The sequence below is a fragment of the Microtus oregoni genome, unplaced genomic scaffold (genome assembly GCF_018167655.1).
Source record: "Microtus oregoni isolate MIOR12 unplaced genomic scaffold, Mior012 000004F_ref0000308, whole genome shotgun sequence".
In the NCBI taxonomy this organism is placed as follows: domain Eukaryota; kingdom Metazoa; phylum Chordata; class Mammalia; order Rodentia; family Cricetidae; genus Microtus; species Microtus oregoni.
The window spans coordinates 19,630,929-19,775,107 of record NW_024543063.1 but is presented as its reverse complement, the minus strand read 5'-3'; the positions used below and the strand labels follow the sequence as shown (position 1 = coordinate 19,775,107).

Here is a 144,179-nt window from a genome sequence, read left to right as displayed (position 1 = left end):
GTGTGGTTATAGGATAGGGCCATTTCAGGTTCCTTATTGTCAGCTGCCCAAGCCACTAACTGGGGACATCTCCCTGGGCACCTGGGAGCCCCTCTAGGTTCAGGTCTCTTGCCTACCCTAAACTGGATCCCTTAATTAAGATATATGCTCCCCTGCTCCCATAACCATCCTTCCTTTATCCCAACCATCCCAATTACACAAGTTCCCCCCATCCTCCCCTTCTCACATTTCTCTCCCCATCTCCCCTTACCCCTATCCCACCCCTCCCCCAAGATCCCAATTTTTGCTGGGCAATCTTGTCTACTTCCCATATCCAGGAGGATAACTATAGGTTTTTCTTTGGGTTCACCTTCTTATTTAGCTTCTTTAGGATCACAAATTATAGACTCAATGTTATTCATTTATGGCTAGAAACCAATTATGTGTGAGTACATCCCATGTTCCTCTTTTTGGGTCTGGGACACCTCACTCAGGATAGTGTTTTCTATTTCCATCCATTTGCATGCAAAATTCGAGAAGTCATTGTTTTTTACCACTGAGTAGTATTTTACCACAGTAGTATGTACTGTGGTACATATTCCACACTTTCTTCATCCATTCTTCCATTGAAGGACATCTAGGTTGTTTCCAGGTTCTGGCTATTACAAATAATGCTGCTATGAACATAGTTGAACAAATGCTTTTGTAATATGACAGGGCATCTCTTGGGTATATTCCCAAGAGTGGTATTGCTGGGTCCAGGGGTAGGTTGATCCCGAATTTCCTGAGAAACTGCCACACTGATTTCCAAAGTGGTTGCACAAGTTTGCATTCCCACCAGCAATAGATGAGGGTACCCCTTCCTCCACAACCTCTCCAGCAAAGGCTATCATTGGTGTTTTTGATTTTAGCCATTCTGACAGGTGTAAGATGATATCTCAAAGTTGTTTTGATTTGCATTTCCCTGATCGCCAAGGAGTTTGAGCATGACCTTAAGTGTCTTTTGGCCATTTGAACTTCTGTTGAGAATTCTCTGTTCAGTTCAGTGCCCCATTTTTTTTTTCTTTTTCTTTTTTTATTGAGAAAAGGAGAAAAAAAAAAACAAGTTTCCACCTCCTCCCAGCCTCCCATTTCCTTCCCCCTCCTCCCCCCCTACGCCCCCTCCTCCCACCCTTCTCCCCCTCCCCCCACTCCTTTCCCCCTCCCTCTCCAGTCCAAAGAGCAGTCAGGGTTTTCTGCCCTGTGGTAAGACCTAGGACCTCCCACCTCCGTCCATATCTAGGAAGGTGAACATCCAAACTGGCTGGGCTCCCACAAAGCCATCACATTACGTAGGATCAAACCCCCGTGCCATTGTCTTTTGCGTCTCATCAGCCCTCATAGTTCGCCATGTTCAGAGAGTCCAGTTTTATCCCATGCTTTTTCAGTCACAGTCCAGCTGGTCTTGGTGAGCTCTCAATAGATCAGCTCCACTGTCTCAGTGGGTGGGTGCATCCCTCGTGCTCCCGACTTCTTTGCTCATGTTCTCCCTCCTTCTGCTCCTCATTGGGACTTTGGGAGCTCAGTCCAGTGCTCCAGTGTGGGTCTCTGTCTCTATCTCCATCCATCACCAGATGAAGGTTCTATGATGATATGCAAGATATTCGTCAGTATTGCTCAAGGATAGGGTCATTTCAGGTTCCCTATTCTCAACTGCCCAAGGAACTAACTGGGGACCTCAGCTTGGGCACCTGGGAGCCCCTCTAGGGTCAGGTCTCTTGCCAACCCTAAAGTGGTTCCCTTAACTAAGAATTGTGGTTCCGTGCTCCCCTGTCCAACCTTCCTTTATCCCAATCCTCCTGCTTTCCCAAGGCCCGACCTCCTTCCCTTCTAACTTTTCTCTCCCCATCTCCCCTTACCCCCAACCCACCCCACCCCAAGATCCCAATTTTCTCCCCGGCAATTTTGTCTACTTCCCTTAGCCAAGAGGATAACTATATGTTTTTCCTTGGGTTCCCCTTCTTACTTAGCTTCTTTAGAGTCACCTATTGTAGACTCCGTGACCCTTATTTATGGCTAGAAACCAATTATGAGTGAGTACATCCCATGTTCCTCTTTTTGGGTCTGGGATACCTCACTCAGGATAGTGTTTTCTATTTCCATCCATTTGCATGCAAAATTCGAGAAGTCATTGTTTTTTACTGCTGAGTAGTACTCTAATGTGTAGATATTCCATACTTTCTTCATCCATTCTTCCATTGAAGGGCATCTAGGTTGTTTCCAGGTTCTGGCTATTACAAATAATACTGCTATGAACATAGTTGAACAAATGCTTTTGTCATATGATAGGGCATTTCTTGGGTATATTCCCAAGAGTGGTATTGCTGGGTCCAGGGGTAGGTTGATCCTGAATTTCCTAAGAAACCGAAACACTGACTTCCATAGTGGTTGCACAAGATTGCATTCCCACCAGCAATGGATGAGGGTACCCCTTCCTCCACAACCTCTCCAGCAAAGGTTATCGTTGGTGTTTTTGACTTTAGCCATTCTCACAGGTGTAAGATGATATCTCAAAGTTGTTTTGATTTGCATTTCCCTGATTGCTAAGGAAGTTGAGCATGACCTTAAGTGTCTTTTGGCCATTTGAACTTCTTCTGTTGAGAATTCTCTGTTCAGATCAGTGCCCCATTTTTTAATTGGGTTAATTAGCATTTTAAAGTCTAGTTTCTTGAGTTCTCTATATATTTTGGAGATCAGACCTTTGTCTGTTGCGGGGTTGGTGAAGATCTTCTCCCAGTCAGTAGGTTGCCTTTGTGTCTTAGTGACAGTGTCCTTTGATTTGCAGAAGCTTCTCAGTTTTAGTAGGTCCCATTTATTCAATGTTGCTCTTAATGTCTGTGCTTCTGGGGTTATACATAGGAAGCGATCTCCTGTGCCCATCTGTTGTAGGATATTTCCCACTTTCTCTTCTATCCTTTTCAGTGTGTTCGGGCTGATATTGAGGTCTTTAATCCATTTGGACTTGAGTTTTGTGCACGGTGAAAGACGTGGGTCTATTTTCATTCTTCTACAGGTTGACATCCAGTTGTGCCAGCACCATTTGTTGAAGATGCTTTCTTTCTTCCATTGTATACTTTTAGCTCCTTTATCAAAAATGAGGTGTTCATAGGTTTGTGGGTTAAAATCCGGGTCTTCTATACGATTCCATTGGTCGACTTCTCTGTTTTTATGCCAATATCACGCTGTTTTCATTTTTGTAGCTCTGTAATAGAGTTTGAAGTCAGGTATGTTAATGCCTCCAGAAGTTCCTTTATTGTATAAGATTGTTTTAGCTATCCTGGGTTTTTTGTTTTTCCATATAAAGTTGATTATTATCCTCTCAAGATCTGTGAAGAATTTTGATGGGATTTTCATGGGGATTGCATTGAATCTATAGATTGCTTTTGGTAGGATTGCCATTTTTACTATGTTGATCCTCCCAATTCAAGAGCAAGGGAGATCCTTCCATTTTCTGGTATCCTCTTCAATTTCTTTCTTCAATGCCTTAAAGTTCTTGTCAAATAGATCTTTCACTTCCTTGGTTAGAGTTACCCCAAGATATTTTATGCTGTTTGTGGCTATCGTTAAAGGTGATGCTTCTCTGATTTCCCTGTCTGCTTCCGTATCCTTTGTGTATAGGAGGGCAACTGATTTTTTTGAGTTGATCTTGTATCCTGCCACATTACTAAAGGTGTTTATCACCTGTAAGAGTTCTTTGGTAGAGTTTTTGGGGTCGCTTATGTACACTATCATATCATCTGCAAATAACGAAAGTTTAACTTCTTCCTTTCCAATTCGAATCCCCTTGATCCCCTTATGTTGTCTTATTGCTATTGCTAGAACTTCAAGCACTATATTGAAGAGGTATGGAGAGAGTGGACATCCATGTCGTGTTCCTGATTTTAGTGGGATGGCTTTGAGTTTCTCTCCATTTAATTTGATGTTAGCTGTCGGCTTGCTGTAAATAACTTGTATTATATTTAGGTATGACCCTTGTATCCCTAATCTCTCCAAGACTTTTATCATAAAGGGATGTTGAATTTTGTCAAATGCTTTTTCAGCATCTAATGAAATGATCATATGGTTTTTTTTCTTTCAGCTTATTTATATGATGGATTACATTGATAGATTTGGGTATGTTGAACCAGCCCTGCATCTCTGGGATGAAGCCTACTTGATCAAAATGGATAATTTTTCTAATGTGTTCTTGGATTCGGTTTGCCAGTATTTTATTGAGGATTTTTGCCTCGATGTTCATGAGTGAGATTGGCCTATAATTCTCTTTCTTGGTTGAGTCTTTGTGTGGTTTTGGTATCAGAGTAACTGTAGCTTCATAAAAGGAATTTGTCAATGACTCTTCTGTTTCTATATTGTGAAATACATTAAGGAGTAGAGGCATTAGGTCTTCTTGGAAGTTCTGGTAGAATTCCGCATTGAATCCATCTGGTCCTGGGCTTTTTTTGGTAGGGAGGTTTTTGATAACAGCTTCTAATTCTTCACGACTAACAGGTCTATTTAGATTGTTCACCTGTTCCTGGTTTAACTTTGGTATATGGTATTTATCTAAAAAAGTGTCCATTTCTTTTACATTTTCCAGATTTGTGGCATACAGGCTTTTGTAGTAAGATCTAATGATTCTCTGAATTTCTTCTGTGTCTGTGGTTATGTCCCCCTTTTCATTTCTGATCTTATTAATTTGCATATTCTCTCTCTGCCATTTGATTAGATTGGATAGGGGTTTATCAATCTTGTTTATTTTCTCCAGGAACCAGCTTTTTGTTTCATTGATTCTTTGGATTGTTTTCTGTGATTCTATTTTGTTGATTTCAGCCCTCAGTGTGATTATTTCCAGTCTTCTACTCCTCCTAGGTGAGTCTGCTTCTTTTTTTTCTAGAGCTTTCAGGTGGGCTGTTAAGTCTCTACCGTGTGCTTTCTCTGTTTTCTTTAAGTGGGCACTTAGTGCTATGAACTTTCCTCTTAGGACTGCTTTCATAGTGTCCCATAAGTTTGAGTATGTTGTTTCTTTATTTTCATTAAATTCAAGGAAGGCTTTAATTTCTTTCTTTATTTCTTCCTTGATCCAGGTGTGGTTCAGCAGTTGACTGTTCAGTCTCCATGAGTTTGTAGGCTTTCTGGGGGTAGCATTGTTGTTGAACTCTAACTTTAATCCATGGTGATCTGATAAGACACAAGTGGTTACTAATATTTTTTTGTAACTGTGTAAGTTAGCTTTGTTACCGAGTATGTGGTCAATTTTTGAGAAGGTTCCATGAGCTGAAGAGAAGAAGGTATATTCTTTCCTATTTGAGTGGAATGTTCTATAGATGTCTGTTAAGTCCATTTGATTCATTACCTCCACTAATTCTCTTATTTCTCTGTTTGGTTTCTGTCTGATTGACCTGTCCATTGGTGAGAGAGGAGTGTTGAAGTCTCCTACTATTAGTGTGTGTGCTTTGATGACTGGCTTGAGTTTTAGCAATGTTTCTTTTACATAAGTGGGTGATTTTATATTGGGGCATAGATATTCAGGATTGAGACTTCATCCTGATGAATTGTTCCTGTTATGAGTATAAAATGTCCCTCTTCCTCTCTTCTGATTGATTTAAGTTTGAAGTCAACTTTGTTAGAAATTAGTATGGCCACACCTGCTTGTTTCTTAGGCCCATTTGCTTGATAAGCCTTTTCCCAGCCCTTTACTCTGAGTAGGTGCCTGTCTTTGTGGTTGAGGTGTGTTTCTTGTAAACAACAGAATATTGGATCCTGTTTTCGTATCCAATCTCTTAGCCTGTGCCTTTTTATAGGTGAGTTGAGTCCATTGACATTAAGCGATATTAATGACCAGTGGTTGTTAACTCCGCTTACTTTTTTGGTAGTAGAGTTTGTGCGTATCCTTTCTTCGGGTTGTGCTGGTGAAGGGTCTCTAGATGTCTGAGTTATTGTGGTCATTGTTGGACTCCTTGGTTAGTGATTTTCCTTCTACTACTTTCTGTAAGGATGGATTTGAGGCTACGTATTGTTTAAATTTGTTTTTATCCTGGAAAATTTTGTTTTCTCCATTTATAGTGAACGAAAGCTTGGCTGGGTATAGTAGTCTGGGTTTGCATCCATGGTCTCTCAGGTCCTGGAGTACCTCTATCCAGGACCTTCTGGCTTTCATGGTTTCCATAGAGAAGTCAGGTGTAAGTCTGATAGGTTTACCTTTTTCCTTTGCAGATCTTAATATTCTTTCTTTATTCTGTATGCTTTGTGTTTTGATTATTATATGGCGAGGGGATTTTTTTTTTATCTAGTCTATTTGGTGTTCTGTATGCTTCTTGAACCTTCATAGGTATATCTTTCTTTAGGTTGGGAAAGTTTTCTTCTATAATTTTATTAAATATATTTTCTGGACCTTTGAGCTGCACTTCTTCTCCTTCTTCTACTCCTATTATTCTTAGGTTTGGTCTTTTTATTGTGTCCCAGATTTCCTGAATGTTTTGTGATGAGAATTTGTTGGATTTACTGTTTTCTTTGATCAGTGCATTTATTTTCTCTATGGTATCTTCAGAATCTGAGACTCTTTCTTCTATCTCTTGTATTCTGTTGGTTATGCTTGTTTCTGTAGTCTCTATTCATTTACCTCGATTTTCCATGTCCAGCAGGCCCTCTGTTTGTGTTTTCTCCCTTGCTTCCATTTCGGTTTTCAAGTCTTGAACTGTTTCCATTATCTGCTTGATTGTTTTTCCTTGGTTTCCTAGGGTATCATTCACTGATTTACTCAATTCTTCAAACTTTCTGTTATACTTCTCATCCATTTCTATAAGGGTGTTTTCTACATGCTGTTTAAGGGCCTCTATCACTTTCATAAAGTCAATTTTTTCTACTTCTTCTTGATTAAGGTGTTCATGTCCTCCTGTTTTGAGGTCGCTGGATTCTGGTGGTTTCATGTTGTTTTTCAGATTGTTGGGTGAATTCTTGCATTGGCACCTGCCCATCTCTTCCTCAGAATGCTTCCCTATGGATCTTCTTTTACAGGATCAGGTCTCCTTGCCCACTGATGTACCTTCCCAGTGATGTCACTCCCCATTGATGGCTCTCCTGGTGCCTAGATCAGATCTCTGTGCTGCTTGGGTAGCTCGTAAACAAAGGGCCTACTTTGCTTGCTGCAGGCAGGCTATTGAGACAAAGGAACTACCGCCCTCCCGGTTGCCCTCCCGATTCGGATTCGGTCCCAGCGCCTGAACAGGCTGAGCTGGGAGATGTTATGTGGCCAAAGAGGGGAGGGAGGCAGATGGGGGGGGTGCGGGCTCTGGATGCAAGCTGGGTGGGATAGGAAGAGAGAGGAGGTATTGGGCAGTATAGCCCCTGCAGGATGACCAGGAAGAGTAGGAGGGATGAGGAACGTCTGAGTTCCCTCTTCCAGGCTGCTGCTGCAGCTCAGAAACTCACTCACCCCAATGATGGCTCTCCTGGTGCCCAGATCGGATCTCCGTGCTGCTTGGGTAGCTCATAAACCAGCTGAGGCATTTCTAATGGTGAACAAAACTCTGTTTCCCTTACTCTAGACACTCATGAAAACAGTTATGGCTTCAATGGTTGTTGGTCCACAGAAAGATCCTGACCAATGTGGGTCATTGTAGCTATAGTGAAATGACTACAGGTGTCTTAGCTTGATAATTTGGTCTCTAAAAAGCGATCTACTGAAAGAAGAAGGAATTAGCCTTTTCCAAGGATGAGTCTCTGAATTGGTTATCCAATACAACGTTGTCAGCCCTGATGTCATATTCATACAAGTCACGCTGGGCAGACTCTGGAAGCTGGAAAGCTGTATTTACAAATATATATTTGTGTATGTATGTATGTGTGTGTATAGCAATAATCAAGAAGAAGCCACCAATTTGAGAGAGAGTGAGGGGAGGGTTTAGAGGGAGGATTGGGAAGAGGAGAGTAGTGTAATTATAATTGAATTTTTTAAATGTTTAATTGAAAATGGTCTACTGACTTCAATTTTTGAGAATTAAGATAGCAGGAGGTCTCGTTTCTTCAGTGTCTTACTAAGAGAGCTCTTATTTTGGTTACAAAAATCTAAATGTTGCATTTAATGCCCTTGACAGTTACCTACCAGTTCATATTTATAGTCATTGCCTACTTATCTTCATGTAACTTGACCTTCTATAAATCAAGCTTATATAATCATGCTTGAGCTGTGGGGTCTAATTCATTGAGGAATTTACTCAATGAATATAAAATACACTTATTTGCACCATTTATTTTTCTAATAGTTAACTTCTCCCATGCCACAGCCCTATCCAAAGGCTATGTTTGGGGAAATAGACCCCCCCTAACTTCCGTTTCCTGAGAACTGTCATCACTCACCCCACACCATCAGGAATGACAAAAAAAAGGCATTTTATCCTATGTACTCACTTCTGGTCTCATGGGATGAGTCATTTGGAATGTGTAGCTGACCAACCCAATTCTTCCCTGAGAATCTGGAATTCACAGTCCATTCAGTGTAGGAAAGCATGTAAAAGCTCATCTAGGTGTTCTTGAGTGAACACTACAGCAAGCTCAAATCAGGTATGAAACACAAGTATGGGCAGATCAGACGCCAAGAGATAGCAAAGAAGTTAGTCCGTGGAACAGAAAGCATGTATTCGCAAAACCTTGCCTGAAGGGTCCAGCAGCCACTGAAAGGCAACTGCTGTCTGCAGCAGCTTCACTAGTTTGCTTCTCCTTTCCCAACTGTGTCTCATTTACAAGAGAGAGCTGCACCCTAAAAGTAAACTCCCTTTCAACTAGTATCAATTGGACAGGGATTCTATCTCTTATCACCATTCAACTTTGCCTTTAAAAAAAGTTACCCCCACTATCTTAGTCAGGGTTTCTATTGCTGCAACTCCGTGACCAAAGAGCTAGTTGGAGTGGAAAGGGTTTGTTTCTTCGGCTTACACTTCCACCTTACCGTTCACCATCTAAGTCAGGACAGAAACTCAACCAGGGCAGGAACCTGGAGGCAGGTGCTGATGCAGAGGCCATGGAGGGGAGCTGCTTACTGGCTTGCTTCTTGTGGCTTCCTCAGCCTGTTTTCTTATAGAATCCAGAATCAGCAATTCAGGGGTGGAACCATACAATACGGGCTGGGCCCTCCTCCATCAATAAATACTTAAGAAAATGCCTGATAGCCAGATCTTATGGAGGTCTTCTCTCAGTTGGGTTTCCCTTCTTTCAGATAACTCTAGTTTGTGTGTCAAGCTGACATAAGACCAGCCAGCACATCCATTCAGCTGACAACTTGTTCATGGCATGTTTAGAAATCTAAGTGAGCTCGGTAGATCCTTGCCTTGCTACACTCTGTTGCTAGTGACCTGCCCACTTTCCTATCCTCGCTGTCTTCCCATGGCCACCTCTACATAAAGAGACTTGGATTAGTAATCTGCTTACATTAGGGCAGGGTTCTCAGTTTAGAGTGATTTCACCTGGGTGGTGGTGGTGCACGCCCTTAATCCCAGCACTCGGAAGGCAGAGGCAGGCAGATCTCTGGGAGTTCGAGGCCAGCCTGGTCTACAAGAGCTAGTTCCAGGACAGGCTCCAAAGCTACAGAGAAACCCTGTCTCGGAAAAAAAAAAATGAGGCTCCAGTGATTTCACCCTTGGGGCGTGTTCAGCGCCTTCTGTTTACATAAGTTGATGGGGAAAGGTGCTAATGTCTGGAGACCAGAGAATATTGGGAACCATCCTGCCCTGGATAGCAGCAGTATCAGTCTCTGTGTCCATGCAGAGGACGGGAAACTCTATTACAGAGGACTGGGCAAATGACCTGTGAAAGCTATTTAACTTTATGCTTCTAAACCTCCTTCCATGAAAATAGATATATCTCCTACAGGGATCTCACAGGAGTTAATATAGTGTCCTGGAGCCTTGCTAATCTGCCATGGTTATATTAACACATTAAAAACTAAACCACATTTCATCATTATGCCACTGTAGGACTATTTTTTCTCTATTTTAGCTATGCTGAGGTTGAAAACGTCTCAGCAATTATGGATTGCATGTTTACGAATCGAATGTTTTAGGATTCTGAAGGCTCTGATTAGAATACAGAGAATAAAATTTACCTTCTTGATGATTTCTAAATGTGTGGTTCAGTGGTATTAAAAGCATCCATATTGCTGAGTAACCATTGCCACCACCCATCTCCAGAAATCTTCTCATTTTGTAAACTTGAAAGCCTGGACTCATTGAACAATAATTCCGTTTCTTCCTCCCAGGCCCTTGGTACAAACACAATTTCCCATTCTGTCTCTATGAATTTCACTGTGCCAAGTACCTCATAGAAGTGGAGCCACAGGGGTGGTACTTTTGCAGCTGGCTTACTTCATTAGGGAAATGTCCTTGAGGTTTATTCATACCGCATAGCAACTCAGAATTTCCTTCTTTTACTGTTTTTTACAGCTGAGGCACATTCCATCTTTCATATTTGCCACTTTTCCCCTACCATTCATCTGCAGTGGACACTGGGCTGCTCCCATGCTTTATCATTGACACTAATGGTCCTAGAAACATGGTAAGGTAAACACGTTATTTCTTTCAAGATCTTGCTTTCAGGTGTTTAAGCTAGAGATAAGACTGCTGGGCCACATGGTAATTCTACTTCACACTTTTGAGTAACCACTAAACTGCTTGCTAGAGCAACTACAAAGCTTTACATTCCTACCAATAGAGCAGAAAGGGTCCAGTTTCTTCATATCCTTTCCAACGGTGGCTGTTTTCTGGGATGCCTGATTATGTAGCCATCCTAGCAGGCGTGAGGTGGCTTCTGTATATGGTTGTGGTTTGAATTTCCCCACAGATTAATGACATGAACATCTTTTCATGTGCTTATCGGCCATGTGTATCTCTTCTGTGGAGAAATGTAACTGGAGGTTTCTCTCTCACCCACCAGTTCCCAAATAACCACTCTGAGGCTTAATATTAATTATAAATGTTTGGCCAATGGTTCAGGCTTATTATTAACGAGCTCTTATAACTTAGCTAACCCATTTCTATTATTCTGCGTTTTACCACAAGGCTCGTGGCTTATTATCTCACATCTTGTTTTTCCGGCGACTGGTGTGTTGCCCTGACTCTGTCTTCTTTCTCTCTGTATTTGCTTGGATTTCCCGCCTAGCTATATTCTACACTACCAAAGTAGCTTTTTTTTATTACCTAATGGTAAGAAAACATATTCACAGCATACAGAAGGGTGTCCCACATCAGAGAATGTCTATTTAAGTACTCTCCCCGTTGTCATGTTGCTTGCATAGTTATTTTGAGGGACAGGAACCCTCCATACATTCTGGACATTTCTTTTCTTATCACCTATTTTCTTACATTCTAGGGGTTGCCTGTTGCTCTGTGGAAAGTGTCTTTTGATAAACAACAGCAACAAAGAAAATGTATAACTTCAATTTATCTATTTTTTTTGTCCTCTGTTACCTGGGTCTTTGAGGTCATAGACAAGAACTGATTGACAAACAAGTCAATGCTGTAATCTTTGACTTTGTTTTTTGAAAGAGTTACTCATAATTTATTTATCTGTGTGTGTGCACGCATGTGTGTCTGTGTGTGCACACATGCACATGTGTATGCATGTGGCGGTGAGAGTTGTTTCTCCCCTCCTGCCAGGTTCAGGAGATCAAGAGCAAGTTATCAGGCTTTAATGCAAACCCCTTTACCCACTGACACAGCTCACCAGTCCTGAGTTCAGTTTTTAAGGATCTTTTACTGCTGGGTTGCTTTGTTTAGTTTTTTAGTCAGAGCTGGGGACTGAACCTAGAACCCAGTACATGCTAGGCAAATATTCAGCCACTGAGTTGTACCTCTAACCCCCTTACAAATGTTTTATATAGTAGCTTATTCATATTTTTAACTTGATTTGTTTTAAAGAGTCTTATTTTTCCAGATAAAATCTGTGGCCTAAACATGCCTGTGCTAAAATATGCACGGAGACATTATTAGGTGATGAAACACAAAATGGCAGACATCATTGAGGATACCTATATGTTGTGTGTGCATCCTTGTGTATGCACCTGCATTGAGAATGCCTATATGTTGTGTGCATGCACCTGCATTGAGAATGCCTATATGTTGTGTGCATGCACCTGCATTGAGAATGCCTATATGTTGTGTGTGCATCCTTGTTCATGCACCTGCATTGAGAATGCCTATATGTTGTGTGTGCATCCTTGTGCATGTACCTGTGTGTGCACAATGTCCAGGGCATGGGTGCTAGAAAGTGAAAAAGACTTTGATAACAATATAGTAAAAGATAGGTATATTAATTAGGGAGGCTAGCAGCTGGACAAAGAAAGAATACTATTTTTTTAAAGAAAGGAGAATTATTTCTGGCTTAATATACAAAATGAATAGTAGGCTATGCTCCAAATGATGACTCAGAGGATATGTTCTCCTTCTCTTTTGTGCCATCTGTCACACATAGCTTTGAAGGCTGGTGTGTCCTTCCTGTCAAGCTGGTAGAAAGGGACAAAGAGAGTAGAGAAGCCAAGCTTATTCTTAACAGTCTATTTTGGAAGTGACACAAATAGCTTGGTCTCTCATGTTTTTGGCATAACACTAGCCACCCGGTATTAGGAGCTGACGATGAAATGTCCATTTAAAAACTCTGATCCTCAGCTGATGAATTCCATTCGTTAAGAGATTATGGGACATGAGGGCTCTTACTTAACCAATAGACTAAATCGCTGATGGATTCATAATTTGATGGTGTTATTGGGAAGTTACGAACCTTTCAGAGGTGAGGGCCTATTTGGAATATAGAGGTCACAAGGGGCATGCTGTTGGATGTAAACGGAGATGGAGGTTTTCTTTGTCCCAACTGCCCAGTCCTGAATAAAGGCACAAATGTTTATATTAATTACAGAATGTTTGGTTGATTGCTCAGACTTATTACTAACTAGTTCTTATATTTAAATTAACCCATTTCCTTTTTTTTTCTTCATTTGTTATAGTCAAGAGAAAATTAACCCATTTCTATTATTGCCACACGATCATGGCTTTACTGGTCTCCGGTATCTTGCTTTTTAAGTAGCTGGCTTGCATCTCCCTAGACTCTGACCCTTTTCATCTGAGTCCTTAGTATGCTTGTTCCACCTAACCTTACCCCGCCTTGCCATAGACCAAACATCTTTTATTATTAACCAATGGGAGAAATACATATTCACAGCATACAGAAGGATCACCCACAGCAGTTGTGAGTATATGTTACCCTAGGCCCTTCTCCGTCTCTTTCTGTGTTACCTGGCTGCTATAAAGTGAGCAACTCTTTTGTGCCATGTGACTGCGTCATCATGGTTCTGTGTCCCCTCAGGCATGAAGTAATGGGCTGAAACCATGAATCAAATTAAGTCTCTTTCCTCTTTGGAAGTTTTCTCAAGTACTTGCCATAACGGTGAAAAACTGATTAACACACATGGCCATGTTAGATACAAGACAACCAGGAAATGTACTTCTTGCTAGCATGCGTGGTTTTCATCAACTATTCTTACAATAAGGTAGTTACCATTCTAGGGAGCAATTGAGCATGTGAAATGTAGTTTCAAATTGAGACGTGCTCTACTGTAAAGTACATAGCAGACTTGAGGATTATGATAGAAATGACAATGCAAATACCTCAACAATTTTAAGTTGCATATTGGGATAACATTGTTGATATATTGAGATAAATTATATTATTTAAAGTTTTTCATCTTTTTCTTTTTTAGCATGGCTTCTAGAAAACGTTGCGCTATATAGGTAAACCAGATATGGTGGCTCACAGCTTTAATCTCAACACTCAGGAGGCAGAAGTAGGCTGATTTCTGTGACTTCCAAAGCAGCAAAACTCCATAGGTAGACCTTATCTTTTTTGTTTGTTTGTTTGGTTGGTTGGTTTGGTTTGGTTTTTCAAGACAGGGTTTCTCTTAGTTTTGGAGCCTGTCCTGGAACTAGCCTATGTGACCAGGCTGGCATCGAACTCAGAGAGATCTGCCTTCCTCTGCCTTCCGAGTGCTAGAATTAAAGGCGTGTGCCACCATCGCTTCACCAGATCTTGTTTTTTTAAAAAAAATTACACCATTAATGGTGCACTCCATTAATCCCAGCATTCAGGAGGCAGAGATGGGCAGATCTCTGTGAGTTTGAGGCCAGCCTGGTCTACAAGAGTTCCAGGTTCCAAAGCGACAGAGGAAACCCCCGTCTCGGAAAAAAAATAATTACTCATATGTTATCTTTTTTGGACCACGCTCTTGTGGGAATCAGCTTTCTATGTTAGGCAGATTACCCATTTATCTATTGTACAAACAGGAAACACATCTGGGCTTCTCTCAAACTAGAAGGAATTGTAAAGTTCTCTAGAGTCAAGCTGTAGGGCTGGGGGAGACGGTCTATGCCTGTAATCCTAGCACTCTACATGGTGACGGCAAGCTCCAGGGCAACCTGCTCTACACAAAGCTTTCCCAAACAAAACACGTTGTGTGTTATTCCTTCTGCATTCACTGGAGACACATACAAGATCACTGTCCGGCTACCTATTTTTGTGGGCAAGCATGGGAGGGGGCGTGGCCTGGTGGGCATATCCACAACTGGGAGTACTGGGGAGGACAGCAGGCAATTTCAGAAATCACTTTCTTATCTACCATTCACCTTGCTTTTTGAGTAAGGGTCTCCTGGCCTGGGACTTGTTGCTTAAGCTGGTGCGGGCTGACCATCGGCCCATTTTCTGTCTTTGCCTTTCCAGTGCTGAAATTACAAGAAGGTACCATTATTCTTGGCTTTCTACAAGTTTCCTGGGGACAGATGTTGGGTTCTCATGCTTGTATAGCAAACTTTTCACAGACTGAACTCTCCCTCTTTGAAGCTCCATCCCCTCACCTCCTTGCCTGGTTTTATTTGGCCTTCTTTCTCCTGCGTTTGTCTGCCTACCGTGTCTCCACCAGTCCGCTGTCATGAGCAGTGTATCGTCATGCGGTTTGCTGCACACTTACTGGACACAATGGAAACTAGTTCTCAAGAAGGGAGTACAGTTAGGTCAGACAAATGGAGTGGCATGCTTGCTCAGCGTGTAAAATGTGCAAATGTAACGTTCGGCACCTTGGCAGCTGTTAACATTCCCCAGTTTTCAAACTCCACATGAAAGCATCAAAGGAAGAACTGTTGAATAGGTGACACATTTAATCCGAGGGTACATTATTTAACGCATGTCGTTACTAAAGAAAACATGTAACTCATCTTTCTTTCTAGGGCTTGTAGTGATGCCCAGAAACAGTCAAGATCTTTGACAAGCCATGAATTACCGATGGCTTGGACTCCAGGAAACTCATAGAATGTCAGATTTGCCCCATGAGACTGCGTCCACTAAACCACACGCATCTTATCTCAAGAAGATAAGAGGGTGTAAATAAGGGGGCTAGAGAGTTGACAGTGGTTAAGAGTATTGGCTGCTCTTCTGGGAGAACTGGGTTCGATCCCCAGTATCCACACAGCAGCTTTTAACTGTTTATAACTGCACATCTAGGGCATTCAATGCTCTCTTCTGGCATCTGCTGGCACCCGACACACATGTAATACATAAACATACATGCAGGCACAACACTCATACATATAAAATAATAACTACCTTTTAAAGTCATTGATTGAAAAATAATTATAAGTGGGTAACATGCTCCCAAACACGTCTCTATCCTAGGGTGGCACCTTTGAAGTCCAGTGTTACTCTCTGCTTTAAGAAGCATATCCAAGTTATCCTTGCTAGACTATATATATATGTATATGTATATATATATATATATATATATATATATATATATATGTTCCACCAAGATCACCAGATGCTTTATATTCTCCAAAACATTTATGCAACACATACTGTGCTGGATTCGATATCACCATTAATCATTTGGTAGAAATTGATGTTTTCAAAGGTATATTTCACCGAGAAGAAACAACAGGATCTTTGGGAATGGAACAAAACGAGAGTGATTTTGAAAGATAGGATTTGTTTTGTTTTGGAGTGGGTTCAGAAGAGATGAGATTTCATGGGACATGGGATAGTTAAGGTGTGGGCTCAGACCCTGAGTATGAGAGGGAAGGGATATGCCTGCTCGATTCTGCTGATGGACACTGAGCTGTGCCACTGTCCCTGACTGTACCGGTTTCCTAGCCTGATTTGAGGCAGTGGTCTTCAAAGTTGCTGGGGGCTCCTGGTTCCTGAGATTGCTCAGGCTAGTCTCTCCAGGGGGAACTGAGAAGGGACAAAGACACAGAACTCAAACCTCTTACCTCTGTTACGTTATTTTTAATAATCACTTATGTTCTCCAAAAGACTATTTAAAACATCTGTTGTTGCTATTATATTATTTTAATAATCGTACATATACATAAAAAGGACATTTGAAATATTTAAATGTGATAAAAAATGTGATTTTAATTTATGCATAATTTACAAATTTTGGTGATTTCCTACCAGTGCTGTCTGGCTAATAGTACAAATTTATCCTAATCTACAGTTAAGTGGCCTTCCTTAAAGTCCTGAGCATTCTGGCGAATTCCATAGTTAGTATCATGTGGATTCACAGGACTCTGACAAAGATAATATATAATGCTAGAAAATTGCATTCAAAACATGCTTTTCAAAAAAAAAAACATGTTTCTCATGGGTTGGAGAGATGGCTCAGGAATTAAGAGCACTGATTGCTCTTTCAGAGGACCTAGGTTCAATTTCACCCACAGTGTGCCTTGCAACCACCTCTGACTCCAGCCCCAGTGGATCAGACACTTGTTTCTGGCCTCCGTAGACATTTGGTGCACCCATAAACATACAATTTTAATAAGTGAATAAACACACTTCCCTTTTATATTCTTGTTCACATTTTAGAAGAAAAAAAATGGAGCCCAATGCTACTGTGTTACTAACACTTCAAATAAATTTTAATTAGTTCCTCTGACATAGCAGTAAATCTTTAAATTAGAGAGTTCAGGAATGCTTAGCCCCATAAATTTTCCGAGGGAGTTTAAACACGAATAAGCTTTAAATACATCATTCCTAGCGCTTCCCTGGTGGCAGACAAAGTTGCCCCTTGACACATGTCAAACATAAATACACCTTGAGTCTCCAAGAGTCCACCACAGACATTTAGCAAAATAAAATGTCATGATGTTAAGGAATATAAAGTCAAACTCTCCTGTCAGAGAATAGTACACAGAAATATCAAGTAGGGAATAAATGCTGTGCTCTTCTGTAATAACGGCCAACGTTTACTAAGTTCTTATTAAACTCTGTGGCCTGTTTTAAGTGCTTTCCATTATTACAATATTTCATTCTTTTACCAACTTTATGTAATAATTCTATTATTTCTATTCATGAGGAAGTAGAAACATTAAACAGCCTTGAAGAAAATCCTAGGAATAAACCACTAGCAGAAATATGTATCCAAATCTACAAGTGTGCCTTCTATATTTCTTTATGCTTTATCCATGTGATAAACACCCAGTTTTCATTCCTAACTGCCAAGACCTGTTGCAACCATCTTTATGCTATGCAAGACTGGTCAGGACTAGAATCGAAACCTATCCACTTCAGGAGCTCTGCACCAAGGACAAGTGGGAACTGGTACACCATCTCCCAGTTTCTTCACCCCTCTGGTAGGATAGCATTGAAGTTCTCATCCTATATTGACCACCGAGAGTTCTTGAGTAGAATTAAGCTGACTATCCATCATCATAACTTCCTTGATAATTCATTATTTGTTTGCTTCCATCTATTCAGCTTTTTTTCATACAGATTTATTGATTTATATTTTATCAGTATGGGTGTTTTTGCATGTTTGTGTACCATATGTGTAGAGCTAGTACCCATGGAAGCTAGAAGAGGGCATCAGAAGCCCTGGACTTGGAATTACAGGAGGTTGTGAGCTACCCTGTGGGTTTTGGGGACCGAATCAGGGTTCTCTGTAAGAGCAGACAGTGTTCTTAGCCACTGTGCCATCTGTCCGATCTCTATTCTCCTTCTTACTTTCTCAGTGTGTAGCAGTGATTTCTGAGATTGCCGCAGTCATATTCTTGTCTCAATTTCTGGAGGAGCAGAAATTAAAAAACAGTCCTCGCCAGGATTAAACTAAGACAGTCCAACTGCAGAGCCTGTGTTCTTTATTATTGTGATATGCTATTTCCCAACATCTAGTGTCTATGTTGCAAAAATATCTCTCAAGAAATGATAGGAAGAAGAATCTTTGTTCAAACATGACATACAACTTCTTATGAAAACCCATGAACAATCTGAACTTTGGCTCCTCATTGTCTATATTGATTCTTTTTCTTCATGCTGAACAAAATGCCCTACAAAGGTAACCCAAGGAAAAATAATATTATTTGAACTTGCAGTTCAAGGGTACAGTCCATCTTGGTGGGGGAGGCACAGCATCGGGAGCATTGGGGCAGATCACGTTGTATCTGCAGTCAGGACACAGAGAGGGATAAATGCTGGTACACCACTTACATTTTCTCTTTTTTTGTTATTTTTTTTTTAGATTTATTTTTATGATTTCCTATTTGTGTGTTTGTGTGTGTGTGGCACATGTGTGCAGGTGTTCACAGAGGCCAGAAGACAGTGTCATATTCCTAGAGCTAAAGTTATGGGCAGCTATGAGCTACCCATCATGGGTATTGGAAAATGAACTTGAATTCCGGTGCTCTTAACCTGTGAGCAATCTCTCTACCCCTATCCTTTTCCTTCCTTAAATATTTGTTTATTCGTGTTGGTGTGTACATATACATATACATAAGGGCATACAAGTGGAGGTCAGAGGGCAATTTGTGAGAGTCCATTCTCTTCCATCTGTGGGTCCTAAGGATCTAAGTCATGTTGTCAGACTTGGGGGGAGTGCCTTTACTCACTGAGCCATCACACTATGCCTTGACCTTAACTTGTCATTCGTCCTGGAATCTCGGCCTGTGCCGCGGTGCCACTCACATTCAGGGTGAGCCCTTCCTCCTCTATTAAACTTCATTGACTGAAAGCTTCCAGATATGCCCAGAGGTTTGTTTCACAAAGGACGCTAAATCTGGTCAGTTTAATGTGAATATAAATATCAGCTAATGAATTAGCATACCGCAATTCAGTGAAGGCTGTTAGACAACATGAGGCTCCTGGGTAAGGGGTAGAGGGCTTTATCTTACTCTATAGGTAGGGTCAGCGTTTGCATTGGCACACCATCACCTACTTCCAAGAGGGTAATGCGGGGTATTGCAAGTGAGTGTAGACAGCCGAATATGCCGTGTTGTGAAATAGAGAAAAAACCCTAAGCTAAGGAACCTAACTCTTTGATATAGTATATTGGTGACTGTTCTATGGCTGGGAAGAGATACCATAGTCAAGACAATTTATATGAGAAAGCATTTATTAGGACCTTGCTTAGAGTTTTAGAGAGTTAATACATGACCATCATGGTGGGGAGCATGGCAGCAGGCAGGCAGGCATGGTACGGGAAAAATAGCTGAGAGGTTGAAACTGATCTTCAAACTGCAGGCAGAGAGAGACTGGACTTTTGAAACCAGACCTCAAAGCCCACTTGCCCACTCCGAGTGACTGTTCTTATCTAAGAAGGCCACAGCTCCTAATCCTTCACAAATAGTTCCACTAACTGGGGACCAAGCATTCAAACATAAGTGCCTATGAGAGCCTTTCTCATTCCAACCACCCCAAATGGACAACAGGTATATCTGTTCTTAGCTCTAGAGACGCTGTTTTTCAAGGCTCTTACTCAAAAATCCTTACAAAGACTGCCTGTAATAAAAGCAATCAATAATTCTACTTCACAGATGGACATGAGCTGGTGATGTAACTCAGTTCACAGAGTGATACACATACCTTTAATCCAAGCACACTGGAGGCAGAGGTAGGCAGGTCTCTGTGCATTGTGAATTCAAGGCCAGCCTGGTCCACAAAGCTATTTCCAGGACAGCCAGGAATACACAGAGAAATTTTGTCTCCAAAAATAAAAATATCTTTGGCAACAAAAGAAAACAAAGAAAGCCTGGGGTACATGAAACACTGTCACAAAGAAAGAAAGGAAGGAAGGGAGGTAAGGAGGGGAGGTAAGGACGGAGGAAGGGAGGAGGGAGGGACTGAAAGAAGAAAGGAAGGAGTGCAGGGCAATATCCAGACTGGTGGATTATTGTCCATCAACACCAAAATCAAGAAATAAGTTCAGGATTTTATTACAAAGTAAAGTCATATACTGTGCTTTCCCATGGAAATGAGAAAACCAATTGAAACACTTAAGAACATTTATTGTGCTTAGGTTTTATGGTTTTCATTTTTTAAAAAAAAACAGACTTTTCTTTTCTTTAATGCTCACAATAAACCTGCTACTAACTGTAATAAAGGTTAGGCCTTTCTAATTCAGGAGAATACCTTGGAAATGCACCAGTCATTTTTTTAATGTTCACTTTCCCCTTTCCTGTCTTCTCAGGGTAGTTTGCATGATGTAAATCAGTCACTGTTGAAGCTGAAAACAAAGGAAAGCCATGCTCTTAGAATTCAAATTTCAAGTGAGCCTCTGAGAATTATAGAGTTATAGCATTTTCACTCACATGGGGGCAATATATATTTATTTCAGAATGTCATACATTTTCCAGTAGAGAAATATGCATACTTTGAGCACATTTAAAAGCTTGAGCTAATGTTACACTTTCAGACATACTGTGGATAGCATCACAATGGCTCTGTTTATGGCGTGGTTGATCCCTGAGAAAGGATATAGACTAGGTTCTACTACAGGAAATTATAGTGAAAGTACATTGTAAATTTGTGTTAAGAAATCCTAAAGGAAACCCACTTGGGGAGAAACAACAAAGCTGCACTTAAATAAATGCCTATGAGTGGGGAAAGTCCTGATCAGAGACTTTCTAGAAACTCTGGGATTTTAGTGATAATGGATTATGTGTGACATTTACAATAAGACATGGAGAAATGTCCCCCTTCCAGAACACAGTGCTTAACAGCATTCGATATTAAGGGTGTATTTTGGCTTGCATTTGTTAAAGAGATTTTATAATTCATTTATGGTTCCTTTTCTTCCTTTAAAGATAAATTTAATATACAAAAATATGTATTTATTTTTGTATTTTGGAGTTAGTTATTTAATAATTCCAAAGTATATTGACTACACTATATATCAGAATGCATTTAAAATGTCTGTGTTGGGGGCTGGAGAGAGTGCTCGGTGGTTAAGAGCACTGGCTGCTCTTCCAGAGGTCCTGAGTTCAATTCCCAGCAACCACATGGTGGCTCACAACCATCTGTAATGAGATCTGGCACCCTCTTCTGGTGTGTAGGCATACATGAAGGCAGAATTATGTATACATAATAAATAAATAAATAAATCTTTTAAAAAATGTCAGTGTTGAACTGGAGAGATGGTTCAGTGGACATTGTGACTGCTACAAAGCATGAGGACTGGGTTCAGTTTCCTGAAACCCACATAAACCCAGACTGGGTAATGTACATCTGTAACCCCAAGGATCCTACTGGAATATAGTAACTGAAGGCAAGGGAAGCCTACAGACCATGAAGTCTGACATATATGCCAACAAGACCATGACTCAAATAAAGTGGAAAGTGAGGACTGCTAACTTAAGGTTGTCCTCTGTCCTCAATACACATACTGTGACATGTATATTCCTGTACTCACACAAACGTGTATGCATGCATGCACACACACACACGCACACACCACACACACACACACACACACAGAGAGAGAGAGAGAGAGAGAGAGAGAGAGAGAGAGAGAATTCTGATGCCGAAGGGCACTCTCACAGGTTAGCTGAATCACATCAAGATTCTCCTTTGTGCTGGGCGGTGGTGGTGCACACCTTTAATCCCAGCACTTGGAGGCAGAGGAAGGCGGATCTCAGTGAGTTAGAAGTCAGCCTGGTCTACCAAGCGAATTCCAGGATAACACAGGGAAACCCTGTCTTAAAAAACTAAAACCAACCAACCAAACAAGCAAACAAACAAAAGATTATCTTTTGTACTTTACCCATTGGGACACATGCAGTTTATTCGAATCCATAAAATGCACACTCTTCAGTAAAAAGAACCACCACTGTAGCTAGGGAGAAAAACATCAATTAAACATATATAGCCTATTCAGATGTACCTACTTTTTCTGACAAATTAAATTCATCTTACGCCAAAACTTGAAAACTTAGGTCTCTCTAATATGCTGAGAAGAATATATTCAACAAAACTACGTCGTCACCCCTTAATTCATACTTTTCAGAACACAGAGATGGTCTTTGTGAATCAAGATCCCAGCGTATGAATGGAAATGCACAAGGATGCAAATAGCATGAAAACGGACTGGCTGCAGAAAACACAGCCCAGACCCACACCAGGGCCACAGGAGTGCTTCCTGTAGCTGACAGCATGCTGATTTCATCTGAGGTGTCATCTCGTCACGTTAGCCATTCACAATCATGACGTTTGTCTCATCAGATAAGCTTATCCTGTTTCTGAGGTTCCAGCCATTTGAGATTCAGCTATATCGTGCATTGATGCTAAGTTTACTGTGGATCACAGAGTATATTCTTCAGAGCAAGGGGATGATCTCTTAGCGAGGTCAAGCGCTTGGTGCAGCCCTTGCACGCTTCCTGCTGGGGTCCAAACCACCTGCTTGTTGTGTAAGCCTGGGTAAACTCCTTTACTTTGGTGAGCTATGACTATTGCGACATTTTGAACCCATCACTCAAAAGTGTAACAAAGGATTCACTCCGTCAGTGTCTGAGATAGAGCAGCTGCCACAGCTGCTACTGCTGTTGCTTCTGCCGGTGCCGGTGCCACCTCTTCCTCCTCTTCTGTTTATGAAGCAACATCTAGAGTGTGGCTATGTACAGAGAGCTTGAGGTAACCCCTCATTTTTTTCAATCCCCATTTAAATGTTAAGCATTTCATTCCATCATCCCTACGGTATTAAATCATAGGTCCAAATTGATGATCTAACAGAAAAACAAGATAGTGAGAAATAGACTCTAGAATTGAACAGGCCTGAAATTTAGTAAAAAGGAATTGAACCCTTCTGCTGTGACTTACTTATGTGGAGTCTGTAAGTAAGATACTTAACTTCCATAAGATATGGCAAGTTACGTTGCCTCTCTGAGATGACTTTCTTACCTGTAAAAAGAGGTTCACTATGAAGCAGGAAGCCGACTTGGCCAAGCGCTTATTGTCTTTGGGGTGCTGAATAAGAGTACATTACATTTTTTATACCAATTAATTCTCATGGATGTTGCTCTCATATGCTATTATTACCCCCCCCCCTTTTTATTTCAAAGCACTCAGAATCACTCAACAAACTGAACCCTGCACTCTTTACTACCAGGATAAGAATGCTCAACTGCAATGGTTGTGAGCAGGAAAATGGCATGGATTACATGTTCATCCAATGACAGCCCTGCTTTTCCTCATAAAAGTCTACCCAAACAAGAGCACCAGAAACTGTGTTAGGTGTTGGCTTACCTTTAGGAAGCAAGTTAATCTCCTAGAAGAAGCAACAATGGAGACTAGAACTGATCTGTAATACTAACGTATGTCCAAAGGACAGCCGGCTCAGTATAGCCCGTTCTTCACATCCTTGGAAAACACAAAAGTAGGACAGTCTCAAGAATCGGAATGGTTTCTGGAGTAAATGGCACACATTTTTGAATAGTCAAGTCTAAATATTTCAGAATAGTTACTGTAACTATAGACAAGTTTATTGAGATGTATAGACTTTCAGTCTCTGGGCTTGTTTGAGTGGCTTCATTAACCTAGCTGCATGGTTGTTTGATTTTTAACTTTGAAGTTATTTAAAACAAACTGATTTTTAAAAAGAAGGAGGCAAAGAGGTTTCTTTATCATCTTCCAAGTCCAGTGTGTGGGCAACCACTTTATTTCCTTTTGCCTCTGGCTACTCTAGTCTATAGGCCATGTGGCAAAAGGAAACAGGGAATAAGATTTTGCTAAGTGCCTCTGAAAGAGAAGCCCAGAGATCAAAGGTGTCTGTAAAAACATGGATACCTATGTCACCTCTATGCCGTGTTTCACCTTTCTGTGGGTCTGTGGCTGTTCTGTGTTTCTCTTTAGTCTCATCATTTCTATATGACAGTTCTCCTTTTGGTGTAATTGGGCCTGAGATCAGGCATTTTCACTAGCTAACCACTCAATTTAATACACACACACACACACACACACACACAACCTCTTCTTCATAACCCTTCAATGTATTGGTTTCTATGTGAAATCTCTTCATAAAGAGATAAATATAAATGTGTGCTGTACATCTACTTTTAAGACCTATTCTTCCCCAATGACTAGAATTAGCCATTCTTATTCCCCCTGCCACCTAATGAGATAGATTAGGTGTGTACCTATTTTGGGCAATGAGCCATGGCAGTATCTCCAAGGTCTGCCTCTGAGAACCATCCCCTGCTCTCAGCACCTCTAAGAGTTTGTCTTTATTATTCCTCTTAGCCTAGTAGTTCTCAATCTTCCTAAAACTGCAACCTTTTAATACCGTTCCTCAAGTTATGGTCACCCCGAACCATAACATTATTTTGTTGCTACTTCATCACTGTAATTTTGCTACTGTTATGAATAGTAATATAAATATCTGATATGCAGGATATGTCATATGTGATAACCAAAGGGGTTGTGACCCACAAGTTGAGAACCACTGTTCTAGCGTCAAATGAAACATATACTCTAGCCTATAAATAATACATATTGTGATTATAGCTGCCACTAACAATGAAGGAGGCTAGGGCTCCCGAAACTGCCACAAACTTGGCCTAGAACCTAAATGTACTAAATTTGCTTTGCAGGTTGACTCTGGGCTTCTTGTTATGCAAGCAAATGATCTGGTATTTTCCTATGAGACAGAGATGGGTTTTCTATCTTGCTATGTAAAGCAGTTTAGCTGATTCAGACATATCATACTTTTTGCAGACAATATTAATAATTAACAATCATCTAATTTCATGTATTTTCTATGGGTACTCATCTACTCTATAGCTGGCATATAACCATATAATAATAGCTAATTTTCTTTGTGTTCACAGAAACATCAGTTATTGATATACAAAAGCGTTGGTGTGCTTGTTTTATTTTTGAACCTTCTCTATAGCTACCCATGGTGACCTAACATGAAGTGGCAGCTGTGGAAATTCATCTAAAACAGTGGTAAAGAAGATGCTCAAAGGAAAGGAAGGAAGGAAAGAAAGGAAGACAGTTTGGGTTGGTCTGGGCACAATTATGAGATGAGCTGTCTTCTTCACAACAGAGATGAAAAGTACTCAGGGCGCCGGAGAGATGGCTCAGTGGGTAAGCGCACTTGCGGGGCAAGCATGAAAACTCAAGAAGCTGAGGAGTAGGTGCCAATGAAAGTCACCCACCAGGCAGAGCCTAGCTCATGTACTGCCACTGCCCCTGAGGGTTGCACTCCCTGTGTCCTCAGTCATCTACTCATGTTTTTGTGAATGGATCTCATTACCTGAACCATCTGTACACATCCCTATGCAAAGAACCAGTCAAGCCACACAGGCTAACATGGTTGGAAGCGATAATCGCTATCCACTAAGACCATCTGAGTCAGAAATCCCCCTTAAATCAAGATCGGGAAGCTCATAAGAAGCATGCCCTCCCCTAAAGGACAAACACCATCATCACTGTCATAATTAATTAACTTAACCAAATGTGTAGCCACCTTAACAATCCAAGCATCTGAAGTGTTGTTCTAAGAGCCTGGAAGTTCATGCAGCGATAGATACCTTTCAACGAGAATTTCAGCCACTCCGAATAAACCCATACATAAAAAATTCTTGTGTTGTTTTTTTAACTCAGTGAAATATAAAGTCTGATTCATCTTAAAAAGATGTCTATGTTGCCGTCATCTCTGAATAGCCCATTTGGTGGACCCTTTACTCAAAAGAAAAAAAAAACAAAAACAAAAACAAACCACCCATGAAAGAATGAGAGGGTCCAGAATGTGGTGGCATGAATCAACTTTTCTCTAGGAATTGTTTCATTATACTAACCGGGCCTAGACGTGGCTCTGTTGATGTCTGTTCTTCAGTTATTGTTAACTCTGTCCTACCAGGGGTGCTTTAATTCACTCACTTCACGACTTCTACCAGGTCTAGATAGAAGAATTAAGCATTCGGTTCCACTCCGAACAATACAGACAAGAGCTTATTGAAGAGGTTTAAAGATAATGCCATTTTATTACACTTACTGGTGGGCTAGTTTATACAATGACTAAACATGGAATAAAATTTATATGATTTGCTTTTATTGCTCTCTGGCACCATGCTATACCTCAACTCCAAAATTACCTTACGAAGAATGAGCTGATGAATTATAAATTTCAACATATACTTTAGCTGTCACGAATGAAAGCAGTGCACATTGTAATTGTCCCCTGGAGGCTTCTTGGGATGGTTACTGTTCAAATGCTCTCAGTACGAGGAAATTATTTTCCTTCGAAATCATGTGGAAGCTAGCACGATGGTTCAACAGATAAAAGAGCACCTGCTACACACGCCTGGTGACCTAAGTTCGAACCCCCAAATCCACAGAAAGGTGAAGGAGAGATCTGGCTCCACACATACACTATGGTACATGTTCTTCCCCACTTCCCATATGCCAATATAAGTTTTTAAAAAATCATATGGCTGCAATGCCTGTGATTTTTAATTGCAAATTTATATCCTGCCAAGATAATATATATATATATAATATTATTTATAAAATACTCACTGGGTAAAAATAAACAGAACACTGTCTAAGTCAATGGCAAAGTTTCTAGAATTGTCTGCAAGATGATATTTATCATGACTGTGGATGAAAATGGAGATGTGTTTTTATGAAGTAATCTGGCATGGAGAAGCTTTCTTTTGTTCAAGCTGTAACTGTGTCTTGTATACTTGTAGGTCTTAGACACTTCTTGTCTCAGGACATAAGGTGAAAAAGCACAGGATAAAGATGTATAGTTCTTACATGTTCAAGTTTAAGTGGTTAGTTTGTCGATGGTCAGCCTACTGTCATTTCCCTTTAATCACACGGCATCGTACAATGCAGGTATAGATGCTGTTAATAACGTCTGATGACCTGTAATACTTGTGAAGAGACAAAGAAGAAAGACCTAGCCCTTTCATGCAAGGAGCTGGGACTCTCTATATATCCGTCTTCTAATCTGAAAAGCACACAGCTTTCCTTACCATGGTCATGGTCTGTTCAAAACCATTCCATTCTAATTGAATTGGTGGGCCGTGAGCTGATTTAATAACCGGTATCTTTATAATCAAACATGTGCATCTGCGGTGGTGATTACAGTGGCTTGGTGTCCCAGATACCTAGAAACTCAGGGCCAAGAAGAGGCTATATTATTCCCTTTTACAGGCTCTTCACACTTTGCGGTGCTTTTTACAGTCTGGGACTTAGAAGAGCGGCTGGCCCACCCAGATGCCCGGCCTGACCTGTCGGGTTGCACGTCCTCCATGTGGATAATGGAAACGAGGCCACTGTTTCCCTGTGTCAGGACACTGTCAGCAGGCATAGGAATAATAACTGTCAGGCACACAAGATCTAGTGTGTTCTATTGCAGTGTGCTTGCTCTGTTGGGACGGCGGCTGCCTGCACAAAAGATAATATCCTGAAAGGTCATCTTTTATTTGCAAGTCAGGGACCACCAGGAGACATACAATAGTTTACTGAGGCTTAGAAGGTTTTTCATATACATTTTGAGGATGCTGCTTCCCTGGAAAGAAAAAAAAATCTCTAATTTCTGGACTGGAATATACAGGAAGCTATTGCTCATTTCAACTTGAGTTTGAGCTTCCTTCCTTCCTTCCTTCCTTCCTTCCTTCCTTCCTTTCTATTTTTGGTTTTTCGAGACAGGGTTTCTCTGTAGCTTTGGAGCCTGTCCTGGAACTAGCTCTTGTACACCAGGCTGGCCTCAAACTCACAGAGATCCACCTGTTTCTGCATCCCAACTGCTGGGATTAAAGGCATGCGCCACTACCATCCGGCAAAATTCTTTTTTTTTTTTTTTTCAGACAGAGTTTCTCTGTGTAGCTTTGGTGCCTGTCCTGGAACCCACTCTGTAGGCCAGGCGGGCCTCAAACTCACAGAGATCCACCTGCCTCCGCCTCCTGAGTGCTAGGATTAAAGACATGTGCCACCACTGCCCGCCTGAGTTTGTGGCTTCTAATTTTGAGATGCAAAAAAGAACTTTTATATTCTGTGATGGTGGGCCTCAACTCATATATTCGAATACTCTAGTACTTCACATATATAGTAGCATTCAGGAAATACTTGACTAAATAAATGAATGAACAAATAAGTCAACAAATTTTATTTAAAAATGATTTGTTTTTATTTTATGTGCATTAGTGTTTTGCCTGCAAGTATCTTTGTGAAGGTGTGGTATCCCCTGGAGGTAGTTACAGGCAGTTGTAGACTGCCATGTGGGTGCTGGGAATTGAACGCAGGTCTTCTAGAAGAAGTCACTCTTAACCACTGAACCATCTTTCCAGCCCCAAAATAGTAAATTTCTTAATGCAATTCATTATGAAGCATTTTTATATTATCTTGGTGGTTAAAATCTAAGAAACAGGCTTGGCGGTGGTGGCACATGCCTTTAATCCTAGCACTCAGGAGGCAGAAGCAAATGGATCTCTGTGAGTTTGAGGACAGCCTGGTCTATAGAGCGAGTTCCAGGACAGCCAGATCTATTACCCAGAGAAACACTTGACAAAGATCAAACATTTGGTAGTGATTCTTTTAAATGCACTTAAATTTTGCTTAAGTAACACAAGCATGAGTATCTGTATTTGTAAAACAAATGAAAGAGATTATATCACTTTACAGTTTGCATAGAGTTAAGTCTTAAGGTAATTAATTCTCCTAGTCTGGCCTTTGGTGTTTTCCCAAGTTCATGGAAAACTGAGAACGGTCAATATACTGTTTTTCATAAGTCTAAATCAGTCAATGTAGAGAACTGTTCTTTACTCAAAACTTAAATCTTCCCAATTTTTGAGTTAAAATATCTCTTGTTCATTAAAATTATGGGGATAATTGTTCTTGTAAAATTTTTAATTTAAATAATTTGTTATTTTTTTAAAAACTTGCAAACAAATAAAAACATCACATACATAGATTCAATGAACTTCTATAGTTAGAATTGACATTCAGAATGCAAGCTGTGGGCTTCTATTAAATTTGCACTTACTACTGAATATATTTTATGCACTAATTTACCACCAAAAGCAAAACAAAAAAAATTAGCTTTCTATCTTCCCTTATAACTTGTGTTCATTCCCTGCATTTAGTACTTCCTGATCCCGATATTCAGCCTTCTTGTTCTCTTTCTTCATGAGTACATTTGTCTACATTGTACATATATTAGTGGCTAGGTTCTCCTTATGAGAGGGAACATGCAGTTTCTTTCTGAGGTTGTGTGACTCTACTTATACATTCTAAGCCCATCTAATTTTCTACAAATTTAACTTCACTTTTCAAGCTGAGTAGTAAAAGAATAAAACTTTAATTAATCAATTATGTGCGTGTAAATCAGAGAATAACTTCTGAGTAGGTTCTCTCCTTCCATCTATCGGCACTAGAGACCACTCAGGTCCTCAGTGGGTATCTGTCTAGCCATCTCGCTCATCTGGTTGTCCCTTATAAGGGCTCTCCAGCTCTCTGAGCTGCAGACTGGCCTTCAGATATGATCCACTTTTTAAAAAGCATACCAGTATTTACCTATTTTTTAAGGAAGTAGTATAACTTAGGCTTTAATGAATAACATAATGATAGCCAGCAGGTATTGCATGACTGCTGTGATTGTTTTCAAATTTTTAAACTTTTATTACATTATGGTTGCCTATGTGACTATGTGGATGTTGATAATCTTCTGTGTGTTTGTGTGTGGTGTCAGAAAAAACCTTTCGAGGGTAGTTCTTTTTGTAACCTCTAGGCAGGTGCCAGGGACAGACTTTGAATTCATCAGACTTGAGTAAGGCAAGCACATCTGCTTCTGCCACCTCATCGACCTTTTGATGGCTTTTAAATGTATTCACCCATTCAAATTTGATTGCAACTCGGGAGGAAATGCTGTGTCTCCATTTCGCAGATGAAGCCCTCCAGGCAAAACAGTCAAGTCTTTGCCCACAAAGACATGTTTTAGACAGTTAATAAGGTAGCAGAGCTTAGATTCAAACCACTGGCTCCAGAACATATATTAAATTTTACTAACAAACGGAGTTATGTGACAAGACCGCCGACAGAAAAGCTTCATATTCTGATAATTATGGAAATAGAGATCAATTAGCACACAAATTATAAACTCCTATGCAACACTATATTTGTCAGAGCCCTTCTTGGTTTTATGTAACTTACTTTCTTTCTTTCTTTCTCTTTCTTTCTTTCCTTCCTTCCTTTCTTTCTTTACGATTTCTGTCTCTTCCCCGCCACCGCCTCCCATTTCCTTCCTCCTCCCCCAATCAAGTCCCCCTCCCTTGTCAGCCAAAAGAGCAATCAGGGTTCCCTGCCCTGTGGGAAGTCCAAAGACCACCCATTCTTGATGTCTTATTTTTAGTTTAGTGTAAGAGACATTCTCCTTAAGCTTCTGTTTTGATTAGTGTGTGTATGTGTGTGTGTGTGCGCGCGCGCGCGTGTATATATATATATATATATATATATATATATATATATTTGTTTTTTGAAAAAGGGTTTCTCTGTGTAACCACCCTGGTGGTCTTGGAATTCACGTTGTAGGACAAGATGGCCTTGAACACACAGATCCTCCTGCCTCTGCCTCCCTAGTGCTGGGGATTAAGGGCGCGTGCCACCAAGTCTGGAGGTAAATATATTTTATTTTTTCAATGAGGAATTTTCAACCAAGGTGAGCATAGCACTGTAAGCTTAGATATTATACATAATTTAGGGGTAATCTGACCATAAACAAGCTTTATTAAGTTTTCTATTTTAAAAAGTATTTGGAACTCAGATTTCAAATGTAGATGTCCACCGGACAACAGTTCATTTAAAATGTGAAGATCAAAAACTTCGGGAGAAACTCATATTTTCCTGAAGAGCTGGAAACAGCAATTGACCAAGTAGGCAAATTAGGAAGTAGGATTCATACTAATTTAAAGGCAAAAGGTAGTCGAACTCAACATTTCTACTATAGGATGATGAGTCCTCTAAAAAAATGCTTCAAAACCTACAGCAAACTGAATTTCATGGCGATTTTTGTTTTAATGATTTACACTGCTCTTGGTACAAAAGATTTGTTTGGCAGGTGTCTATCATTATGTTTAACAAATAATTAAAATACGGTACTACATTAGGCACTTGTTTTATTTCTATATAAATAAAAACCGGATTTTGATATTAGTTGGCTTTTGATCCTCCAGAAAATATCAATTAACCAACAAACGCAGGAGCTTGCATAGTGTAAGCAAGCCTGGTGGCCTTAGTTCTGAGGCGTTGCAACACCCAGCGAAATAGAGGACAGCAGTTTCTTACTCCGCAGGTAACTCAGGCACGAACCCTCCTTTCGAGCTTGGCTGGGGCTCAAGTACCCATCCCTAGGCCACGTGCCCTAGAAAAACACAGAACAGTTCTGGGACGCAGACCCAGCCCACTCGCAACCCACGCCCTTTCCCAAGACTACCTGCAACCCTCGCCAGCCAAGCACAGCCTGGCCAGCCCACGGCAGAACCCTCCCAGCTTTGCTCCCGGAACTCCCCCCCCGCCCCACGTGACGCATCATCCTCGCCCTCCACCAATCAGCGGCCACCTCCGCCTACCGGGGTCTCCGTCTCTCCTCTTTTGAAAACGCAGCCTACGCCTCCGATCACAGTCCCCGCCCCTCTCCCGCCTCCAGGCCGCTGACCACGCCCACCCTCAACTCCACCCCGTCCCTCAGCCCTTCTCCCGGCGCCCACCCTTCCCGGGCTTCGCCCCGCCCCGCCCCGGGCCGGCGCCGCCCTGATCTCGCGAGATCTGACGTGCGCGCCGCGGCCTCCCGCCTCCCCTCCCGTCCTCCTGCTCCCTCCCCCATCTCTCCACTCTCCGCTCTCCTCCCTCCCTCCTCCCCCCTCCACCCTCTGGGCCGGATCTCGTCTCGCTGAGGCGGAGGAGGAGAAGGAGGAGGAGGAGGACGTTCGGCCTGCGCAGTGAGATGTTTGTCCGTCGCCGCCGCCGCCGCCATCGCGGAGAAGCGCGATAAAGGCAGCCGAGCCCGGCGCGAGGGGAAGCCCGCGGAGCCGCCGCGCCAGCGCAGCCCGAGCCCGAGCCGCCCGAGCCCGAGCCGCCGCCCCCGCTGCCGCGGCCGCCCAGGGGCCGGCCCGCCGCCCAGCCCAGCCCGGGGGCCGCGCCGCCGCCCCCCGCCGAGCCCCGCGGCCGCCCTCCCGCCTTCAATGTGACACCGGCGCCTCGGAGTGCGAGCCGCAGCAGCCGCCGCCGCCGCCGCCACCGGGGAGGGGCCGAGCACCATGTCGAATCTGAGCAAAGGCACGGGCAGCCGGAAGGACACCAAGATGCGGATCCGGGCCTTTCCGGTGAGTCGGTCCTCGGCGCCCGGGACCCGGAGCCGCGGCCGGGAGCCGCACGCGAGGCCGGGGCTGAACTCCGCCAACAGGCCGCAGCCCGCCTCCCCTCCCCCACGGCCGCCGGTGGCGGGGCGCGAGCCTTCCCGGCAACGGGGCGGCGCGGGCCGGCGCGCTCGCCTCCCGGGCCGCCCCGGGGCCTCCTTCGCGACGGCCTCGGTCTCGGTGTCGCGGCCCAGAAGGGACGCGCGTTGCCGCCGCCGCTCTCGCGTGGGGCGTGTGTAACTTTTGGCTTGTGGTTTCCCGAAGGACCCGGCTTGACTTGGACGGTGGTGAGGGGAGACTGTCCGCCTCTGCCCCCTCCTCAGTCGGGAGCCGTCTCGCTATCCGCCTGCCCCACTCGGTGACAAATGCCACCATCAACACCGAGCATAGAAGTGTTTATATAGAGCATCTCTGGTCCTGCAAAACATCCTGAGCACTTCACCCACTCCTGTTCAGTATCCTCCCTCCGCTCCTGGGAGGGGAGGCACGGAACGAACTGGGCTCTTGGTTTCCATGTCTTAGCCAAGGAAGTCCTCAATAGTCGCCACGCAGGCTTGTTTTACCTTGTAGGATTTTAGCGACAGCAAACGTTTTCTCAGAAACTTTTTTTCTCCTGGCGTTACGTTGAGTCATAGGCTTGCGGTGTTTAGTAGATGGAGTGTAACTTTGGATGCCATGCCTTGATCAGACAGCCTGTGGCAGGCAATTAAAACGTCCTGTTGTAACAGGGAAACTGGACGTACTTGCTCATGTCGCCACAGTAACAGGTAAAAGTCAAGTAGACACACCGGCAGGCGAGCAGATTTTTAAAAGTAAAACCAAGGAAACTTGTATGTATTTTTCTTTCCGAAGGGTCATAGCATTCTGTCCTGTGGGAGGGAAGGGGGACTTTGTCATCATTTTTTAAGCAGGCTTTTCTTGAAGTACCCTTTGCAGTGAGGAAGAGAAAGATGACCGTGTTGTCCGAGTTGAGTAACTTTGTCCTGGAGAACTTTAGGGCCTCTGAATTCTTAATATCAAAAAGAAAAGTACATATCTGATCCAGAATTGCAAATTTGCAAGGAACACTTTGTCAGTGTGTAGAAACTTGAACTTTTCTGTAAATAAATGGGGTCTTTGTGAACAGGGAGGGTACAATCAGGAAAATGAATTATCTTCATAATAATTGCATTATGAATGATTTTTTTAATAAAAGATTACACCAGAAAGTGAGAAATACTGGGACGACAGCACTAATAAAAAGTTCACTAGTGTGTTTTCCTTTGTAGTTGGGCTGTGAACTTGAATTTGAGTAATAGTAGTTTTCTTACTGAATCAACCATCCAAGTGACTGTCAAATCTTTCTTATCCCCCTTCCCCCTGCTTCTTTTTTAGGTTTTTGTTTTGTTTTTTTAAATCAACAGTGACACTGGTTTTCTAGGAAATGTTTGCTCTTGGTGCTGTTCGGTTTTGAAGGCTTTGCTGTTTAGTAAAATGTTGAAGAGCTTTTATCTGACAAGTTAATATTTTTCAGAGTAACCAGTTCTATCTTTATCAGTGTTCGCATCTCTCTGGACCTATCTCCCTGCTGGAAACTGCTTTCCTCTTCCATTCCTTCATTGGTCCAAGATATGCTGAATGCTCTCTACAGGCACTGTTTGTCACTAGGGCTTGAGAATTCATCAGTAGATGTGGAAAGGTAAAGATTTTTGTTTTCTGGAGCTAGTGTTAGGGAGTAAAAGCAGGAGAGTATTTTATTCCGTTAGCTGAAGATAATAGTGTGTGATAATACATAGTACTGGGACTGAGATTTTTATTTTGGTTTGTTTTTTTTTTTTTCCTAGTTAATAAGTGAATAACAGTCACAGGTAGTTCCCATTGAAAATAATCTGCTGTTCAGGACAGATAATGGTCCAGTGATATTTCATTGACTTCTGGGAGTCGAGTCCTTAGACTGTCAGAGTTCCTTTCATAGATTAGTGCTCTTGCGTATAACAGCCCACGTGAACTGCTAGTCAGAAGTTGTAAATAGTATTTCACACATACATACATATTCCTACCACTGGTGTATGGTAACACCATGTGGAGATATAAGTTAGTTATAACTTACGGCAGACTATAGATTAAAAAGTTTCAGTTGCTCATTTCAAGTTTGTTGGGGTTTTTATCCCCCAAAAAATTGATGTGTAAAAGGAATGAGTAAGTTTGGATTTGATTGGTTTTCACTGTGCAGTAGTGATCAGTTTACGGAATAGTTCGTGTATATACATGAGAGGACTTCAGATACAATTTTACCAGATCAGACAGGTACGCTCATATTTTTAGTTTGTATTTTAAGTTTGCCTTCACATTATTCAGCATAGTGAAAGTTACACCACACCAGCTTAATGCACAGTTTAAAGTTTTTCTGCTCCCCTCCATTTACATTTTTAAGTAAACATACGAAATTTAAGATTACAAATTTCTGTGTACTTTTGACGGTTGACAGAAAAAACGTTGACCTAATTTGTAGACTTTTCTTCATTATATAGAATATGGATTATTTTAAATCTTTTGATAATTAAAAAACAGTTGTTGGGGAAGGGATGGGTTTGTACATGTAAGTGTAGGTTTCTGAAGAGGGCAGAGGAGTCAGATACCACCTTGGAGTCATCCTGAGCTACCTATTCCAGTGCTGGGTTCTAGTCCTCTGAAAGAGCAGTGGGCACTTTGAACCACTGAGGCACTGATCTGGCTCCTGTTGATAATATTTTGTAAAAAGTGTACACAAAATATCGGTTGGCTACAGAACTTGTTTATTATTAAGAAGGGACATTACATATGGGTTCAGGCCAAGTAATTCCTATGAAAGAGATCTTTCCTTGCTGTTAGCATGTGTTTTCATTCCTGTTCTGTCTCCTGCATACTCTTCCTGGGGTAACTTTTCTGTGAAAAACCGTTCCTCTCTGTATGGTCCAGAAGTTTGTTCACATGGGCTTTAACAGGCATGGCTGGAATTGGAGGTGTGATTCTTGAATGAAAATGCTGTCCTCTGTCATTTACCATTCTTGGCATCACTTAGAAGATTAGGAGACACAGTGAAAGTCACTCCTGTGATGTAACCTGTCTGTTTAGAAAGCTCCCATAGGTCCTGAAAGTAACTTCAGTTAATAGTCTATGAAGCATGCTAAATCATAACAGGGACGACTCTGGATGTAATCTGCTCTGTGATTATAGATGAGTTTTACCTTTGCAGCATGGGCAGCGGATGATGTACACAAAGTGACAGAAATGCTAAGATCATTCATGAGAAACATTAGAGCGTGGACAAATAAGATAAGGACTTGGGGATAGATAATGTCTTTTTTTTCTATTTCTAGTTACAGTAATATTTGCTAGATTTAAAGAACGTCTTTGAACTTTACAATAGGTTTGTTTCCTAGCAGAGGTACTTGTTAGAACTGTTTGTACTGTATCTGTAGGAAAGCTAAATAACAGTCTTAATCACACAAACCCAGGAGTAAACTGTTTTCATTCTGTGTCTTTTTTCTTTTATTTTTCTTATATTTATTTTATGTGCGTTGACATTTTTGCCTGTACTTTTGTCTGTGTGAGAGTTCCAGGTCCACTTACAGCTGGAGTTACAACTGGTAACAGTTGTAAGTCACCATTGAACCTGGTTCCTCTGGAAGAGCTGTAAGTGCTCTTAACCCCTGAGCCATCTCTCTAGCCCCTCTGTTATTTTCTTACAGAAAAATTATGGGGAAACATACCAAAATGCTGCTTATATTTATGCTTACAGACTTAGTAGCTTATGTATAACATTTATAGTTTAGAGTTAGTGAAGCTTTGCATAGAATAAGAGAAGATAAAAAGCGTAATGTTTTCCTTTTTTTAAAAAAAATTTGTTGTGTTTGTATGGTTTGCCTGCTTGTATGTCTGTACCACTTTTGTGCCTGTTGCCCTCAGAGATCAGAAGAAGGCATCATCCTCTGGAACTGAAGTTGTAGATGGTGGCAGAGCACCATATGGATTCTGGAAACTGAACTTCGCATCCTCTGCAGTAGTAGCAAGTGCTTTTAACCATTGAGTCATCTCTCTGGGCCTCTTACTTTGGTTTTTAATTATGTGTATATTTGTGCCCATGAGTGCAGGTTCCCATGGAGGCAAAAAAAGATGTTGGATTCCGTGGAATTGGAGTTAGGGGAAGTTGAGAACCAAGGGGTTTGGGTATTAGGAACCAGGCTGGGATCTTCTGAAAGAGCAGTGCACACTCTGACTCCTGAGGCATTCAGAAGAGTTGGGAAAATTAGTGTGCAGGCTGAATTTTGTTTGTGTGCAAGAGAGAGAATTGGTGCCTGTTATTGTGTGTGTAATGTGTCTGTGGGTATGTTTGAGGCCAGAGGATTTTGGATATACTTGTCTATATTACCTTACTCCCTTATGATATGTTCTCTCCCTGAACCTGAAGATGGGCTGGCAGCCCATGAGTAAGTCTCAGCGATCCTTCTGTCCCCACCCTTCCATAGAGGTTACAGCTTCTCATTCACACATCCTGTGCTGAGCTTTTTACATGGGTACTAGAATCTGAGTTCAGATCCTTACATAGCAAACACTCTTGCCCACTGAGCCATTTTATCTCTTCAACACCTTGAATTTTAAAGCCTATTTGCACAGTAGCATAGTCTAGAAATGTGAAAATTTACCTTTTGTGTATATAATACATTAATTAGGAAGTTAAATCATTCACATAATTGAAGATCATTCATTCATTAAATGTAGCTTAGTGGTGGTAGTAATAACATCTGTCCTGTTCAGAAAGCGTATAGAATTATGACTAGAAATACTACACTTTTCTTTGTATTATAAATGTGGAGAACTTAGAATAGATTTTTTGTTAACTTTCATTCAGGTTTCTCAGAAGGGTCTTTAGTAGATAGACTTAATATGTTACTGGATAATTTATTTTAAAATAAGTTAATAAAATAATATATTCTTGTCTGCCTGTTGTAAAATGTATTAATAGTAAGAGTCATTGAGATAAAATATGATATGTAATTAATAGATTTATTATGGTTTGACAATGTAGTAGACTTTCTAATCATGAAAGTGATAAGAAGCTAATGATAGAAAATATGACAGTTCCAATAGTCCTACCACTTGGAAATAAAGAATATTAGCATTTTGATGTTTCTCTTTTTAATGCTTCATACCACTGTGTGATTACTTAGTCAAATTCAGTTTTATTTTGTATATTACATTTTTGTGGTTTTGTTTCTTTTTGTGTGGTGGAGTTTGAACCAGGGCCACAGATATGCTAAATAAGTGCTCTTAACACTGAGCTTTTATATCCCCCTCTGTGTATTCTCTTTTTAAAATTATTTTTTTTTATTTTATGTGTATTAGTGTTTTGCCTGCATGTGCATCTGTGCACCACATGCCTTCTTGGTGGCCGAGGAGGTAGGAATTGAACCCAGGTCTTTCACCAGTACTCATAACCACTAAGTCTTGAACTCCCTGTATTCCTTTTTTAATAATGATTCCTTCAGTACATATGATTATATTTTTGAAACATTTTTAGTCATTGGTTTTAATTTTAATCATTCACCTTCTGTCAGGTATTTGATTGGCTCTATCTAGGAAGTTCTTGTTTTCTCTGTACAGAATGCAGCTTGGACTCTACATAATCTATGATTCTAGAATTACTGAGCTGAATAGAGTATATTATATAATGAGTATCCAGAAAGGTAGACTGCTAAAACTTAGTTGAATGCTTTCCAGGTACTGGGCAGTCTAAACTTGATTCTTGAAGCTCTATGCCAGTGGTTTTCAACCTGTGGTGGTTGTGACCTCTTTAGGGATCAAACAACCCTTTCCCTGAGGTTTCCCTAAGACCATCTGCATATCAGATATTTATTTACATTAAGATTTATAACAGGCTGGGTGGTGGTGGTGCTCGCCTTTAATCCCAGCACTCAGGAGACAGAGGCAGGTGAATCTCTGAGTTTGAGGCCAGCCTGCAGCAAAACCTTGTCTTGAAAAACCAAAACCCAAACCAAAACAAAACAAAACACACACACACACACACACAAAGAAAAAACAGAAAACAAAACAAAGGTTCATAACAGTTTTCATAATAGTAGCAAAATTACAGTTAGGAAGTAGTATAGTATATGATTGGGGTCACCACAACACGAGGAACTGTTTAAGAAGTCACAGCATTAGGAAGGTTGAGAACCAATGTTGTATGCTATCGTAATTTTAATCTGTTTTACGTGCGAGGGTTTGAGAATTTAGTGTGCTTGCGGTTAGTCTGTAAATATGAGAAACTGGTTCTGTTTAATGTGACTAGGAAGCCTACACTTCAAGATTGTTTGACTTCTTTGAATCTTGGCCAGATACATCCTTTTTTATTTAATAGGTTAAAAAAAGAACTACTTGAGCCTTTTTGTGTGTATGTGTACGTCTCTTGTTTTTCACTATTATTAGTAAGGGTAAAAACTATGGGTAAACCCTGGGGAACTTTTAGTTTTGAAGCATTTGATATATGTGTTAGTTGTATGGTAAAGAGGCGGTGGTGGCGCACATCTTTAATCCCAGCACTCGGGAGGCAGAGGCAGGCGGATCTCTCTGAGCTTGAGGCCAGCCTGGTCTACAAGAGCTAGTGCCAGGACAGACTCCAAATCGACAGAGAAACCCTGTTTCAAAAGAGGCTAAGAGAATAGCAGTTACAAGTGTGGGCTCTGTAGTGCTGTGGTTTGAACAACAGATCCACTTCTTTATAGCTGTGCTGTCTTCTAAATTAGCCTCAGTTTTCTCTATAAAATGAGAATACTGAAGGGACATTCCTTACCATCTGTGTGATAAAGTAAAGCTTAGAATTTAATTAGCGCAGAGTTAACTATGTCACTATTGAGTCATGATTTTGCCATAATCTGAATATTAAAATTGTAATGTTTTTGTAGGTAGATTGAAATTCTGCATACTTATTTAGTGATGTGTCCTCCCTCCATATTTTTATACAAACTCTAGCTTAACATTTCTGAAAGTCTGCAGAACCAATTTGCAAACCACCCAAGAATGCAATCTAAAGCATATAGGGTTGGTATCTCTGGGGTTCTTGGAGAGAGAATTACCAGCAGTTCTCAACCTGTGGGTCTTGACCCCTTGAAGGTCAAGCAACCTTTTACAGGGGTTTGTCTACGGCTATCTGCATATCAGATTTACATTATGATTCATAATAGCAAAATTACAGTTATGAAGTAGCATTGAAAATAATTTTCTGGTTGGGGGTCACCACAACATGAGCAGCTGTATTAAAGGGTGCAGCCTTAGCCTTAGTAAGGTTGAGAACCACAGGTTTAAAACACCACCGTTTTTTGTTTAAGTGTTATTTTCTTTCTCCTCCCTTTCTTGGTATTGCTCCCCAATTAGTTTATGGTTTTGTCCAGTGCTTATACTAGACAGCTTTTTGAACCACAAAATGTGCATGGGTAGTGGATGATTGATAAATGAGAAACTGGTTCTTTAAGCCAAACAGTTGTAATTGATTAATTTAGTGCAAGTGGTGGTTTGAAATGTTTGGGTGTGTAAGTGAAGTCATAGATCATTAATGATCCTGTATCATTTTTCTTAGAAGGGTAATCTCCTTAGTGTTTAGAACAAATTACTTGAAAGTAAGTGGTATGATGGGTTACCAAGGTTTCTAGATTCAGCAGTAGAAGTCCTAGTTTCTGGTACAGGTTTATTTTTTATTTTTTTTTTGGTTGGTTGGTTGGTTGGTTGGTTGGTTTTTCGCTCTGAGGGGACAGGTTTATCTTAACTTACGCTCATTCTGGGCGCAGAATGCAGTTACTGCACCACAGCTGTCATCTTTTTAGGCTCACACCCTTGAGAACTATTATTCTCCATTCTGACCATCTTTTTATTAATGCTCACTCAGACTTTGAGTAACTTAGTGTCTCCTTCATAGACAAATTATCTCTAGTTCAAGTCCTTTTTTCCCCTCTTTCTTTCTTTCTTTCTTTCTTTCTTCCTTTCTTCTTCCTTTCTTCTTCCTTTCTTCTTCCTTTCTCCCTCCTCCCCTCCTCCCTTCCTCCCTTCCTCCCTTCCTTCCTTTCTACAAGATTTCTCTGTAGCTTTGGAGCATGTCTTGTAGCTCTTGTAGACCAGGCTGGCCTCGAACTCATCAGAGATCTGCACGCCTCTGCCTCCCAAGTGCTGGCACCATTTTAAAGGCAAACGCCACCACCACCCAGCTAGTTCAAGTCTTACTTTTATCCATTACATGTCAGAATGTTTATTTGTTTAAATTAAAATGCTTATGTGTTACTGATGTGAATCAGATAATAGATCTACAGTAATAACTCTGATCTTCCCATGTGTTACTGATGTGAATCAGATAATGAATCTACAGTAATAACTCTGATCTTGGCTGCCGTGCATTACAGTAGCATCCTCTCTTGGGCAATATTGGCTAATAGAAATCTTAAAACACCTAACGTGATACAGGACTTTTAGAAAATAATAACATATCATAAGATGTTTTTAATACAGATTTTATTTTCTGTGCACATGTGTTAAACCATGAAGATCAGAAGAGGATGTTAGATCCCCTGGAACTAGAATTATAGGTGTTTGTGACCTACTTGGCATGGGTGCTGGGACGCAAATTCCAGTCCTGATTATTGAACAGCAAGTACTATAAACTGTTGGGCCTTTTCTCTATCCTTCATACCAAGTTCATACACAAAACTTTTAGAATAGTACTGGAGGACAAATTAGCATTATAAGCAGATACAAGCGGTTGCTATGTCATTATTGTTCTATGATGGAGGAAGGTCATTGGCTAATAAAGGAACTGCCCTGGCCCATTTTATTGGTTAGAGGATAGGTGGGAGGAGTAAACAGAACAGAACGCTGGGAGGAAGAGGAAGTGAGCTCAGAGAGACTCCACAGCTCTCCCGGGAGCAGATGCCTCAGAGAGAGACGCCATGCCCCGCTCCCGGGATGAAGCTCTGACCCAGGATGGACTAGGCTAGAATCTCCCCGGTAAGCGCACCTTGGGGTGCTACACACAGATGATTAGAAATGGGCTAAATTAATATGTGAGAATTAGCCTAGAAGAGAATGGGCCAAGCAGTGATTAAATGAATACAGTTTGTGTGTTGTTATTTCGGGGCATAAGCTAGCTGAGCAGGCGGCTGGGGTGTTGGGGACGCAGCCCCACCGCCACCCTTATTACTTCAGTTCTATTTTTTGGTTGGTTGCTTCTTGCATTGTATTCATGACCTCAAGGAGACCAAACTATGGCATTGTCATTATCTCCTCTGCTACCAGTTGTCCCATTATTCTTTTCTTCTGCAGAACAAAGACAAAAGGATTAGCAAAACCCATCTTGGATGATACCACCTATTTGCCTTCATTGCTCATGTTTTCTAGGCTGTGATGAGCAGAAGAAAATTGAAAGACAGTGGTCACTAATTTAGACAGACGCTCAAAGCTTTTGCTATTGGAAAGCATTCCTTTTAATGTTTTAATGCCAACTGAAATTCTGAAGTGATTAAGTAAAATTTGTTGATTTGACTTTTATATTTTTAAGATTTAGAGTCTAGAGCAAAAAAAGAGAGAACTTTTTTTTTTAATGAGAAGTGCTGAGCAAGAGAACAAAATCGTCAAAGGGGAGAAAATGTAAGACTTCTTGGAGATACTCTAAAACAGCAAGGCAACATTACGAAGAGGGATCCTTAATACACTGCTTGCAGTTTATTCTCTAAAGTAGCTCTATTGATATATCCTCTCCAAGTAATGAACCTTGTTTTCCTCTTTATGTCCAGGTACTCTCCATCTCCAACAGAGAGAAGTCGTTTCATACGATTAGTAAACTGCTAAGTGTTGAACACCTACTTTATTCTGGATTTTGTTTTAAATATTTTTGGCTGATCTCAAATCCTAAAGACAAGCTTTAGTTGACATTTTTCCTCTTGTTTTAAATCCAGTTGGGAGTTCTCAGAGAACTACAAATGTATGTAATATTATATATACACATAGAAAGGGTAGAGGCAGAATTCATATCGAAGTGTCTGACTCAAAAAGAATGCTGTTTTCCGTTAGACTACCAGGGCTGTCCATCCTTTGGACATCATTACATGGCATTCTCATCTGTAGAAGTATTAGGTCATATTCATAGCTGTCCTAGCATGCATGCCCCCCATGGGACCCAGGTTGATCTTGCATGCGATACTGCATATTTATGTTAAGTGTTTTCTAGATTCTGAAATAATATGCTTTCTCAAAAGAAATATACTGGAAAAATAATTCCAAGTTGGTTTAAATTATTGGTTGATAGCTGGGTGGTGGTGGTGCATGCTTTTAATCCCAGCACCCGGAAGGCAAAGGCATGTTAGTTCTAGTCTAGCCTAATCTACAAAGCAAGTTCCAGGACAGTCAGGGGCACACAGAGAAACCCTATCTTGAAAAAAAAAAAAAATTGACTGGTGACATGTCTAGGAGTCCTGGGGCTTATCCAGTGTATGCAGCACAGTGCAGTTTATCGTGTGTACTTAGAAATACTATTACTTGCAGTCAACATGGTTAAATTACTTCGAAATAAATTTAGAGTATAAATGAAATGATTTTAAAGCACAAGGATTAGAGAATTCAGTTAATACTTCTCTTAGTATTTGTGAATGAAACATGAAGTATAGTTTTTTGTTGTTTTGTTTTTTTTCCCTGCGGCATGGCTGAGAAGTTACATCTTCTCAGATGAATTTTTCTTTTTTATCATACCAGTCCCAGTTCCTCCTCCCACCTCTCCTCCCCCCCCCCCATCTGCTCCTCAGAGAGGGTAAGACCTCTCCTGGAAAGTCAACTAAGTCTGTCCCATCATCTCACCTCATTGAGGCAAGACCAATCCCGCCCCCCTGCCCTTCCTAGGCATAGGCCCCCTGAATACTTGTGACAATGGTGTGACTTGGGAAGTATGTGGAGCCACTGGCAGCGGGACTATGATCTAACCCTAATGCATGAACTTACTTTATGGAGCCCACTCTCTATGGAGAGATACCTTGCTCAGCCTAGACACGAAGTATAGTTTTTAAATGAATTAAATTGGCCAGATTTAACTATTTTCTCCTAAAGTATTTTGTGGTGTTTGTTTATGAACATGTGCATGTGTGTATGCATTCTTGTGTAATGCCAAGATCCAAGTTTGGTGCCTTTAGTCTCTTTTCCACTTTATTTATTTTTTTAATTACTTATTTATTTTTGTTTTTTTCAAGACAGGGTGTCTGTGTTACAGCTTGTCCTGGAACTCACAGAGATCCTCCTGATTAAAGGCATGTCCCCCTGCTGCCTGGCTTCCACTTTATTTTTTGAGATAGGTTGTTTTATGATGTAGGTGGGTCTTCTATCTATCTGTTACTTTCATTGGTTAATTAATAAAGACAACTGGTTGGCCTGATAGGTCAGAACATAGGTAGGCGGGGAAGACATAACAGAATGCTGGGAGGAAGAAGGCAGCAAGGCAGACACTATAACTCTTCTCTCCAGATGGATTAAGATCCTTCCCGGTAAACTACCACCTCCTGTTGCTACAATAGATTATTAGAAATGGGTTAATCAAGATGTGAGAATTAGCCAATAAGAGGCTAGAACTAATGGGCCAGGCAGTGTTTAAAAGAATACAGTTTCCATGTAATTATTTTGGGTAAAACTAGCCCGCAGCTGGAAGCCGGGTGGCGGGAAGCAGCCGTCAGCTCTATCTACAGTTTTAGTTAGGGTTGCTATTGCTGTGATGAAACATCATGGCCCTAGCAATTAGGGGAGGAAAGAGTTTATTTGACTTACACTTTCTTATCACTGTTCATCATCAAAGGAAGTCAGGATAGGAACTCAAACAGCAGAGCTTGAGCTTGGAAGCCATACAGGTTTTACTCATCACGGTTTGCTCAGCTGTTTTCTTACAGAACCCAGAACCACCAGCCCAGGGATGGCACGCATAGTTGGCTGGGCCTTCCCCCAACAATCACTAGTTAATGAAATCCTCTACAGACTCGCTTACATACAGCCCAACTTTATGGAGGCATTTTCTCAACTGAGGTTCCCTCCTCTCTGACTCTAGCTTATGTCAAATTGACTTAAAAAAAAAAAATAGCCAGTACACAGGCACTTTCATTGAACCTGGAGCTTGCTGATAAAACTGTATTGACTGGCTAGAGAGCTCCAGAGATACTTTTGTCTCTACCTTCTTGGCACTGGGGTTACAGGTATGCATCATCACACCCAACCTTTTACATGGGTGGTGGGAATCCAGACTTGGTCCTCATGCATTTTATGGACTGCACCATCTTCTTAGCTCCTGATTTTAAAAAGTTTGGGAGGACTGTCTTAGTAACTGTAACAGCAGACCATATATGAACAACTTAAAAAGAGCAAATACTTATTTTCTCATATTTCTAGAGGCTGGAAAGTCCATGATCATGATATTCCTAAATTGAGTTTTCTGACAGGCTGTTCATTATTCCCAAGATGACACTTGGATGCCACATACTCCAGAGGAAAGGAATGCTGTTTCTTCTTTTGACCAAAAGCAAAGGGCTAAGATGGGTTAACTCCCTCCATCAAGCACTTTTATACGGTTACCTAATTTTATCCATGAAGGATCGACCCCTATAACCTTTATCCTGTAGGACTCAGTTCTTAGTATTGGTTTATTCTTCGACTTAAGAGCTTTGGAGCAGACACAAATACTCAAACCATAACAGGGACTTTAGAGAAAATTGATTATTAATTTAACAGATGGGGAGTTTGGAGACCAGACAAGGAGATTTCACGTTGGAATTTGCACCTTAATTTGTGAAAGAACTACTAACATCTGATTTTTTTTTTTAATTAAACACTTGTTTCTGTGGACCAGACTGAAGTATGTAGCCATAATGATGTGTTGTTAATACAGGCCTTGATTTTGAATTTCTCAGTATGGAGAGGCTTAATAATTTGAGTTGAGGTGATACAATAGAGGGGCCCTTGGGCTCCTTCATTGCTCTTACTAGTTTTGTGGTCTTTGATAGGCCACATATTCTGTTTTGTATTTGCAGAGGTTTTAATTTGGGGTTTACCTTGGGCACATTCTACTTCTTTTTCTATGTAAATCTAGGAAATAATGCTTGTCTGATCTTGGAATTTGTGTAAAACATTTTGTCTCACGTGACAGACATTATTTAGCCTTTCAGAGGATTTTTCTCAAGTGGGAATGCTGTATTCCACTGGTAGTGGTTAAGTTCTCATATGAAGCAGTGAGAAAATTAGCTAATTTCCTGCATGTGTCTTTTTGTGACCTGACAGTTTTAAGGTAAGGTTAAGCGGATTCCACAACATAATCTTTGTAAGAAATGTATGTGGTGGGTCTTCTGTCATAACTAATTACAATTAGGTCCATTCAAAAACCCAGATAATAGTAGTGGCAAATTACACTTTCATTTGTTTCTCCCTTTGCTTACATGTAATTGATTTTCCAGTGTAGCTACTATTTGGTGTTGTCTTACGTTTGGTAGAAGTTTTATTTAGGAAAAACTCTTTTAATTATTTAAAAAGCTAGTGATTTCAGCTAAAGGGGTAAATGATAATGTCATTGTTACTAAAACAACTGGCTTTAGATTATAGGAGTATAAATTTAAGTCATGCATTCATGTATTTTCTTTTGTAACAGCTACTATAAGATTCTGTATTTTCTGAAACTATGAAAACAAGACTGTTGATGAGATACTGGCCAGCTTTGTGCTTCAGTGGGAGGCAGTCTATTCACCTACCAGTTATACTGCATTAGTATTACAAGTAGTCTAGAAATGACTTAACCAGTACTGGGATGATTATGTACCCAATTTTAGATAAGAGGCTTGAACATTCTCAAAATTTGGTATCTCTGAGGTTTCTTGAATCAGCTTTTCACAGATGCTGGGGACAAATGTACTTACATGATTCCATCTTGCTATGGTCATGTTGGATTATGAAATGTTTCTCATCTATAAAAATCATTCAAAAATAATTGAAGTAGAATTGTTAATACTAGTAAGATCTATAAACAAATGGGCTTTGATAGACCAGTCTAGAAACTTAATCTTGTTTTTGAAAAGTAAGTTCCAAAATTTTCAGATGTTTGGCATGATACCTGAGCATCCTACTCATGTGTTGAAAATTGAAATCTGAGCATAATTGAACCTCCTAAAAGTAGCTGTCTTATAAGTGAGGCCAATTTGGTGTAGATACTCTTATTTAGTGCTTTTGTGAAATTGTCCCAGGCTGCTGTGCTCTAATTGATAGTTTTTTCTCCTCATGACATAAATTATTGAGGTGATTTTTTTTTTGTTATTTTGTTATTTTTGACTTGGCAGACTTTTATTCCCAAATGGTCCCTATTTTAAAAAGAAAGCATTTAAGCAAGCATAAATGATTTTATACTCAAAGTCTATAGGCAATGCTTTCTTGTTTAGTAAAGGAAGAAGCAAATTTGCATTTATTAAGCAAATGCTATATTCTGTGTGCTTTCATAAATGTTTTTAATTGCCACTCAGTACATCATGTTTCTTTTCTTCACCATAAACAGATGAGGAAAGCCAAGTTTGGAAATTTTAATAACTTGTTTACTCAATGTCTTTACCCTATGCTCTTTGCCTCAACGCTTGGATCTTTGACTTTGTTTCTGATGGTTCACATTATTTAAGAGATTAGTGCTAGAAAAATGAGGTTATTGATGATATTGTATGCCATTGAATTCTGTCATCATCTTTCCTTTATCATCGCTAATGTCACTAGTCATCATGCCATGTATATGTGTGTGTGTGTATGTATATATGCATAAACACACATTTATAAATAATGGGGCATACAATAACAAAGGAGAGAGACGACTAGGCAGAAGTGTTTATAGTCTAAGTGGGAGATTCCTTAGTAATTAGTGCTTCTGTCGTAAATGTTAAGAATACTGTGATTCCTCGGAAAAGCATACCAAGGAAACCTTGTTGAGGCTGAAGCTTCAACTAAGCTTAAATATTTTTCCTTGTTTATATATACATTAGCACACACACACCTCTGCCCTGTTGCATATTTCTGGTATTCACAAGAGACTGAAAACTCCTTGTACTTTGTACATAGTGGATGCAAAAATATGGTGTAATTCTACCCAAGGTTTTAATAATTACAGCACCTTCAAGTTGTATAAGTATGTAATAGACATCTTTTCAAACTCAGACCTTTGGGAGATATGCCATTTGAAATAGTATATGATGTGGGAGTGTCATATATCAATCTGTTGATTTCATTGGTTAAGCAATAAAGAAGCTGCTTGGCCCTGATAGGTTAAAACATAGGTGGGAGGAGTAAACAGAACAGAATGCTGGGAGGAAGAGGAAGTGAGCTCAGAGAGACGCCATGCTCCCCTCTCCCGGGTAGATGCAATAGCTCTGCTCTCTGAGGCACACGCGATGAAGCTCCGACCCAGGATGGACGTAGGCTAGAATCTTCCCGGTAAGCCCCCCTGCGGTGCTACACAGATGATTAGAAATGGGCTAAATTAATATGTGAGAATTAGCCTAGAAGAGGCTAGATAGAAATGGGCCAAGCAGTGTTTAAATGAATGCAGTGTGTGTGTTGTTATTTCGGGCATAAGCTAGCAGGTGACCGGGGTGCCGGGGACACAGCCCCGCCGCCCTTATTACAACAAGTATAGATGAGCATTATAGTTTTTTAAAGACAGCAATTTTTATTGCTATTGCCTAATGAGGGAATTACAAAGTTTTAAGAATAATTATATATCTTTCCTTTAAAAAGAAGCTTTTTCTTGTTGAAGGAACTTATTTTTTGTAGCTTGAACTTCTTGGGGAAGGACACAATATATTTATAATTACATAGCAGACATTAAGTGAAATTTTGTGGGGTGTGTGTGTGTGTGTGTGTGTGTGTAAACATGTGCATTGTCCTCCTAAGGCCTTGGTTGCAAAAAACTCCTGAATGGGAAGATCTGAAGAATGTTGACTTTTGGTGTGGCCAGGGAAAAAATCCAGGAGAGTATGGTACCTGAACTGGGTTCAAAATCATGTAAGAATCAGATTAAGAAAGGGGGAGTAGGGCCGGTGAGATGGCTCAGTGGTTAAAAGCTCCTGCTACCAAGCCTCATGACCCGAGTTCAGTCCCTGAGACCCACATGGTAGAAGGAGATACTGCTTCCTGCAAGCTCTCCACTGATTACATATACGTTCGTCCCTACTCTCCAGACATGCACACATAAACGAAATAAATCAAATGTAAACAAACCAAACCCACTGGATAGGAGGTGGATAGAGCGTGTTCTGTGACTGGAAATACATGAAGAACCCTTAACTGCCTCTTGAAGGATGTGTTTGTCCCTTGAAAAGGTATTCCTTCTCCATCTTACCCCAGAAGAGGGTTTTGATAGGAAGGATTGTAAGATTATGCTTCTGGTTTGTAAAATTAAGTGACTTATAATGCTGTGACTAAACAAAAGAAGAATACAGAGAAAGGGAAGATTTGGGCATGTGTGTAGTGGTGAATTTACTTGGAATATACACATGGTTAGATCTGTTTCTGGAATTGGTTGGAAATATGAGTATAGGATCTTTAGGTTTTGGGGTAAAATTTGAGCTAGCAATATGGGCTAGGGAGCCACAAAAGCCTATCATATATCTTTTTTGTGATTTTATTAAGTTAAAAATATTAGCACTCATGCATGTGAGACAAAAATAAGCCCAGGTTGAGAATTCTGATTAAAAACTAGGTACTTGCCCTTTAGAAAAGAAGTACATACAAGCTATATTTGCAAAATACTGTATACAGTTTGCGAAACTTTGGACTTCTTGCAAACAGTGGATAATTATTGTAACCTTAATAATGAGTAAAGATGCATAAGGGACCCATTATGGAGAGTGACAAGAGCCAAAGAGAGTGATGGGGATGGAAATTATTTACATGGCTGATAGTATTGAGAGACAAACATACAGAGAAATAATGCTTTGAAGTAAATTTGCTTAACACTGATAGCCATTTTTCATAGTTATGCCCTTAAGTCTTAGCTCTTACCTGTTTATATGCAGAGTTTGAAAACTTTCTGAATTTTGTTTGCAGAACACATGAGACTTGAAGAGATTCTATCTGCAAACACTCTTGTTCTGTGTTTATACTTATATACTGTGGGCTTATACTGTGTCCAAGGATGAATTGTGCTAAATTTACTGACATTCTCATTTACTCTTTGTGACAGAGTCTTTGAGATAAGTCATGTTATTAGACCTATTTTTGAAATGAGAAAATCAAGAGTTAAATGATTTGTTTAAGGTCCTGTGGTTTGACAGTGAGAAAGCCATGGTAGAAATCAAGCCCTTCCCATCAAAACTTACGTTCTTCACTAGTGTAGCATATTGTGATTGTGTTTCTCGAGATAATCAGTCTGATACATTCTACATGTGAAATGTGAAGTGAGTCCAGTGGTTTGAATATTGTAGTATTTGGTGCTTTGTGGTACACTATGTAATTCCTTTGTGCTTAGTGTTGCTTAGTTGATGATGATACTACTGTACTAATCACCAGAAGTAACATGTTTGTCCTCTGACCCTGTTCATTGCTCTACTTACAAGGCATGACATAGAAAATTCTACTTAGAATATTGAAAAACACCATATATATAATTTATTATTTTAACCACAAATATAAATTATAAATAACATAAATATAAAAATGTGTAAATTAATTATAAATAAAAATACTTATTATTTAAAATATAATAAATATATTTATTGTATCATAAAATATACATATATATTTAATTTTGGGGTTGTGTTTCGAGACAGGGTTTCTCTGTTGTAGCTTTGGAGCCTGTCCTAAAACTTGCTTTGTTGGCAAGGCTGGCCTTGAATTCACAGAGATCTTCCTGCCTCTGGCCCCTGAGTGCTGGGATTCAAGGCGTGCGCCACTACTGCCTAGCCAAATATATAAATTTTAAAAGTAGTTTATAATAATAGCGTGAGAGTTTTTAAGTAATCTTAGAAGCTTCTTTAGTAAGTTGTGCTGTGTAGATCTGTCCTTGTGCTTTGTCTAGCTTATATTAGATAATAAGGAGCCTGAGGAGATCCTTTACACATATTTTGTGATAGAAGTATTTCTGGAGTTAATAAGTTCATTTTTTTCCCTTTCTCTGAAATTTTTCTTTATATCCTGCTTTGTATATTTGTTTTTTAATGCTATGAGATGGTTTTGGTTTACTACAGTATTGATAGGTATCAGTAGACTAAAACCTAATTGCAAGTGAGTGAAATATTTGCGGCTGTTATTTTCTGTGTTGATTTGTATGTACATTATTATTATTATTATTATTATTATTGATGTGAAAAGTTATATATAACCACACCTTTACATTTTTTAGACATACCATTTTGTCTGTCAGGATATCTGATAAAAATTAGCAGTTTAGGCATAGAAGTAGATTCTCTTAACGCCTCTAGTAGACCTCGGATGTGAGGAGGATTTGATGGATGGATGGATGGATGGAAGTATTATATTAGCATTTTACATTTTGAAGCTTATCCCAAATTGTGAGACTGAGCTTGAGTCATCTCTTTAAGGATCCTTTTGACTCAGTTAGGTTAAGTGAAATAATTAGTTTCTAGACTCCTTTTTTCACACTTTTATGTATAAATAATGATTTGGAAAAAATTCCACTAACTCAGTAATTCTAACCCAGTTAGGGCAGTTGACTGACTAGTGTTTCCCAGATGGTAAATACTGAGCTGAGTAGACCTAAGTAATACAGAGTAATACAAAAGAGGTTGTTCCTTGGTCAGGGGTTAGCAGAAGGATCACTTAATCAGCAACTACAAATACCTGTTATGTACCAAGTTTATTTAGGGGCTATTAAAATTTTTCTGCCTTCATGAAGCTAACATGAAAAAGAAAAATAATAGGAGTAGATGGGAGGGGCTCAGTAATGAATGGAGGCTGCTGTTGTAAAGAGGATAGGCACTTAACTGTTCATTGGTAGCTAGCAGTTTTGAGACATTCAGATATGTCTGAAAGAAAAACAGACAGAGAGGGTAAGAAACACAAAAGCTAAAACAAAGTTTATGTATTCCAGAGAGCAGTTGGGAAGTAGGTGTGCACAGAGCAGAGTGAACAAGGGAGAAAAGATGAAGCTGGGAGATGAATGAGATCAAATGAGGCTTTGTGGGAGAATCTTACAAGCTTTTGACTTTAACTCCAGGGGAAATGAAAAGTCATTTAAGGGTTGTGAACAGATAAGTGACACGATTTGATTTATGTTTTCAGGAGATTACTTTCTGGAGGCAGGCCAAGAATTATGAAGTAGCTGTTAGAACTATGATTATATTAATGGAAATATTGTGAAGGGATTGTGCTCTCTGTGTTTTGAAGATAGAGAACAAGATTTGGATTTTGGTTTGGAATTGAAGTGAGGGGAATAGCCAAAGATGATGATTTTGCCCTTAGCACCAGGAAGAAAGAAGTAGACATTTGTTCAGCTGGAAAATACTGCAGGGCAAGTGGAATGTGGGGGAAAAGATTAGGTCTTGTCTTTGAATCTTGAGGAGTTTGAGATGCTCAGTAGGAACATTGAATGGGCAGCTGAAACCATTAATGTGCAAGAGAGACAGGGCCCCCCATAAGATATAGGAAATTCAAGAGTGACCTAGACATAGGTGAGATCTCTAGCACATGAGTCTTGGATTGGAGGTGGTGGTAAGAACCAGAAGCAAACAAGTAGAAACTGGTGAAATGGAAAGAAAAGTAAGTGGCTATAGTGCTTGGAAGGTAAGTGAAATTTTGTTTTAAATAGTAGAATTGGTGAGCTCTTTCAAAATACTGCTGAATAAGTCTAGTAAAATGAGATCTGAACTTTGATCTTTAGATTTATGAATGTAGAAGTAACGTGACTTTTTGACAATTCTAGTGAAATGGTAGGACTGAAAGTTATATTGTTGTAAATTAAAGAAATAATGGGTAAATGGGACTTGGAGATACTGAATATAAAGGACCATTCCAATCCCTTGCTATTTATTTCATTAAAAATGGAAACAAGTTAAGGGTTACAAGGTTATGTTTTTAAGGTAGAAAACTGATAATTTTGGATGTAAATAGGGATGGTTTAGTAGAGAGGGAAAATCAATGATGGTGAGAAAGGTGTTTATCAAAAAAGGGATACTTTAGGAGATGACTGGCATAAAAAAACTTCATTCTGGATACATTTTGCTTAGACTTCCTGTTAAAATGCAGGTTGTTTCAATAGATCTGGATTGGGGTCTGATATCCTGCATTTGTAATGTTTACTTCTGGTTTCTGCACTGTACTTTTAAGCATTAACGGATTATATTGGCATAGAACCGAAAATGTTGGTCGGTAATCAGTAGACTAGAAAATTGGACTTATAGAGTTGTAGGAAAATTACACTTCGAGTTAGTTGATATGAATTTAAGCAGGTCAAATATAAATAATGTGTTGCTAGTTTTAACTTCATGGGTTCATGTGAAGGAATGGGTTGGCTGTTGGAATTTTTTATTTTCATTTTTTATTGATATTTATTGAGTGCTAAATTTTCTCTGCTCCCCTCCCTTCCTCTCGCCTTTCCCCTTCAACCCTCCCTCAAGGTCCCTGTGCTCCCAATTTATTCAGGAGATCTTGTCTTTTTCTACTTTCTACTTCCCGTGTAGATTAGATCTATGTAAGTCTCTCTTAGTGTCCTCATTGCTGTCTAAGTTCTCTGGGATTGTGGTTTGTAGGCTGGCTTTCTTTGCTTTATGTTTTAAAACCACCTATGAGTGAGTAGATGTGATAATTGTCTTCCTGTGTCTGGGTTACCTCACTCAAAACAATGTTTTCTAGCTCCATCCATTTTTCTGCAGAATTCAAGATGTTATTTTTTTCTGCTGTGTAGTACTCCATTGTGTAAATGTACCACATTTTCCTTATCTATTCTTCGGTCAAGGGGCATTTAGGTTGTTTTCAGGTTCTGGCTATGACAAACAAAGCTGCTATGAACATAGTTGAGCACATGTCCTTGTGGCACGATTGAGCATCCTTTGGGTATATACCCAAAAGTGGTATTACTGGGTCTTGAGGAAGGTTGTTTTCTAATTTTCTGAGAAATCGCCACACTGACATCTAGAGAGGTTGTACCAGCTTGCATGCCCACCAGCAATGCAGAAGTGTCCCCTTTTCCCCACAACCTCTCCAGCGTAAATTGTCATTAGTTTTTTTGATCTTGATCATTCTTACAGGTGTAAGATGGAATCTCTGAGTTGTTTTGATTTGTATTTCTCTGACGACTAAGGATGAACATTTTCTTAAGGGGCTGTTGCAAATACAGTGAGCAAAAAAGGGTTAAGTGACTTGTGGATACAGAAATCGTGATTTTAAAATAGAGTGTTCTGGTATACTTAGGAATAGAGGAGGAGATTATAAAGGAGTGAATAAGAATGTTTCTATTAGCTCAAGCAACTTCAGCTGTATCTTATTTTGCTAAAATACAATAGTTGTTAATGTCTATAAGTCATATAGGTAGTCATAGTCAAAATATTTAAGTACGAACAAATCCAGAAATATTCTCAACTTTTTTTTTCTTCTCTCTTTTCAATATTGCAGATGACCATGGATGAAAAATATGTAAACAGCATTTGGGACCTTCTGAAAAATGCTATTCAAGAAATCCAGCGTAAGAATAACAGTGGTCTTAGTTTTGAGGAGCTCTATAGAAATGCATATACAATGGTTTTGCATAAGCATGGAGAAAAGCTCTACACTGGACTAAGAGAAGTTGTTACTGAACATCTCATAAATAAGGTACCCAATTTAAAGGACTATTGCTAAACTATAGAGAATTCTTACACCCTCTTTTATTTTGACCAGAACATTCTTTTCAAGGCTACAGGAAGCCTTTGTTTAACATGTCAGTATTGTAAATCCTTACTGAAAACCTATAATGGCTAAATCACAATTTATAATTAAGAGGAAGACGAGAGGAAGTTTGTGGTCTGTGATGAATATATAATAATTATTGAAAAAAATGAATGAATTACAGATGGTTATTAAATGTTAATTATAGGTATTTCAACTAGCCTTTTCAGCTTTCTCTTCTGTATATTTGAAAATAAGAAAACTATATTGCTTAAAAATAGTCTCTAAGACATTTACTCATTTTAGTAAAGTTTTATGGTAAATGTGAAATCTTTAAAGATAAATTAGTGGTTAACATATAATGTTTTCATTGAACAGAGTACAAAAAAGCTAATTTCATTTATGATATATCCTTATTACAGTGTCTTGCTTTAAGATTGTCAAATACAATGTGACATATTACAGATTTTTATATGGTACATTTAAATATTTTTTTGGGTGGGGAGCCAGAAATGTTTTGTGAGTAGTAAAATGAACTCATATTTCTAACCTATGTTTTGCCACATTTTTTTGCAAGTCGTTCTATTACTACTTTTTATTTATTGTAATTGTTACTGAACAATTAAGAGAATAAGGTATACATTTTGTTTACTCTAAATTATTTGGTAACATTTCTCCTGTGAATAAGGAAGTTCTCTTACATAACCAAAGAGGTATGAAGAAAACCTGACAGTTTAACATTAGTGTAGTCCCATGCTACCATCCATATTCAGATTTTACTGGTTGTCCTATGTAGCAGCGATGTCGTCTATAGTAATCTTTTTCTGATCCATGATCTGATCCAGGATCACTTACTGAGTTCCTCAGACTTTCGTCTGCCTGCCCTTTGGCAATTTTGAAGGTTATAGGTCAGTTGATTTATAGATTGTCCCTCAGTTTTTGGTTTGTCTGATTGTTTCCTCATGACTAGTTTCAGGTTGTGCATTTTTGGCAGGAATAATACATAAGTGATGTTGTGTCCTCAGTGCATCACATCAGGAGGCACATGCTGTCAGTTTATCCCATTATTGGTGATGTTAACTTTGATCACTTGGTGTCCGCCAGATTTCTTCATTGTAAAGGTACCATTTTTCCCTTTGTAATTCCTAAGTAAACTGTTCAGTGATATTTTGATACTATATGAATGTCCTATTCTTGTAGAAACTTCTGTGTGGTGGTTTCAGTGTTCATTGATGGTTCTTAGATGAGTCGTCATTGTAGGGTTGCAAAAAAGCTTTCCCTTTATATTAGTCTTCTAGAATTTCTTTCTCTGGAAGGTGGGGTGGAGAGGTTACATGAGCTAGGTAGTTTAGTATTTCAGGTCATTAAGAGCATTATATTCATCATGCAGTCAGATTTTTGTTAAATACCTGTCCTTTCTTTTCAGTGAAAAACTGCAGTAGATGCACAGATAGTCTATACTGTCGCTTTTCTGGGTTGTTTTTACTTTGAATGAAACCCCATACATTAAGTAGCAAGTGAGTTGTGTAGGTGATAATAGCTTAGGGACTATGTTAAGGAAAAGTTAACCTGAGCTATAAGATTTCATGAGAAAGGAGGATATTAAATCGGTTTTTTAAAAAAGATTGAGGGATATATCCAAACACTGTGGGAGACACTCCAGTATAGCAAATAGTATATGGTATTAAAAAAAGAATAACTGGTTACCCTTAAACAGCAAAAGGGATGTTAACGGAGGAGCATAATAATTATGGGATTATTGAATTATTATATAACAGCATAGGAAAAGATTAAGAAAGTTTTATTGCCTCACTAAAGAATTTAAATTTAATGGTGGAAGGGTTTAAAAGGTACAAGTGGGTGACAGTATAACAATATTTGGAGATTACTAATAGGAGAATGAGATGAAATGTAGAATTGGGCAGGTGTTTATTACAGTCAAAAAATCTTGAAAAATTTGAGAAAAAGGGTAGACTAGAAAAGAGTGAATGATGTCGGAGTTGTGGAAATAAGGTAGGCAAAATTAGTTTTCTCAGATTGTGGTGCATCTCACAGGAGTACTGTGGTGCAGTCTAGAAAGTGATTAGCAGCACATAAAGGAGGGGGTGAGTTTTATTGAGTTACAGTGACAATTTTTATTGTTGGAAAATACCTTAGAGGTCATTTTACATGTGAAACATAATTTCCTCAAATAAAAGTACATGTTTGTAGATACACTTGCAAATTTAGAACTAGTCCTGGAGATTGGGTATGTGGTAGTATGTATTGAGGACTACGCATTGGGTTTCAGAGAATGAAGTGACAAGAGTCAAGGGATGAATGTTGAGGAGGAAACTGATAGTTGTCAGAAATAAGGAAGATTAATTCAAGAGTTAGATATTGAAAGGAAGAGGAAAGATGGGTGTTTTGCTTAAAGGTACTGAAGGGTGAAGAATTGGAATACTTGAGTTCTTAGATGTGGGATCAAGAATGATGGATAACTAAATTAAAGTTATGTTCACATTTGTCAGGGAGTAATGACAGGAATGATCACAACCTTTGTCCCCCCCCCCCCCCATTTACTGTACGTTAGGCCCAGCCCTAGTGGGCAGGGCTAAATGAGAAAAGATACTTGACATGGTCCTTGTGGAGACTATACTAAAGAATTGACAATGGGTTTTATTTAGTAGGAGGAGTTGGTTAAAAAGTGTCATTTGTAGCATTACTGTTATTTTAAGCTTTACTATTATTTGTAACTTGGGCACAGACTCAGAAAAACTGCAATCATGTGTTGATGAGAATTGGTTCATGCAAAAAGTAAAGAGGAGTGTGAGGTCACTGTTTAAGTGAATAGTTTTTGGAATCTGAACCGTGATTGAGTATATAATGAAGCCATTAGAATAGAATATTCCTGCCATGAGAAATGTTAAGACATTTTCAGCTTACGGTGGTCCCATAACTTGTCTCAGCTTGGACTGCCATCACAAATATCATGGCGCAGATGGCTTAAACAACAATTTTTTGCAGCTCTGGATGTCATATAGTCCAAGACTAAGATACCCATAGATTTGTTTCCTGGAGAGGACTGTTTGCCTGGTTTGCACATAACTTCTTCCTTGATGTATCTTCACATGGCAGAGAGACTGAATCATGTTCATGAGGGCTCTACCCTCAGTATGTTCTTAAGGGCATGCATTCATGTTGGTTATTCTAGATTGTAAATTTAAAACTTTAAAGCATATACACTCTTCTGATTTTTTTTTATATATCATCTTTAATGTCTCCAGAATCTGAAATGTTACAGGTTCCTCCCATTCCCCCATTCTTAACAAGCTGTTTCTAATGAGGAAGTCCACTGACTCTGCACATCTGTTGTTCTGTATGTCAAATAAAGTAGGTTTTGAGCCTCTGCTAGCTAGTATCTTTGCTTTCTTTTCATTTTTGTTTTTCTATTCATAGTCATTTTTATTCTTAGGTAAAAAACATAATAGCTGCAAATAGTGTTACTATACAAATGAGCCACTACCAAGAGAGAACTGTTAATTGATAGGGAGGTCAGTATATAGAGTAGCTCAAAATGTTTGTCTCTGAGTTTAGGAAGTATTAGCTAGTTCAGTGAATGTTTTTCAGCAATGCTAAACATGGTATAGTATACCATCATATTCTGCATAGAAACCAGTATTACCTATTATTGCATTGCATTTCATTTTTTGTTGCCTATAGTTACCTGAACTATCTGCATAGCATATCAGTAAGATAGATAAACTTTTTGTATCGTTGTATATAAGTAACTAAGGCCTATCTTTTCAGATTGAAGAATGTAAAGAAAATTAAATCTTTATATGGAGTCAGTATTGTTTTTTGATATAGTTTTTAGTACCTTGATTTAGAGATGAAAATAGTGAGTCTTTGACATTTGTTTAAACTCATTTGTTAGAGCCCATTGTAGGGAAAGTACAGGATGAAAGTAGCTGATTATTAATTTAAGAAACAAGTTTTCAAAATCAAAGAAAGTCCAAATAATCCAGGTGCTATCTCTCATTTACTGCTGATAGTGTATTGTCTCTAGAATATTTCCTCCTAGGAAACTGAGACCCAAAAATATTAGTGAAATGTTTGAGAACATAGCAGAATATATGTGCCTTCCTGTAAGAAAAATACTGTCCTATTTTAGTAAGGGTGAAAACTTTAGTTTCTCACAGGTTTGTTCTCGCCTGTCTTTTCTAAAGAAAATAATTTTGAAAGCGTGCCTGAAAAAGTATTGATGCTTTCTGTAGTTAAGTTTTATACACCAGTTTGTGAGTGCCTCAGAAGTTTCCTTATAGTTTGACATGACAGAATTCAACAAACCAGGTATTTATTTGCCAGACTCTTGAGTTGGGTGTAAGGAATATATTGGTAAAGAGAACATGTCTGATCTCCACTCATGCAATAATCATGCTTAGTTAAAAAAAAATACAATAAAAGCATGATAGAGGAAGAATAATGAGAGTAGCTGTATGAGTCAAGTTAGGCTTATTCGAGGAAGTGGTGATGTTTAAATTGGGACTTAAAGAATGAGCATGCCCTCAAGAGAGGATTCTGAGCAAAGAGAATGCTAAATGTCTTGTTTTTCTGAGTCAATCTCAGATGTCATACTCCTTAGTAAACTCATAAAGCACAAAGCAGCAGATAACCATAAGTAGCAAATGCTTATGGCGAGATTCCAGTGAGACTTCGTTCTAATAGGTAGCAAGACATCCTTTATCAATTCCTCAAGTAAAGATACTGACAATCTGCTGTGAGTGGAGAAGTCTAAGAGTTCGTAGTTGCTGGGAACAGGACAAGATGAAGTTGGAGAGAAGAGGCAGAAGCCACCATGCCAGGTCTTGAAGCTGTGGCAGAATAGCTTGGTTCATAATTATATGTATGTTAGAGCCAATTGTGGTTTAAGCAAATGGTGAAATGCTGTTGTATAAGTTATTATCCTACATGTGTTGTTTGAAGAATTAAGAGGGCTTAAGAGTTGAAATGAAGAGGACTAGAACAAAGTAACCCAGAAGTTGATGATTTATACCAATGATGGTAATAATACACAGTAATACTGTAAGAGTTACAGAACACAGTTGTCAGATACATAGTATCTCACATATAGAGGGATTATTACTTGCTGATGATTGGTGTGTAAGGAACTTAGAAATGTTTAAAATCAGCTTTGCTTTGTGTTTAGAAATAGTGATCATTAGTTTCTCTGGTTGTAGATAGGGTAAGGATGAAGCCAGTTTCCTTTGATGCTTACTATTTGGGATGTTAAATGTAACTGACAAGTCTCTAGGGTTATCCTGTAATAAAAAAAATTATCCTTCTGCCTTCTGAGCGTCTGTTGAATAAGTACTTAGATGTAGCTGCATTGGGAAAGTACTAAGTACAAATGACAACTGCACTTTTAAGCATAATTCTTTTGCTAGTCATCTTGAACAAATGAAGCTGAGGTTAGAATTCATACTTTCTTATCTTAATTGTTCAGTTAAATAAGGATTATATGATAAATCTAGGGTTTGTTTCTTTTTCTAGTTTAAGTTTTTCTCTAAAAGCTTTACCATTTTTATAATTTATTTGAGACAGAGTTTGACTGTATAACCCTGGCTGGCTTGAGAACTCGCTGTGTAGAACAGATTGCCCTTAAACCCACAGAGAGCCACCTGCCTCTGGCTCCACTTCTTCCTCTTCCTTGCCTCCGAAATTCTGGAATTAAAGGTTCTGCGTCGACATGCCTGGCTGATTCTTTGCTTGACATAGAGTTGACCTGTATAACTCAGGTTGGCCTCAGACTGGCTATCCTAAGCCTCCCATATTAGGACAGTAGATATGAGCCACCATATTTGGCACATTTAGGTTATTAAGGCTTGAAAACACAATTTGTGATGCTTACTACTCATATCTAAACCATGTGTTTAGAATAAAATTTTTTCCAGTAAGTCCAAGAAGAAACTATTTTGATGTGACTTTATTATTGTCTGTTTTTAATATTCAACATGTTTCTTAGGTTTGATTTTTTTTTATTGGTACTAATACTTTTATTGATACCCTAAAGTATTAATTAAATAATGTAATATTTTATGAATGAACCTATGGAAGCTTTGGATTGGGTATAGCTGAAGAAAAAGTTGTTAACTTTTAAAATGTAGGAGATTTTTACTGCTATATAGAGCACATAATAATCTAGTAGGGTTTCAAAGTCTTTGTCCAAGCATCTTGTTCTTTGAATACTATTTTACTTTGATTGAATGGGAACAAGGGAGAATAAGAGGAGATTCATCCTGCTCATTTTTCATCATTCAGAGAACTGCTCATTAAGGACCTCGTGTGTTCCAAACCCTGGTTCAGGCAGTTGTAGTCTGACAAGCAAAGCTCACTGCTTTTGTGTGCATTAGAGGTTCTAGATTCACATACTTGAATTCGTGGGTCATAAATCTGAACTTCATGATGCTGTAGCTTACAAATAGGAAAATTGGTACCATGAAGAGGGCATAGTTTAAAATTTTAGGTGGCTTTCTTTTTTGAATTGCTTTGTAAATGCAAAGTCTTACTTGTAGGACAAATAGTTTATTTCCATTTTTTAAAATTTGTTTTTCTGTGTAGTAGAGTATTGTATTTATGTAAACTAATTTCTCAATATCGTGATTTTTCTTACATTTTTTTAGGAGAGGAGAAGTATAGTAAGGAGTGGGCCAAGGCCAAGGCAGTCTCTTTATTCAACCAATGAAAGCAACACACAAACAGAAGAACCTCCTACACCATTTCCCCTTTTTCTGTTTAACATAGTAAAATTACATATAACAAAACAGTTATCAAGCAAGAATTACAGTTACAATATTTATATCTATTTTATCTTTTATCATAACAAAGGAAAACTATAATTGTAACTATCCATTCTTCAACTCCATCAGACTCCAGAAGGATATATCCTAAGTAAACAATGTTACCTAAGTAAATAAGAAGTAAGCAACTTCCAAAACTCTAGAAATGACAGAGACATCTCACTGCTTGGACAGTCACCCAAAGTTCTTCTTTTTTTTTTTTTTTTCTTTTTTTGAGATAGGGTTTCTCTGTAGCTTTGGAGCCTGTCCTGGAACTAGCTCTTGTAGACCAGGCTGGTCTCGAACTCACAGAGATCCGCCTGCCTCTGCCTCCCAAGTGCTGGGATTAAAGGCATGTGCCACCACCGAAAGTTCTTTTGTATCGTTGGGGCATCCATCTTCAGCCTACAGGCCTATAGTATCCAGGAAATTTCAAACACAGTTTAGTCACTTTCTTCTGTATCCTGCAGAATGTTGCTGATTCTTTCATGAATCAGGAACCCCGAAGGATTGTCTGACCTTTAAGCAATTTCAGCAGTCCTCTCTCTGCGGGTTCTTTGCGTCCGGTGAAGCAGTCCAGGAAAGAGCAGTTTGTTGCCCAAATGGTTAACAAGCTCCATAAGGAGCCTCTTTGATGTCCATCTTCCTCTTGAAGTAGATTGGTGCTGCCAGGAGCAGATGTGTCTCATTGTCATGAAAAACCCTAAGTTATTAAAACATTAAATACCATATTCTGTAGTCTTTGAAAGATATGAAGAATGCCTATCTAACGGAAATACCTCTCTATATATCTAGAAAATCTAACTAACATGACTACAAGCTTGATGATTATGATTATTGATGATTATGCATTAACAACCTATATTTCCTAATCATTTTAAAATGAGCTACACAATCATAATACCTTAATCAAGATCAGAAATGCATATACATATAACAAAATTGACCTTAAATTTATGTCAATCAAGCAGAATTTATACCATTGTAAATTATTCATATCTATATTATATCCCCTTTTAAATTTATTTTTAAAAAGAGCATTTATAAACAATATTTGGGAATTTGGGTGTAGTTATTTCTCTCCAAACTTCTTTCTGCTGTATGGGGGTGCTGTTAATCAGGTCTTTCATAGTGTATCCTATGTGCTAGGTTCATCTTAGTTGACAGTTGAGCAAAGTAAGTTTTTTGAGGGTGTTCACAGCAACCTTTCAGGAGGGCCATATTGGTCTAGAAGCAGTCCACAGGGTCTCATCTTCTGAAAAAACAAAAGAAGAACCTCTTTTCTAAAGCATCATATCCTTAGACCCAAATTCTGAAGTCAAGATAGCTTTATAATATTGTTGGATTAGCTTAGCAGACCACACAATAAAATGTCTCTCTGTATTTAGCTCCTTCGCAGTCAAAAAGATTAAAAGAAAACACAATAATACATATAATCCAGACTCTCTGTGAATTTTCCATTTTTACGTGGCTTATTTTTACTCTATTACTTTATTCTGTCTCTTTAAAGACTTTACCCTTTTTTTTTAAAGCATTAACTTTATTTTATGACTTTTTAATACTTTTTCTTCTCTTTCCCAAGCCTATGTATATCTATAACACTGTGACCCATTTAGAGGTCTTTTATGTCTGAATCTGTCCTATTGCATTGTCTTTAATTCTCTACTGTCTTGAAGAGCTTTTAAAATGTTAAGCAGTTTGGTTGCAGCTGCTCTGCATGTTGGCTCCACAACTCTAATTTCGAAATGGTGGGCGTACCATTTCTGCTAGCTCTGGGGCTGCCAGGTAGGAGCCGCACTCAGCACTTTAACTCTGAGACTGAGTGTGCAGCACATAAACTCTCTCTTTCTGAGTTACAGCCAAATCTGCCACTCAGAGCACTGCGCAACCTGGAAACTTCTCTCTGTATGGTGGCAGGAATCTTCCATGCTCTCCTGCCTGTGCACACCTAGTGGACCTGATCCCGCCTCCTGCCCAGGCGGGAAGCGCTGAGCCATTGGCATGGTTTCAGAGTACTTTGTTCCTAACCCTGAGTGGGCACACAAACATCCGTGCCCGCAAATGCTCCATTGCTGGAGTTTGCACCAGTGGCAGGGCCCAGGAAGCTGCATTTTAAAATGACGCAGCTTTTTTTCTGCAGCTATTGTTGAGTCAGGAAAATTTCTCTGCGGCACCCCGCCAGCACACAGCAAAAAGGGTGTTAAACTCTATATTTGTGTGTAGAATTCCTTCTAAATCCCTCTCAGGTTTTACGTGGAGTTAGTAGACCACATTGGAGGGCCACTCTGTAGTAAAAAGGAGTGAGCTGGGTCCCCGCCAACCGGCTAGTTTAGCCCCAAAATAATTACACAGAAATTGTATTAATTAAATGACTGCCTGGCCCATTAGCTCTAGCCTCTTATTGGTTAACTCTCACATCTTGATCTAACCCATTTCTAATAATTTGTATGTCACCACGAGGTCATGGCTTACCGGCATGAGTCTAACCAGCGTCAGTCTTGGGAAGTGGAATCATGGCTTCTGCCACACTTCGCTTCTTCCCAGCATTCTGTTCTGTCTGCTCTGCCCACCTAAGGGCTGCCCTATCAAAAGGCCAAGGCAGTCTCTTTATTCAGCCAATGAAAGCAACACACAAACAGAAGAACCTCCTACACCAGAGAAGTACTGAATTAAATGTTGTCTATAGATAATTTAGGGTATTTTTATGTAAGAGTACTAGTAGGAATTAAGTTGGTCACTTTTAAGCTTTGAACTGTTTTGTTGATCAGTTCGTTGAGAAGACTTAACTTTTATATTAAAATGTTTTGAGTCTTCCTCATTTTTAGGCAAATATAAAGCAATGTGGATAGAAGTTTTAATTGCATTTGTGATTAAAATACAGTGGAAGCAACTCTTAAGAAGACCACTGGTAGGAACAGTGGGGGAAAGATTTTCACTAGCTGATCTCTAGATTCATCATCTCATTTTCATTAGTTTTAGTTCAGATTCTAAGTTTGCAGTAGGGAAATACTCTATGTGAAAGAAATCAGGTAGGCATTTTTGCTCAATGCATAGGTGACTGGAGTAGGAAAGGCCTTCAGAGACATCTGTAGTGATGAGGATGTGGATTGGACTCTGAAAAGTACTGTAAGAACATTGGGTCTTAAGTATTCCTGGAAGGAGCCAATTATTAAATTTTTAAAAGAAGGATGACTTCAGCTGGAACTGACAATAGTAAATGCTTAGTGTCAACCCTATTCCAGTGCTTTTTCATTGACATTTACCTTAAATTCTTAATACTTTTCTCTAACTTAAAGTTTTTGGGAGAAACTGAGAACCTATTTTGTTTGATACAGAAGTTGCTTACGGCGATAATAGGAGTCAGAGAGAAAAAAAAAGGCTGCCTCCTAGGGAGTAAAATCTTTTAATTAATTGCATCGTGATAGTAACCTGAACACAAAAAGGAAACCTTAAAGTGGTGATTGGAGCTAGAGTAGGGTAAGGGATTATTAGAGAATTGAGTATAGAGTAACTGTAAGATGTGAGACATATAAGAAGGTGAATAGCTATTGCTTTGAAGGATTCGGAAAAGAGCTGTCAGAGAGCCAGGTTTAGAATGATACTTAACATTTCCTCTGTAGTACCCATGAGCTGTTGCATAACTTAAGTAAACTGCAAGCACAGTCTTTCTCTCATTTCTGTTACAGTTTGTGGTGGTGGTCTTTCAATAATAGGTATGTGAATGAGTGACCTTTTGAATGAATAAATAATAATAGATGTGTTAAAAACCTTTTGTTCATTTCTGACTATCGCTCTATGTATGTAGTTTTCATTCAGTGGTCTGTTGAAAGGAATCGGCAAAGTGGAAACAACCATGTTTTTATAGCCACAAATTCCTTATGTGATTGGACTTACATCTCTAGCCACTCAGATTATTACTAAATAACCATGTAAGTGCATCATATGATTTGGGGCATTTCCTCCCTCAGTTTTTCAGTTAGTTTTGTTCTAAGATTTGAATGTATCTTCTAGGAACCAGATTATTACCCGACAGTTACAGTGTTCATAGTTTAATTGAGTACTTGTGATGTGATAGCTTTTAAATTCTCTCTTGACACCTTAGCCATTGGAAATGATTGCTTTAAAAATATTAGGTTTTAGTGGTGTCCCTCTGGGGGAGATTTTTTTTCTCTGCATCCTTTTGAAAATAAGTTTTTGCGCGCATGTGTGTGTGTGTTTGTGTGTAGGTATGTGTAGGCATGCATATGGAAGTCAGAACAACTTCTTTGAATCAGTTCTCTTCCTTTCATCATATTGGTCCCTGGGATTGAACTCACATCACCTTGGCATTATGTGTCTTTATCCACTGGAACCATTTTACAGGCCTTGTGTATTTTTTTTTTTTAACCACCACCCCACCCCTAGAGCTTCCTTTTTTTTCATGGTACTGTTATGTACTTCGAACTTGTGATTCTCTAATGTGGGTTAGCACAGGTTTAAAAAGTATTTGCAGTACTGGGGATTGAAGTCTCTCTCATACATGCTAGGCAAATGCTCTACCACTGACTTGTATCCCCAAAGTTGAAAGAATATTTGAAAATAAGAATGCTTTTTAGAGGGTTAGAGAGATTGGCTCAGCATTAAGAGCACGCATATGGTGACTCAAAACTGTAACTTCGATCCCAAGGCATCTCACACCATCTTCTGACTTCTGCATACACTGCACGCATGTGATGCACAAACATACATACAAGCAAAACAAAAAGTGAAGAAATTAAAAATTAAAAAGGCTTTTTAGACGGACGGGCCAGCTTTTCCAGTAAAGGTATACAGCTGCCAAGCCTGACAGCCTAAATGCAGTCCCTGAGACCTGTAGGATGGAAGGAGAACTAGCTTTGGCAAGTTATTCTCTGACTGTCCCATGAACATAATAAATTTTAATTTTTTAAAAATGCTCCTAAAGAATTACCAACTTTACATGGTTTTCTCTTTGCCCTAACATACAACAAATTATCTTAATGTGTGAAATTATTAAACTGTACTACCCAAAACCTTTCTGTATCTATTTTGAATCTCAAATTGATCCTAATATTAGACTTCTCTTTTTTTCCTCTGTAGGGATTATAAAGTGATTGAATGCATCTTGTATTCCATTATAGTGTTGTAACATCTAGCTTTGCCTGATGGAAGCCATCATAAGTCTTTCAGTTAAAGGAGGGGTTTTGGTATATTCTTTTGAACCATACTTGATATCTGATATTATTACTTTATTTCTCCCATCCAAGTACTAACCAGGCCCGACCCTGCTTAGCTTCCAAGATCAGATGAGACTGGGTACGTTCAGGGTGGTATGGCCATAGCTGTGACTTTATTTTTTTTTTTGGAAATTTTCAGACAACTGGGGTTTGGAATATTTGATTTGAAATTCAGAGTTTGTGTGGTCTTTGAAGTCCTTTAAGCTGTATCACTAGCTGTGTAAATTCTCTAAAAATAAAATTATTTCTAGCTTCAATCTAGAGGAAGAAAATTTCTGTAGTTAATACAGTTTTTTTTAAAAAAAAGTTATTGTGGTGTCTTTGATTTCTATCTTTATTCTTAACAGTTAATTAAAAGTAATTAGAATAATATTGTGACCTAGTTAATAATCAGTGAGTTTTATGATAAATGTTCAGGAAGCTCACTCATGGTGAGCTTAAAATACCTACATAATGTACATTTTATTCTCTTAGTCAAGGCTAAGAGATAGCTGTTTGTTTTGAAATAAGAAATCTGAAGAAGGTAAGTGAACAATAGCAACATCTATTCACCAAATTTATGTTGAAGATGCAGGTGATTAGAGTTTGGCATTGTTGTGTATTAACTCCACATGGAAACTAATGTTAACATTTCTGTTCCTTAAAGGGAAGGGTAACAGTACCTGTAATCTTAAGTACTGACATTTTTCATAATGTAAAAACACGGTATACAGCTATATGTTTAATAGCATTCCTTGGAAAAATAAGATCTACGTATTTGGAGAAATGTGTAATGTAACAAGGACCCTACCTGATGTGAGATGTCCTTCTGTATGAGTTATTTTTATTGTTTGATGAATAAAGCTGTTTTGACCAGTGGTTTAGCAGAGTAAAGCCAGGCAGGAAATCTGAACAGAGATAGAGAGAAGGCAGAGTCAGGGAAATGCCATCCATGTAGCTGCCAAAGGAGAAAGACACCAGAACCTTACCTGATAAACCACAGCCTCATGGCGATACACAGATTAATAGAAATTGAGTGATTCAAGATTAAGATCTAGCTAGAAATATGCCTAAACTATTGACAAAACAGTGTTGTAATTAATATAGTTTCTGTGTAATTTTTCAGATCTGGGTGACTGGGAAATAGAACAAGGAATCTATATTTACATCTACCTACCACATATGGTTGTATGTGGTACAAGACTCATTTTAAGTGTGCTAGGTAGAAACAAATGTTTTTATAGGTCATGTAAATATTAGACTTCGTATTTATTACACTGATGTCATCAGATGAAATGACCAATATGTCCTAGGATTTAGAATCAGAAAAGTTTTCAGCAGGCATCTACTGTCTGTTATTCCAAAATTCTAGGCAACCCCCTTTAAACAATACAAAAAACTCCTATCTGGTAAGGGGAAATCTGATTAGTAAGGCATGTGAAGTCAAAGGTGTGATCAGTCACAGTCAACTTGGTGTAAGAAAGGGGCTGCAAATCAGACCAGTTAAGTGACTTGGTCAGAGACCCTGCCTAGAGTTGTCTGAAAATGATGGTTTTGGTTATTTGGGTTTCTTGGTGAAGATTTAAATACCACAGATTTCTGGAAGGACAAGATGCCCAGAGTTATGCCTCTATTATATTTTTCAATGTTCTTGGTTAGCATGTATTCCACATAATTCATGGCTCATTTTAATTACAAGTTTTTATTCTCCAGTATAATTTAATGCCAAGCATATATGTGTATATCTTATATCTAATACATATGTATATATAGAATATATAAGTATTTATATCTTTCTACTTTAATCTTAGCTAAAGTTGACATTTTTAAGGTGTAAAAAAGTTGTATTCACAGAAATAACTAGCACTCAATTTGGTTTTTTATTGTATTAGTTTACTATATTGACATTATTGAACAATTCCAACACATTTAAGTTATTTTAACAATGTTTGTGGAATTGTAGTTTATGATAAACAGGTCCAACTTGAGAATTTTCTTGCCAATTTTTAATGATGATGTAAAAATTGGCCTTTATTTCCATGCAGAGTTCTTTGATTCTTAGCATATATACATATTGATGCAACCACTAGTACCTTCAATGTGGAATGGTTCTTTTTACTCCCGAAAACTCTGTGACACCCCCTTCATAGTTATGCCTTCCTTGGCCTCTCATCTGTAGCAACTACTGATCCGTGTAGCACAAATACGAAAAATCCAGAGACATATAGATATAAGGGTTAATGCCGAACATCAGAGAAACAACCAGTAAACAAGCCACAAAAGAGTCCTTTCTACCTCTCAGTGCTCAGACTGAAGTGATGGTTCTTAGACTGCCTAGACTGCACTTGTGTCTCCACCAAACCTCGTACTCCACACTCCATACTGTATATCCACTCTTTGCCCAGCCATATTACTCCTGTCTCCACCTCCCTAGTGCTAGTATTAATGGTGTGTGACACTTGGATTAAGGTTGTGAGCACCTACCACCTGGATCTGTTTCTGGATCCAACTTGTGTAGCCCAGGGTAGACTTGAATCCAGTCGGCCTCCTGGGATTCAAGGTGTGTGCCATCACTCCCTGGCCTCTAATGGCTTAGATTTGCACTCTGATCTTCAGGCAAGCTTTATTTATTAAAATAAAAATATACCACTACAGGTCAGTTCTCTTTTCACTATAGTTTTGTATTTTCAACAATGTTCTGTAACGGGAGTCAGAGTTTATTACCTTTGGTGACTGGCTTCTTTAAGCATAATTATTTCTACTGACTCAAGTTGAAAGTAACAGTAGTTGGTTCCTTTTGCTCTGTTGTGCCAAGAGTATCACCATTTGCTCATCGATTACCTGTGCTCTTAATGAAAGATGATTATTTTATACAGCTTTTTGAGATTGTGAATAAAGCTTATAAATATACATATTCAAACTTTGCATGAATAAATTTTAATTTTTCTGAGATAAATATTTAGAAGTGAGATTGCTGGGGCATATTATAGGATATATTTAAATAACTTTATAAATATGCCTAACTTCCTATATGGCTGTACTAATTTGCTTCCATTTCCTACAAATCTTTGTCAGCGCTTGATCCTGTCAATTTACTTTAGCAGTTCTGCATGGTTAATAATTTCTCGCCCTTGTTTTCAGTTTACATTCTTGAAAATTTGCCTTTTGCTTTTCTTTTGTGATGTTCAAGAATTTTAAAAATTCTACTCTTTACTGAGTTGTGTGAATTTTTGTTTGTATTTTTCTTTCTTTGATTTTTTTCTGCAATCTTTAGCTTTTTTTTCATTTTAACAGCATCTATATAACAAAAGTTCAAATTTTTCTTATGGAGTCCAGTTTTTTTTTCTTTTTTTAAGCCATATAAGTCAGGGTAACAGTTACTTTAAATACTCAAATGATACATTTTCATTATAATAAAACCCCTTTCTTTAATGCTTTGCAAATAAAACCATGGGTTTTTTTTTTTAGTGAAGGTTAATGTGAAATATTAATCAGTGTCTTAAATATCAGGAGTCAAAATTGTGTAAATACTGTTACAGCAGTTGAAGTGGCGTAAAAGCCAGAAAGGCTGGCCCTTTAAGCCAGTGGTCTTCTTCTAGCAGAACTGCCCATGTAGCATTTTACTTTTATGCCAATTGTCTGCTTTTGGATTTTTGGTTTAAATATCCTTTGTTTTCCAGAGAAAATTTTAGATTTCTAGCAAAATGGAATGGTACTATGATTTACCATGTACTGGCTCTCACTGCCTCCCTTTTGACCAACATGGAGTTGAACATTTGTTAACCCATACAGTTGATACCTCATTACCAACCAGAGCCCATAGCTTACATAAGCCTTTAATGTGAGTTGATTCTGTGGCATTAAAGGTATAATTTTGGGCATGTATGTAACCATTATCATCTGCTGAATACTGTGACTGTCCTTCAAAGTTCTCTGTGCTCTGCCTATTCATCCTTCCCCCTAACTGACAACCCAGTATTTCACTGATTCCTTAGTTTTGCCTTTCCTAGAGTATCATGCAGTTGAAATCGTACAGCCTGCTCTCATTGACTATGCTTCAGTGATGCATTTAAGTTTTCTCTACTTCACAGCCTGGTTCCATATTTCCTTTTAGTGCTTAGTAGTATCTCACTGTTTGCACTTGCCAGTTTGTTGATTTTTGTAGTGAAGGGAAAGTTTTCTTTTTCCTTTTTTTAAAAATAATAACTGCTTGTTTGCATTTCTTTCAGCAGTGACTAAGAGGTTCTCTGTTACACATATTTATCAACATTGGGTTTTGTCTGGGTTTTAGTTTAGTCATCCTAATAGGCATGTAGGATCACCACATTGTTTCAGTTTTCAGATCCATGGTGGCTTGTGTTGAACATTTTCTGAACAGTTATTTGCTGTCAGTATATCTATAGTTAGGTACCTTCTGTTGCCAATTTTAAAAATAAGTTTACTTAATTTTTCATTAAATTTTAAAATGTTCTTGTATGCTTTGGATATCAGATGGGTCTTTGTAAATTTTTTTTTTTTTTTTAGCCAGTGGTGGTCTTTTCCTTCTCTTGACTAACCAGTTTTAAAAGTTTTTAGATGCCTTTAGTTTTCTGCAGACTGTTGTGTGAGGCTTTCTCAGTTTTACAAGTCTAGGTACCACACACCCATTAGTCCTCTACTGCATACCCTTCTCATCATAGGCGGTACCATGTTTCTCTTCTTCGTGGCAGCTCACCTGGATGAACTTACTGAGTTTTCTTTCAGTGCTTGCTGTGTGCAGTCCTTTATTCTAGTACTGCCCCACAGCAGACTCTGGCCATTTGCCCTGCTGGTGGAAAAATAAAATAAGTAATGATTAACAATGTTACTACACAGATACACATTGCTATACTGTTCTCAATTTTTGTGTTAATTAAAAAAATAAGTCAGTTATTTATTAACTTATGTACATTTTAGTTTCTGTGCCAACTTATCCTCTTTTAAGAAATTGTTAATTTTTCATAAAGGTGCAATTTTCATCTTGCTTTTACTTTTTATTGCACGTCTGAATAAATGTCTTTTATTTCTTAAGGGTAGAAAGATTTCTGTAGGAAATTGTTAAAAGAATTTTCTCGTAGTATAGAGATAAATATGAATAGTATAACAGTTCTGTCTAAGTGACTTTATTTTTGTTAAGTTTTGTGTGTATGCCCAGGCTTTTAAAAATCATAGGACTTGGAAGAAAGATCAGGAATTAAGAGCACTTGCTGCTCCTGCAGAGGGCTTGTTTTGTTTCCCATCATGCACAACAGGAGACTCACAGTGAAGTTCTAGGATTCTCGGGTTTAAACTCCCTCTTTTGACCCCTATGGGAACCTTATGTGCATAATGCACTATATATATACCTGCAGACAACTATTCATACATATAAATAAGTCTTTAACAAATAAAACAATCAAAACTTTTAGTCTGATTTTTTTTTCTACCTGGTTAAAGCTAGCTATTTTTTTATTTAAAAAATAATTTTCATTTTCATAACCAACAACAGTTTCCCCTCCTTCTCTCCCAATCAACCCCTCCTGCACTCCTCAGAAAGAATAAGACCTCCCATGGGGAGTCAACAAAGTCTGGCATACCAAGTAGAGGCAGGACCAAGCCCCTCTCCCCAGAGCAAGGTATCCCTTCCTAGGGAATGGACTCCAAAAAACCAGTTGATGCACTAGGGATAAATCCTTGTTCCACTGCCCAGTGGCCCCACAAACTGTTCAAGCCACAGAACCCATATTCAGAGGGCCTAGTTTGGTCCTATGTTAGTGTCCCAGATGTTAGTTTAGAGTCAGTGAGCTTCCACTACCTCAGGTCAACTGTATCTCTTGGTTGTCCCATCGTGATCTTGACCCCTTTGCTCATATAACCTCTCCTCCCTCTCTTCAGTTGGACTCTGGGAGCTCCATCCAGTGCTTAGCTGTGGATCTGCTTCCATCAGTAAACTGACTGAAGGTTCTATGATGACAATTAAGGTGGTCATCAATCTGATTACAGGGGAAGGCTAGTTCAGGCACTCTCTCAACTATTGCTTAGAGTCTTGGCTGGGGTCATCCTTGTGGATTCCTGGGTATTCCCTAGCACCAGGTTTCTCCCTAATCCCATAAAGGCTCCTTATATCAAGATATCTCTTTCATTACTCCACCTCTTTGTCTCTCCTGCAACTCAACCATTCTGTTTCCTCATGTTTTCTCTCCCCTGCCCCCAGGAGATCTTATCTATTTTGCCTCCCAGGGGCATCCATGCATGTCTCTCTTAGGGTTCTTGTTACCTAGCTTCTTAGGAGTTGTAGATTGTAGCCTGTTTATCTTTTTCTTTATGTCTAATATGCACTTATGAGTATGTACGGTGTCTGTCTTACTGGGTCTGGGTTTTACCTCACAAAAGTTCACTATTAACTGATAGCACAGTTCTTTGGAAAATATTGTGTGCTGGTTAATGTATTTTTAATTTTGCACAGAGGCTGGTTGTCATAGTTTTCTGTTACTATAGTAAAACATCATGACCCAAACAACACATAGAAAGAAGGGTTTATTTGTGACTTACAGTTCCAGAGGTTTAGGGTCTACAATGATGGGACGGTATGGCAGCAGGCAGCAGACACAGAGGCAGGGATAACTGAGAGCTTGTATCTCAGACCCAAAACAGGAAGCTTTGAAAGAATTCATGAGAAACTACACCTGGCTTTTGAATTCTCACAGGTGTTCCCTGCAGCATACTCTCTTCAGCAAGGACCAAGTATTCAAATGCACAATTATGGAGGACATCACCACCACACTGATATAGATTGTAAACATTATATTATGTGAAATATTTGTTGATACTTTAAAGTATATAAATTAGCACATTTTAGAGAACATATTTTATAATATTAACTTATTTGATTGGTCAGTTTTGTCATTCATTCAACAAATGTGTTGAGTACATTTAGAAATAATTTTCTGATTAGAAATACAGTCTCAAACTGGAGTAATTTAATACAGTTCACATTAACTAAATTTTAGTAGTTACAAAAGTTCAGTTCTCAATATAATTGGCTAGATGTTTTAGTATTTGGAATACAAGACTTTTCATGTGTAGCTGTCTTTGGGATTTAGGATTCTATGTCTCTGTCTCCTCCCAGTGCTTGGGTCCCAGTTGTTTACTACCACACCTGCCCTGCATTGTCAGGTTCTCATTTAATTACTTCTCAAAACTTAATAAAATGGAGTAGTACTTTCTCCAAAACTTAGTGGTCCAGTGAAGTATATGGAGCTTACCGAAAGCATTTGTAAATGGGAATGTTTCAACTTCTGCGTGTGTGTTCTGTACCCTAATATTTGCAACTGACAAGCCCTACACTTAATCACTTAATACTTCAATATGTAGATTGAAATTATATATCTACCCATTAGTATAATTTTACAGTTATATCAACTTTATGTAAAAGTATTTGATTAACAGCTCTATCAGCTAATGTGCGTGCGTGCGTGCGTGCGTGTGTGTGTGTGTGTGTGTGTATCTTTTGGTATAATCAGTATACTTATGAAACAACTTCAGAGGTTATACCTTAAAATTAAGGTGCTCAGTCTTAAAAGCCAAAATATATCATATTCTGGGTTTATGATATAGGTTAGTAGTTTTCATACTACTCATAGGGTAGGTTATATGTATGATCTCACAATTAAAATCTGATAACTTATATTTCTCTAGCATTTAATAAAATGGAGTAGTACTTTCTGTCAAGTCAGTCTGAGTTCAGTATCTAGGACCTACTTATATAGAGCCAATTTTCACAGGTTATTGTGTGGCCTTTACATGAACAGGGTGTAATTCACACTCCCATACATATAGACACATCTATGCATGCATGCGTGTGCATGCATGTAAACACACAAAATAAATAAATGTTAGTTCAAAAGTTAAAAAAAAAATCAGGCACAATTTTCTTGGTTTTAACTTAGTGTGTTGTATGTTAAAGGCGTTCTGTTTTTTTGATCTTTAACTGACTTAGTAATTGATTTCTTATGGAATGACATTTTATTCGCATACATTTAAAACTCAGTTTTATAGATATGTATATCTTGATTCATTAATTAGTATGTTTCAAAAGTGTACCAAGGCTTGAGATTCTCCCTAACTTAACAAGGTTTGACATATGTTTGGTGTTATAGACTTGGTTAAGTTGGAATTAATGAGAATTGAGTTGGACCATGGAAGACTTTTGAGTCTGAATATTTGTAGAGGTGTGCAGCATAGTACTCATTTCTTGTCCTCTAGGATTGGTTCCAGGTCCCCATAGCAACCAGACTCAATAAGTGTTCAGTTAGTTCTCATGTGTAAAATCTGCATGTACTTCTGTCCAGCTCATACTCCTGTACTTGAACTCATCTCTGAATAACATATAGCAAATATAGTACAAATGTTATAAAAAGGTTTTTAATGCTGTGTTTGCTTGGAGATGATGACAAGAGCAAAAGGTGTATTTATTTTCAGTAGGAAACAGGCTTTTTCTCCCAAATAGTTTTGATTGATTGTTGTTTGAATATGTGGATGTGGAACACATGGATATGAAAGTCCAACTGTAATTTCAAAGAATTACATGAAGAGTCTGTCTTCCTGGCAAATAATCTTTCCATTGGGCTGAGAGCACAACAGGAAACTTAGGGAAGGTAGTAACAAGCTTGTAGATAGGAAAGACTTCTAAGGGTGAGTGGTCTATTGGGGTTGGATTAAGAAGGCATATCAGACATGAGGAAACGTCATGAAAATGTTTAACTTGTTGAAAGTGACTCACAGTTAATAGGATCTTTTCTATACCAGGCACTGTACTATTTGTGATAGAGGAACAGCTAAAAAGAGACATTCTTCTACTATGGAGGCATTTAGATTTTAGTGGAAGAAGCAATAAATAAATATATAATGTAGTCAGATAGCAGTGAGTAGTAGGAAGAAAAATGTAAGCAGAAGGTAAAGAAGTAGAAAGCTGGAAATAGAATGTAATATACAGAGATAGAAATAGAGTATGTATTTATAGAGAGATTTGAAATAGTGTAGGTGGGGAGAGGGAGAGAGAGAAGAAGAGGTCAAGAAAGACTGGAGGTGAAATTTAAGTAGAAGAAATTGAAGTGATTTGAATGGGATTTGAGTGAGCAGCACAATGGCCAGTCATGGTTGCTGCTGGAGGTTTGCATTTGTTGTGTTTAGAGAATTATAGGCACTGTTCTCTGTACCTTAGATGTTGTCCTTTCAGTCTTGCAAGAGGATACTATTTTATATGTCAGAATATCAAGTTTCGTAGGTGAAATAACGTTTCCAAAGTCACAGAGCTCCTCAGAGACCTAGGATTGCATGCACTCAGGCAACTATCCTCCATATCCGTGGTCTTCAGCTTCATCCCTGGGGATTATGTACAAGGACATTGGGCCTGGTAGCCTGGAGCCAAGAACAAAGCCTTACTCACTGTAAGGTTTTGGGATTTTATTTTACATTGTTAAGCCACTGGGTATTTTGAAATACCTAGGAGTTTGCTTTTGATTCTAGAATTTAAGAGAGAAATCTGGATTTTATGAGCATATTTGGTAGTCTGCTGTGTGTTATAGATTAACTTCTGCCTGGCCTATAACTTAATATTTTGATTTAAAGCTAAGGATTCTACTTGATTACTTTATTGAACAAATAATACATGCATGTATATGTATGAGTATTTATGTGCATAAACTAATGAATTGTTCTGTTAATAGGTACGAGAAGATGTACTAAATTCATTGAATAACAACTTTCTTCAAACATTAAATCAAGCTTGGAATGATCATCAAACAGCCATGGTGATGATTAGAGATATACTAATGTATATGGTAAGTACAGGTTTTTTGTGTTTCCTTTAAAAAGAAATCAACATTTCAAAAGAGTGACTTTCTGTCAGTTTTAGTTGGATACTGGCTACATCTTTGTAGATTGTTTGTTTTTGTTTTGTTTCTTTTGGTTTTTTAAAAGATTCTATGTATGAGTGTCTTGCCTGCATGCTTGTATCAGCACCACTTCCCGCAGTGCCCTTTAGAGGTCAGAGGAGGGAGGACATTGTATCCCCAGTAACTAGAGTCACAGGTATCTGTGAACCACCATGTGGATAATATGAACTGAACTCAGTTCATCTGCAAGAACAGCAAGTGCTCTTTACCATTAAGCCATCTCTCCAGACCCAGGTTTAGTTTCTTAAGTAAAAATACTTCCTTTGTAAAAGTCACCCTCAACCTGTGTAAATAAAGTGTAGATCATTCACATTCATTTAATTACTAGAATAAAAGGCTGAAAAGACATGATTTTAAAAATTGTTTTAATGGGCTGGAGAGATGAAACAGCTCAGTGGTAAAACACTTGCCAAGCAAGTAAGAGAGCTGGGGTTAAGATCCCCAGAACCCACACCTAGTGGCTCATCTGTATTTTCAGCCTTGAAAGGGGGAGTTAAGGGTCCCCAGAGTAATCTGACTCACTAGATTAGCTGTGCTATCTGTATTGGCAAATTCTGGGTTTGGTTGAGAGACTCTGCCTCCAGAAGAATGAGGAGGAAGTCATATGCCCCTGCATTCACAAGTAGTAGCATGCATAAGAAAAGAAGAAAAATTAAACCAAGCATTTAGTGCTTGTGCTTCAAAATAAAAAATACTAAAAACCCTTATTTAATATGTCTTTCTGAGGTAAAGGTAGTTACAGCATGAGTTAAAAGCTGAATTTCTAAGCTTATGAAACCTAACTGTAAATATTTTCAGCAACAAAAATGTTTTATTAATACAGTTTCTCATAGTTATATTCTTTATAGCTGCCATTCTTCTGTAAATTCGTGCCGTTGTATTACTGCAGTCAGTCTTGTTTTAGGATATGAGCTTCATTGGATATATAATCTGTTTCACTTGATATTTTTGTTTTTCAATTTTTATCAGTCAAGAAAAAGATGTTTAGTGAGATGGCTTTAACTTGAATTTTATTCTCTTGCTTTCCCCTGCCTCTTTCATTCAGTTTTTGATTTGGTTTGGTAATGTTTTAGTTTGGTTTGGTTTGGTTTGGTTTTTTGAGATAGGGTTTTTCTTTGTAGCCCTGGCTGTCCTGGAACTCACTGTGTAGACCAGGCTGACCTCAAACTTAGCCTCCCAAGTACTTACATTAAAGCCATGCATCCAGCTTCTGATTTTACTCTCAATTAAAAAAAAAAATACTTGTAGCCAAGTGGTGGTGGCACACACCTTTAATCTCAGCACTCAGGAGGCAGAGGCAGGTGGATCTCTGTGAGTTTGAGGTCAGCCTGGTCTACCCAAGAGCTAGTTCCAGGACAGGCTCCAAAATCACAGAGAAACCCTGTCTCAAAAAACCAAAAAACACAAAACAAAACTTGTAAGCTTGGATGAATCTAAATTATTTCAGTTTAATTTGTTGCATCACTGCAAAGTTATTAAGTCTTAATGACTTGTTATCTGTTTCTTTTGTTCTTTGCTTATGTGCATAAGTATTTTGCCTGCATGCATGTCTGTACACCATATACATGCAGTGTCTGTGGAAACCAGAAAAGAGCATTGAATCCTGTGGAACAGGAATTACAGTTGTAAACTACAGTGTGAGTGCTGGGAATTGAATCTAGGTCCTTTGAAGAGGAGCCAGTGCTCTTAACTACTGAGCTATCTTTCCAGCCCTGCATCAGTGTTTATGTTGGAGAACTGGACATAGTGACTTTTACTCTCTTCAGTTTTCAGTTCTTTAGTTGCAGTAACAAAAGCTTGTCATAGTTTCCTTCACTTAATGGAATAACATGACGTTCAGAAAGTATTTACAATGAGAACAAGCAACTAGAGCCTTTTCTGCTGAGTGAATTCAAACAAGCCTTTACCCCTGATTTTTTGAGTGTCTAGTGGCAAAAGCGTGAGGGAGAGGCCACCTAATTTTCCTGGGATGGAATAAAAGGTCTACCAAAGTAACCGCTTTTTGAGCATTGTTTTGTCAGGTTATGGATCTACCTTGTGTTAACAGTTTTAGGATAAATGAGATAACACATGAAAACAAATATCTCATGTACTAGTGTAAAGGAAGCTTGCTACTCTTGTTCTCTTTGCAGTTTTAACAGGACTGAGCCTTTAAATTCTATACCAGCTGCTAACCATTATAAAGTCACTTGGAATTGAAATTTTGTTACTATTTGAAAATATATGTGTACTCATTCTAAAACAGTTTCATTTCTGTTTCCAAATTAATGGAATCTCAAGGTTTGTATGTGGCTCTGCTTCTTATATGACCATGTCAAACAGTTTTATTACTTCTTGTCATGTTACTCATGTCTAAACTGAAAAATCATCATCTGGGTAGTGATAGAGCTTATATGAACCATTTATGTAAAGCATGGCCATAGTAATAAGTGCAGTAAAAATTAGCTAGTATTAGTATTTCTAGTTCCTTAATGTTTTTGTTAACCCATATGGTAGGTAGCACAGTGATGGGATAGATCCAGTAACTATCTTACCTTTTCCTGTGCTCTACTGGAGGAAACTTCATACTGGGTGGGTCAGTGTCAGGATTTGTTCACTGTCACAGGCCTCCTGGCAGCCCTTTTACTGTCTGGTGAAAGTACTCTCCTGACTATAGCTCTTATTTTTTCTTGCTCAGCCCTCTGACTTCCCTCATGGTAAAGGACTTAACTATCTCCATCTCAGAAAAGCAGAAGTAGCAGTAGGACTTGTGTGCACTTCTTTTTTTTCCCCACCTGCGTTAATGCAGAAAGACATTTACTTCCAACATGGGTCAGGTTTTTTGTTTGTTTTTTGTTTTTAACCCGTGTTAGGAACCATATTACCTACTAACTGGTATGTACCCTTAAGAGTTTGGGAGTTACTGATGTTTTTGTTTTTAGTTGGTCTTACCAGCACTGGCCATGTTCAAACCATTCATGCTCAAGATAAAATTCAACTAGATTTTTCTTTTTTCTTTTTTTAATTAAAAATTTCCGCCTCCTCCCCGCCTCCCATTTCCCTCTCCCTCCCCTCACTCCTCTCCCCCTCCCTCTCCAGTCCAAAGAGCAGTCAGGGTTCCCTGCCCTGTGGGAAGTCCAAGGTCCTCCCCCCTCCATCCTGGTCTAGAAAGGTGAGCATCCAAACAGGCTAGGCTCCCACAAAGCCAGAACATGAAGTAGGATCAAAACCCAGTGCCATTGTCCTTGGCTTCTCAGCCAGCTCTCCTTGTCTGCCATGTTCAGAGTCCGGTTTTACTCCATGCTTTTTCAGTCCCAGTCCAGCTGGCCTCAACTAGATTTTTCTGATGGAACATCATCTCCCCAGCTTTTACCCATCTCTCAGGTAGATGTCTCATTAGCATATGTGGAAATGGGCTCTTTTTTTTTTTTAATGCCCACTCTAAACACATCCCAGTTAAGAATCTACCTCAGTTTTGTTCTGTTTTGTCTTTGCTGGGATCATCATGGAGGGAGGAGGTATACATCTCTGAATACAGAGAGCACTGCACATTCTCCTTTGTTACTTTTTAGCAACACTTGGCACAGCTAACTGCACTTTTCTTTTACTATATTAATATAGGCCCTGGATCTGTGACAAAGCACTATGTGTCTCCTGCCTTCTGCTTTTTCGTTCTCGGCTACTGCCCCTCCTGCACATCCTCCTTTTCCTCCTCTGTAAATCAAAGGATCTTTGGGCTTTTGGTATTTCTTCTTATACTGCACTACTCACTCTTACAGCTCTTTGTAATGTACATGATTCCCAAATTGTATGTATAACACTATTCTCAGAGGTTTGGCTTACGTCGTCTGTTTAGTTGATGACACCCTTCATTGTCTACAAGACATTCAAACTTGGCATCTCCAAATGAACTCATATTTGTCATTCTAGTTGCCCATTCAGAAACCTAACACTTCTTTAATGTCTTTTCCCTACGTCTCCCATGGCTAGAATCTGATTTCTTCTTATGTTTTTATCTATTGACCAAAACTGATCGTCTTACATTTTTTTCTCAAAATTGGTGTAATTAGTCTTAGAAGTAAGTGTGTGTGTACTAGTCCTAAAGCATCCACTAGGCACTATTCTGTCCCACAAATATTCCTTTGTTGTATGTTTGCTCAGTTTGTTTTGTTTTTGTTGTTTTCTCCATAGAACAAAAATCATATCACTTAAGTTCTCTGAGAATTCTCATAATCCTCCGTTTTGAAAAAGTCTGACCTTGTTCTGACTTAAAGTTTTGAAATTTCTTGTCAAAGCTGGTGTGGAATTAGTGGTGACCCGCCTATAATACCTGCCTTTGGAAGGCAAAGTCAAAAGGATCAGAAGTTAAAGGTTATTTTATGCTACAAAATTTGTTAGAAGCCAAACTAAGCTAGCTATATGAGACCCCGTCTCAAGGAAAATGGCGAGTTCTTATTAGTGGTCTCTGATGGGTTATGCCCTATTGGTTGAAAGTATGCTCTTTTTGTACTCAGAACTGTTGTTTAGAAACATTCATAGTAGTCACGGTGTACTGAAATTTGGAGCTGTTACTTAGTATAAGAAGTATTTGAATAAAAGAATTACTTGTTGATCTGAAAACTGAGTTAATAAGTGGAGGTTGTGGATAGGGTGCTGACTAATGCAGTATGGAAATTATAGACAGCATTGATTGTGTCTGGTAGGTCAGAGTGCGACAGTCAGGTTTCATGTATGGAATCGCTGTATTATTTTAAACTTAGGGATTGTTTATTTTAAAATTTTACATTTAATTTGGAGCCATTGAAAGCAAATCTTCAGAAAAGGTGGACTAACGGTATTGTATGACTTACCTACTAGGCTGCACTGAGGTCAGGGACATGAATGCCTGTATAGCCATTGTGTCATAAACCTAGTGTAGCTCCTTGTGCAAACTAGACACATACAAGCAGTATATATTATATGCTCTTTTTGAATTCACTGCCTTTTCAAAATTCTTATTAAAGTCTTACTTTAGATTCAGAAAGATTTAGCTTCATTCCATAGCCAGATTTTCGTTTTATCTTTATGTCCTTCATTTTCCTGTTTCATGTTTTTTAAATATATGTACTGTTCTGGTTTTAGCTAAAATATACCAGAAATGAGTTTTGTTTGTGTGCCACTACCACCTGGCTCAGAAATGACATTTTTAGACTAAGAAAAATGTATATGTGTTGAAATGAAGTAATTTTAATATGTATTTTTTATATTTTTATTTTTGAGAATTTTATACAATATATTTTGATCATATTCATCCCCTTCCTCAACCCCTCCTAAATTCTCCCCCACTTCCCTACCCTCCCAACTTCATGTTCTCGTTATGTATCAAGTTTGGTCTGTGTTGGCCAAGTACTCCTGGGTGTGAGTAGTTGTGAATATACCAGGTGTTTGTGAATCCATAGTAGTACTAAGGATGACTTGAGTTTTCCTCTCCTACCAGCCATCAAATACCAGAGCTCCCCAGTTGGGATGGGATTTGATCCTCTTCTCTGAGCTGAGAATTTTCTTTTTTTTCTTTTTTTCTGGTTTTAGCTTTTTCAGGTCTTGTGCATATTGTCACATTTGACATCCATCTTTGTTGTATCTGGAAACCAGTTTCCTTGAAGTCATTTGCCACCTTTGACTGTTAAAATCTTTCCACCTCCTCTTTCACATAGGTCCTTCAGCCTTTGCAGGGAGGAGTCAGATTTGTACTGCCTATTTGGCAGGTGAAGGCATTAGAGTTTGTAACTGCTTTAGTTTAAATTTGCTTCTTGTTTTGTTGGGGTTTTTTGTTGTTGTTGCTTATTTTAGATTTATTTTTCTGTGTGCATTTGCCTGCATGTATATATTTGTACCTGCTGCTCTTGGAGATCAGAAGAAAGTATCAGGTGACCTGTAGCTGGAGTTAGAGTTTGCTATGAGCATGTAAGTTCTTTCATGCTGAACTTACACTCCAGCTCCAGTCACTGTTTCCTTATGTGTATACTAGAAGATACAAATACTTGGGGCTAATTGGGAGCCTTTCATTTTCAGTCTGAATTACCCAGAAAACTAATGACTGGAATGGCCAACTGCTCCTGGGTATGGGCCTTTCCCTTGAGTGTGGTTGATATACCCAAGTAACACTCGATTGGAAAAAACTGATTTCCCTTTTCCTAGTAGGTATCAATTGGAAATAGCTTTGCTAGAGGTGGCACTTTGTGTGTACCCTTCTCAGTTCAGTACTGGGATTTTGTCTGGTTTGAAGCTCTATGAGAGCTTTGTCCTTATAGCACAAATTTCTTGATGAAGCACATGGAATAGAGCTTACTTTGGAGTGGAGTGTTGCCAATTATGTGGGAAGTTTGAAACAGTGAGAAAGTGCTTAATGATGAATTAAGAGAGTCTTGGCTTTGGTTCCTACTTTGTCATTAATTTATTTACTTAACCCTCTGGGTGAGATTTATTGTATAAGACCCCTGGTGCTTTTTGGGAACCAGAGAATTCTTAGTGCATGGCTGAAATTCCTGGATCCTCTCCTAGGATATGTGTGTTTATGTACCTACCACACAAGACTTTTTTTTCATGGCGGGGGGCGCAAAACCATCTGTCGAATCTGTTTAAGGATGTGTTGGTTAGATCATTAAAATTTCAGGGTTTTTTCCAACTGTAAAACTTGGAACTATTTTAATATCGAAAGTGAAAAGCAAGATATATCTGGGAAATGGGGAAAAGGAAGAAAACAGGGAGCATGGATAGATTTGTATTAAGTGGATCACAATTTCTTTAGGAACTCTTAAAGGAGATTGATAGCAGCCTTGTGTAACAACATCTACTCAATGATAAATAGATAAGTGATCTATTTAATGATAGCTGACAGCACTTTTCATAGTCCATAGTGTGGGCCAGGCACCATTTTAAGCACTATGATTTAGTCTTCCCAGTGTATGCTTTATCATTGTTTTTAAGTAGTCATAGCATTAAAAGTAGTTAAGCAATAAAAATAAAATACTTGCCTGGGTATATGACAGTAAACATCTCTTACTATACAGATCTCCAGCCTTTAATTTATATATCTGGCAAACACCATCCTGTAAAATTCTTGCAAAGCTAGAACTCTTTACCCGTTAATAACCTTTCCAGTCCCCAATTCTGATTTTTGCATTAGTGAATTTGATTGCTGTGTGTACCACGTGTAAGTGGAGCAATACAGTATTTGGTTTTGTGGGGTTTTTTTTCTCTACTTAATACCTGCTCCTATATGCTATCCCCTACCCCAAAAGTATGAATAATACTCTATTTTATATATGCACCATATTTTGTTTGTCCCATCCACTCATGACTGGAAATTGCTCCTGTGAACATTGGAATGCACACCCCTCTAGGACCCTGCTTGCTGTATTTTGGGTGTGTACAAAGCACAACTGCTCGTCATCAGCTAACTCTGATTTTAGTCTTTTGACAGATGTTGATACTATTTTCTACTGCATCCTGACCACCACTTAATGTTTGTTATTTACTTGTTGCTCTTGTTTTGTTCTGTTTGAGTTCTCATTCATTCAGTCATTCAGTCATCCATCCATCCATTCATCCATTGATTTGGTTTTGGGGAACAGAATTTCTCTCTCTAGCCCTGGCTGTCCTAGAATTTAAAAGCTGACCTCAAACTCAAGAGATTTGCCTGCCTCTGCCTCCTGAGTGTCGGGATTCAAGGTGTGTACCACCAAACCTGGCTTAGTTTTTATTAGAGGTTTTTTTATTTTTAAATTTGAAGGCAAAAAATGGTAGCTTTAGCAGTTCTTTCTATTGTCAGTATTGCAATTGGTTGCCATTTAAGGTAAATGCTATGGATAAAAACAGATGTAAAGGTCAGTTTATTAAGTGGCAGAAACAGGACTGATTGAAGGAAGTACTTTATGCTCCTTGAATCTGTGCTTCTTTTTGCCTGCAAGGATGTCTGTGCCTTATATTTATATAGTGTCTGCCAAGGCCAGAAGAGGGTATCAGATCCCCAGGAGTAGAGTTACAGACCATTGTGAGCCACCATGTGGGTGTTGGGAATTGAACCTGGATTCTCAGGAAAAGCAGCCAGTGATGTTAACCACTGAACCATCTCCCTGGTTCCTAACCTCCGAATTATGTCACTTGTCTTCTGAACTACATGGAGATTATTTCCTAATGTTTTAACTTTTTCCTCTTGCTCATTGATTATAAAATTTTACAGTAGAGAACTATGCATTTTTAATATGATTTGGTACAATTTTACAGCTTTACACAAATATGGTTTTTATTTATTTTATATTTTCGTAGACAATTCCTGAATTGTCTACTGCATCCTGACCACCACTTAATGTTTGTTATTTACTTGTTGCTCTTGTTTTGTTCTGTTTGAGTTCTCATTCATTCATTCAGTCATCCATCCATCCATCCATCCATTGATTTGGTTTTAGGGAACAGAATTTCTCTCTCTAGCCCTGGCTAGACCTCAAACTCAAGAGATCTGCCTGCCTCTGCCTCCTGAGTGTTGGGATTCAAGGTGTGTACCACCAAACCCGGCTTTAGTTTTTATTTTATTAAAGGTTTTTTATTTTTAAATTTGAAGGCAAAAAATGGGGTACACGATTTTTTTCTCTTAACAACTAGAATGTTATTTATTTAAATTTTTTCACATTCTTGTGATTTTGAGCCTACTCCTCAGTGGTTTAGTGAAACATCCTCTGCTTTTCTACTAAGTTTATTAGTGTTCACTCGGAAGTGTACGGCTTACTATTTAAACTTTACCTATGTACAAAATTATATGCTTGGTTCATTTTGTAATATATTAGCTTAATTAGACTTCTTTTTCTGATCCTGTAAAAGAACCTTTTTTGTGTTCTGCCTTTTTACTGTTGTTTCTGTCTTCATTGTGTTAGGCTTTTTTAACCTCTCTTTCATGGCTTGAAAGGAACCTTGTTAGAAAATAACTTCTATTACTTTTTGTCAGATTTCCTTCTGATTAAGCTATGAGGCTTCTTCAAACATGTTCTGACAGACTAGTTATTGAATACTTAGTTTGGGGGTATTTTGAAAGTGTGATTTGAAGTGTTTGTTTACTAGCAGAATAAATACTTAGTATTTGTAAAGTTTTTTCCCTCTTGTAAGAAATGAATGAAAACATTGTTATAGATACTCATGTGAGAAATTGAGTTTAATTAACCTGCTTGACCACATCAACTTTCACAGAGAATTAGAGCGTTTGTAACTTTGGCCATAATTGAGGTCAGCCAGGAAGGTGTAGGTGAGCAGCACATGACTACTCTGGCTCTTTAGAGTGTTGTTAAGTTGTGAAAGGTGTGGAACTGTTGCTCTTTAAGAAGTCAGATGTTTCATAAAGACTTACCATGTACAAAACTGAGTTTTCTGGCTTGCATATAACCCAAGTTTGTTAGAATTTGTGTCCTAAATATTCTACTGAATTCTTTTATTTGGCACTTTAAGTAATTTTTTTTAACATGTACTTATTTTGTGCATATACAGAGGGCAGAGGAAAACTTGAAGGGGCGGGGTCTCTTTCTCTTTCTTATGTGTGTTGTCCTGGGAGTGGAACTCTGGGCTATTAGTCTTGGCAGCAAGCAAGTTTGCAGACTGAGCTAACTCCAGGACCCCACCTTTTGTTTTAAGATGGCTAGCTTCTCTTTGTATAGGCCAGATTGACCTAGAACATTAAATTCTTCTTCCTTAGCCTCGGTTTATGGGTGTATGCCACCACCCCCTTGACCTGTTTAATTTTTAAAAGCAAACATTGTTTAAAATGAACACTAGATGGGAATATTAGAACTGAAATTTCCCTCCTTTTGCACAGTGATTACTTCATGAGCCTGTAGCCACTTACTCTAACTTGCTTTTCTGTAGCGTGGCTTTTAATACCATTTCTCGAGTAGTAAAACTATTTGGACCATGTACCAGAGGTATTCCTTGACTCTGTAGGGTCACTCTCTTAAAAACTACTTTAGCATAGTGTGCTTTGGCACCTCTAGGCATGCTTTTGTATTCTGAGTTTGATCTTTTATATCCTAGTATACAGGTGTCTTGGTACATTTGAGGCATCAGAAAGAAAAGGATGAATTTTGCTAAAATGGTAGAAGCTTTATTATCTGTGGATAGAGCCAAGTATCTTTTTAACTCTTATCTGTTGGAAATAATAGGGACCCCTCAACCTTAATTAGATATTGGAGGGAGGAATTTAGCATGAAGATCACCTGGCTAAAGATATAGATAGACTGCATCTCTCTACCTAACTCCTACAGATCTGCCTATCATAATTGGTATTTTTAAACAAGTAGTGCTTTCTTAAAAACTTGTTAGCCAGTCTTTATAGTTGTTCTTAGCAAGGTCTGAAAAACTATTCTTTTTAAGATAATGTATTATAGATGGTGTGTTTACAGTTTGGTTTATGAAGTGAACTATGAGTAAAATCAGTGACAGGATCTGACTTCCTACCAGCTCTGTGAAAGAACAGACATGGGATGGTACCCATTGTTTAATTCTCCCCTTTCCCCTATGATCTGCCTCCCCAGACTGGGAAGGTTCATGTCTACTATAGACTGCTTAGGCTAGGAGTAACATCTAGGGGAGAACTACAAATAGATTTAAAATGCGGTTTATCTCTGTGCTGATGAAATGCTTTATTTATGGAACTTTAAGATACCTTTCAGAATATTTTTTATTTAAAATGTCTGGGGTTTGGATTTTGAAAGACAAGTTAAAAGCAGCAATTTTGTGAATTTTGTTTACATTTTTTGCAGTCGATTGTTACCAATGTTGGGCTTAAACATAACTGTCTAATCCTGAGTTTACAGCATTTAAAATTAGTCCTTAATGTATTATATGTCTTTTGGAAATTTTTTTTTAAGTCCTAGCCCCTTTTAAGTATAAGCAGTCTTTTGAAATTACATGGAAATATCTGCAAAAACAAAGAACTCTTGGAGGGATTTAAATTATTAGAACTACATTATTACTGTATTATATAAAATCAACAGTGTAGTAACAAAGGGAGATTCTTCTTGGAATAAGTTGTGAAAACGTTCTTGCCCACCCCCAGGCTGAATTCCTTCTCAGTGCTAATAAGCAGTAAAGAAAACACTTGGCATTGCCACTCAGCAAAGATTTCAGTGTGTCTTATCCTACTGTCTACTCTTTTGCTTGAAGATCTTGTGAACTAGTTTAACACATGTATATCTTTGATACATGTTCCAAGTTGCAACTTTTGTCTAAAAAATAATTATTTGCACATCAACCTTTTGCTATAAATGAATATTAATTTTACATATATATGCTTAAGCTTCTGGGGTATTCTTTATAGTTTCATTGGTTCTCTGGCATGTCTCCTTATAATAATTGTTTAATACTCCCCAGGCTTATAATTTTGCCCATTTTTGCTGTATAGTAGAAAAAAGTTATTTTAAATTTGTTTTAATAATCATGAATTGTAAAGATTTACTTTTACATAACTTGAGATACTAGAAATTAAAAAGTACTTGGAATAATTTTTGTTGTAGGTTCTTATTTTATATTTGCACCAATTTTGCTTAACATTATTTTGTTTTTATTTTTACTACAGGACCGTGTGTATGTACAACAAAATAATGTAGAAAATGTCTACAATTTGGGATTAATAATTTTTCGAGATCAAGTTGTACGTTATGGGTGTATTAGGGATCATCTTCGGCAAACTTTATTGGATATGATTGCCAGAGAGCGGAAAGGAGAAGTTGTAGACAGGTATTTCCTTACTTTTGGTTTTTTAGTGTTTATATCTTAATGTCTTAATTTCACTGAAACAATTAAAAACTTCAATTTTCAGTACTTATTAAAAGCTTCAAAGACTTTCACTGTTTTAAGTTACCTAGAGTTAAAACATCTTAAGCTTCTTAGATTGTTTTTTCTTTTTTAAGGACACTTTCTAAATTTTTTTCTCCTTCCTCTTTATTTATATATGTGTACACACACAGACACACTTCATTTTCTTTGCATTCCTGGGAATTGAACCTAGGACCTCACTCATGCCAATGCTGCATCTGTAGCCTGCCCCTCAGTAGTATGGTCTTATTGTGGACACAGACCAGTAGTGAACTTTTCAACACAGGTGTTTCCTCTCCAGGCTCCCCAGAAGCCTAAACTGTAGGCACATGCATTGTGCTTTGGTAAGCTTTTGACTCTTTTTTTCTTTTAAAGAAAAATACTGCGTGTAGCCTAAAACATCCCAGAACCATTTCCATGTCTTCCACTATCACGTTTCTCGCCATTACAGTACCATTTTTGTGATGGTGCTGCTGGAGTTTAAAACAAGTGGGATTCCTTCTCTTTGGTGTCAGAGGAGTGAGCTAGTGAAGTTCTTACTGATTGAACTTGGTGTTTAATCAGGATTGCCCAAAAGCAATTTATTAAAAAAATGTTGTGTTGTCATGATTTTATTTGTAGGTTGTCCTGCTGTCTGGCTTACTAACTTAACCTGTTTACCTTTTTATTTCCAGTTGTATCCCATTAAATTACCCTGTTTTTTTAAGTAAATAGAATTTTTTTTTCTTAAGCATATTTTCTTAAAAATTTTTGTGAGACAAGAATAATTTGATAAAGAGCTTCATAATCAAGATGGACTTTGACTAAAATTATTCAAAATCTATTCTCCTTTTTTTGTTTTTGTGTGTGTGTGTTGTTGTTGTTGTTGTTGTTTATTTTTTCAAGACAGGGTTTCTTTGTAGCTTTGGAGCCTGTCCTGGAACTCACTCTGTAGACCAGCCTGGCCTCGAACTCACAGAGATCCGCCTGCCTCTGCCTCCCGAGTGCTGGGATTAAAGGTGTGCACCACAACCACCCGGCTCCATATCTATTCTTAATAAATGAGTTTTCTCTGGAAAACTGTTTCCTTTGCTAAAAACTAAATGTTATAAAGGTATTTCTCAACTTTTATATATTTTACGCCTTTAATATATTTGATTATCAATTAATTAAATTTCTTTTGACAGAGGAGCAATAAGAAATGCTTGCCAGATGTTAATGATTTTAGGTCTTGAAGGAAGATCAGTCTATGAGGAAGATTTTGAAGCTCCTTTTTTGGAAATGTCTGCAGAATTTTTTCAGGTAATCAATAGCTAGAACTCCTATGATGATCATAACATTGTTCAATGAAGTTAATTAGTCTGAACATTTTGACTTGTTTCAGCTAGAACCCATTGCAGGGGATGATACAAATAAAAAACAAAACTAAAAACCTTTTTAGAACCCCTACTTCATGTTTCTACGCATCAGTGAACTGCTTATTAATAATAATAAAAAAAATTTCACTTTAAAATTGTATGGTTAAAAAAACCCTAAGTGTAAGGGCTTGAGAGATGACTCAGAGGTTAAGAGCACTGGCTACTTACTCTTTCAGAGGTCCTGAGTTCAATTCCCAGCAACCACATGGTGCCTCACAACCATCTGTAACAAAATCTGGTGCCCTCTTCTGGCCTGCAGGTATACATGTAGGCATAACACTATATACATGGTAAAGAAATAAATTTTAAAGAATACAAAAAACTCATCTCCAAAAATATACTGAAGTGCCATGCATATGTGTCTATTACAAGTTTGCTTAAAAGCACACGTGCACTGTTTATTATGGTTGGAGATGGTCCAACCAAGATTTTTGCTAATATTAAAGTCTGTTCTTAGGAACTTGATATTAAAGACTAAAACTATTTTTGATAGGTAGAGAATGTTACAAATTTTTTATATAGCATGTATGAGCATGTCTTACTATGTAATTCTTAAATATATCAGTTAATGTTACTATCAGGTACATTAAAATCTTGGGATGACACTACTGACTCTGAAATCAGTAAGATTAGTGTTTGATAGACAGAATTAATAGTTATTTACATGTTCTTTTCTTCAAATTGCATATATATGTGCTTTAAGCCTGGGAGTGGGGTGGCAGGAGAACTTCAGTTACAGTGGTGTATCATATCAGCCTATGACACAAATATTTGTAGTTACAGCTTACAGTAATAATGGAAGAAGTCCAGCTGCTGACTTGGGTCAGATGCTTCAATTTGTATCGAGTACATGAGCAGATCTTTAAAACAATGTTTACAGATAATGTGTTAATTTAGTTTTATGTAAATAAATGCTTTAAAGCCTAATTTAGTAAGAAACTGAATGAAATGTCTTCAGCTGTTACACTACTTGGTATGTTCTACTGTAAATACTATAGAGACCCTGTTTGAATAAAAACAACTTTTTTCTGTTATGCTTTTTAAAATTCTTAATTGCAGATGGAAAGCCAGAAATTTTTAGCAGAAAATAGTGCTTCGGTGTATATAAAGAAAGTAGAAGCTAGAATTAATGAGGAAATAGAGCGGGTGATGCACTGCCTTGACAAATCTACTGAAGAGCCCATTGTCAAGGTGGTTGAGAGGGAACTCATTTCCAAGCACATGAAGACTATTGTAGAAATGGAGAATTCTGGGCTAGTACATATGTTGAAAAACGGAAAGACAGAAGGTAAGTGTCGTCAGTTAAAATAAATCTTTATTCTTTCCCATCAGTCTTTTAATTCTAACTTACGAATGTCAGTTTTCAAAAAGCTATGTTTTATAGTAATAATTTGCCCCAGTTGGCACTAGGGTGGGGTTAATGACAGATCTTTACATTGTGTTATACATGAAAATGTTAATATAGTTCTTGAATTTGGTGGCATTTTTATTTTGGTGGCATTTTCCCATGCTTTTTACAGTTTGTTTCCTCATTTCTTTTCTCTAGTACAAAAGATTAAGAAGTTTAATATTTAACTACAGGCCAGTGGCTTCCTCCTTCATATATGTATTTTCCTAAATGCCAGTTAGTGTGAGTGCTTTCTAGTCTCGCAGACGTTCATACAAGGTGGTTGTGTCTGTTTTTGTCCGTCTGCCTGCCTTCGTCTATGTTTGTGTGTCCTTGTGGTTCTGCATTAGAATATTTAGAAAACCCTAGTAGGCAAGTAAAAAATGTTAGCATTTTCTGAGATAATACATTAACTATAGCAGTCATATTGTTAATTTTAGTTTGCTGTTTTTGCCTTGAAAGGTTATGAAAATGATTGGTGTTGTATAAGAAGTTCTTGGTTCTAGTGCTTTGGTTTGAAGCTTGCATTTTACATGAGAGTGGTGATTTTTTTTTTAATAGCCGTCAATGTTTTCCTGCTTCTGTAATTTAAAAAAAAATCACTGCATTTTAGCTGCTTACTATTAGTAAAAGGAGTCATACTGCCTGTTTGTATGAACTAGATAAGGAATGGGAAAAGTATATTGTTTTGCTTTTTAAAAACAATTATCAAAAAATAAGACCTAGAAGGGGTAAAGTTAGAAAAATACTAGCAGGAAAAGAGAATTTATCCTCTTAATCTCTAATGGAATCCTTGGCTTATATTTTCATTTATAGTTTTAAATATGTGGTAGATTAAAAGAAAAACCTATATGCAAAGTTGTTTTTATTAACAAGGGTGCTTTATTTTTTTCTCATAAATCTTTTTTGAGAAAACAAGTTGTCTAGTTTATTTGCCATGTCTAGATTCTAAAATACAACACTCTTGGATACTTGTCTAAGTCAGATGATAACATTTTTTCAGAAACATTTCTACTGAATTTATTTGTTGTGTGTATATATACATGTGCGGAAGTCGAGAGAACAACTTGTGGAAGTTGGTCCTCCTTCCATCATGTCATCATGTGAGCCCTGGGAATTGAATTCAGGTCATCAGCTTGGGCAGCAGGTGTTTTTAACCCCTGAGCTGTCTGCAGGGCTCCTAACAAGCCTCTTGCAAAGGTATAGGTAACAGGTATTTTAGACTATGTGCTGCTACTTTGAAAAGGTAACCACTGACAATGAAACCCAAGAAAAGAGCCTGGCTGTTTGTATAAGCTATGTTTATGGAAATTGAGTTTAGGGCCTGGGAAGTGTTTGAAATTTCTGGACATGCTTGAATGACAGTATTTCTTTAAGCTTCATGGAGACATGTGTTGTGAATGTGGTAGGTATACCCATTCTGGCAAGCACTCTAAGTAGTAGAATAGCTGTTTTGTTTTGCTCTGATTAGTTCTTCGTGTTGTTAGCAGGTAGCTAACCTGTGATTTTAAATTTGTCTTTAATAACTTCCTTGCCCTTCCACCAGAAGCTTAATCAAAGAATGTGTTAATTGTGGTGGCCTTGCTCATCAGCAGTTGTTGTCAGACACAATTTCATTATTCTTATAAATCAGAGTGAAAGAATAGTTCGCTTACTGTGAGTGGAAAATAAATGAACATTAATGATTAGATACATACAGCAGTATGAAAATTCAAATGGTATTGTATTCTTGACTTATTTTTAATTAAGTATAGAGAAATGACACAATTTTTGAATGTCAAACTTTCGATTACTTGTTCACATTGTCTAATATCCCATATATTTAATTACACTGAATCAAGCAGTGTAGTAAAATTATTGATTAATATACTGCTTAAATGTACAAATAAGTAAATTTTAAAACATAGGAACAAAATAGACTTTAGAAAGAGTTTGCTACAGGTATTTGGCATGCAGAGCTTGGTGTAGTTTGTAAATTATTATTGTACGCTATAATGACTTTAATATGGAAAATTTTGGTTATAATATATTAAACAAACACATAATTTGCCATATATAGGTTACCCTGGGAATGTATTACAAATAAGAACATGTGTTAATATAAGTTGAGATTAAGTCAGTGAGTCAAATATTAGTGACCTATGTAAGAGACACCAACTTTAATTTAAGGTACTAATTGGTTTATAAATAAGGCCCAAGGTAGACAATTATGGTTTAAAAATAAAGACATAGCAGAATGAGAATAATAATATGCTAGGATTATATAAATTTTCAATATTCATGAAACTATTTGAACAATCATTCATGCTTTTCTCTGTGAATGCTTGCTTACTGTGATGACAAAACTGATTTTGTGTCAAATATCTTATGACCTATTAGCCTATAATATGTATTGTCTAGTGCTGAATAAAAGATGGTAGACCAGCAATGACCTAAAAATTGCCATTCTGACACAATTTCCGAAAGTTTCTGACAGTAAATATTTTTTCTATTATCGTAAATTTCTGACATTACAGTTTCCCTATAAGCGGCTCTTTGGAGCAACACAGGGCATATGGAAGAAACTTATTTAAAATCTGCATTTGGTGGTGCTGAAAATGCTATAAAAAAAAAAGTGGTGAAGACCAAAGTCTAAAATTAAGCAGTGCAGTGTGGTATACCCAGTATTTAAAGTAGAAATATAGACAGTGTCATTGGGAAATAACTACTAATTGCCCAGAATTACTCAGAGTAAGAATATTTTTAAAAAATGAATACTTAAAGTTTTATGCAAAATTTACTATGAGATACTGTGTACTTTTAAGTCTTATTTTAATAACATTTTATTTATTGTAATGGTTGTCAGTTCAGATGTAAGATATTAATTGGTTTTAGATTTCTTCCTAGTGACTTCTGGTTACAGCTTTTAGTAGATATTTGCAGCATCTGTTGTTTCTACAATAGAGTAACAGAATGGATTGTGTACAGGTTCAAATATCTGTCACTTTGGTGGCATAGTTTATGCTGTTTGAGTTCCTTCTGTATAAGTGAAAATATGCCAAGATACTTTTATTGGTGCTTTCATCACATCTAGTCGAGCACTGTAGCTCACAAAATTGTAGCTTTCAACTAACCAGCACCTTTTATTTTCGTGTGGGCAGCAAATGATAATAATTGATAAGTAAACTTTCTTGAACAGATCCACATTTTTACCTTAATCTTTAATGTAACCAGTCTGTTTATTTTCTAATTCTAGATCTTGCTTGCATGTACAAATTATTTAGTCGTGTGCCAAATGGTTTGAAGACAATGTGTGAGTGTATGAGTTCTTACTTGAGGGAACAAGGAAAAGCCCTTGTTTCCGAGGAAGGCGAAGGGAAGAATCCTGTTGACTATATCCAGGTAGATAAAAGTTTTGCATTCATGATAAACATTTAGCAAGTACTTTATGGATCACTTTTGCTAAGTGTATGTATTATATATCTGAGCTAAGTATTTTAAAATATTTCAAGGTGTTCATTACATATGTAAGGGAACTGGACTCAGCTACTGTTTTTTGTTGATTTTTAGTAACCTAGTCAAGATTTGTTTAATCTGAATAACAAAAAGTATACTATTTTTGTATGTTAGTGTTGAAATACAGGAAAAGACGTTGTTTTTTTCTATTTTTTTTTTACTGTTTTTATTAAGGTACACATTTTCCCCACTCCCGTTCTTTCCTTCCTCCCCTCTTCCCTTCCACCCACCCCCACCCCCCACGCTCCCAATTTACTCAGGAGATCTTGTCTTTTTCTCCTTCCTAAATGGATCCATGTATGTCTCTCTTAGGGTCCTTTTTGTTGTCTAGGTTCTCTGGGGTTGTGGACTGTAGGCTGGTTATCCTTTGCTTTATGTCTAATATCTGCTTATGAGTGAGTACATATTATATTTGTCTTTCTGGGCCTGGGTTACCTCACTCAGTATGGTTTTTTTTTCCTAGTTCTGTCCATTTGCCTGCAAATTTCAAGATGTCATTATTTTTTACTGCTAAGTAGTACTCTATTGTGTAAATGTACCACATTTTCCTTATCCATTCTTTGGTTGAGGGGCATCTAGGTTGTTTCCAAGTTCTGGCTATGACTAATAATGCTGCTATGAATATAGTTGAGCAAATGGACTTTAAAGAATTGCTCACCATCCTTAGTCATCAGGGAAATGCAAATCAAAACTACTCTGAGATAACTATCTTACACTGGTCAGAATGGCCAAGATCAAAAACACCAATGATAGCTTATATTGGAGAGGATGCAGAGTAAGAGGAATATTCCTCCATTGCTGGTGTGAGTGCAAACTTGTACAGCCACTTTGGAAATCAGTATAGCCGTTTCTCAAAAAATTAGGAATCAATCTTTCTCAAGACCCAGCAATAACAAGTTGTGTTTTAAATGCTTAAATCTCAAAATGTTTTTAAACAGTACTTTGACTAAATTGTACTCTAAGTTGTTTTAATATGAATAATCAGTGTTTTTTTAAAACTAATACTCTTTGGCTACCCCATTTGGTTCAGATAAGAGGGTGAGGAGAAACAGTAGCAGTGGTTTTTTTGTTGGTTGTAAAATGTTTATATTTCATTTATTTTTGTGTGGAGGGGGCAGGAGATGCATATACATGTGTGTGCCATGTACAAGTCAGAGGACAGAGTCGTTTCTCTCTTATCCTCTTTGTCCAAAAAGTACATATACCCGCTGAGCCATCTTTGGACCCTGTTTGATTTTGATATATTACACGTATGTGAAAGGTAGAATGCTTACCATCACTAACATTAGAACTTAGAAACTAACTGGAAAATAATAATAGTCTATAAAATTAACATTAAACTCATAATTACCAACAAAGTTATTTTACTTACAAGTATTTTACTTAGAACATTTTTATAATATTTCATAAATTTGTTTTTATTTGTAAGGGCTTATTGGATCTGAAGAGTAGGTTTGATCGCTTCCTCCAAGAATCCTTCAATAATGACCGGCTCTTTAAACAGACTATTGCTGGGGACTTCGAGTATTTCCTAAACCTCAACTCCAGGTCTCCTGAATACCTCTCATTATTTATTGATGATAAGCTGAAAAAGGGAGTCAAAGGGGTAAGTAGTAATATATTGGAAAATGCAGGTTTTACTTCCTGATCTAAAGTTCAGAAATAAAATTAAGTTTTACAGATAAAAATGAAGCACGGGTCTTTACTGTGCTTATATGCTATGGTCTTCTAGACAGACAATTCTGTTTAAAGTCTTAGACATGCCAAAGGTTGCTTACCATTTCACATACACATTTCTTACATAGTTTTTCTTTTTAAAAATTGCCCTAAAAGTAAAAGTACAAATACCACAGTAATTTTAAAATGATTGCCTTTGTAGCTAAGAAACTAGTTGCGCGAGGGATGACAAAACTGGAAAACTTGACAGCAGTTGTAGATTGTTGCTTTTATCTGGTTCTGGGTGTAGGATATCAAGTAGGGCTTGGTTTTTGAGGAATTTGAAGGCGTACTTGGAAGACCAGTTCTCTGGAATATTTTGAAAGTTCCACATACTGAAGCATAATTTTAAGTTTCATCTCTGGGACCTTGGGAACCATAAAAAATCAAATTAAGCTATTTTAAACCTCATCTTAGAAATTCTGAGACAAAAGAAAAAGGCAGCAAATGGCTGAAGATTAAGGGAGGCTACTGCTAAGTTAGAAAACAAACCTACCGTCTGCAAAGAATTCACATCCATTCTAATCTCTTTTCCAAAAACACAAGCATAATACAACCCACTACTTATTTACTTTCCTTTATTTAAGAGATAAAGCAAAAAGGCCCCTTTTAAGGATTTAACAAAAATTTATCCAGATGTCTACCAATTTTGAGGTTTTTAGTGAAGTCTTAAAAAATCTCTAATGGCCATGTAAATTTCTGCAGAAAATTTTAATGTATCCTTTGTTAATGAAATTTCATCTGTTCTTAGTCCAGCCCTGTAATAATTGATGTCCCATCTGAGTAGTCTCTACTCTTTAAATACATTAGAGTGTATAGGAATGAATGAAGTAGAGCACATTCTCAAATTATGTCCTTTCCCTTAACTATGGTAGTTTTTAAACTAAATTGTCTTTTGATTACTTTTGCAGCTAACAGAACAAGAAGTAGAAACAATATTGGATAAGGCTATGGTCCTTTTTAGGTTTATGCAAGAAAAGGATGTTTTTGAACGTTATTATAAACAGCACCTGGCAAGGAGACTGCTCACAAATAAAAGTGTTTCTGATGATTCTGAAAAAAATATGATTTCTAAATTAAAGGTAAGCTTTATTTTAAAATGAATGTAGTATGCCTAGCTAATGTTAATAGTGTGGTTGGTTGAACACAGCAACATCAACATATAGTTAGAAATTGTTTGATTTTGAATGTTTACTTCCAAACTGATTCAGGGTAGTCTGGTTTTGAATGTGGGGTGGGGCAGAGGGTGCTTTGCTTTCACTTGTTCAAAGTACAGAACATCAAAGTTCTCAAGTTCTGTTGCATAGAGCAGTTTCTGAACTAACCTGTACCAGAATCATTTGAGATGTTTGTAGAAAATGTCAGAGTTCAGGTCCCACTTTCCATGGAGTATATTCGAATTTCTGAAAGAGCCTGGTAAAGATAGTTAAAACTAAATCCTGAAGTTATTCTTAAACACCTTAAAGTTTAAAAGCCATACACATAGAGTAAAGTGGGAAGACTTTCAGAGGAGATAATCAGGGATGGCAATAACATGAAAGTCTTTGTTTCTATACCTTTTCTTAGGAAAGTCCGCTATTTATTTGTATGTATTTGTGTTCTTTCTCCATAGACTGAGTGTGGGTGTCAATTCACATCAAAACTGGAAGGAATGTTTAGGGATATGAGCATCTCAAACACAACTATGGATGAGTTCAGGCAACATCTACAGGCAACCGGGGTAAGAGACTGCATTAATTTCTCAAATGTTGAATCTTTTATATATAGAAAGTCTATATATAGTCCATATACTTTGAAGCTACTCTAGACATGCAATTAAAAATAATATTGGGGCTAGACAGATAACACAGAGATTAAGAGCTTTATTGGGTCCCAGCCTGTTAGGCACCTTACAACTAACTGCGTGTAACTCTACCTCCAAGGGCTCTGACACCCTCCTGTATCATGAGGACAACTGCACTTATGTGCATAAACTCACACAGACACACATATAAACATAATTAAAACTATTAACTTCGGAAATTCTTAAATGTAATTGTTTATGCTGCAGACCTTAAACTTTAAATCTCCTAAGCTTTTCCCTGTATTGGAAGCAGTTGATGGACAGCATCAGAGTCAGCAAAGCAACTGTGAGCGTCCTGAAGTCTTGAACTCTATTAGAATGTTGTGGGTCTTCAAGCTGAATACAACTCTTCTGAGGGTTTGGGCTTGTTGAAATCTATTCAACACAGTGGTCCTTTTATTTACTTTCAGGAGTCATACAACAAATATTTTACTCTAAAATAAAAATAGAATACATGTGATTACTTGTAGTATTTAGGGAATTACAAGTGTTTGTTTATTTTTTTTTCTGTTTCTTTTTAAGAGTGCAGAAAGCCTAACGGTGAGAGTAATGCTAGTATGTATTTCATTGAAGTTGTCACCTATCATATAGATAGGTGTTTATTGAAAACAGATACATAACACTGGACCTACCGCTAATGTTAGTTATCTAATGAGGTAAAAATGTTCAAAGCATAGATGAAAGATAAAGTTCGGTCTAAAATAATTTTACTCACATCTAAGAATTATCCTGTCATTATTTTAAGTTAACAGCTTAGGCAATAATTATAATTACTTGGAAAACTAAATATATCCAATAATTAAGATCTCTTTTCCTTATTAGATTCTAGACATGAAGATATCTACTTTGCAACTACTTTGCTAATTACAATAGAGACTGTATGGGTGGGTAGGTAATGAATCTAGTCTGTTGTAGTTCATCTCTTTCTATTTGTACAGGTATCTTTAGGTGGCGTTGATCTCACAGTCCGGGTTCTCACAACGGGATATTGGCCCACTCAGTCAGCCACACCAAAGTGCAACATCCCACCAGCACCAAGACATGCTTTTGAGATATTTAGAAGGTAACACCTAAAAAGACTCTATAAATAACCAAATTTGAATTTTGTTTTCACATTAGTCATATTTCTTATCAGTGGTAAATATATTTTACTTTAAACCTCATATTCAGAAGAATTTATATTAGTAACTTTTAGCGTGTAAGAACAGCTTAAAAAGAACTTCACAAGAGTGTCAGTGTCCTTCCTTTGTCATCAGTATATGTTAATTGTTATGTTTTGCACTGTTAGTGTTGGTCACTGGCTTAGGATAGACTGTGGAAACAGTCCTTTGAACAGCTGGCTTGGTCAAAGTGTGCAAGAGGAATGATTGAGTGTGTTGATACCTAATTAAGTTGCATTGATCTTACTTAACTTACATAACAGCCTATACTCCACCTTCACTTTCTTCTGGCAAAAAGCAGGAACAGAACCTAAAGGCCTCCTACATCTTTTAATGTCTCTTATCTATATGTTTGCAAAGGGTTGTTGTCTCACAGCTTGTAATTTCAAATGTGTAAATTGTATAATTTTTTAAAACTTAGTTTGCTTTGCTACAGGTTCTACTTAGCCAAACACAGTGGTCGACAGCTCACACTCCAGCATCACATGGGTTCTGCAGATCTCAATGCCACCTTTTATGGTCCAGTTAAAAAGGTAAATGTTGACTCTTGCAGTATGCAGAGTAACTTAAAAATTTGTGGATTCTGTGTGATTTAGGTTGACGTGAGGATAGCTGTCACTTCCATCTCGTAAGTTGGAAAACTTAAAATCTCTGTTTCTGTTTATTATGTGTATTCTTTTGTTTGCTGACTGCATTTGAAAATGTGAAGATTATGTCTTCTTAATTTTAAAGAATAAAATAATAGGAAAATTGCAGTTTTTATTTATAAGATTAAGACAGAGATTCTGTGGCCAAATATGTAAGTTGATTTTTAAGAGCATACAAAGCAAAGTACCCCTTTTGAAAATTCTTTTAGTTCTTCCTGTAAATCAATACCAGATTGGCATTGATACTTATAAGACATGCAAATATTTGTAGAGTCATTTTTAAAGTGAAGTACAAGTAATTTGTTTCTTTTTAAAAAGTAATCTTTAAAAATTTTGAGGTCTAGACTGATATTTATTCTTGCTACTTGGTTTGAATCAAGCCTTAAAGTTGAAAATTAATCAACTTAGGCAGCAAAAAGTTTTAATCTAGATTGTAACTTAGACTTGTTCATGTAATAAGTCAGTATGACACCAAAGGATTTTTAGTTTTGTTAAATGCATGTTTAAATATTGTTGTTTTTATATGTAATTAACATAGATGCAGAACTTCATAGTTTCTTTAATTGAAAAAATATTTGGCACTGTATATAAAAACTTCTTGACTACATTGTTCACTCACTGGAAAATGGGGACAGTCCCTTACTAAAGGGGTGTGTGTGTGTGTGTGCGTGTCCGCACACACAGTACATGTACATGAGTGTTAAGCAGGCTTTCTATTATATAGAAATGGATTTCAATATTTATTGGATGGGAGGAGAATATGGAATTTATTTCTGAAATTATGATTAAAGTTGGTAGGAGATAATGTCTTTGTTGTTTTTTGAAAAAATACAACAGGAAGATGGATCTGAAGTTGGTGTTGGTGGTGCACAAGTAACTGGTTCTAATACTCGGAAGCACATACTGCAAGTCTCCACTTTCCAGATGACCATATTAATGCTGTTTAATAATAGAGAGAAATACACATTTGAGGTATGGCTTATAGTAATAAACATTTTGACCAGTGGTATTGTTTCTAACTATTATTACTTGAGCCTTTCAAAGTGGAGTTAACTTAAGGGACACTCTTTGAATCCAATTAAGAGAGACTGCGTAAAATTCATCCATTAAACTTTGTGATCATCATTTATTACTGGGGCGTGTTTTGTTTTTGTTATTTTAAATTGACAGTATTTATATATAGTTTTTATATTATATGAATACATACATAGCTTGCAAAGTTTGAAAAGTAGGTATTGTATCCATTATCACAGTCATGAGTACTACCTCCTATATTTCTCTGTATCTATTTACAGCCAATTCCCTCCAACCACTCTTGGTGCCAAATAGCTAATGACTAATATTTTATTTCTGTGGGTTGTTTTGCCTTTTATAGAACTCTATGTAAATATAATATATGTGTTGTTTGTGTTGAGGTTTCATGGTTCATTGTTTTTAAATTCATCTCTGTTATATAGTACCAGCAGTTGGTTCTTTTTACTGCCTGTGTATTTGCTACTTTTTTTTTAATCACTTCACTTGTTGAGTTGTCTACGTTTCATCACCTGAACCAGTACCATGTTTTAAAAAAAAAAAAAAGCCAAGCATGGTGGTACTTACATATAATTCCAGAACTGGGGAGATGGACCCCAGGCTTGTGAGAGACCTTTGAGAGGGAGGCGAAGAGAGAAAGGTGACTGCCTCCTCAGAAACTACACCTAAGGTTGTCTTCTGAGAGTGTTTAAATTTTAAGTAACTGTCCTAAATTGTTCCATATATTCTGCAGTCCGTAGTTTTAGTCAGTTTGGTTTATGTTCAGTTGTATCATGGTCTTAATTTTCCTTTAATTATGTTGCACATATTTTATGTGTTTGTAAGCTACATAGGTATAATCTACACACACCCACTTGCTTTGGGACAATTGTCTTAGCTTTTCTATTTCTGTGGCAAAAACACCATGACCAAGGAAACTTGTAAAAGAAAACATTGAATTGGACTTAGAGTTTCAGCAAATTAAGAGTCAATAAAAGGAGAGCAAAGGTGTTGTGTCAGGAATAGCTGAACTCCAAATCTACAAGTAGACAGAAAGCACTAGTTTCTTGAAACCTCAAAGATACATCCCCTAGGGAAAGCCCTCCTCCCACAATACCAAACTTCCTAATCCTTTCCAAACCTAGGGAAAGCCCTCCTCCCACAGTACCAAACTTCCTAATCCTTTCCAAACAGTTCCATGAACTGAGAACAAAAGTATTCAAACATAAGAGCTGTGGAGTCGTTGTCATTTAAACCACACATGTTTATGCCACAAATATTTTTTCAGTCTATTGCTTGCTTTTTCTGAAGAAGAGAACTTACTAATATTTAAAGTTCAGTTAAAATGGCTTTTTTTTTCTTTTCTTTTTTGGCTTTTTGAGACAGGGTTTCTCCGTGTATGTACCCCTGGTTCTCCTAGAATTCGCTCTGTAGACCAGCCTGGCCAAGAACTCAAGAGATCTACCTGCCTCTGCTGAGATTGAAGGCATGTGCCACTGTGCCTGGCTCATTATATATAGTTTATTAATTTGATGTCAGAAATGATTTCCTGTCATGAGATTTGTAGAGATTTACTTCTAGCACTCAGAATAGTTTATAATTTTAGTTTTTATATTTAGATATGGTAATTTTCAAGTTAATTTAGATATGCTGGGATTGTAGGTGTGAGTTACCACATCAAGCTTTATGTGGTGCGGGGGCCAAACCTGGGCCATCCTTCATGCTAGACAAGTGTTCTGCCAACTGAACTATATCCCTAGTTCCAATGTGTGTTTAGGTTTTTATTTGTTTGTTTGGCAGGGCATAATTGAGACAGGGTTGCTCTTTTATGTAGTTCTGGCTATCTCTTGCTGTCCTAGAACTTGCTCTGTAGACCTGCCTCCTAGGTGCTGAGGTTAAAGGTGTACCCCACTGCTGCCTAGCTCTAGTAGATGTTCTTTAATTGAAGTTTTTGTGAATATTTTATGAAGAGTATGTTGTACCTGATAAATACTAAGGTTGATTTTGAGAGCTCTAATTTATTAAAGAACTAAGAAATATGGTGGAATAAGAACATTGCAAATTTATTTTCTAGAACTACTATGGAATTGCTGTGTTAACTGTAATGATTGAAGGTAGCTTTTCTTTTTCAACCAACTTGGGATCCATTGATGCTAACAAGCAAGTTTTAGGTAGAAGTTAGGTAGAAGAAATTTGCTCTAACATTGCCAATTTATCTAATTCACACACACTGAATTTTCTGTGTAGAATTCCATGCGTGTAATGGGCCTCAAAACCTTTGGGTTCTAACTAAGGCATTGTGAGACGAGATATGACACTTAACTTGGGCTGTACACTGTGTGTTACATCTATCCCTTCAATTCTATTAGCCGCCTCTTTCACAGAAGTTAGAGGAGAGCTAAGTACTTCATAATTTTAAAGGAAGCTTTAAAATTTATACTCTATACTTCTTTGAGTTCAGAAAGGTGGTTAGCCACATAACAAATCCCAATCGATGTGCCTTAGAACACCCACTAATAATCTGTTACCTCTTGGTTTCTCTGAGTTAAGTGTTAGCTGGAGGTCACTTGTATAACTATGGCTTCAGGCCCTTTTAGCTTAAGGTCCTTGGCAAGATTGTATTTAATGGTCAGGTTGAGCTTAGAAAATCCAGTTATTTGACTGGGCTTTACACTCCCAAGTTGTTTTTCATGGTGGGCAGATTTGTTTTGGCTGTTGGTAAAAGTCTGTAGTTTGTAGTTTCTTTCCATGTAGGCCTTTGTTTGTGATCTTTTGGTCATTTTTAACATCATAGTGCCTTAGTTGCCCTAATGTGAACTTTCCTGGAGCCCTAAGAAGAAGCCTCATTGTCTTTGTTGATAGAGCCTTGGAACTCACATTTTGTCCCTCCCTTGCTTTTTTGGTCACCCAAGTCAGTCTGGGTGTCACAGAGGGCTAAAGTGCTTGCAGATAAATTTGCTTGCCACCAAACCTGAATTTGATCTTGGGACCCACATGGTATAAGTTAAGAACTAACTTACCTTCTACAAATGAGTTGTAGTGCACGCGCGCACACACACACACACACACCAAACCCAGTAAATACACAATGTAACAAAAATGTTTAAAAAACAGCACTACCAAGATTATTATGAGCTGTCTTGAGAACTGACTTACAAGAGAGATAATTTTATAGTGTCACATTTAATCCATAATAATAAAGTTTTTAAATGAGGTTTTTCTTATGTGTTTTTTAATAAACTTCATTGAAATCTAAAGTAGTTACTAGAATCATAGAATAGTAGCTTATATCCTTAGTTTTAGTAACTAATATTTGGTTTTTGAAAGCAACTGAGTAGTAATTCTTATATTAAGGCTCTATAGTATGCTTTTTAAAAAATTTTCTGATTCTCAAGTATAAAAGCTAATTTGAACCCTAATGGCAAATATAATTGAAGTGGAAAGCCAATAAACATATCCAGTGCTGGGTGTGGTGATGGCATGCCTTTACGGCACAAGAAAGGCAGAGACAGGCAGATCTCTGAGTTCAAAGAGAGCCAGGGCTACACAGAGAAACTCGGTGGGAAACGGGTGTAGTTGATCTGAAATGGATAGCAGTCATCGGTGGTAAGTGTAATGCCACAAGCTAGAAGGAAATATTTTAACATATTGATAGAAAAATAGATGTGTGTAGTCTTAATAATTCCCTACATATTTATCAACTAGTAAAATAATTAAAAGAGATATAAAAGATTACATAATATAACAAGGTACAATTGAAACTGTATAAAGAATTTAGACACAGCAGAATAGATGTTGAATTCTTGAAATAAATCTCTACATGAAACAACTGTGTTACCAAAGCTGAAAAAGGAAAAAGATGTGAGCTCTGTTACAGATGCATGTTGAAAAATGATGTATGTGTCTATGTAGTACTCTTCTTGGAATACAGAGAAGGATCTGCATGAGAATAATGTGTTAAGACAGTTAAATTGTAATCGTACGATATTACACAGATGTTTAGTTGCCACACACTATTTAAGGAAAAAAGCAATTGGTGCTTAAAGTCAGTCTTCATATTCACTGCTCAAATATAGGCCTCTTAGCCATCTAAATAGGGTGAAAGTTTTCTTAGTTGTCATAAAGAGAATTCTAAACATCATAACAGGACAGCACCAATGAGAATTGGTGCATGCCTACCTTTGCTACCACAGTTCCTCTGCAGGTCCTTGAATTATTAACAAAAGAAAAAGTGAAAGTGATAAATAATAAACATTTACATTTATGGATATTATTTGATTGTGAGCTTGATAGTGTGTGACAATCACAAGAAAACATTCTCAGAATAGTGGTGTGGAAAAATGACACTTTCTGTAAGCAAGCTTTTCATAGCTTATGACATGAAGAAAAGAATTATAAAGAATCATAACCATAATATAGTCATTGCAGCAAGAAATAGAGGATTTATGCCAGGATTTATATCAATTTTGCTTTTAAAAGGAAAAATTATGGAAGGTTCTAGAATGGGAGGACTACATATTATATGGTCAATTTTTTTAAGTCACCTATAAGTTCAAAGAAATTTAAAACTAAATATTTCTTTTTTATGAACTTGATAAACCAGTCCCAGGATTTATGTGAATAAGAAAGTGCACAAGACTAAACAAGACTTTGGTTTTTCTTTTCTTTTTTTTTTTTTTTTTTTTTTTGTCTTTCTTGATTTTTTGAGATAGAGTTCCTTGTGTGACCCTGGCTGTCCTAGAACTGACTCTGTAAAGCAGGCTGGCCTCAAACTTAGAGATTCTCCTGCATCTGGCTCCCAAGTGCTGGGATTAAAGGTGTGTGCACCACTACTGCCCAGCCTATAAACAGAACATTACTGGAAGGAAATGGGTCTTGGATTGGTGGTGGGGAATCTTAATAACAAAGCATAAAATTACTTTCTGTTTTAAATATATTCCTTCAAGATGAGTTATCATATAGCCCAGACAGGTGTCTAAATTCATGACCTCCTGCCTGTGTCTCCTAAGTGCTGGTATTATGATAAAAGTCATAGATGAAGAACTTGTTTGAACAAAATAAGAACCCAGAAACAAATTGGTTTATATCTTTTAATACTTCAGATATGGTAAATTTATCATTTTAGGTCAGTCTGAATATGTTTGGAGGTGTTAGAGGACAGTCAAGGGACTTTACTACCTTTATATCACATCTTATACGAAGATAGATTCTAGGTAAATGCATATATTAGGAAGCTGATATGTAAGCATAAATAAAGATACCACCTAAAATAGTATTTTCAAATCTTTCAGTATAAGTAACTTACGTTAGAACTAGCCATCTATAGTTTAATAATAAGACCTATTTAGCTTTCTGTTAATTCATAAATTGTTTGTAATGTCTACAATAGCAATAAACATTATTTGAAGCAGAGATATGTATGTGTAAGGTAACACTTCACAGAATCTTGACCTTACGTACTTCATGTTTCCATACATGTATGTGTAGTAGTAAGTCATGTGCGTGTGCAGTACTCTCAGTTATCCTACTGACATGAGCACAGTGGGTTAAAAATTACAACTCTTTCCCCAAGTGTTTTTATTTTTCTCAATACTAAAATTGTATTTTAGTAATTGCCTAGACCTCAGAATAGTTGTCTTATGATGTTTGTGTTTGTTAATTTTCAGTAGTCAAATCTTACTTTGATCCCAGAGGCAGTAAATATGGTTTAATTCAGGTTCTAATGTTTGTTTTCATAATGAAAGCTTGAACAAAGTGATCTTGGAAGGTAGCAGTATTACCTGAATGCTGTCAAGTTCCTGGTGGTGCCTGCAGATGGCATTTTTAGAGAACACATTGTGCTTCTGAAGCAGAAATGCCCTTGTCTTTAACAGTTTATATAGTTTGTTCAAATAATGAGATTTTAGGAGCAAGTCATAATATTCAGGAGATTTTTTATTGTAAATTAATTCTTTAATGGAATTACCTTTCACTATCCACTGCTTGGTCTATTTATTTGCTGATTAATGTACTTTTAATCTTGGGGGGGAATCTAATTGTGTCAAATCTAATGAAATTTCAGGAAATTCAACAAGAGACAGATATCCCTGAAAGAGAACTTGTTAGAGCCCTCCAGTCCCTCGCCTGTGGTAAACCAACACAGCGGGTCCTCACAAAAGAACCCAAGTCAAAGGAGATAGAAAGTGGCCACATATTTACAGTTAATGATCAGTTCACATCCAAACTACACAGAGTCAAGATTCAAACAGGTACCTGGAATTCAAGTTTTCCTCTTAAAAATCATGTATTTTTACATAGAAAAATATTCCTCATCTATTGGGTTTCTTCCTTTTAAAGAGTAATAGTTTCATTGTTAACAAAAATAATGTCTGTGGTATGATTGTGCTTGCTTCTAAGAAGGGAAGTGGGGTGTGTGGATACCTGAGCATAGCAAAATGCTGAACCCAAATGCAAATGAGACACAGCCCTACAGATTGCTTAGCAGTAATGGTGTAATTGTTTCTGACTGGTAGTCAGAAGTCTAATTTAAAAGCATAAATAACACCGTTGTAAACATTTTTTAGTACTGCCTTCTATGCTGATACTGAAAATACTCTTCAGTATATATAATCTGTGTTAGGTTTTTATTTTCTGTTTGTAAATGGCAAAAAGCCAATCCTTCCTTTCCAATGTTTAGAATTAAAGCATCCTGCTTCCTGGTTTCAAGGTTAATATTAGTACACAGACAATACCTTAGCACACATGTCTCCTTGAAGTAAAATATTTTCCTCCATCATTCTAAATATGGTATCACACTCAGGAAAAATAATTTCATATTGTGTCTATTGTATATTCTCTTTTGTCTCAAAGGTTCTTTTTGGAACTAGGATTCCTTGAGGATATCCACATTACTACTTACTATAGTTCTTTTTTTTCTCTTAATCTAAATAATCTAAGCCTATACCCCTCATTGACCTCATGAGGGGGTAATTCTTTGTGTAGATTATTTTTAATTGCTTTACTTTTTTTTTCTTACTAAATGCTGTTGAATGCAGTTTTCTCTTTTCCATGTGTCTTCTTATGTGTGTTTAAATGAAAAACAGATACATGGTTTGATTGTATTAGATAGGATAGAGGGATAGGTGAGATTAGATAACATACCAGTGCTTTAATACAGAACCTCACATACACTAGGCTACATGCTTCTTAACACTGAGCCATGTCCCCTGCAGAAAGCAGTATTCTTATCAAGGAACTTTCCCTACAAGTATTTAAATGTTTGTGTTTACCAGAATAATATAAATTATAAATCTGCTACATAATGTCTGTGCATAAGTCAGCCATTTGCCTCTGTGAGGTTTTCTAGTTTGAGTTCAAAGTTTCATGCTTATCTCCTTTTAAGAGCCTGATAACACAACAGATGGGTCTTGTTTTTGCTACATCAATTATGGCATAGTTGTATATTAGGTCTTTATTTTGCCCCTTGCTGGTTATTTTGAATACTATAAGAAGGGCAGAGTGAGACTCCCAAAGGTTGGATTACAGAGTAAATGTATGATGAGAATTATGAAAATAATTTTATTAGGTAATAGAATCCAAGGAATTGGAAAAAAGTATTTCGTTGCTATTGAATTCTTTTTACAGCAGTCTGTAGTAGTGCATTATAATTGTTTTAACTGTTGGAATCTTGACAACACCTCCTCTTCCCTCTCCTGTGATGTCTTACGAGGTAGAGCAAATACTTGACTATCTATCTGAAAGGTTTTTGTTGAAATAATACTTGAAGCCATGATGGAAAAGAAAGAGTTGAGGTCTGAAAGCCATGAACAATGTACAAATTATGTACTGTTAATTTTGCCAGGATAGAAATTATTCTGGTCTATGAATAATTGACTTTCAGCCAGGCATGTGTGGAATACAAATTTAATAGCAGAAGTCAGGAGGCCAAAGCAGATGAATGTCTGAATTTGAGGACATCCTGGTCTAAATAATGAGTTCTAGCCAAGCAGAACTCATTTTTTTGCCTTTATTTTCCTATTTAAAACTATCTTCTAATTAGACAAAAAAAGTATATAATTGAGGTGAGTGTGAATGCTTGCTTATTGTGTGTTAACTTGTATGTGTACTCTAGTTGAGATGGATTTTTCTCTGAATAATAGTAAATTATATTACATTTTCTTATAAGCCAAATTTTTAATGTATTTCTTCTGACACATACCTTTATTTTTATTTTAGTTGCAGCCAAACAAGGTGAATCCGACCCCGAGAGGAAAGAAACAAGACAGAAAGTAGATGATGACAGGAAGCATGAGATAGAAGCCGCTATAGTGCGAATAATGAAGTCTAGGAAGAAGATGCAGCACAATGTTTTAGTAGCAGAGGTAAGGATGCTTGGAGCCATATTGGCATCATTTTCATACAACACTGCTTACTACGAGCAAGACACTGCATAATGAAACACCTGCACACCAGTGTACCTTTTTAAACAAATCACCTGTATTTTTGAACATTAGTAATGTTACCGTTTTTTGAGGACCTCTTCACAAATTAGGAAACTAAGACCCATGAGGGGTCATTAACATAGTCAGATAACAAAAGCTTTGTTTAAGAATTTAAACAAAGTAGGTTTGACAGTTTCTTAACTGAGAAATGAGAAGGAAGAGTTTAGCTTTCTGGGTTTCTGGCTTGAGTGAATAAACAGAAGTCGGGCTCCTTAACTCTCTAGTGAGAAAGAGTGGTGTGTGCTTCTGTGATCGGTATCTTAGTTGTAATGGTTTGCACATTTGTTGTACACTGGCGTTTGCGGGGCTGGGAGTCCATTAGAGCATTGAAAGTCAGTTAAACCGTGAAGGCTAGACACTAAATTATGAATTCACATTATGTAGGCATATAGTCAAAACTGAATTTATATTATAAATTGCTCAAGCGTAACATGGAAAATAACAGAAGGAAAACACCGCAAGAAAGTACCACATTCAGGAACAATGAGAATGCCTAATGACACTGAGAGGAAGCCAGTGAGTGCTGGTTTTAAAGGGGTTTTTGTTTTTGTTTTTTTGTTTTTTTTCCTGAACCAGTCTTAGATACAGAGGTTCCCAGTCTACCCAGACCTACTGAATCAGAAATTCTTGGGTCAGCAATCTGGCCTTTAACAGGCTCTATGTAGGTGATTATGAAACGTGTTCAAATATGATGCCCTTCCAGAGAGAACAACAAACTAAGTATGGTTTTCTACAGCAGAGGAATGGCCACTAGTGGGTGGTCAATAATTGTAGAAACCATAAAGCTTAGATGAATGACTGTATCGGCAAACATGATTAAATTAATTTTGCCATGTATTTTCACTGGTCTAGTAAGAGTAGATAGTTGATGCCACACCGGGGAAGTAAGTGGGTATGGAAACCACCAAGAGTTTGTACTTTGAGACCATGGTTCCTGGTAATAGGCAGAAAGAAGAACTCTAGAAAACTAAGTGGTAGGATTAGGAGTTCTGTAATTTGCCCTTTCCTTCTGAATGGAGATTGTTGATGTGCATATATTGTGGTTGGTTAGGACAAGGAGGTATTAAAATCTGGAAAAGGAAAAGTGAATATTGGTTGCTGGTAGTAGGAATAGTGGGCAGTAACAAAATGTGACTTTTCCTGAGAACACAGTAGAGCACACAGTCTGTGCTGACCAAGCAGTGATGAAGTAGATGAACACTATGTAAGGCAGGAAAATGAGTATAAAATCAAACTAAAATGAAATGGCTTCTTTCTTGTCCCTGTGGAAAACAGGATAGTGATTCTGCATTATTGTAGAGCACCAAGGTTGGAAAAGAAAGAACACATTGAAATTAGCAATTCTGTCTACAACAGAGTGGTGATTTTCATTATAAATTTGTAGTAGGATTTCCCAGGGATTTTCAAACCTTTATAAAAGGCCAGTTTTAGCCTGAGGGCAGCTAGAAGCAGCACATACAAGTGTAACTAGATATAAGTGATTTATATCATAAAAACAAGTATTAGGTGGTATTTGACCTGTGAGTGCAACTGATGACTCCTAGTTTATACTAATAACAATGCTTATAAAATAGAACCAAAGAAACCAGAGTCGAAAATGCTTTTGAGAGTTGAAGTAGTCTTGAATACAGTCTAGGCCCTGTAAGGAAGGAGGCGGTGTCCAAAGTAGCTATTCACAGTCTGAAAGATACTTAAGGATAGACAATTTCAAGTGGATGGTAGCAAGATTTTTGTTTTTGTTCCTTACTTTTTTTTAATTAGCAGGTGTATTAAATGCACTGTGAGGATGCAGAGAGGCTAAGGTTGGAAAAGGAGAACTACCTGCCAGGTGCAAGGCTTTTGATGCTATAATGGTAATTGTGGAAGGAGGATAGATAGTAGCTGCATAGTAGAGTGCTGAAATTTCACATCCCAGAATTTCTAATAACTGATTCTTGTGGGAAAATAACCTTAATCAACAAGAGTTAAAGAAAACCTGGATTACAGGTGGATGGATGAGTCAGGGTGGATTATTGAAATGTTCATAAGCTTTGAGGACAAAGATGTTTAGATTCTCTCTGGTTCTGGTACTAATTGTTAATACCAACTTATTATTTTCCTGTATAAAATGAAACAGCCTACATTGTAGTTAAAAGCATTAGACAAGTATATTTATTTACTTTATATACATACACAATGGTTGATAGCAGTAGACTGGCTGCTACAGTTAATTTATTACTGGAAGCGCCATGTTTAAGATCTGACTGCAGCTGGAACAAATGATGACAGTTGTTCGTAGTATTGGCAGCCATTGCTGTAAGTTATTTTATCCATTACCTCATCTTCTGAGATCCCAGAGCTTGTGTTGTACATCACGTACTGTGCTACCCAGGTTCTGTAAGCTGGGAAAGTAACCCAGAAGTTAGTAATACCATCATCAAAATGATTACACTTTATGCTGGTATATTATCAGATTAGTGAAATCCAACTAATCTTCTTTATCGTTCACATTTTGACACATGGCAGTGTGTTCTAACCATCTATAACATTTTCAAGTAAAGTTTTTCCTTGTGCTTTTTTTTCTGTTTCAGTCATTTTATCTGTCTGTTAGGTTGATGCAGAGTACTCTTACCTTATGTTCCCTATTGCTGTGATTGTAGATGTTAGTCATCGTGCCTGGTGCGTCTATATTGTCTAATTTAGTTGTACAGTCACTAAATCCTGATCTTAGCTTTAAAATGGCATGTCAGCTCTAGTAGAAGAGGGTTTTTGTGTGTTTATGTAGAAGTGTTTTAGTTAAAAATTAGTTTGTACCTTTTTTTTTTAGGTAACTCAACAGTTGAAGGCTCGATTCTTACCAAGTCCAGTTGTTATTAAGAAACGTATTGAAGGACTTATTGAGAGAGAATATTTGGCACGAACCCCTGAGGATCGCAAAGTATACACATACGTAGCATAAAATGCATTCAGAAATTTGATTTATTCTTGGACTGTACTCTTCGCATGGACTGGGAAGTTCTTTTAAATCATTACTATTAAGACGACCATCTCTTCTGTTAAATTGCAGTACATGTTATAGACCACTCAGATCCAGCCTCTCCTCCCTCTGAGAGTTTTCAACATCAGTTGATTGAGCTTCAGGCTTTCCAACGTTATCCCTGTAGAGATCATCTTTACAGTTCCTCGGGAAAATGTGAATGTGCCGCGTTTTGTTTTCAATATTGTATGAAAACAGGAAAAAAATAAAACAAATTTAGAAAACACAGCTCATTAAAATAAAATTGTTGGATTTCATTTCCCCAGGTCTTCAGTGTTGATGTAAATGTGTTTCTGTAGTGTTGCTTATTAGCACTTTGCGCATTGTGTAAGTTGGGTAGCAAAAATGGCAAAAGACATACAAAGTTCCCAGTTTTCTTGCTCTGCTTGTGACATTTCCTTAGCTGGTATTGTTTAAAGGTTTGATAAATATACAAAGACCCAGGCATACAATTGGCGCATGCTTTATCCTACCACATGCACTTATTAATCTTCCAGCCTTATGACCAAGAACCTTTGTTTGGACATGAGTACACACCCTGAGTTGTTTTGTCCCTATTGTAATTTGAGGTTTTCCAAATTAAGTTCTAAGATGACTAGGTTTTGCTCTGAGTTATTTCTAGAGAAAGAAAATATTTTAGTATGTATAAATTGTACAATAATTTTTTGCTGTTGTACTTACTGCTAATAGTGGATTGTATAGGGTGGTGTTTTTATTTCATTTATTGTAGACAGAAAAACGAATTTAGTATTCACATACACACTAACTCAAGTATGTCAGAGCACAAAGGTGGCAGCTGGTAATATTTAATTCAGTCCCTTTGAAAAGCACATACATTCTACCCTTTGTGTATAAATAACTTAGCCCCCATATCTATCTATCTATCTATCTCTCTCTCTCTCTCTCTCTCTCTCTCTCTCTCTCTCTCTCTCACACACACACACACACACACACACACACACACACACAGTTGAAATATATATATATTTTGGTGAAACTGGTACACCATTAATTATTTCAAAATGCTATCTAAAATTGCAATAAATAGATTCACTTGGTAGTTTGAAGGAAGTCTTTAGTTCTTGCAGCTGTGTTTTGGAAAGTGTTAAGCAATATTTTTCAAATGTGATGATTCTTGGGTATTTAGCTCTCCGTTGTCCTCTGAAGAGTCATTTTCATGTTTCCAGAGATGTGCTTTGTGCTGGAGATTTGTGTCCATTGCTCTGTGCTTCCAACCATCACTGAAGTTGTTTCCTACCCAATTTATCTGCCAAGGATTATAGTTTGCTTTAACGTCAGAGTATTTTTATCTTGCATTTTATTTAATTTCTTTTTTTTTCTCTTACAAGGTAATGTTTTAGATATGTAATTGGGGGAAACCACTGTAGATTTCTGTCAGAAAAATGAAATGTTACTGAGTTCAAGTAACCAACTCCCCATTGAACATCAATATTGTTGCTATGCTTATTAGAATGTATGTCTCAGAAGATGGTTTCTGTTTACATTGATGGTGAAGTTACAGTAACTAAATTCTAATATGGATTAAAAACTCCACATAAATATTTTCCCCATGCGTCTTGGATTATAATTTCCCTTTTAGGCCTGAAAATATGTTTTTATTTCATTTAAATTGCTTTTATCTGTGCTGTACAATTTAAGCCTTATGATCTTGGTTTCTGCATGTTTCCCACCTTTTCATGAGACAGTGAAGATGTTATCAATATGGACATTGCTGTGCTTGCACAGGTACCACAGAACGCTGAAGAGTTGCGTTCTCGTATAGTTGGAATTTTAACTAAGAAAGCTGCTCTTTAACACTTTGAAAGTGAGGACAGTTCTGGTTGTCAGCAATTGAGGAGGCTATGAAAGCTTCTGTTATGAAGTCTCCTAAGTCAGACATTAAAAACAAAGTACTAGCTCATTGATGTCATCTTCAGTATGGCTGTGCAGATCAGGTCTAGCATATGTGTAGGGACATAAAGATTTGATACTTGTGCTTCTAGATGCTTGCTTCTGGGTTAAAGTAGATTTGCTGGGGAATGCTGCTTCTGCTACCTTACCAAATTCTTGTGATGCATTTTGATGTTTCTCCTCAGCAATAGGTCATTGACATTTTTATCTACTTTTAATGTTTTGAAAAAATAATGTGACTAAATTTTTTGTGACTCGAATTTTAGGGAAGATGGATAATTTTTCCAGCTACAAAAATGATGTCACCTCTGTTCATTAAATGTTGTGTTGTAATTTTTTGCTGTCATTTTTCATGAGGACAGCAATTTATTTTTAAATTGTCAATTTAAAAATTGAAAATTTATTACAATTAGGAAACAGCCTTACAAAATAAAAAGAAAATGGTTATGATTGCAAGGATTCTTTATGTCAGTGAATTTAACCAGGGAATTGAAGTGATGCATATATGGGGCATTGTAAGTACTGGGCAGGGAGGCACCATTTCAAAACCTGGAAATCTTGAACAGTGAAGCATTGTTGGCTTTTGTTTTCTCAATATGCTGGATGGATGGGGGGAGGCTTAGCTAAGAACCAGTGCTCTTATAAATAATGTGTACATTTCCTAAAACTAGTATCCTGACTGACATCTTAGGCTTCGGAATACCTAATTCCGCTACTTGGGTATTAATGTTTTTTTGTTAAGTCTATACAGTGTTTCTTTGGGTTCAATTTTTGAGTATTCAATTTAAACAAATAATATAAGATTTTGCCCTTGTCTCTCTACTATCCTTTGAAAGTAGCCTAATTATTTATGTTATGCTTTACACAATATAAGGTTCTTGCAGTCTTCGAAGGAAAGCCTCTGTGTATTATTTGTAAAATGTTACACCGTGTGGTGGCACTTTATTTGGTAACTGTTTTTGTGTTCTATTGATAATGGAAAATGTAAGAAAGGGGGCAGTGTAAATGAAATTATAAATCATTTCTAGTCACAAGAGCAGAAATGGTCAAGTCACAGGTGACTTGTGGGAACAGTTTGTTGTTCATTTAGTTGTCATATCATTTGACATAACCATTATACCAGTGTTGTTCAAGGTAGCTGCGTAAAAATGCCCAAGCCAAAATTTGGACCTTAGTTTAATTCTAAGCTAAGGCTGGAGCTTGTTTATGTCCCGTGAAATGGATGTGGGTTTCCATTTAAATCTGTCACTGTACTTCATTTGCATGAAGCAATGGATATAACGTGGAAATGTATCTCAGTAAAATTCTGCATGTTTTTGTTGGCCAATATTTGCTGATGCCAACATCAGAACAGAAGCAAGCTAATGATGGCTACTATTTTGGAAAATGTCCATTTAAAGGAAAATAAACTCAAATTCTTAGTTACAAGAATTAAGTGTGGGGGTTACAAGGTAAGTGATTATATTTTACAAATTCTTTATTGCATGTTTTTATATATATATATATACCAAATCTAGAAGGTATAGGACCCAAAATGACAATGGTCATGAAGTTAGCTCTTGGGAGAACTTGAACAAAATATTTAAATGGCACATTTGTAACTTGACGTAAGTAATTTCATTCTTGATAGTTGCGTCTAACTTGTTCCTAAGTGTGCTGTGCTGAAATGCCTTGAAGTGTTAGACCTAAAGTACACAAGAAGCTCCTAGTATTGTGTGCGTTGTTTCTAGTTAATGAAATCAAGTTTCTACATTCTAATAAAGTTTACAACTCACATAGCATAAAACTTTAATGTGCATAGTTCTTGCAGTGCCAAGATTGTGATTCTCCAAAATTTTTTCCCTGTTGTGATTTCTGAATGAATGCTTTAACAGGATCTGTTGTGGGGGATAATGGCACTCTAAGCCCCAAGTGTGGCAGGTCTTAGAAGCATTGAGGTTCCTAAATTAAAATTTGTGCAGCAAAATTCACTCCGGCATCAACAAAAGCATGTGGAAAGTTTACCTGGAAAACTTAAGGTGGCGCCTTCAAGTACCAATTTAGGAGCTTTGTTTGGTACATTTAATACAACTGGTAATTACCAAGTATGCCCTTGTGTAAGTGAACAGTATAGAGACCTTGTTGGCTCTAAGATTCTATTCAGTATACCATTTTCATTACTTCCTAGCTCAGAGCCTTGTTCTTTTTTCATCTTTCTTGTGTTTTAATTCTGAAGGCCATCTGAAGGTAGAATATATTAACTTTTAAAAATTTCGAAATGCATGGCTGTAAATTGATGGTAAATGTTATTTTCATATCATTTATAATCTTGTCACAATCTATTTAATGAAGTTTGTTTTAGTTTCAGTGAAAATTTCTAAGGTAGTCCCCCCCTTCCTGGGAATAGGGTAAATAATCTTACCACAATTAGCGTGTATGGTGCAGAATTTTATGGAAATGAAGTGTGCCAACCATGTGGTGATTTACATGTATTAAAAGATGAATGCACAAACTTGCTGCTTACATCACTGCAATTTCTAGGACTTTGCTGATTAAAACCAGAAAAACAAGAGTCTGGAAAAAGAGATGTGTGCAATATCCCACTAAGTGTAGTGCTAGAATTTCTACACAACTCTCGCTCTAAAGCCTGTGTTTTTAATAATTGTTCATGTTCCGTCTCCAGGAATCAGTGATATGTACAAGTTGAATTTGGATTTTACAGATTTTTCTTGTCACATATTTTGGTAAAAGTTTGTGTTGACTTATAGTGCCTTGATACTGAAACAGCATGCATATAAAATTGTAGTGTGCATCTTGATATATATTTACTATTGTTTGTATAAAAAAAAGAGCTCAATGTCAGATCTCAATACCTATGGAGTTAATTTTCTATCCATTAGCCTAGATTTGTGAAGTAACTACTGACCTGATGTTTTAAAGATAGAGATGAAACAAGAGTGAGAAGTTTAGCTAAAGAGCATGGTATGGAGTGAGGTAAAGACAATTTCAGTGTGTTCTGATGCAGCAAGCGGCACAGCATGTGTGTAATAAAACAAGACGTTGCAACTGTGATGTTTAAATGAAAGGGGTGCTGGAGAGCCTGGCGAAGATCTTGGTCTAGTTTCAGAGGTTGCCCACGAAATGGTTTTACAATATTCCTTAAAAAAGCTATTTTTAAGCAAAAAAAAAATGTATTCCTGTTTGTTAGAAAGTGTCCATATTAAGCTGAATTGAGCCCATTAAAGGAACAGTCCATTTCAAGGGAGTGAAGATTTATTGGTTGTTACTAAGGTTAGAGAAGACTTCCACAAACTAAATGCTCGAGAAGAATAGCCAGGCCTAAATTTTTACCCAAATTGCTCACCAGCATCCAAGGGAAGCTTAGGATGGGGGAGTTGCCCATCTGAAGACAGTGCATTTATAGGTGCAAGGTGAGGCTCTCGGACAGCTATGTTTCGGAACCATTGTTTAAGTTATTTGTGTTAAACTACCAGTTTCATTAATTAGGTAACAATATTCATGTGATGAGCAAGTTCCGAGACCCTTTAATAACAAAATGGGATCATCACGTCACATTAGTCACAGCTAAGTCCTCATTGGGAGAGTAATGTCAGTCATGGCACCTCTACAGTAGAGAGACAACTATGGTGTCTGAATTAAGCACTGTCACTAAGAGAAAGTGAGCTTAGAAATTCAGCTTAGTGACTTCTACTAGTCCATATTTAGGTAGCAGTGTTAGATGGCTAAATAAAAAGTGCTTACTGAATGGGCTTGGAATTTGTTCTACTAGAACCATGGGTTGTTTGGTGACCTAGTCTGGGTAGCAGAAATTGAAATTTGTATAGTCAATTTTGGAAATTATGATCATATGTGTAAACCATTGACCTGGCCATTAACAATCAAGATAACTTGAAGGGATTCTATTTTTAGCCTTCAGTTTGAAGAGTGTCTACATAATCCAGAAGAATGTCATACTGTTGATTCCCTAATTCCCCAGTGTAAGTTTTGGGTTATTTTTTAGTAATGAGCATTCATAGAATTATCCAGTAAAAAGTTAAATAGGTATTAGCTCCCTCATCAAATTGGCACCATATATTGCATAATTTAAGTATATAAAACCTACAAGTCTTTAAAATCAGTTTTCAAGGTTAAAGAATCAAAGACTCCCCTAGCTTTAACACCACCTTCCAGCCCCTACTGTTGTCAAGATGTACCTCTCCTTCATAGACTACTCAGTAGACGGTGCTGTTCTCAGCGTACATGAAAACACAGCCTATTGTTGATTTACTCATGACTCCATTCTCTAGCCTCAGGATCCAGTGGCAGTTGAGGGCAAGTACATTGCAATTCTCATCGGAGGTTATTTTTCATCTGTGACCTCGTCTAGAAGATTGAAGCTTTGGTTTACTAAGGAGCAGGTGGCATGCTCTCACTAAAACAGGTCTTAGTATGGTACCTGCCTGTCAGTTTGCAGTAACTGCTCACTTCCTACGCATCCTACCATCTCCAGCTGGAGAACTACCATAAACAGGCTGCCCATGCATGCCTAAGCATTGCCAGGCATAAGTGATGATGATGAAATAGGTTGGGTGTCCCCCACTTCTGTAAAGTTAGTAATCCTGCATCTGAACCTAAACTGCTCGTTAACATCACTATATAATACTCTGATCAACTGACCTATTCACTTAGAAATTATTAACTAAAGATTAAGGTGCCCTTTATTTTTAAGCTGGTGCAACCAGAGGTTGATATGACTTATATTCCTGTCATAATTTCTGATATCCCATTTTTAGGCAACTATGTAATTAAATAGTCGCACTAGGGTTGAATCTCTTTTTAAAAAAAAGTTCAGTCTAGATTTAAAAGGGACTGTAAAAAGGAGTGAAGTCAAAAGAAGAGAGTACAGGTGATTCTCATCAAGTTCTAGTTCATGCTTTACTTGTTCAAGACAGTGCATACAAAAACTTTTTGGAAGTTGCCTCTGTGGTGGTATAATAGTGTGGTGTAACTGGGATGTTGTAAAACAAATATCTCCAAACTGTTACTTGATTTGTGTGCTTTACATAGCCTAATTTTAAAGGATATGAGTGTAATGGAATATAAATCACACTAACATTTTATTTTCCATAGAACTCATTTTACCCTACTTGGCACTTTGGCCCTCTCTGTATTAGATAGAATTTAGGAACTGGAACTCAACAGGGAACAAAATAGGCCATAAAATTAAAAAAAAAAAAAAACCTTGAACAAGAGGAGCATGCTGAGAAGAATGAATGACATGGGTAGAGTTAGGGTTTGGTGGACATGCTATGATGGCAAATGAAGAGCTCTGGGGAATGAGGAACTGCATGGTGGAAAGGGTAAGCTGTCACTTCCAACAAGATGGCAAGAGTAAGTCTTAATGGAAAGGTGATGATTTGGGGGCTCAGCCTTTAAGTCAGGTCAGGTATAAGTAAGAACGTGTGGCAGTGAAAGAAGATGGGCCAATGCCTCATTTGGAGAGGACTAGGGGAGGTCGGCATCCCAGGTGCAGAATACAAAAAGGGCTGGATGAGCTGACAACAGGGAGGTACTCCAAAGTACAAGGCTGTGAAGTCCACAAGGAGGACTGCAGCTTTTACTCCATGGCAGGGGTTTTAAGCAGAATGCCACAGACCATTGTTTACCTGGGCATGGCTATTGCCACAGTCTCTAGCTGAAGGCAGATCACTGTTGGGATCAGGTTAAGAAGTGCCTATTGTGAGACCATGGGCTTTGCCCAACAGTACCTGGAATGTGGGAAAGAAAGATGTCACTTAAAGGCTTTTGGTGTTAGAGGCTGTAATCAAGTTTGCCATGTTCTTTTTAGTAGGTTTTAAGTGATTTTATTTAATTTCTCTTTGCGTGTATTTATTATTGATTTTTAAATATATTTTTATTTAACATGCACTGGTGTTCTGCCTGCATGAATGCCTATGTCCAGTCCCCTGGAACTGGAGTTACAGACAGTTGTGAGCTGCCATGTGGGTCTGAAGAGTAGTCAGTGCTCTTAAACACTGAGCCGTCTCTCCAGCCCCCACTTGTTTACTTTTAGTAAACTTTCTTTTGGAGTAGTTTTAAATACATGGGAAAATTGATCATTTTGAGAGAGGGGAATCAAGAGGTCAGTGTGGAGCCTTGCCATGTCTGCGGTCAGAGCCCACTGACTACTGTACTGTGCTCCTGGGGCCTGGGAAAAGGGAATGGACTGGAAGTGCAGTTATAGGAATCATCACTGTGTGGGTGTCATTTAAAGTCCAAGTGCTGGAAGAATATTCGAAGGCATTGCACACCCATGACACCTTACTTTCCTCCGAGTGTGCTGGTCACCTGCACTCTTGAGGACAGTCTCTTGCCTGCTAACCTGACATCCAGCTTTGTTAGTGGAAGGCACATAGAAGCCACACAAGGAAGCAAGGAGAACTTCTGGTCAGGTTCCAGCTCTGTTGGCATCAGGCAGTTCCTCCAGCACTAGGTGCCAACAAAGTATAGCTTTTTCTAGCTATGGGTTTTCTTTAAAGATTTATTTCTGGATTAGAGTTACTGACTACAGTGACCCATCTGGCTGTTGGCTGTGAGGAGCCATTCATTCCATTGACAGAACAAAGAAGATTATTAGCTGTCTCCATTACTTTTTGTTGCTGTGATAAAGCACCATGACTGAAAGTGATGTGCAGATAAAAAGAATAAGGGCTTAAAGTTACAGAGGATTGATAAATACTATAAGCATCCATAAACCACAAACAACACCACTTTCACCAAGCCACATGTTCAAAACCTGAGCCTGTGGAGGATGTTCCTCATTAAAACCACAGTAGCAGGCACATGCCTCCATTTGGGGCCTTCATCATGAGCATTGCAGACCTGTGGTAATGAACAGTATAGAATATCCAGCAATGGGACCCTGTAAGCTACTAGCCCCATCACACCCCTAAACTTGTCTATCCTACAACCTCAGTGGAACTATGAAACACAGTCTGCTGAAATACTGAGGGGGGACTAAGAGCTAAATGAGCAGCCATGCGGCCCAATACCTCACTCTCTAGGACTTCCACAGTGGGACAAAACCCCGGGCTCCTCCCCCAACTTATTTGGCTTCTCTAGCCAGCCAGCAGGAGAGTTGTTTTTTTTTTTTAAATTAGGCTGCCCCAGTACCCACCACCATCTTCCAGACCCTGCACGCTACTAGCCCTATCCCGCCCCAAACTCGCCTATCCTCCTGCAACCTCGGTGGAACTCTGAAACACAGCTTGCTACAACACTTAGGAAACCAAGAAAGTGAACCAGGAGAGAAAACCAGGAGAACAGGCTGAGAGAGACTTCAGTGGCTCCCTGAGACACAGACATTGACAGTACAGAGCAGACCAAGGACAATTCCCAAAGATTCAGATAGTCACTGCAAGGATTGAACCAAGATGTAAAAACACTGCTAGTCTCATTTGAACGAAGAGATGGTATGCACCACTGCAAGAATTCATCCAACAACCTAAAAAGCAACATGGTAACACCAGAACCCAGTGGTCACACAACAGGAAGACTTGATTTTACTAACCCAGAAGAAATTGACTTTAAATGTAACTTTATGAAAATGATGGAGACGTTTAAAGAAGAAATGAAAAACTTCCTTAAATGGAGGAAAAGACAAATAAAAAATTGGAAGAAATTTAATAAAACCCTCAAAGAAAACCAAGAAAAAAAAAACAGGTGAAGCAAACAGTTCAAAACTTAGGACTGAAATAGAGGCAATAAAGAAAACACAAACTGAGGGAATTCAGGACATGGAAAATTTGGGTAAAAAGGAACTACAGAGGCAAACATAACCAACAGAATACAAGAGATAGAAGAAAGAATCTCAGGTGTTGAAGATACTATAGAGGAAATAGGTTCACCAGTCAAAGAAAACATTAAATCTAAGAAATTCTTAAGACAAAACATCCAGGAAATCTGGAACATCATGAAAAGACCAAACCTATGAATAATAGGGATAGAAGAAGAGCTCCAGCTCAAAGGCACAGAAAATATATTCAACAAAATTATAGAAGAAAACTTTCTTAGCCTAAAGAAGTATATGCCTATGAAGATACAAGAAACACAGAACACCAAATAGACTGGATCCCCCCCCCCCAAAAAAAACAGCCCTCTCGCCACATAATAATCAAAACACTAAACATACAGAATAAAGAAAGAATATTGAGAGCTACAAAGGAAAAAGGTCAAGTAATATATAATGGTAAACCTATCAGAATTACACCTGACTTCTTAATGGAAACTATGAAAGTCAGAAGGTCCTGGGCACATATGCTGTAGACACTGAGACCACGGATGCAAGCCCAGACAACTATACCCAGCAAAGCTTTGAATCACCATCGATGGAGAAAAAATATTCCATGACAATGCCAAATTTAAACAATATGTATCCACAAACCCAGCCCTACAGAAATTACTAGAAGGAAAACCCCAACCCAAAGAAGCTAACTGCACCCACAAAAACACAGACAGCTGATAACCTCCTACCTGCAAAACCCAAAGAAGGAAAACACACAAAACACTACTACCAAAAAATAACAGGAAATAACAACTACTGGTCGTTAATATCTTTGAATATCAATGGGCTCAATTCATCTATAAAGACACAGGCTAAGAGACTGGATTTGATAACAGGATCCAGCCTTCTGCTGTATACAAGAAACACACTTCAACCTCGAAGACAGATACTACCTCAGAGTAAAGGGTTGGGAAAAGGTTTTCCAATCAAATGGACCTAAGAAACAAGCAGGTGTAGCTATCCTAATATCTAACAAAATAGATTTCAAACTAATATCAATCAGAAGACATGGAGAAGGACACTTTATACTCATAACAGGAACAATCAAATCAAGGAACGAAAATAACAAAATAGAAACAAAGAAAACAATACAAAGAATCAATGAGACAAAGAGCTGGTTCTTTGAGAAAATCAACAAGATAGACAAACCCTTATCCAAACTAATAAAAAGGTAGAGAGAGAACATTCAAATTAATAAAATCAGAAATGAAATGGGGGACATAACAACAGACACTGAGGAAATTCAGAGAATCATTAGATCATAATTTAAAAAAACCCTGCACTCCACAAAATTGGGAAACGTTAAAAAAAAGTGACAATTTTCTGGGGAGATACCATATACCAAAATTAAATCAAGACCATGTAAACAACTTAAATAAACCTATAAACTTCAAGGAAATAGAAGCTATCATCAAAAAATCCCCCCCCCCCAAAAAAAAAAAAGCCCAGTCCTGGATGGTTTTAGTGCAGAATTCTACCAGAACTTCCAAGAGGAGCTATACTTCTCAAAGTGTTCTACATAATAAAAACAGAAGGAACATTGCCAAGCTCTTTCTATGAAGCTATAGTTACCCTGATACCAAAACCACACAGACTCAACAAAGAAAGAGAATTACAGACCAATTTCACTCGTGAACATGGGTGCAAAAAATAATAAAATACTGGCAAACAAAATCCAAGAAAACACATCAAAAAATCATCCACCATGATCAAGTTGGCTTCATCCCAGAGATGCAGGGATGGTTCAACATACGAAAATCTATCATAATCCATCATATAAATAAACTGAAAGGAAAAAAATATGATCATTTCATTAAATGCTGAAAAACATTTGACAAAATCCAACACCTCTTCATGATAAAGGTCTTGGAGAGATCAGGGATACAAGAACATATCTAAATATAATAAAAGCAATATACAGCAAGCTGATGGCCAACATCAACTTAAATGGAGAGAAACTCAAAGTGAATCCTCTAAAATCAGGAACAAGACAGAGCTGTCCACTCTCTCCATATCTCTTCAACATAGTTCTTGAAGTTCTGGCTATAGCAATAAGACAACAAAAGAAAATCAAGGGGATTCAAATTGGAAAGGAAGAAGTCAGACTTTCATTATTTGCAGATGATATAATAGTATATATAAGTGACCTCAAAAACTCTACCAGAGAACTCCTACAGCTGATAAATACCTTCAGTAATGTGGCAGGATACAAGAACAACTCAAAAAACAATCAGTATACACAAATACTAAAGAAGCTGAGAGGGAAATCAGAGAAACATCACTTTTCACAATAGCCACAAATAACATAAAATATCTTGAGTAACACTAGCCAAAAAAGTAAAAGACCTATTAGACAAGAACTTTAAATCATTGAAAAAAGAAATAAGAAAAAGATATCAAAATCCCATGCTCTTGGATAGGTAGGATCAGCATAATAAAAATGGCAATCCTATCAAAAGCAATCTATAGATTCAATGCAATCCTCATAAAAATCCCAACACAATTCTTCACAGATCTTGAAAGAACAATCAACTTCATATGAAAAAACAAAAAAACCTCAGACAGCCAAAACAATCCTTTACAATAAAGAAACTTCCAGAGGCATCACCATCCCTGACATCAAGCTCTATTACAGAGCTACAATAATGAAAACAGCTTGGTACTGGCATAAAAACAGAGAGGTTGACCAATGGAATCGAATCAAAGACCCAGATATTTATCCACACATCTGTGAACACTTGATTTTTGACAAGGAAGCTAAAATTATACAATGGAAAAAAAAAAGAAAGCATCGTCAACAAATGGTGCTTGCATAACTGGATGTCAACATGTAAAAGAATGAAAATAGATTCATATCTATCCCCATGTACAAAACTCACGTCGAAATGGATTAAAGACCTCAATATAAATCTGACCACACTGAAACTGATAGAAGAGTAAGTGGGAAGTAGTCTTCAATGCATGGGCACAGGAAACCACTTCCTAAATATAACTCCAGTGGCACAGACACTGAGAGCAACAATAAATAAATGGGACCTCCTGAAACAGAGAAGCTTCTATAAAACAAAGGACACAGTCAAAAAGACAAAAAGCCAGCCTACTGAATGGGAAAAGATCTTCACCAACCCCACATCAAAGAACTGATCTCCAAATATATAAAGAACTCAAGAAATTTGACATCAAAATTCTAAATAACCCAACTAAAAAAATGGGGTACTGAACTAAACAGAGAATTTTCAATAGAAGAATCTCAAATGGCCAAAAAATACTTAAGGAAATGTTCAACATTCTTAGCCATCAGGGAAATGCGAATCAAAACAACTTTGAGATACCATCTTACACTAGTCAGAATGGCTAAGATCAAAAACACCAATGATAGCTTATGCTGGAGAGGATGTGGAGTAAGGGGAACACTCATCAATTTTGCTGGTGGGAATGCAAACTTGTACAACCATTTTGGAAATCAGTATAGCAATTTCTCAAAAAATTGGGACTCAACCAACCTCAGGATCCAGCAATACCAGTCTTGGGCATATACCCAAAAGATGCTCAATCATACTACAAAAGCATTTGTTCAATTATGTTCATAGCAGCATTATTTGTGATAGCCAGAACCTGGAAACAACCTAGAGCCCCTCAACCGAAGAATGGGTTAAAAAAAAATATATGGCACATTTACACATTAGTGTACTACTCAGCAGTAAAAAACAATGACATCTTGAATTTTGCGTGCAAATGGATAGAAAACACTATCCTGAGTGAGGTAACCCAAACCCAAAAAGATGAATATGGTGTGTACTCACTCATTAGTGTGCTAGCTATAAACAAAGGATATTGAGACTATAGTTCATGATCCTAGAGAAGCCAAGTGATCAGGTGAACCTTAAGAAAAACATATAAATCCACCTGAAAAGTCAAAATAGACAAGATTGCCTGACAAAATTGGAAGCATGTGGGTTGGGGGGAGTAGGAAAGGTGAAAGGGGAAGAGGAGAGAAGAAGAGGAGGGGTGAGGAGAACTTGAGGGAATGAGCTAGAGGAAGGACAGAGATGAGAGCAAAGAAAGATATCTTGGTTGAGGCAGCCATTATGGGGTTATCAAGAAACCTGGATCTAGAGAGATTCCCAGGAATTCACAAGCATGACCCCAGCTAAAACCCTAAGCAATAGAGGAGATGGGGCCTGAACTTGCCTTGTCCTATAGTCAGACTACTGAATATCTTAAATATCACCAAAGAACCTTCATCCAGCAACTGATGGAAATAGAGGCAGAGACCCACATCAGAGCACTGGACTGAGCTCCCAACGTCCAGTTGAAGAGTGGAAGGAATGAGAATATGAACAAAGAGGTCAAGGCCATGATGGGGACACCCAAGACTAACAGGAGCTTACCCAAACCAACCGGACTGGGAAGGAACAAGCATAGGACCAAACTAGTCCCTCTGAATGTGGTTGCCAGTTGCATGGCTAGGGCAGACTGAGGGGCCACTTGTAGTGGCACCAGGGTTTATCCTTACTGTATGCACTGGCTTTTTGGGATCCCATTCTCTTTGGATGTATACCTTGCTCAGGCTAGATATAGTAGGGAGGGCCTTGGACCTTCCCCAAAGCAATGTGCCTTACCCTTTCTGAGGATTGGATAAGAGTTGGTCGGAAGGGTATGTGGAGGGAATGGGAAGACGGGAGGAAGTGGGAACATGGATTGGTATGTATAATGAAAAAGATAGTTTTTCTTTTAAAAAAATAAAAGGGGAAAAATTTATTTCTGTGTCTGTGCACTGTGTGTGTGCAATGCCACCAGAACCCAGAAGGAGTCAGATCCCCAGGAACTAGAGTTTCAGGTGGTTGTTAACTACTGTGTAGCTGCTGGATGCTGAAGCTAGGTCCTCTGGAAGAGCAGCTGATCCTCTTAATGGCCTAGCCATCTCTCCAGCCCTAGCTCTGGTATTAAGCCCTTAATGTTGGTTCAGAAGCTTATCAGATACTGCCAGTGTAGAGCCGCAACCCAGACAAAATTGCTGCTGCTCCACCCCTTTCTCGGCATACTACAGAGAGAGAGAGAGAGAGAGAGAGAGAGAGAGAGAGAGAGATTTTAAGCAGCTCTAGTATAACTTTTGGAGCTACCTGGGTGAGGCCACATGTGGAAGCTCGCTAAGGTAACAGGATGCTGCCTCTAGTACCTGATTGCAGCAATGTCTGCAGTGATACCCCAACCCCTTCTGCAGGCCCAGTTCCTTCTGTCAACTTATCACCTGCCTCCACTGGCCCAATGCTGGGAACTTTGTTCAGGTCTTCTGAGCATAGACAGTGTCTGTTGAGGCTTTGATCCCATTGTAGCATGTAACCCCTCTACAGCTCTCCACAACCCTGGGCTCACCAGCTGCCCAGGGGATTGCTCCTACCTGTCTGTGAGCAGGAATAAGCAGGTGCCCCTTCCACCTCCTCTTCACAGAGAGGGCTGAACCCCAACGTATTTGAGAGTTTGTCCTTACATACTCTGCCCAAGTCCTAGAGTGCCCAGTGGAGTTCTCTCATTTCATGGTCATTCTCCCATAGTCTCTGAAAGGTTCCTTGTGTTAAATCATTTAAATAGTAATTCTCCATGTTCAACTAGGCATGGATAGTTTACTGTTTGGAATCTGTCTTTTATTAAACCCAGACTGACCAAGGAGTTAAGAGAGAAGGGTGAGGGGAAGGCCTCTGAGGCACTTAACTGGTAGGAAGTTGGGGCGGTCAACCAACCTTCAACCCAAAGCAATTCTGCTTTCTGGGTCTCCAGGGACAAATCTACTATGTGGAGGAATAGACAACCTGGGAATATCACTAATTAAGTTGTATAAACCTTAGGGTTTTGTGTAGTTCTCACTAGAAGCATCAGTTATTGTCAGTGAAAAAAAAAAAACTTAAGATACCGACATATCTCCCGATGTTTCTTTGTATGTCTTTAGTATGCTACTGTTGTTTTAAGAACTGGGAAGTTCAGTGAGTAGAACAGGAAAGAGCTTAGCATTACAGAACAGCCTTTATGGAGAGAAAAACAGTGAAGCCAGCAAACATGGCAAGAAGTACCTAAGAGTATGTTTTCTGAAGGAGTAGTGCAAAGGACATGGAAGAGTGGCAGGAGTAGATTAGAATGGCATCTATGGTTAGGAAGTCCTTTTGGAAGAGGTAGTATAAACGCTGAAAGCTAAATGTGGACAGGAGGAAATAAAACTCTGGGCAAGGAACATCTTTGCTAGACTGTATAGCAAATAAGAGAAGAGGTTTTGTAGAGTCAATTGACAAAGAAAGAAGACAACTCAAACAGTAGTGGCTGGGAGACATACAAGACAGAAGGTGGAATAATAGGATTGCAGAGGGAGAGCTCTGTTGTTGTCTTAGAAAGCTGGACCTTATGTGGCTCATATTTTGTGACCTTCATAGCTTCCCACTCCCATTACTTTTGGCTTTAACTCTCCCATGAGAATTTCCTTTCATACTTGAAGATTTTCTCAGTCTTTGTCCCTTATTATTCCTGTTTTACTTCCAGTCCTTCGAGTGCCTCCTGTTTCCAGCTAAGCTGAAGCATCTTGGCAGAAGCAGCTCCTCTCCAGGAAATGTGTGCCCACAGGATATAGCCATCCTACTGCATTTGTCTTCTTTAGAAATTCCTGTGGAAGCCTCATCCCCATGATATTTGCATTGCTGAAGCCTTTGAAAAACGGGTTAAGTTACGAGGGCAGAACCTGTAAAGCACACAAGGAAATGCCCTGTGTGAAGCCTCCTGTGAGTTCTTTCCAGATGCCACACCCGCCTTGTACCATGACCTCGTTCTCCCTGCCGTCAAGAACCTCAGCAAATACATTTCTGTTGTTCGTAGGTTTGCCAGTTAACGGCATTTTGTCATAACCACAGGAACAAGTTAAAGCATTCTCATCATAAAGAAGAGAATTTGGAAGTCTAAAGGGTACCACTCCAAACGTCGCCCACCCCCTGGGCACCTTAGCCACTTCGGTTCCCTCACTGAGTAGCGGTTCTTGCTGAAACTCTGACATACATATAAAGAGCCATAAATATTTCCATGTCTTGATTGTAGCAGAAATATATTTTTATGACACCAGTTATAAAGATATACGTATATATGAACTTATAATTAATTTATTTGATTTATTTGTTCCTACAGTTAAGTATCAGTTACTTCCTAGGTAGTGTCCTGAGTCCCTGGATGGACTAGACCCACACAAACCCCTCTTGTTATTGTTTTTTCTAATTTTCAGTGTATCCCACGAGAAAGTTACTACCCCATCAATTGTCTTCACTTTGTTGTACATTTGGAGGCACAAGGGGGAGGGTTCTTGCCCTTTTCTTCACTGGCTTTTCTACACTCTCCAGCCTCTCTTGCCTCAGACTCTTCCTGCAGCCATGTAACATCTTCACCTTCATCTTTCTCTCCTTCTGTTGCACCTTTCTCTCTGACTCCTACCCTTCCTGTGTCCTCTTTGAAGAGCCCCAGAATAGTATGTCAGCCCCAACTAGGTAACTTGGGATATTCTCCCTGCTCAGGATTATTTAAATTAGTCACAGCTGCTGAGTAGCCACGTGCTCTGGGAATTGATATATAAGCATTCTGGGGAAGCCATTATGTAGTGTATTATACTGGTGAAAAATAAACATTAAAATAAGGTCAAGCTTTATTGTTATTGTTTCAAATGGGAACTGAGGGATTTAACAGCTTCTGCTTAATAATGTGTTATGTGTTGATTAGCATAACATCAAGAGAGATGTAGATTCCATTCTTTCCCTTCACATTGATTAGTTTCTTTGCACCAATTGCTTTATAACAGGGAATATTATCTAGGACCTATTAAAAGACCATCCTTGGACCAGAAAGATGCTTCAGAGGACAATGAAGCTTGCTACCATGTCTGATTATCTGAGTTCAGTTACCAGGATTTACACTTTCAAATTTTATCACTGTCTTGATTAGTACCAACTTTTCAATAGCGGGACTTTATCAGCTTTCCAGAAAATCAGCTAAGCTGAGTATACTCTGCTCCCCTTTTCTTGTTAAGTCCTGACTCCTCACTCATCTCAGGTAGAACAACTATTTTCTGATAGGACTTGTAGCTCTCGGTTTGCAAATCCCTTCTGTGCACAAATGGGATATTTGCTTTATTTATGTGCCGGTGTGTAAGGTGGAAGACAACGTATGGGAGTCTGTGCTCCCCTTCCGTTATGTCCCACAAGGCATGTGTTCACAGTTTTACACACACACACACACACACACACAATATATAGTATTTAAAAAATGAAGGCTACCCTTTACTGTAGCTGTCCATGTCACTTAAGGCCACCTAAAAGTATTTGACCACTAGAAAATGAATGTTAAGGTTGAGAGTATAGTTTTTATTCCTTATTATTTTTGTGCTCATGAAATGTATATGACAACTTATCTTTGCATTTGAAAAGACAAAAGCAATAAGAAGAATTGAAGTAGATCTAGATTTGTTTAGTAATAGCTGCCAAAAATCCCCTAAATACATGAAGAGGCTTTCACAACCATGTTAAGGAATACACTAACTCTGAACCAAAACCACAAAGGAGGTTACAATAAAAGCAAAGGAAAAAATTTAATTAAATAATGGGGGCACGTGCCTTTAATCCCAATACTTGGGAGGCAGAGGTAGGCAGATTTCTGTCAGTTCAAGGCCAGACTGACAGAAACATTGAGACCCTGTCTAAGCACCAAGAAGGCCAGTGATTATCAACAGATAATAGACAAGTGGCTAAACCTGATGACCTGATCTATAACCCTAGGATCCACATGGTATTATCGTGTGTGTGTGTGTGTGTGTGTGTGTGTGTGTGTGTGTGTGTGTATCAGCCTAAGGACTTACTATGTGGGCTCCTCCCTCTCCTGGCCCTTCAGCCATGTATATCAGCTAGTGTAGAAAGAAAGCTCTCAATTTTGTAAAATGAGAAGAACTAGGTCTAGGTTCCGCTTCTAACCCGCAGTCATAAGCATCTACTGGAGTGAGACAATAGGGCTGACATAGTTTCTATCAGTCATTTTGTAGAAGACAGATTCCTTACTAGGTGATTTCCCTCCAGCCATCATGGGAAAAGAAAAAAAAAATACCACCTTCCTAAGCCTACAAAAGGTTACAGTGGCCAGAATTTGGGAGGCAGAGGCAAGTGGATCTCTGAGTTCAAGGCCAGACTGCTCTACAGAGCGAGTTCCAGGACATCCAGAGTCTGGAAAACAAAACAAAAGACTGCTGCCAGCTCAACTCAAAAGGCAGAAGGCACATTTCCTTGCCTGGCATAAAACGAAAGCAAGAGCTGCTGCAGTCTGACAACCACGGACAATCCAAAGCCCGTGTCTCCTACAATACAGTATATTCTACCATCCTAGGTGGGGATGGGGACAGATACGATCCAGTGAGCAGGATTGGCCAGAAAACAATGGCAAACTAAATAGTCAGCAAGTGGCTCCAGGACAGAATTAACTCAGAAACCAGAGAACAATGGCACAGTATTTAAAACCCGTGTTTCAGACTCACTGATTCAGGGATATTGGAACAATAAGCCAATATTGTCAGGGAAAAGGCTCTGACTACAAAAATAAAGATTCTTTGAAAAGTAAAAAGTTGTCAAAATAGTCTCAATTCAATAAAGACACATACAGGAAAGTATATTCCTCTAAATGAAATAATGGCTTGAGAGTAAAGAACTCCAGGAGTCAAAAACGAAAACTCCATGTTCCTGAAACAGGAACACCAGGCAACAAGTGGCAGACACTGAAAGGGCCTCCCCAAGTTTAAGAGCATTTCATACATGCTCAGTGGGGTTGTTTCAAAAGTGGAAACAAATTAGAAATCAGAAGACACATTCTGCAAGCTAAGCAGCACCGTGAAAAGAGCTGCTGACGGGAGAAGACGCGGACTGACCCAGGAATGACTGTAGCCTTCCCAATTCAGAGTGCACTGTGGTCCAGGGCCGAGGAATTGAAGACTTCTCGGAGCTTCAGACCAGGAAATCTAAGGGTCCTCGCCGAAGACAAAAGAGCATACAATGTTCTGAAATGAATTCCTTTGAGGTCCTCCACCCTAAAGTAAGTGTGGATCTTAATTGAAGTTTGAAAAACTTGAGCAAGAACTCTCGAGGACAGAGAAAAATGAAGGTCATATCCCAGCCAGAAGGACTGAATCAGAGTGAAGGATTTGACAGGTTCAGATGTGTGAGGCTCTCTAGTAAGAAAGCCTAGAAGCACTTTTAAATTTTAGTTCAACTGATTTTTATGCCAATTTGGCTAGAAACTACCCTTTATGTAACAGCTTGACTTAACTTGCTGTTGGTGGCATGAGTCTACAGGATTCACACAACCTCCTTTGCTCTGCCCACTGTGCCCTCCACTGTCCACCATGCTCTCCACTGTCCACCGTGCCCTCCACTGTCCACCGAGTTATCCACTGTCCACTATGCTCTCCACTGTCCACCGTGCCCTCCACTGTCCACTGAATTATCCACTGTCCACTGTGCCATCCACTGTCTACCAAGTTATCCACTGTCCACCATGCTATCCAGAACAAATCTAGAAAGCAGAAGATCCTCAGAGACTCATTTGGTTCTCAAAGAATTTTCTTGGCCTCAAGTTGGACCTTCTGTGCCACTGGCCGTAAAGCAGTAAACTGTGGCAGTCCCGTGTGTCCACTGGGCATACTGCAGATATCTGCTTCTGATTTCTGGAAGAGAGAAACCCACAGTTGGTTTTTCTAGACTCTCTTTGGTCCTTGTTGCCCCTCCCTGCTCCTCTGTTTTCACTGAAGCTGCCTGGAGGTCACACTTTTCATGCTACACTCTTGACTTTACCTGCTTCTTGCCAGTCCAGTGCAGCTCAGTGTCCCCAGTGTTCTCTAGGATTTGACCCAGGTCGAGACCACAGTCTTAGTTGTGCCTCTACACTACCTGTCTTCAGCAGTGGTGCCTTTGTTAAACCAGACTGGTCTGCACCCCTACTCCTTCCTACGTGGGAACTGAGTCCTTTGTTAAACCAGACTGGTCTGCACCCCTACTCCTTCCTACGTGGGAACTGAGTCCTTTGTTAAACCAGACTGGTCTGCACCCCTACTCCTTCCTACGTGGGAACCATTTCAACACTAGTTTCCTCGCCTGGCTGTGGCTGGAAGAGGAGTAACTGCAACATCTCTTTGACCTTCTCCTAAGTCTCCTGCCCTAGTCCCTTGCCTTGATCCTCACAGGGACAGAAAGGGCAGGCAGACGTTTAATATACCCTTCTGCTTAATCCTCTTTGCCCCTTGGAGTCAAGACTTACTGGCTAATCCTCTCCTGGCAAGCAGGATGATTTTCCTGTGAGTTCTAGAAGAATTCCTGCAATCTTCTGGGCCAGGCCTAGCATTTGGTGCACGAAACAGACACAGAGACATTTGTCTTCAGCTAACTGTCACACATCGTTGTCTATAGTCTCAACTGCAAAATCCCATCTGAAACTGAAAAACTGTCATCTTTGCGTTTCATTTCTACAAAGGCATCTTAATAATTCCCATTTCCTGACTTTTCTTCTTCGTGTTGGATGAACACCTTGGACTCATATATGTGGAAAGGCAGAAAAGTGTATACCATTTTAATATTGTTTTATGCCACTTAAAATTTACAGTGGGTACAAAAATAATTTTCCTAAGGTAATTATGAAGTTGACAGAAAGCTAAAACTATTTTAAATGTAAGAGTGATAACAATATAAAAGTAATATTTTAGTAAAATGCTCACAGGTCTACTTTTGGGGAGGCAGTGAAGCAAGGGAACACAATAATAAACAAAAAAGGTAGTAAGAATTCTGAATAGAAAGATGTCATTGTTCTTCTAAAAATGCAAAAACGTTCAGAAAATACAACCTAAGAGATAAGCTCCTTAGAATTTTTTCTTCTAAGATTTATTTATTTATTATGTGTACAGTATTCTGTCTGCATATATGCCTGCAGGCCAGAAGAAGGCACCAGATCTCACTACAGATGGTTGTGAGCCACCATGTGGTTGCTGGGAATTGAACTCAGGACCTTTGGAAGAGCAGGCAGTGCTCTTAACCATTTCTCCAGCCCCCAAGCTCCTTATAATTTTATACCAATAGAATTGTTAGCTATTAATAACTATGGAACTGGCCACAGCTATCCAGTGAAGAAAGTTCTGAATTCAATACTTTTGATTGTAACTAGGAAACAGACTAAACATTCAATTTAAGCCTGTAATAAAATACCACAAAATGAATAAAAAGATAGGAAAACAATATAATAAATAGAAAACTAAAAACTGGTGGATAAAGAAATTATGGACTGTCTTAGGGTTTCTGTTGCTGTGACAAAACACCATGACCAAAAACAAGTTGAGGAAAGGGTTTATTTGGCTTACACTTCCACATCACTGTTCATTATCACCAAAGGAAGAAGTCAGGATAGGAACTCAAACAGGGAAGGATCCCAGAGGCAGGAACTGATGCAGAACCATGGAGGATGCTGTTTACTGGTCTACATGCCCTGGCTTGCTCAATCTGCTTTCTTATTGAACCCAGGACCACCAGCCCAGGAATGGCTCCACCCACCATGGGCAAGGCTCTCCGTGTTGATCACTAATTGAGAAAATGCACTACAGTGGAGTCTCATGGAGGCATTTCCTCAACCGAGGCTCCTTTCTCTCTGATGACTAGCTTGAGTCAAGTTGACACACGAAACCGGCTAGAACATGGACTAAAGTAAGGTTTCGCTTTGAGAAGAAGTTGAATCAACGAGAGGCACACTTTAGCAAAGCCCTTAAGCTCATCTGAGAGAATGAACTGAGAACCCTGCTTACGCTTCGGCTGAGCAGACACATGCATCAACCTCGCTTCCCTCCTGAGATTGCACAAACACAGGAGGGTAAAGGCGTTTCTGTTTGTTTCCTGTTGAAACAACCCTCAGAGACAAAGCAAGCATATGGGAGCTCTGACCACGGTTAGCATCTGCCAGGCAGGTCTTGGTGTTTTTCTCCTGCTGGCGATGGAGAAAATCAGGTAGCAATTGGACTTACTCTATAGGTCCTTCCCATCTCTTGGGTTCTAAATTCTACCAGGAACCTATTAATATGGAAGAAAAGTTTAAGCCATGAGCCAGGGAATGGGCTGATACTCATGTTGAAAAACATTGCAGGACCTTTTAAATGGTTCTCCCTCACCTCCAGTGGTCTCAGACCCTGGACTGAGGGAAACGGGCCAGAACAAGTTGAGAACAGATTATTTTACTAGGAGAAGGTGTAAACAAAAGTTAACACACTATGAAGCTTGCAACATGTTCCCCAACAGATCTCCCTGCCCCCAGAATCCAGGCAGCTGGTGGACACCCACTAGCAGGGTGAAAAGAATGGGTTTCCCTCAAGATGAGAGACAGAACTTCAACACCAGGAGCATCCTAAAGCCATGGCCCAACCAGAGCCTTGGAAAATGAAGGTGACGATCAACAAATGTCACATTCAGAGCTTCCAATCTTCTGTTTGGATCTCTATTTTTACAGTTAAATATGCACACCAACCTAAAAATAATGTAAAGAAGGGGATTTTAAAAATACTATCAGGGAACAATATCGCACTGCAATTGTGGCACGTGTGCTTTAGAAGCACGTTCATCCTCGAGGAGGATGCAGCAAGGGGAAAGTCGGCAGGATAAAATGAGGACTACACATGAGGATAAAATGATGACTGCACATGCACGCAATATTTTCGGGCTCCCAGGATCAGTTACAAAGGCCGTATCTGTCCGCTTGTTTATCTCTTTGTTTTTCAAGACAGGGTTTCTCTTTGTAGTCTTGCAACTCACTCTGTAGACCAGAGACGTGCCTGCCTCTACCTCCCTAGTGCTGGGATTAAAGGTGTGTGTCACCACCCCCCAGCTCTTTGGTCCACTTTTGAACAGTAGATGTTGGGGGGGGGGGGTGCCCTTTCAGAGCCGGTTTCTCGTTGCTTTGTGTTTGCAGTGCTGGACAAACGCAGCACCTTGCAGGTGCTGACCGAGTGCTATGCTATTGAGCTACGCCCCTCGCCTTTTTAAATTTTGAGGTAGAATCTGACTAAACTGGTCATTCTGGCTTCAAGCTTCCACTTCCCCTGCCTCAGTCTCCGAAGAAGCTGACGTCACAGGCATGTGCCACCACCCGGCCAGCATTATTTTTATGTATGGTTGTGGTGGCCTTTGTGCAAGGTCGTAGTTCTGGAAAAGTCTTCTGTGGTAGCTGCTGTTCTTAGGTAGCCATCTGTAGCTTCTCTTCCTTTGTAGCCTTCTGGCATTACTACTTCTTTCAGTCAGAGTTGCCACAAGTGACTCCATTTTGATCCTGACAGCTTTTGTATGAGAAAACAAAACAAAGAACAGTTGAGTACTCTAATTTAAACTTTTGACGGCTTGCTCTAAAAATAATACATAAATAAATAACTTTATTTATGAATAAAAATCTCCTTAAGTTGTCCTCTGATTTTCACATGTAACCAAAGTATATACACAAGTAAATAAATTTGGGTTTTTTTTTGTTTGTTTGTTTTGGTTTTTTTTGTCCTCCCCCCCCCCCCCCCCCCCCCCCCCCCCCCCCCGACAGGGTTTCTTTGTGTAACAGTTCTGGCTGTCCTGGAACTCGCTTTGAAAACCAAGCTGGCCTCAAACTCACAGATATCCTCCTGCCTTCTGAGTGCCAGGATTAAAGGTGTACGCCACTACATCCTGGTTTCTAGTTAAAAAGTTTTAGAAAAACTCATAGTATAAATGAACCAACAAGAAGACATGATAACAATAAAACAAAACACAGCCCACACAGCCCCTCCCCCCAAAGTATTAGAGAGTAAAGATGCACCTTTAGAATAAAAAATACCATCGCAGAAATAAAAGACTCAGCCGGGCGGCGGTGGCGCACACCTTTAATCCCAGCACTCGGGAGGCAGAGGCAGGCGGATCTCTGGGAGTTCGAGGTCAGCCTGGTCTACAAGAGCTAGTTCCAGGACAGGCACCAAAGCTACAGAGAAACCCTATCTTGAAAAACCGAAAAGAAAAAAAAAAAGAAATAAAAGAGTCTCGACTGAAGAATAAAGTCGAGAAAGCAAGGAAAAAATAGCAAAAATTGAGTGTTGGTCTAAGATGTTGGATGCCTACATTCATTCCAGAGAAAAGAGGAAAAGGGATAAAATAAGGGGAAACTAACATCAAAGAACTTTTCCCTCTTTGTTCTTGTCCTCCTCCTTCTGGTTAGGGTAGGATGATGTGGGTTTTCAGGTAGAATGAACCTACTCTGCTCAGAACAGGTCTAGTACAGCATTATAATAAGGAAATAAAATTTCAAACCGCTCAGAAGAATTTCAGACCACAGAATAGGATAGACATGTGGTGCTTAAAATGTGCAGAGTGGAGGCAGGACTGGGGAGGGGGAAATCCTGGGACTTAACGAGATGAACCACGAGATCCCTGATAAGCCAGCTTCCTTTACTTGTATCCACTAGGCCAGTCAAACAAACAGTAACAAAAAGCAAAAAAAGATTCGCTTATGTGGCCTGCCACACTGGGAAAAGGAGCAAAGAGATCCAGTGAGTATTATCTCTTCCATTCACCCACAGGATTTATGTTTAAGCAGAGAGCATAGCTATACATAGCTGAGTGGTCTTAGTCAGGGTAGGGGTCCACTGGAATCCAGTGTTTTCTACAAGACGGTCGGACAAGTTGTACATCTCTTTCAAGGAGACAAATTCCACCTCTTACTGGCCCAGTCATCAGTCTTTTTCTTTTCCTAGCGTGAGATTCTTGGGACATTCCAATTTCTTGGGTTGCTTTGTTTCAATAGTCTGGTAGTCAAAGGAAGAGGCAAAGTGTCTCTGGAATATTCTCATTCTTTCCGCGCATGCTGGTTACAAAGAGTCACAAAAGCAGATAGCAGTTAGACATCACGCATGTCCTAGAAAAAGAACTGGACAAGTAAGTATAAGTCATTTCTGCTGCTCAGAGGTTAAGTAAGTGTTCTTTGACAATTTAGCTGATTTTTTTAAAAAACATCAGTGAAGTATACACCTTTCATCCATAATACCTCTGCTTTTGCTGCTTTTTAATGTGGTCTACTCTTATTCTATTATTCAAATAAAAATATCATATCAGAATTGGGTTTTAATTTTATTCCACTATAGTTAATATACATACATAGTATATGTATGTATGCCAGAGAATATGCTCTATGTGATATGTAATGATTAATCTGTATTAGAGGAAAAATTGGGTATTGTGTCTCACACTTCAAATGCTATCACTTGGGAGATCAAGAGAGAAGGGCTGCCACAAGGCTGGTGCTACCTAGCAAGACCCTATTTCAAACTAAAACAAAATAACAACAACCAAAATGAACAAACAACCACAGGCACAGCAAAAAGTAGAAAAGTATGACTATCAAGGCATTCAACTTTCACAGTAGATAATTCTGCTGCATAGCACCTCGAATAATATAGAAAACAAAAGCAATTTTTGCTTAAAATACAGAAGGAATGCATTAATTCACTTGAAGAATGGTCTTCCCGCTGGGTCTCGTCAGAACGCGCCTAACCTTCCTTGACTGAACCAGCTCCCCATAGCGCTGATGAGTTTATGACACATTTGGAAGTCAGAATACATCTTTGAAAGAATGTTGATCATTAACTTCCAGCCCAGCTCTGGTGTGACCACATCACAGCATTTCTGTGTGCGACTGCAGGGTGGAATTCGGACCAGCGTGATTGACATAATTAAACACTCGCTCTGGGGTTCACCTGCGTGTGCTTTGCCACCTTTCAAAAAACATTGATTGTCTATGCTGCTGCTGGAGACAGCTGTAGCCAGTTTTGCCGGATGACACCACAGTCTATTGTCACAGACAGGTTTGTCTAGTATATTTACATAACCTGTCTGGCCTCTGGAGGCGTTGAAGCCTGACCCCAGAAACTGCCATAAATAAGTGCTTGAAGGCTCCACCAGGGGTCAGCACACCAAGTGTGATCACCCTAGCATTCCTATGAACGGAGAAAAAAAAATCCAAATATATTTTGCAATTGTAATATGCATAAAACTAAAAAAAAAATTTCCCCTTTCAGGGACGTTTTCTTGACACTGCTTTTGTCCTTCTCCAAGGAGCAGAGACTCAACAGTCACTAACTCTGATTTGGGTCCCGAGTGACCCCTTGGGTCCTTTCTATTAAATTATGAACCCTCAGCAAAGACAGACTATCTAAAAAGAGAGTTGCAAAGAGACAATTTATTTAAAAATGAAATAAATGACTCCGTGGGCCAGAAGTTGATCAGAACTGCAACACCATTAAATACAGTGTCCAAGTAAGACCTATACTGAACTGATTAAATACAGTGTCCAAGAAAGACCTGTACTGAACTGATTAAATACAGTGTCCAAGAAAGACCTGTACTGAATTGATTAAATACAGTGTCCAAGAAAGACCTATACTGAACTGATTAAATACAGTATCCAAGAAAGATCTATACTGAACTGATGATGATTAAACACAGTGTCCAAGAAAGACCTATACTGAACTGATTAAATACAGTGTCCAAGAAAGACCTATACTGAACTGATTAAAGACTGTTCCTCACTAGGAAAAGAGCCAGAACAGAAAACAGCGAGCAAAAGCCCAGAAACTGATAGAATATAAGCCAACATTTACAAATCGCTGACTGTAAAACAGTAGCAAAATGAATTGTTCTGCTTCCATAAGTTTGAAACTGACTCTCGATATGGGTAAACCAAAGCAGCAACTAGGACGGTACTTACGGTGTACCAAGGGTTCTTTTGCTGTTGTCCAGGACAAAAAAGTTATTAGACATTTTGGAATCACTAGAGTCTATGGTCTAATATGTATGTTAAATAAGTAAAGATGAAAACATCATCAATAGTGTCAATAACAGAAAGGGAAAACACAGAAAGTTTGGCAATACGGTAGACTGTAGGCGAGGGGAACAAGAATCTAAGAAAACAAAACATGATCACCTGGTCACAACAAGGGAGAGAGTTATCATAAATTAATCAGTAACCCATACTCTGAAGATATAATTAGTTCACTATAAAGCAAAAAGTAAGAGACTATAGGATCAAAAAATTGTTTTTCAATCCTGGCATAGTGCTGTGGTAAATTCAGTTTAGAATAACACGATGTCTTCAGCTTGGGAGGCTGATAGATGACAGCCTTTGTTTTTCACGGTTCGGGGAGGCTGGGAAATCCCCGGGGCCAGGGCACCAGCAGAGTTGTGTCTGGTGGGGGTTCTCATTCTGGCTCACAGAGGGGGTTTCCCTGTTGTGCCTCAGAGGGGTGGTCTCTATAAGGACCTCATCACCTCCAAAGGCCCCATTTCCTGACACTAGCACTGCAGTGCAGAGACAATGTGTAGGGGAAACACGACATTCAGACCGTAGCACATAGTTTCCTAGTTTTCTTAGGCAAGATAAACCTAGTATTAAGCCACCAAAATAAATTAAAGCAGAAGGTTAGAACACTTGTGCCTTGAAAATAATTAAATCACAATCCTAAAGTGCTAGATAATACCAATTTCAGACAAACTATAACTTATGGAAAAACATACATTTGAAAATAAATAAATAAATAAATAAATAGAACATATATTGCTTATGAATACATATGCATCTAAAAATTATCTTTGGGCTAGCGTTTGCAGAGGACCTAGCTTCAATGCTTATCCAACTCCAGTTTCTGGGGATCCGATGCCTTCTGGCTGCCTCTGGGAGCCAAGAATACACATGGTTCCCAGACATGCATGCAGGCAAAACACCCATGAACATAAAACACAAGAACTTAAACTTAAAAAGAAAAGGAGCAGAAAGGAGTAAAATACCGTGAGCGTCCCTGCAAACGTCACAGCCAGCAGATTGCCAATCCAAGGAAGCAAGAAGGAAGTTCAGTTCAACAGGACCCAGCCAGTGCTGGTTCAAACTTCTGGAGTCTGGCACCAAGCAGTTTATTTTAGCATGTTTATGTACACCACATTTGGAAAAAAAGTTTCCCAGGGATAATTAACTCAATCCCATGTACACAATAAAACATAAGGTATGACTATATTGAAACTTTTTGCAAAGTACATGTAAAACATAAGGTATGACTATATTGAAACTTTTTGCAAAGTACAAGTACCATAAAGAAAGGTCTCATAGATCGACTACATGTGGCATCTTAAGGGTCTGGGGAGGATCTGGTGTCTATCATACAGTTAGTGCGGAGGTCACCAGATGATTAACCATGTCCATGCCTAGGTTTCTGGGCAGAAAACGGGTCACACGTCTCTTTCTTTGAAGAGATAAGCCTGTGCGTTTAACATTTCTGGTTTCCCTAGTGATTGTCAGGGAGAATAAGGACCTCTGTGGCTCATAGGAAAGAAGGAAACTGGGAATCAAAATAAAAGGCTCCAAATTGAATAAAATACAAAAGGCACAAATAATACTTATAATGAAAGAGGATATCGCTATAGGTTCAGAGGAGTTTGAATATGTATATATGTATGGTTTGAAATAGGGCTGGCCTCAAACATGCAGAAATTCTCTTGCCTCGATTACTGAGTGCTGGGATATAGATGTGAGCCATCTCACCTGCTTTGGCGGTGATTTGTAAAAGCACACATGAATGCCTAACACTTTGCTGAAATAATTAGTTTTCTAAAAATAAAAATTAAAAACCATGAACCTTAAAAATACCAAAAAGACAAAGATTCTCATGAAAAGGACAGTCATGGGAGCTCACCAAGGCCAGCTGGACTGTGACTGAAAAAGCATGGGATAAAACCGGACTCTCTGAACATGGCGAACAATGAGGGCTGATGAGAAGCCAGGGACAATGGCACGGGGTTTTGATCCTACTTCATGTACTGGCTTTGTGAGAGCCTAGCCAGTTTGGATGTTCACCTTCCTAGACATGGACGGAGGGGGGCGGACCTAGGACTTTCCACAGGGCAGGGAACCCTGACTGCTCTTTGGACTGGAGAGGGAGGGAGAGAGGAGTTTGGGGGAGGGGGATAAGGGTGGGAGGAGGGGGAGGGAAATGGGAGGTTGGGAGGAGGCGGATACTTTTTTTTTCCTTTTCTCAATAAAAAAACATTAATAAAAAAAATCTGTCAAAAAAAAAAAGAAAAGAAAATAAAATCAACATTGAGGGTCCCTTTGGCCTTCTCTTACCCCTCAAAGACACCACCCACTTTACTTACAAAAAGCGTTTATCTATTTCCAATCACTTCACAGAGTAAAAGGGGAAGTTGCCAGCTAATTCTATAAGGTGACTATAACCTTGGTACCCAGGGGGGGAGTTAGGCAGCTAAGGTCTTATGCAAATTACATGGAGGATTTAGATGCAAATATTGTAACAAAAATACTAGCAAATAAAACTCAGCAGAATGTACGTTGTTTAAAGGCCACATGATTTTAATGTCTTTTTGGACCTGGCTTCAAAGCCATTCATGGCTGTTTTTTCTTGTTCACATACACTAGCCGTGATTCAGTGTGGGACTTGTATATGGCCCTAAAAAGCAAGGATCAGGCTAGGCCACCTTTCAGAAATTAAAAGCACACATAGTTTATTAGATTTTTAAAAAATAATTTGCTATAATTTGTGCTATTGCTTTTGTTTGTTTGTTTGTTTGTTTGTTTTGAGACAGGTCTCATGTAGCCCAGGGCAGCCTGGGCTAAACAGACAAGATTCCTACCTCTATCTCCTTGAGAGCTGGGGTTATAGGAATAAACCACCACTATGCTGAGTTTACCCAGGGCTTCCTGTAAGCACTCTACCAACCAAATTACATCACAGCCCCTAAATTCTTAACATGGTTAAGATAAACATTTTATTTTGAGAAAATTATAGAGTCACAAAAGAAATAATGTAATATATATATATACATACACACATATATACACATAAATACATATATGTGTATATATATATCTTAAGAGAATCACAGGTCCCTTTACCCAGTTTTCCCCTTTGGTAGTGTATTGTTTACCTATATAGCACAATATTGTAATCAGAACTTTGATATTGATACTCCTATAAGCAGAAGAACTTTAACACCATGCTGGGCCTTCCTGCTAACCTATTTTTAAGCCCAGTGTTTTTTAAAATCCATTTTATCATGAAGCCCTTTGATTTGAGTAACACTATTGATTCTGTGAGTACATGGTGGAGCGTGTTGGTTTCAGCCCTCAGTTGAAGGGAATGTTAAAACACGGTCCACAGCACCGTAAGCTTGCTCAACCCTTGTGAAGCCATTTTCACCCAGAACGTGATGAGCATGACATCTGTAACCTGATATAGGATTTGCTTCTGGATGGTGTAGAAAGGTCCTATCACGAGTAGTATGGTTGTCCTTTCTGGGTGGAGGGCTCCTATTTTTGGAAGGCAGAGCATCCAGCCTTAGACACAGCTTCCCAGCCAAGGCTGGGAGAAGCCTTCCCTGGGGCTTCTGATCTGCGTGGGAGGGTAAGTTCCTTTCAATTTCAAAATGCCACACTTTCTAATTCCTTTCATGCCTTCGGGTTCTGTGACCTCCCCCTCCCCAGCAGAGCACAGTCCACGCCCTTAACTCCCTTCCCTTGCGCGTTCAGAATGTGTGGGCACTTAGAGGAAACCAGCTGGGTGGTCCTCCACGTGATGCCACTCAAAGAAAATTAATCGCTGCCACTGAGCCCAGCTGGGACTTTTATACGTTGCCGCTTATCTTCCCGAAACAAGTAGCTCTTAAAGCCAGTTGTCTTCAGGTCGGTGCACACTTGGCTCCAGACCCTCTCACATGATTGAGAACCACAGATCTCTCTATCTGTGCTCCCCTCACCCATGAGACCTCTGGAGATGACCCTGGAAATGAAAAAGACAGCACTCCTTGGTCAGATCTGTAAGAGAGATGGAAAAGGCTGGAAACCTCAACCTCTGAGGCCTTTTTCTTCGATATCTTTTTGGAGTCA

General features: G+C 38.4%; 1 protein-coding gene across 3 annotated transcripts; it reads left to right on the top strand.

Moving 5' to 3' along the window:
• Nucleotides 1-32,123: 32,123 nt before the first annotated feature.
• Cul3 (cullin 3) lies at nucleotides 32,124-114,032 on the top strand. Of its 3 annotated transcripts, none has more exons than XM_041649836.1 (16): nucleotides 32,124-32,615; nucleotides 54,264-54,461; nucleotides 76,272-76,385; nucleotides 88,075-88,235; nucleotides 89,480-89,594; nucleotides 90,770-90,998; nucleotides 94,333-94,478; nucleotides 96,022-96,198; nucleotides 97,220-97,390; nucleotides 97,921-98,028; nucleotides 99,090-99,214; nucleotides 99,748-99,844; nucleotides 100,796-100,930; nucleotides 107,031-107,217; nucleotides 109,184-109,329; nucleotides 112,256-114,032. In XM_041649836.1, the coding sequence occupies exons 1-16, from the start codon at nucleotides 32,550-32,552 to the stop codon at nucleotides 112,385-112,387; spliced, it is 2,307 nt and encodes a 768-aa protein (XP_041505770.1). In that variant the 5' UTR covers nucleotides 32,124-32,549; the 3' UTR covers nucleotides 112,388-114,032. The 3 variants fall into 3 exon arrangements, with proteins under 3 accessions (XP_041505770.1, XP_041505772.1, XP_041505771.1); XM_041649838.1 differs by having other exon boundaries at nucleotides 32,126-32,615; nucleotides 54,264-54,333; XM_041649837.1 differs by lacking the exons at nucleotides 32,124-32,615; nucleotides 54,264-54,461 and adding an exon at nucleotides 55,511-55,636.
• The last annotated feature ends 30,147 nt before the right edge of the window (nucleotides 114,033-144,179 follow it).

Bases quoted from the DNA above. Each gene is read 5' to 3' on its own strand.
- Cul3 (XM_041649836.1), top strand. From the start codon at position 32,550: ATGTCGAATCTGAGCAAAGGCACGGGCAGCCGGAAGGACACCAAGATG. The intron at 88,236-89,479 runs GTATTTCCTTAC...TTCTTTTGACAG, and splicing joins AAAGGAGAAGTTGTAGACAG to AGGAGCAATAAGAAATGCTT. The intron at 100,931-107,030 runs GTATGGCTTATA...ATGAAATTTCAG, and splicing joins GAGAGAAATACACATTTGAG to GAAATTCAACAAGAGACAGA.